The sequence below is a fragment of the Miniopterus schreibersii genome (assembly GCF_964146895.1).
Source record: "Miniopterus schreibersii genome assembly, chromosome: X".
NCBI classification, from domain to species: Eukaryota; Metazoa; Chordata; class Mammalia; order Chiroptera; family Miniopteridae; genus Miniopterus; species Miniopterus schreibersii.
In genome coordinates this window covers 7,532,392-7,676,570 of record NC_138104.1, presented here as the reverse complement: position 1 = coordinate 7,676,570, position 144,179 = coordinate 7,532,392, and the positions used below count along the sequence as shown (strand labels likewise).

Sequence of the window (144,179 nt, the reverse complement as noted above, 5' to 3'; positions counted from 1 at the left end):
TTTCCCCCCCCTTTCTTAATGTTTCATAAAATAATGATGTATTTTAAAATCAGTGGAGTTTTAGATTTGATGAAATGTGGTATGTGCTAGGCTGGGGATGTGAGGATAAAAGGATTTATGAATAAGACAGGTCTCTGACCTCAATGACCTTACTTATGTGACTAACTGAAAGAACATGGTAAATGCTATACTAGCAGTGCTAATACAAAGTGCTGTGGGAGCACATAGGAGGATCAGTTAATTCTGCCTGTGGGGTTGGGAAGGACCTCATAAAGGAGGTGACATTTGAGCTGAACCTTGAAGGATAAGAAGAATTTTTCCAGGCCACGATGGGGGCAGGGGTGGGGGCATTTCTGGAATGTGAATGTGGAAGGTCTATTTGGCTTCAAAGAGGCCTCGAACAGCAATGTATTAGAACACTGGGATGCTACATTTTGCTGACTTTTAAAGTCCCATTTGAGGTTCTACTCTGAAAATTACTGTGATTCCAACTTTTTGCTCATTTGCATGTAGACTAGAGAATGAAGTTCTCATGACATAAAGACCACGTTCCAGATAACGAACTGCAGGAAAAAAATTTTTTGGGTGCCACTGTACCTTTGGCTGCCATCATTTTTGTTTTGGAAACAAAAGGCCTAAGAGATTTTGGTCATAATATCCAGCTAAGTCCACGATGAGCGCTCAAGTTTCAAAGAGATATATAAAAGATAAATACCACAGTTGCTCCTCTCTCCAGGAAAACACAGTATAACAGAGATTAAGTGCACAAACGTCGATTATCCACTTCCTAGCCATGTGATTTTGAGCAAGTTGCATAAATTCCCAGTAGCTTGGTTCCCTCATTTTGTAGGATGGAATTAATAAATACTGTTGTTGAGAGAATAAGATGAGATCGCATATAGTCAGTAAATGTCACCATTGTTGTCAGCATCACCACCATTATTATTATTATTATTACATAGCTGACAAGGGGAAATAGATCAAGTCCATCTGTCTCCTCCCAGCTATTACTCTCAGCAAACTCCACACAGACAGGGTGGGGCAAAAGTAGGTTTACAGTTATTGGTTTGGAAAATAGTACAATAATTAATAAATAACAATACAAGAATAATGTTTCACATACTTACAACTGTAAACCTACATTTGTCCTACCTTGTATTGTCCCTCAAATTGTGTTCTCTGGAGAGGATATGCTAAACTCACACTGAATGGTTTCAGTGATGTGTGCTATGTTCGGAAAGGTAAAACAAGTTGCAGGGAGATTATTTTATTAGTATATGAAGCCTTAGGCCAAAGTAATGAATTTGTCATGATGGGCTTTCTGGCCTCAAGGCAGATCCTGTAAGGGGCATTTTCTTGGGTCAGAGCCTACCCAGCCCCCCTCCAATCGGGTCTGTGTAAGGCTGGCCCCTGGCCCTGGCAGGCCGAATACCAGAAGGGGATAGAAAGCCCTGCTCTAGTGCTCCAGTGGGAAAAAACTCATCTAGGAAAAGGGAATGGAGACAAGAGAGGCCAGTAAGCTACTGAGGCCACTAGAGGGCAGTAGCTAAGGGTGACCGTGACCTAGATGGATTGTGAAGGAAGGAGTTGCTATCAGTTGCAGCCCAAGACCAGCTTCAGAGGTAGGGGCTGTAGTTAATCCCACTAACAACACTCTTCTAAGTTTCTTCTCTGGAAGAGAGGGCCGAAGGAATCCAGAAGGAGAGGTACAGGGGATGGACAGTGGTAGACACAAAGATGCACCACCCAGGTCTCCCTCAAGGAAGGATTTGCTGCCCAACAGAAGAAAGTGAGGTCAGCAGAGAGTCTCCAGCTGTCAGTTCTTGCAGAGTCTGCCTTATCTGCGGACAGCCACTCTGTCCCAGATTGTACCCTTCCAGAGTCACTGATAGACAGTACTCCGGAGCTCCCTGCCCGATTGATGAGGCTTTATCAGGTTTCCATGGCAATTTGACTTCTCTCTCTGCTCAATCCTACTTCCTCTCCTTTTCTTTCAGAGGTGTTGATCTGTAATAAACTTCTGGTACCCCAAACTCCATCTCAGTGTCTTCTACCAGTAAACCCAGCTGGGCAAACTCCACATCTCACTTTTTCTAGTACACCATCCTGCCCTGGTACAAACACAGGAACTGGAGCACTTTGCTCTCAACAATTTCTTTATAGACATAGCTTGATATATACCCAAAAGAAAAGATTTCAAATAATTAATGTTTTATGGGGTAAAAGTCTTTATGCTACATGCAAATGTATTTTTGTACTCATTAAAACCACATAAAAATATATTACGCATTTTAAAAGTTTGATTACCTCAAAACCAGAAATGCCTTCCAGGCTATTTGTTGATATAAGACACATATATGAATGTGAAAAGCAGCTCTCCAGATTTTCTTCAATCTTATTATATGAAGGGGAGTTGTTATTTTGTAAAATCTTGACTAAATTTGTAAATTTAAAAAAACATTTTGTCTTGTTGAAGATATTTTCTTTCATACAGAGATCCTGAAATAGTGTTTTTCAAGAATCATTTCAGTTATGGATAAAGTTACAATATTATTCCTTTATTGTAACTTTGAGAGACTTACCAGGGTGTCAAGGAAAGAACAAGAGTGAAATATACAGGGTGGGCCAAAAGTGGATTTACAGTTGTGAGTATGGGAACAGAAATTATTCTTGTATTATTATTTATTAATTATTGTATTATTTTCCATATGAACAACTGTAAACCTTCTTTTGCCTCATATATATATGTATATGTATATGTATATATGTATATATATGTATATATATATATACATATATATATATATAAAATAAAGCATATTTAGCACTTTCTAAACATCAAGGGGGCTCACAGCATGTTTTTCCCTTAAAAGGAGTGAGCTTTCAATGAAAACACCTTAGGTGACAAAGATTCCAAGGGGAACTATTGTTTTAAATGTGATAAATACTTTTGACTTATTAAAAAAAAAATAAAAAATAAACAGACCCCCAAAGCCACAATGAGTGTTTATCAAAGAATCCTGGGTATTGATTAACTTGATTCCATCAGTGCTGGAACTTGCTTTAGAGAGCTGTCAACTGGGCTTCATATTTCAATTGTTTTTGTTTAGGTTACTATCACAGTCAAGTTTATTGTTACAGGGAGAGGATGCCCTGTCCTTCAAGGAGACCTAATAACCCACCATCAGAAGACATGAACACTTTATGGTCTCTCCAATAATGAGCTGCATCTTCACTGCTCATCTCAGCCATTTAAGAGATGGCTAACTCCAGTAGAGTCCAGATTGCAGTAATAAACCAGTTTGTCTTTGAGAAATTTAAATAACCTTCCTTCATGGTGATTGAACATTTGGCTCATTAATTTTAGCACTAAAGGTGGTCTGATATAATGGAACAAGCATCATATGTGGAGTTGGACAGTCTTGGTTTGAATCCCAGATTCACCATTCACTAGCTGTGTGATACTGAATAAGTCATTTAATATTTATGAGCCTCAGTTTCCTCATCTGATGAGGAAATACTTGTATTTTTGTGCAGATTACATCAGATGTCATATGTGGAAGTGTGTGACACATAGTAAAGTTTTGTAGCTAGGCTTTAACCAATAGTCCGAATTCAGTCTAGGATACTAGTGATATAAGGTATGTCTCCTATCATGGTCTGGAATATAGTACATGACAACACCTATTGTGGACTCAACAGGCATGGGCTGAAAGGCAAAAGAAATGCTTCAAGTATACCCCAGAAAACATTCTCAGAGAACCAGGTATGAATACATTCTCCTGCGAAATGGCAATCTGAGCCCACTGAAATGTAGCAAACATCAGAAAGCTGGGTGTGATCAATGGTGAGAGAGGTGGAGTGGGACAGACTGTGAAAAGTAGTTCTGGGTACTGAGCACGGGAGACAACACCTTGATACTCAGTATGAAAGGAGGGCACACCTACAATACAAGGTGAGCTACAGCTTCAGTGTCTTATAAGTACAAAAACAAGACAATTGACTCATTTTTATCTTATCTGAGCAGCTGTAGTAGTGGGTCCCCCGCTGCATGACAACCTCTGCCAGGGGGAAATAGAAAATGTTATAATAGCCTCTCTTGTCTCCATTCCTTTTTCCTAGATAGACTTTTTCCCACTGGAGCACTAGAGCAGGGATTTCTATCCCCTTCTGGTATTCGGCCTGCCAGGGCCAGGGGCCAGCCTTACACCGACCTCATTGGAGAGGGGCTGGGTAGGCTCTGACCCAAGAAAATGCCCTTTACAGGATCTGCCTTGAGGCCAGAAAGCCCATCATGACAAATTCATTACTTTGGCCTAAGGCTTCATATACTAATAAAATAAAAATGTCCCTGCAACTTGTTTCACCTTTCCAAACATAGCACACATCACTGAAACACATTAAGTGTGAGTTTACCATATCCTCTCCAGAGAACACAATTTGAGGGACAATACAGGGTGGGGCAAAAGTAGAGAACAAAGACAAACTAGAAACCAGAAGCGTGTACTGGAACCCAGGAAGATGAACTGGATTCTGTATCCGTCTCTCATCTCCAGCTTTGATGATGTGGCTCTCCTGCAGGAGAAGCTGGTGTTCTTTGCCCATAGTACACACACCTGGCCCTGGTCTAGGAATTTGAGAAGCCGAAGGAGTGTTGAGGGGAGGGTGTAGCAGCAGCCGCAGACCCAGTTGTTGCCTCACACAGGTGAGGTAAGCCAGTGGATAAGTGACAATATATGTGAGCTGGAGATACACCTAGTGCCCCTGCACTGAATCTCCAACGTAGACACTGTATGTTGAACTCCTATTTCATTAAGGCCTGCCCAATCTGCAAAATAGCTCACAGGTAAAGGAATTCCCGGAAATGTAGTTCAGCCTAAGCACATTTTCCATTACAAACCTACTGCAGTTCCCCAGTAAGTCACTGGAAGTGATGGTAATTGAAATCCCTCTTGCTTTCACCTTTTGATTCCCAGATTATGTATTCTTTCGACTGAGAACACAGTGTTGTATAAAATTCTTTGATTTGGTGCATACACTTCACCCTGGAAGATGGCACTCCTTTCTCAAAGTATTGCCTATTTGCCTAAATTTTTGAATGATATTTTTGCTGGTTAAAGAATTTGTGCTTGATCCCCCCCCCCTTTGAGCATTTTAAAGATGTGGCTTCACTGTTTTCTCATGCGCAATGTTCCTTTACACATAATGTTTTTCCTAGCTGCTGTTATTGGTTTTAAATAAGTTGATTATGACATGCCTTGATGTTGTTTTCTTCATGTTTCTTGTATTTGGGATCCATTGAGCTTCTTGGATCTGTGGGTCTTATAGACCTGTTTCTTGGTTATAGCTATATCTTTAAATATTTTTCTCTCCCTAATATCTCTCACTGAAGCTATGCTTTCAGCTGCCTATCACAATGTTCCATCAGACCAGCAATTTCTGGATGGTGTGGTATGGAGTATGACCAGTGGGTCTCTCTCTTAAAGTCCTCCAGAAGTTTTTTTTATATATTTGGGTGCTCCTATATTGAGTGCATATATTTAGCAGGGTTACATCCTCTTGTTCTATTGATCCTTTTAGTATTATGTAGTGACCTTTCTTGTCTCTTGTTATGGCCTTCATTTTGAAGTCTTTTTTGTCAGATATGAGTATTGCTACCCCAGTTTTTTTTTTTTTGTTTTTTTCATTTCCATTTGCATGGAAAATTTGTTTCCATCCCTTCGCTTTCATCCTCTGTGTGTCCTTTTTTCTGAGGTGGGTCTCTTGTAGACAGCATATATATGGGTCACGTTTTCTTATCCACTCAGCTACCTTATGTCTTTTGATTGGAGTATTTAAGCCATTTACATTTAAGATTATTATTGATAGGTACTTATTTGTTTCCATTTTTATTCTTTATGCCTGTGTTCCTCTCTCTCTCTCTCTCTCTCTCTCTCTCTCTCTACAACAGTCCCTTTAGCATTTCTTACAGGGTTGATTTGCTGGTAATAAACTCCTTTAGACATCTTTGTCTGCAAAGCTCCCAATTTCACCTTCAATTTTGAATGATAGCCTTGCTGTATAGAGTAGTCTTGGATTCAGTCCCTTGCTTTTCATTACTTTGTGTACTTCATGACACTCCCTTCTGGCCTTCTGTTGAGAATTCAGCTGACAATCTAATGGGAGCTCCCTTGTAGGTAACTTTCTGTTTCTCTCTTGCTGCTTTTAAGATTCTTTCTTATCTTTAATGTTTGCCATCTTAATTATGATGTGTCTTGGTGTGGGTCTTTGGGATTCATCTTGATTGCGACCCTCTGTGTTTCCTGGACTTGTGTGACTTTCTCCTTCACCAGGTTAGGGAAGTTTTCTGTAATTATTTCTTCAAACAGGTTCTCTATTCCTTGCTCAGATTCTTTACCTCCTGGTACCTGTATGATATGGATGTTGTTATGTTTTATGTTGTCCCAAAGGTCCCTTAAACTCTCCTCCTGCTTTTTAATTTTTTTTCCAATTGCTGCTCTGAGTGGGAGTTTTTCTACCTTGTCTTCTAATTTGCTGATTTGGTCCTCAGCTTCTTCTAACCTACTGTTGATTCCTTCCAGGGTTTTTTTGTTTTGTTTTGTTTTTTTAATTTATCTTTATTGTTGAAAGTATTACAGGTGTCCCATTTTCCCCCCAATTGACCCCCTCCACCTCACTCCCACCCCCTCCCCAGGCCTTCACCCCACTATTGACTGTGTCCATGGGTTATGCATATATGAATATAACTTCTTTGGTTAATCTCTTCCCACACTCCACCCCCCTTCCTTCTTCCCTCCGAAATATGATCCTCTGTCACATGCTTCAATGTCTCTGGATCTATTTAGTTTGTCAGATTCCTTTGTTCATTAGCTTCTTCTTAAAGAAGACCCTTCAACATTTCCTGTAGTGCTGGTTTGGTGGTGATGAACTCCTTTAGCTTTTCCTTGTCTGAGAAGCTCTTTATCTGACCTTCAGTTCTAAATGACAGCTTTGCTATGTAGAGCCATCTTGGTTGTAGTTCCATGTTTTTCATCACTTTGAATATTTCTTGTCACTCCCTTCTGGCCTGCAAAGTTTCTGTTGAGAAATCAGCTGACAGTTGTATGGGTGCGCCCTTGTAGGTAACTAATTGCTTTTCTCTTGCTGCTTTTAAGATTCTCTCTTTGTGTTTAACCTTTGGCATTTTAATTATGATGTGTCTTGCTGTGGGCCTCTTTGAGTTCCTCTTCTTTGGAACCCTCTGTGCTTCCTGGACTTGTAAGTCTATTTCTTTCCCCAGGTAAGGGAAGTTTTCTGTGATTACTTTTTCAAATAGGTTTTCAATTCCTTGGTCTCTTTCTTCCCCTTCTGGCACCCCAATAATAAGAATGTTGGGCCTCATGAAGTTGTCCCAGAGGCTCCTTATACTATTTTCATATTTCTGGATTCTTTTTTCTTTTTGCTCTTCTGGTTAGGTTTTTTTTTTGTTTTTTCATGTTCCAAATTGCTGATTTGATTCTCAGCGTCCTCTACTCTGCTGTTGATTCCCTGTAAGTTATTCTTCATTTCAGTTCCTGTAGCTTTCATTTCAAATTGGTACTTTATTATGTTATCGATTTTCTCAGTTATTTCCTTAACAGTCTGCTTAAACATCCTTATAAGCAAAATTCTGAACTCTGTATCTGTTAGCTTGCTTGGATCTATTTCATTTAGTTCCTCTTCTAGAGATTTCTTCTGTTCTTTCCTTTGTGACATCTTCCTTTGCCTCCCCATTTTGGCTGCTTTCAGGTGTTTGTTTTTATGTAGTAGGTAGAGCTGCTATGTCTCCTGGAATTGGTAGAGTGGCTTTGTGTAGTAGGTGTCCTCTAGGGACCAGTGGCTCAGCCTCCCCAGTCGACTGAGCTGGGCCTTCTAGGTGCTCCCCTGTGTGGGCTGTGTGCACTGTCCTGTTGTAGTTGAGCCTTGGTTGCTGTTGGCGTTACTGGGAGGAATTGACCCTCAGGCCAATCAGCTGTGAGGACCAGCTGCGAGGACCAGCTGCAACTACAGCCAGAGAGCTGCTGTGCTGGAGAAACCCTTATGGATCAGGATTTACTTCGGTGGAGCTTTGCTGTTCACCAAGTATGCCCCTTGAGTGTGTCACTCGTGGATGTGGTAGGGTTGTAATCCAGTGTGGTAGAGTCTGATCACCAGGTGCACTGTCTCTGGGGCCTCCAGGGAATTGCAAAGTCAGCCTGTGCCAGTGCCTTGCCCAGGGTCATCCAGCATGAGCTACACAGCAAACCGTAGTTGGCTGCTACTTGTGCTGGGCTTGGCATTGTCCAGGAGAGGCCAAGCTGCGAGTCAGTGCAGCTGCCGCTAGTGCCAGGCCTGGGGCCGCTTATCAAGCTGTATGGGGCAGCTGCTGCTTGTTTGAGAGATTTTAGGAAAGTCCTAAGCATGAGGCTGGAGAGGCCACTTGCACAGAAAAGCCCCTGGAAATGGCCTGGATGAGCTGCAGGTGGGGAGGGGCGGGGCCTCCGGGAATCACGGGGCGGGGCCGAAGGCGCGAGTCAGGTGCTGGGGATTCAAACATGGCGCCTGCCTGCCGGCTGGCTGTGTGCAGGAGGACTCGCCAAAGGAGCCATGGCCTCCGCCAGCCCTTCTGCCTGGGAGGAAGCCGCCCTCCGCCTCTTGCCCGGATCTCAGGCAGGTCAGTTCCTCCCCGAGTGTCCCGAGTCCTTTCCTGCTGCCCGGCGCTGGGCTCAGAGGGAGCGTCCGAGTGAGTCCGTGCCGGGCCCTTAAGAGGAGCTGCTGGGGCTCCCGCGGCCTCCGCGACCCTCAGGGACAGTCCCCGCTGGTTTCACAGCCCGGAGTTGTGGGGACGTCTCTTCCTGGCCTGGAGCCCTGGGCTGGGGGCCTGCTGTGGGGCTGGGACCCCTCCCTCCTCCAGGAAACCCCTGCCGCCGAGATTCCCTCCCGGGTTTCAACCACAGCACCGGGTGCGGGCCAGCAGCACGTCTTTGTGATTTAGCCCCGATCCGCCTGCGTGTGCGCCCCTCCTCCCGCTCTCGGTGCTTCTTCAGGTCCCTGGTTGTGGGGCTTCTTTTTAGCCAGATTTCAGGAGGCTCTGAGTGATGGTGGTTCTGTATTTTAGTTGTAATTTTGATGTGGTTGCGGGAGGCGGCGGGTGCAGCTGTTACCTACACCGCCATCTTGTTGTTCCCCCCCCAGGGTAGTCTTTATATCAGCTCTGTCATTCTTCATTTCCAGTTGATTCTTATTTATGTTTTCTATCCCTTTTTTCATGCTACTGTAGTTCTCATTAAATTTTATATATTGTCATTAAGTTGCTTGTAGTTCTTACTGAATTGCTTGAGCACCCTTATAATCATTACTTTGAATTCTTTATCTGATAAATTGCTTGACTCCATTTTATTTAGTTCCTTTTCTGGTGATTCCTCCTTTTGTTTCATTCGGGAGTTGTCCCTCTGTATTTGTTTCTGTGTATTAGATAAAACTGCCATGCCTCCCGGTCTTCATGTGGTGGCTTTATGTAGTAAGTGTTCTGTGGGACCCAGTGGTGCGTCTCTTAGATCTCCTGATCTGGGTGCTTGAGGAATGTCCCTAGTTTGACTTATTTTGGTTCTCCTGTTGTAGCTGGGTCTTGAATGTTGTTGTCTCATTTGTGGATGGAATCTCTTCTCAGGCTGGCTGGCTGTGAGGCTCACCCACAACCAGGCTCTTGTGCGGGTGGTGACAGGACACAACAGAACACAACACAACAAAACGAAAACATACACAAGACCTCTACAACAACAACAAAAGCTAGTGCAAAAGAAGAATTAGGAAAGAGAAAAGAGAACAAGAATGATAGAAGAAAAGAAAGAAAAAATGACAAGGAAAAAATGGGGGAGAAAGGAATACGAAAGGGCATAGATGAAATAAAGAAAATAAGAAAATAAGGATAGAGGCAGGAAAATGGTATAAAGGAAAAGAAGAAAAAAATTGAATATGAAAATAGAGGAGAAAGCAGATAGACAAAAAATAAGGAAAAAATATGAGAAAGAAGAAAAATAGAGTAAGAAAAGAGAAGAGAAAATTTAGGTATATGAAAGAAAAAATATAGACTAAAACAATGAATCAATAAAGAAGAAAGATAAAGAAGGTATAGAAAAAAGGAGGTGAGGGAAAGGGAACTAAAAGTGAAATGGCATTCATCTCAGCAGGGTTTAGTGTCTCCTGGGAGCTCCCTTTGGATCCTACTCTTCTGATAACCAGGCTGTTTTGTCTGCCAATTCTGCTCTTCCTGGGAAGTACTTAGGTGGTGACTAGTGTCAGAAACTGTCTTCCTTTGACTCTTAGCAACCTGTTTGAAGCTTCAAACTATCCACAATTTGTGTCTGTCTCTACAGGAACTGACTGCACAGGGGAGGGGCCAAGCTGCAGTCTAGGGCCTGTTTTTTAGCAGCATGGTGCCCAGGGCTGGGTCAGCAAACTGCCCTAGGTTCACTAGGCTCTGCCTCTGCCTGCCTTCACCTGCCATCAAGCTGTCAATGTGAATCACTCAGAAGTCTGGTTCTGAAATGGCTTTAGTTATAGTCGGGAGTACAGACCTCTGGGTCTCCCGTGAGGGGGAGGTGCTGTTCGGATTTCAGAAAAAGTGGTGGGTGTGTTTCCTCATCCCAGAGCAACTCCTCTGACTGTCCCAGAATATTTCCCTGCCCTTGGCTGGGGGGAGATCCTCACATGCTCTCCAGTGGGATCAGCTGGAAACCTGGAATTTCTATCACCTCTCATATGAGGGGGAAGCACCACTCAGGTTCCCTGGATAGTGGGGCGGGCAGCCCCATCCCCTGTCCAGTCACTGACGCTCCCTGAGACTGTTCAAACCCCTAGGCTTGGCTTCTGCCGTCTCTCCTCTGCAAAGGTCCACATGCAGGGTGTGGCAGGCCAGGGCTTCTGAGAGTGGATTGGACTGTATCATCTAGGGCGGGCCTTTTTCCTTTTCCTGAGCTGAGGCTTCTGGGAGGGGCGAGTGTCTCGCAGAAAAAATGTCCATTTGGGTTTGGGGAGGTACAAATGAAAAAGAAGCCGGGGCCCCTGCTTTTCCATGTCTGCACCCAACGCTTCCCACCCCAGCCCCTCCTTAGGCTCCTGGAGTCCGCACCGCCCGCCCTCCACCGACGCCTCGGGTAAGTAGCTACAAAGGAATATCCTGTGCTCTGTGTTCAACAAAACCCCTGAGACTTCATCTCTGACTGGCTCTGGCCTTCCTGGTGGCCAGCAGCCCTGCCGCCTTTCACGAACGAGTGTTCCCTGGGCCTTTGGTCTCGGCTCTGGTGCTCAGGGCTGTGGGGCGCAGCCTGGGTTCCAGACCTCGAGCTTCTCAGAGAAAAAACCCTCCTGTAGGTGAGAGATCCCCCTTCACTCTCTGCCTGCTGCCCCTCTCGTGACCTCACCCTTCCTACCAGTCCCTAGGTGTTTTCTGTCCTTCCTTGGTATACATCACCTCCTCAGCTGGACCTCCGTTGGTAATTACGGGTGAATGTTCCCCAGTTTAGTTTTATTTCCAGTCTGGCCCTGGGAGGAGGTGCGAGAAAGACGTGCTGGGGTTCCTTGCTCAATATAGTGTTTTAAACAGGAATATAAAGGAACTGGCTGAATTAGCCAACTGACCTCTTCCATTCTCTTCCTACCTTCACCCCAACTTGGGAACTAACCCTCATGCACACCCCAATTCTAAACTCTCATGTTCTCCCACAGTGATAACACTCGTGGCACATGGGGTTAGGTAGATGGGTCACGGTTTGGAACTTACGGAAGAGCAGGATTTACACTAACTATGGGCCAGATGTCCCCGTGGATGTTTTGGACAGAACCAAATTCTTGACTCTTGGATAAAATGAGAATTTTTCTGTTAAGTTTTCTATACTACCTAAATGCAAGTGATTATAATAATACCATGGTCCTTAGGGTTCATAGTAGGAACATTATAATTTGGATCTTTGGGTCGTTTAGTAATTATAACCCAGCTGATAAAAGAAGACTTTTACCAAATCTCACACAATGTTAAAAAAGCAGTTTCATAAACATAGCAAATTATTGCTCCCCTTTTTATTTATTTCATTTTAAAGCTATAGGATTGAAGAATGTTTTAAAATTCTAGTAAAACAAAGTGAAATGCTTTCTGCTAAGCAGCTTCCTCCTAGACACATCTGTGTGTCTGAGGCAGCAGTGACTATAGTTTACAATGAACCAGTCATGACAAGTCACCATGATCTGTATCAGGCCAGGCCCTCTTCCCTTGACTCACATGGAATCTGAAAGTTAAAAACTTGTATTGTACGTATTACAAAATACTAGAAAAACAAGACCTTCACCCTATAGTTAATTTTTTAGGCTTTTCTATTTTTCTGATTATAAAAGTAATACATATTCATTGTGGAAAATCTACAAAATGGAACATGCCCTTTTACCCACCAATTCCATTTCTAGGAATCTATTTTTGCACATGGGCTCAATAATTTGTGATTTCCATGGATGCTTACTATAGCATTGTTTGTAACAGTAAAACACTGGAAACAACAGAAATGTCCATCAAAAGGGACATAGTTTAATTACAGTATCTCCATGCTGTGAAACCTATGCAGCAGCTTTAAAAATGACATTAATCTATATGAACTGACATGGAATGGTTCCTGGTGCATATATTTGTTTAAAACTAATTGGATCTTTATCACAATTGGACATTGTTTATCCTGTTGAAGAGGTTGAGTTTTGATTGCTTTAGCCAAAACACATTATCTTAACCCAGAACCAAAGAGTTTGGAGTAAGAGAAAGCAAAGAGTAAACAAAGTCCCTCTTTGTGAATGGTAGGTATTTTCTCTTTATCAGTATAGCTTCCATTTTCTGCTTTATTTTTTTATGGGATGGAAGGTGTTCTATTTTTTTTTTTTTTTTTAATCAAAGTAACACAAGCATAAGGTTAAATATCTGAAAGAGTACAAGCTTTTTTTTTTTCTTCTTTTTTTAGAGTTTTTTTATCTTTATTGTTGAGAATATTACAGATGTCCCCTTTTTATCCCCCCTGATCCCGTCCACCCCACATCCATCCCACCCCCAGGCTTTCCCTACATCAATGTCTGTGTCCATGGGTTATGCTTATAAACATGTAAGTTCTTTGATTAATCTCTCCCCACCCACTCCCCCCTCCTGACCCACACCCCCCTCCCCACCATCCTCTGAGATCCCTCAGTCTGTTCCATGCTTCTATCTCTCTGGATCCACTTTGTTCATCAGTTTATTTTTATTATATTCCACATATAAGTGAGGTCATGTGGTACTTGTCTTTCTCTGACTGGCTTATTTCATTTAGCATAATACTCTCCAATTCTATCCATGCTGTCCCAAAGGGTAAAAGATCCTTCCTCTTTACAGCTACATAGTATTCCATGGTGTAAATGTGCCACAGCATTTTATCCGGAGTACAAGCTTTCAAAGATTTGCAATAGTCCTCTGCCCCACTCTTCTCAATTTTCAGACATACTTCCTAGAAGTAACCATTTTAAACCATTACTCTTTTTTTTTTAATTTTTTTTTTTAAATATATCTTTATTGATTTCAGAGAGAGGAAGGGAGAGGGAGAGAGAGAGATAGAAACATCAATGATGAGAGAGTCATTGATCGAGCCCGCAACCTGGGCATGTTCCCTGACCGGGAATCGAACCCCAGGCGCCTGGATCCTAGGTCGACGCTCAACTGCTGAGCCACGCCCGGCCGGGCACCATTATTCTTTTTAATTCTTCTGGTGGTTACCCACTTAATTCTAAACAGCACACACATGGTTTAAAAACCGAAAACCTACCAAAAACGCTTTTAATGCAAAACATCAGTCTTCTGATACATCCCCTCTATTTATACTCCTTCAGAGTAATCAATTTCTTGCCCTTTTTCCTATTTTATTTAATAATTTAATAAGGTAATAAATGGTTCAAAAATCAGACGTACACAAAAGATATATATTAACAAGTTTCACTCCCTCTCCCCTTCCACCCCATTTCTATGTTTTTCAGTGTTTATGAAATATATTTTCTCTCCTCCTTTGTTACATGAAAGTATCATATTCTAAACACTGTCCTTCACATTGATTCTTAATATTTAACAACATATCTTTTCATATCACTACATAGAAAACTTCCTTATTTTTTCACCCCTGCATAATATTCCATTGGGTAGATGCACCATAATTTATTTAACCATGCCCTTACTGATGGACGTTTGATTGTTTTCAGATTTAATTGATGTAGAATGTTTTGCCACTTACTGAAAAAAAATTGCTTTTGGGAAGATATAAAGGGAGGAAGGAATTCCTAGGCAGAAGTTAACCAGAAGTCTTTTATACCTGAGCACAATCTAAGATTTCTCCCATAAACCTTTTCAAGAGTATTTTGAGATCCATGGGGAAGGTAGGCCCTTGCATTTGTAAGTAAACACATTTCAAAAGACTGATAATATATATTTGAAAAGTGGCATACCTTTAGAAAATAGGAGAAATAGAAACCAGGCAAAATATACTTTTAGCAAAAGACTCAAAAATATTTTTTACTGGCTTATTTCACTTAGCATAATACTCTCCAGGTCCACCCATGCTGTCCCAAAGGGTAAGTGATCCTTCTTTTTTATAGCTGCGTAGTATTCCATGGTGTGAATGTCCCACAGCTTTTTTATCTGCTCATCTACTGATGGGCACTTGGACTGTTTCTAGATCTTAGCTATTGTAAATTGTGCTGCTATGAACATAAGGGTGCATATATTCTTTTTGATTACTGTTTCAGGATTCTTAGGATATTTTCCTAGAAGTGGGATCACTGGGTCAAATGGCAGTTCCATATTTAATATTTTGAGGAACCTCCATACTGCTTTCCATAGTGGCTGCACCAGTCTGCATTCCCACCAGCAGTGTACTAGGTGTCCTTTTCTTCCACACCCTCCCCAGCACATGCCGGTTGTTGATTTGTTGATGTAGCCATTCTGACAGATGTGAGGTGATACCTCATTGGGGTTTTAATTTGCATCTCTCTGATGATTAGTGACTTCGAACATTTTTTCATATGTCTCTTGGCTATCTGTACGTCCACTTTGGAGAAGTGCCCATTTTTTAATTGGATCGTTTGTCTTCCTTGTGTTAAGTTGTATGAGTTCCTTATATGTTTTGGATAATAACACCTTATCAGATGTTTCATTGGAAAATATGTTCTCCCAGTCAGAGAAAGAGAGCATCACATGATCTCACTCATATGTGGAATCTAATGAACAAAATAAACTGATGAACAAAATAGATCCAGAGACATAGAAGCATTCAACAGACTGACAAATCTTAGAGGGAAGGGGGGTGGGAGAGTGAGTGGGGAGAGATTAATCAAAGAACTTATATGCATATATGCGTAACCCATGGACACAGACAATAGCGTGGGGAAGGCCTGAGGGGGTAGATGTGGGGTGGAGGGCAATAGTGTGGGATCACTAGGGGGGAAAAAGGGGATATCTGGAATACTTTCAATAATAAAGATAAATTAGATATTTATATATTGTATATATTCATATATATTTATGCATGTATTTATATATTTATAGCAAGAGCAGTCAGAAGAACCAAGGGGAGTATATTAGTGACTTTGTACAAAGGTTTAAAATCTTCATTCAAGATCAAGATTATTTTGTTTGTTGGGTTTTTAAAATTAAGTATGTGATTATGGAGGATGCCTTCTTTTTCAAAAGAGAACCACTTTCAAAATATTTAAACTAATCTTAATTGTATTTACTGTGATATTTCCAAATAATATTACATGTGTATTATTATTTTCTGATTTAACCATTTAAGATATTATCCATTCACCTTTCTTATTCTTGGTAAAAGTATATACTAAAAGTTTATGGCATTTGTTGTGCTAGAGCTTAAATGTAACATAAAAAAATGCTTTATCAAGGTTTTGAAGTTTCAAGGTCATTATAGTTTAGGAGCTGAGTCAAGAACACAAAAGTAATTATATTAAAAATATAATTAATTATATTTTAATGTAAGACATATATGTGTTCTTTAGCACTATTCCCTAAATGCCTCTTGCATTATACTGACTTTTCTAAATTGACTTTTTATTTTAGATCAGCTTTATGTTCACAGCAATATTGACCAGTAGGTACAGAAGTTTCCCATACACCTCCTACCCCCCCACATGCATATCCTCTCCCATTATTCACCTTTCCCACAACAGTGGTGTATTTCTTTTCTTTTATCCTCACCCGAGGATATTTTTTCCATTGCTTTTCGGGGAGAGAGAGGAGCATCGATGTGAGAGACACATCGATTGGTTGCCTCGCACTCACACGCCAACCGGGGCCAGGGACTGAGCCTGTAACTGAGGTACAGGCCCTTGGCTGGAACTGCACCTGACACCCTTCCGTCCTCGGGCAGACACTATTAACCACTGAACAAAACCAGCTAGGGCTTTTTTTCTTTTTATAATTGATAAACCTACATTGATGCATCATAATTACCCAAAGATCATAGTTTATATTACAGCTCACTCTTGATATTGTATATTCTATGGGTTTGGATAAATGTATAATGACAAGTAGTTGCACTGCCCTAAAAATCTTCTGTGTTCTGCCTATTCATCACTTTCCCGTTAACCCTTGGCAACCATTGGTCTTTTTACTGTCTCCATAGTTTTGCTTTTTCCAGAATACTATATTGTGGGTAACCTTTTTGGGTTGGCTTCTTTCTTATTACTTAGTAATACGCATTAAAGCTTCCTCCACATCTTTTCATGGCTTGATAGCTCATTTCTTTTTAGCAGTGCGTAATAGTCCATTTCCCCGATGACATATATGGAGCATCTTTTTATATGCTTATTTGCCATTTTTAGATCCTCTTTGTTAAGGTGTCTGTTAAGGTCCTTGGCCCATTTGTTAATTTCGTTGTTTTATTTTTCTTAATGTTGAGATTTAGGAGTTCTTTGTATATTTTGGATAATGATCCTTAATCAGAATGTATCTCTTTTTCAGTAGTTTCTTTTTTTTTAACCCTCACCCGAGGCTATTTTTCCCATTGCTTTTCAGAGAGAGTGGAAGGGAGAGAGAGAGAGAGAGAGAGAGAGAGAGGGAGAGGGAGAGAGGGAGAGAGAAACATCGATGTGAGAGAAATTGATTGGTTGTCTCTCACACGCACCCCGACCAGGCCCGGGGATCAAGCCTGCAACTGAGGTACGTACCCGTGGCTTGAACCTGAGACCCTTTAGTCCTTGGCCGACACTCTAACCACTGAGCCAAGCAATCCAAGTGTCTATTGATAAATGAAGGAACAAAATGTGGTATATCCATTTATAAAAGGAATGAAGTACTGATACATGCCACAACATAGATGAACCTTGAAAACATGATGTTAAGTCAAAGAAGCCAGACACAAAGGCCACACACATATTGGTAATTCCATTCATTTGAATGCCCAGGACAGGCAAATCCATAGAGACAGAAAGTAAATTAGAGCTCATGGTTGCATGACCTTGTGACTATACTAAAATGCACTAAATTTTACACTTTAAAATGGCATGTGAATTGTATGTTGAAAAGAAAAAGGGGAAGAAAGGGAAAAGGAGGATTAAACTACCACTACTAAGCAAATGAAATTGCTGATGTTGTCACAGATTCTCCTAAGATGCCAATTATTTTCTCTATTAAGGGAAGGAATGGGCTCCTGTTAAAGCCAACATCTAATTGGAAATGGCTGTGCTCCAGGACCCTGCGGGACAAATTTTAATAACACTCCTCTAATAATTACTCGACTAATTTCTCCAGAAATGTGTACAGTATGTTTTGCTTTCCCCAACAATTTCTGTTAAAAGCACAGTGGTGTTTTCTGTTTCATGTTTTATCCAAAAGTTAGATGTATGGGTTGTTCTGGAAAGTTTTCCTCTTCAGCTGGGCTATAGTCATGCCACTGAGCTGATCATGTCTTTGATCCAAAGCTAAATCCCACCCAGGTTGCTGGCGTATGAAAGAGGATTAATGCTGTGTCATGAAGTGACATGCTCTGATTTGGAATTTAAATCCCATAGGTTTGTGATTATGGCATTTGTTTTTACACTCAAATGGGAGAATATAAATACTTAAGTTTGTGTGTAATGATTTTGCCAACCAGTTGCCTAGCGAAAAGTTCTTCCTTCACTTGTTTATTTTTAATGCTGCAGGGCTTCTGGCCAATTCAGTAACAATTATCCCACATTGTCATCTTGTCCTCTGAGAGAATTCTGCAATAGTAGATTCTGAACAAATGTGTACTGGATAAGTAAATGAATGATGTGCTTTTCTTGTTATTTTTTTCTTGGAGGGCATAGAATCATAAACAAATGCTTCATATTGTGATACAGCCACTAAAAAATTAGGTTCACCATCAATTAAATGAGAAGTCAGATGCCAGGAAGCAGATAGACAGTTGTAGGATGGGATCTTTTATGAACATGGATTATCTTTGTTCTCAACCAAGAGCATGGTACCTAGGAGTTCAGAAAAAAGACAAGCCATCCTGTCCGGTGTGGCTCAGTTGGTTGAACACTGTCCCATGCACCAGGAGGTCACCGGTTCGATTCCCGGTCAGAGCACATGCCCGGGTTGTGGCCTTGGTCTCTGGTAGGGGGCATGTAGAAGGCAACCGATCGATGTTTCTCTCTCATCAATGTTTCTCTATCTCTTCCTCTCCCTTCCTCTCTCTGAAATCAATAAAAACATGTTTTTAAAAAAAGGACAGGCAAGAGTGAGGGCTAGGCCATAAGAGAAGGGGTCTTCCTATGCTCATTCTCTTTAGTTCCTTCTCCAAACAATTGACCTCCCTTAACTTCAATTGCTGAATGAAGCCTTCATACTGGCTTGGAGTGTGGTTTCTTAACCCTCAAAGATTGGGTTTGTTGAGGCTAAGCTAAAATTTACTGCATTCTGTTGCCCCTTGTGGATGCACAGGGGAAATACAGCACACATCTCCTGATAAACTGATAGAAGGAACATCTTCATTATGGGAGATGAAATAATCAGAGGTCGAAGAGCCTTAGCAACTGTAGTAGTCACTAAGTAAGGCCAGGATCTATGTTAAGATTTTGGAAGTTGCTTTGATTGCTTGCTTGCAGATGATAGTGTTCAACCCACTGGGGTCTTTGCCCTGGCTATTTTGTCTTACTCTGTTTCCTAGGCAATTTGTCAGCCCTATTTTTCTTCCTTTCTTTGGAAGTGTACCGAAAGGCCTGTAAACTCTAACCTGAACACCATCCTCACTTGGACAACAGTGCCTGCCCCTGGTAATTACTCAGGGAATTACTGGGCTAACCAAACAGTCTTTGTACAAGTTCAAATTTCTTTCTTGCTGCAGTCTTCCTGGTGTCTAAATTTCTCACCTGAATTTGGAACCGTGCATGGATTTTTATCTTTTACTGCACAGTATAATTTGGTCCCAGACCCCCACCACTAAAAGCTCAGATGTAAGTGATCCTTATCTTTCAGGTCTAGCCTACATCTAGGCCTACTTCCCATCAAGCTTTTTTGTGTGTGTCTTGTTTCTGCCAAAAGTGGGTTCTAAGCATTGGGGTCACATCGTTTCCATGCTGGCTGGCATACAACTATCAATATAGGAATTATTCAAAAAAGGAATGGATTAGGGGATGGTAGACACAGTCCCAACACCTTTCCTCCCTCTGTCTCTATAGAACAGTTATCCCCATACTTCCAACTGGTGAAGCCACTATACCGAACAGTAATGATAAAAGTAATAATAGTTAGCATTTATTGAATGGGCATTAGGGGCTAGGCATCTGACATACAGCCCCATGAGTCTGACTTTAATGTTGAAAGATGTGAAGCTCAAGAGAATACAGTAATTGTGCAGGATCACACAGCTAGCTTGTGGCAGAGTGGAGATTCAAAACTGGTTCTGTCTGTCTTCAAGGCCTGTGTTCCTTTAACCAAAGCACACTGCCTCATTCGTGTTAGAAAATCATGGGCTTTTGGTGCGATAGTCAGAAAGAGGTGAACTGGATAGGTGAAAAATGATGTAATTTGACCCTTAGAATAAACATTTTATTTACTTTTACTATCCTTCCTGTGACTATGATCAACTGTCAACTCCAACTATAAAGACCGAGGAAACATGTCCCACCTAAAACTATATCTGTGTAGTATTTATAGGGAAGTATATTTTTATACTAATCCAAATCACAGAAAATAATAAAACATGGCTTCCCTTCTCTCCCTATTCTGTCTTTGATTTGATCTTTATTAGAATTTCAAAGGCAATTTTTCCCACAAATTCTCTTTTGAAGTAAAACCTACGTACTATATAAAGTCCACAAATCTTACATGTGCAGCTCAGTGAGTTTTCACAAAGTGAACATACCCATTTAATCAGCCCTCCAATCAAAATAAAGAACATGACCAATATCCCAGAAGCCTGCCTCATGCCCACTCCATTCACTAACTGACTTTCAATAATTATGATTCTGACTTCAATTATTATTAATTTGCCTGTTTATATAAATGGAACCAGCGAGTATACTCCTTTGTGTTGGGCCTTCTTTGTTTCAACATCATATCTGTGAAACAAATTCACGTTGTTGTTTGCAGCATAACTTAAAAAACACACACATATATATAAATATATATGTGTATGTATATGTGTGTATATATATAATTATTGTGTATAAATATACTATAATATATTTATGTATTTAACAGTTGATGGACATTTGGGTGATTTCCAGTTTGGAGCTGTTCTGAATAATGCTGCTATGAACATTCTTTGGTGTCTTTTGGTAGATATATGTCCTTACTTCTCTTAGATATATATTTAGGACTGGTGTTGCTAGGTCATAGGACACACATGTCTTCAGCTTGGTAGATAATGCTAAATACTTTTCAGAAGTGGTTGTACCAATTTTTATGACAATAAGCAGAGTATAAGAGTTATTCCATATACTTGCCAACACTTGCTTTTAAATTTTAGATTTTCTGATAGATATGTTATATTGCCGCATTGTGGTTTTAATTAGAGAAAGAATATGTTAAGCGCCTTGCTGGCACTGGAGGGACTGCCCCTCTCAGGGTTAGCTAATCCCTAGAAATAGTATACAACTCACCTGGGAGTTGGCTGACTGGATATACTGAGTTTCTGGTCAAGTGGAGCTTTTACAGGGACAAAAAAGTTATCTAAATTTTGATTTGCTGACGTGGCACCCCTGACAGGAGTGGCTCCACCTTGAGCCTAGAAAGTTATTTCAACAACAGGCAAAAGGAAAAAAATCACCATAGCAACTGATTCAGAAAAGGCATTTGACAAAATTCTAAACTCATTCATTGTCTTAGCTCAGGCTGCTGTAACAAAATACCATTAAACTTAAACAACAGAAATTTATTTCTCACAGTTTAGGAGGCTAGGAAGTGTAAGACCAAGGTGCCAGCTAAACAGATTCCTGGTGAGGAACTTTTTCCTGGCTTGCAGGTGGCTATCTTTTCTCTGTATCCTTACTTGGTGGAGAGAGAGATCTCATGTCTCTTCCTCTTTTGTAAGGGCATTAATTCCATCATGATGGGCCTACTCCTATCACTTAATCTAACTCTAATTACCTCCCAAAAATCACTTGCAAATACCATGAAATTGGAGATTAGGACCTCAACATATAAATTTTGGAGGGACACAAACATTCAGTCCATAACACTCATGATAAACACTCTCACCCGACTCAGAATAGAGGGGAACCTCCTCAACTTGATAAAGATCATCTACACAAAAAACCTACAGCTAACATCATACTTAATGGTGAAAACTGTATGTTTTTCCCCAAGAACAAGAATAAGGCAGGGATGTACTCTCACTATTCTTATTCATCAAAGTACTGCAAGTCCTAGACAATACAAAAAGGCAAGAAAAAGAAATAAAAGACATACAGATTAGCAAGGAGGAAATAAAACTGTTCCTACTTGCAGATGTCATATTGTCTAATCATAAAACCCCATGGAATCTACCAGAAAGCACTGAGAAGTAATAAGGGAATCCAGCAAGGTCAAAGGTCACCAGCACAAGACAAATACACAAATATTCATTGTATTTTTATATGCTAGCAATGAGCAAATGGAAACAAAAATTAAAAACAATACCATTTACAACCATCAAGGAAAATGAAATAATTAGGTATAATTCTAACAAAACATATGTAAGATCTGTGTATAAAAACTACAAGTAAGGATAGGAAAGGATGTTCAACATTATTAGTGATTAGATAAATTCAAATTGGAACCACAATGAGATGTTATTACACACCTATCAGAATGACTAAAATGAAAAATACTAATGATCAAAAATGCTGGTGAGGATGTGGAGAAACTGGATCTCTCATACGTTGCTGTGTGAATCTAAAATGGTACATTCTGGAAAATAATTTGTCAGTTTCTTATCAAATTAAACATACACTTACCATACAACTCCGCAATTGTACTCCTAGCATTTATCCCAGAGAAATGAGAATTTATGTTCACACAAAAACCTGAATGGGAATGTGCATAGGGGCTTTATTCACAATCTCTAAAAACTGGAAATAACCCAGAAGACCCTCAATGGGTGAGGGGTTAAACAATTTGGTATATTCACACCATGGAATACTACTCAGCAATATAAAGGTAGGAGGTTTGCATATACGCAGCTTGGATGAATCTCAAGGATATTATGTTGAGTGAAAAAAATCCAATCTCAAAAAGGTTATATACTGTATGATTCAATGTATTTAACAATTTCAAAATGACAAAATTGTAAAGATGGAGAACAGATTAGTGCAGTGTTTCTGGACCTTTTTTTCATTATTACCCCTCAAGAAGGCTTTTTAGATTTTTTTTTCTAATCCCCCCCCCCAATTAAATACTAAGGAATAAGGTTTTATCAGGTAGGGTTGAGCTTTGGAAGGCCACAGTCATTGCACTGTCTAAGATTCTTTTTCAGGGACCAGGGAACATGTTGGAAGGGATAGGAGAGGAAGTCACACTTCTCTGAAGATACATTTCTGTAGACTTTTTACTTCTGAAATCCTGCCAATGTTCTACATTTTCAAAGATAAAATTGAATCAACAGGATGGGGGAAGAAACCTAAAACTGAAAGCAAATAGAAACAGATGAACACAACTGCATGTCAAGTGAGTAACACAACCACGCCGAAAATAACTCTTGAACACAGCACTTGCTCTATAGATCCTCAGATTAGGGATAAAAAGAACTGCATACAAATCTTCAATCCTTTTAAATAGGTTTGTTTTATATAGTAGTATGAGTGCAGCAATTCTGAAATACTGTCTTATGTATACTGAAGTAAATGAATTAATGTTGTTGGAAACCAGGCTTCTCGCTGGAAGTAGGGAGATAAAATTATAAAATGGGTGAAAGCAAGAAGGAACTTTTCTGTTTTCATGTTACACATTGATACACATTCTGGGAAGTCATAACTAAAATATCAAATATTTTAAAATTATAATACTTGCTATAACTTTCTGTTGAAGAGAAATTCAACATAAGATTTATTTATTTATTTATTTATTTATTTAGTATTTTGGAGTTTTATTCAGAATGTTTTTTTCACTAATGGAACAATAGATTGTCACTACTAGGCTGAATGTCTCCTTCAGGAGATAAAGGATAACAGCTCTGGGGCAATAAATGGCCCAGAGTCAGCCATGCTGTGTTTGAGTCCTGGAACTAACTGCCTTTTCTTGTTGTAATACCTTGGGCAAATCACTGAAATACTTTAAATATCACTTTCCTCATCTGTAAGATCTGGATAATATTGTCTATTCATAGGATTGTTATGAAGATCAACTGAGAAGGGGTGTTAACACTCTTTTGTAAATAGTGAGGTGTTATACAAGTATATCAGAGGGTATTACATATTTTGTGGCACAGACCTCAAAGAAAACAGGTGAAAATGGTTCTACTATACTTTGACTTGATTTTATAAGCTATGATTTTGTTAATTACTGCATGCCAATAGAATTCTCAGTAGATATTCAAAAATAGATTATGAGGTATCAATTTAGTTCATGAACTATAAAGTGCTTTTGCCACCTACTATGGTATGTGTCCTTTGTTTAACCTTTCCCTGAGCAGCCTGTTGAAAATGAATGATCTTTTGGTAAGAAAATAATTACTGCGAGAAAAAAACATCCCTCAAGCTAAATCTACAAAGATTTTTGTTGGCCAGTCGGAAAGCAAATTACTTACAAATGAAAATGAGTTTAGCCATATCAGCATAAAATTATTTTCTGGCTCCAGAACATCCATTAGCATCTATATATAAGAAATATATATGTCTCATTATAAATCACATACAGTATATTTTGCCACAATAATAATTTAAAAAAAAACACAAGAAGCCCTACTTCCCTACTTGTCAAGGAGCCCTTGTCAAAAGACTCGCTGAAGTCTGGAGGCCCTTTGTCTACATTTTATATTGAACCAGTTTGGTAATCTAATCCAACCTGCCTAAATTATAGTATCAGAAAGAAGTGAAGTTAGTTTGATGTTCATATAGATATATACATATATACATAAACATACATTCCAGTTGGTCCTTCCAAATATTCAAAAAAATGTCCCTTAATAATCCTTGCTAGAATTAATCATTGTAATAATATCAAGTTATTTTTAAGAGATCTACCTTCTTCTCTCTTGAGGGAAAACTCTATAGTATATGAAGCACCACACACATAACACTTATCCAAATCCTTACCTTGAACATTAGCTATATATTTATTTTACACATGGGAAAAACTGAGGCTCTGAGAATTATTTATGTGACCTAACCAAGGCCTCAGTGTAAATGTCAGAGCCAGAATTCATCACAATGTTGTCTAGTTCTAATGTCCACCTTTATTCCTCTGAGCTCTTTTGCCTACTTCCACTCCTGGAGAACATCTTTTTCCCCCAACAGTTCCTTAATCGGAGAAGAAAGCAGCTCCATAACAAATGAAGAGTTGTTCCTTTAGTATGTCATTCCTCCAAGTGCATCATCAGCCCTAAGCACCAGGTGTCTAACTTTCTTATTCTTTCTCCTCCTCTGAATATAAATTCCAAAGAGTATTTTTTGTTTCCATTTAGAGCTTCTTGCCACTCTTCATAATTAGCTATGACACCTCTTATGTGTTTTTCCTTGCACATGTGTCCTGTTTTCATTCATTCATTCAATCAGGAAACATGAACTGAGTACCAGATGGGCTAAGCACTGAGAGGATGGTGGCAAACATGATGGGCACAGTTCTTGTCCTTGTGGAGCTTATAGTCTAGGGAGAAAGACAGTTGAGAGGGCATTTGCACTGTGAAAAGTGCTATAATAAAGGTAAAGCCCTGAGTTCTGTGAAAGCTCGGAGGAGAGAAACTGGACCTTAACCCAAGGAAGGATGCCCAGCGTGGCAAGCAGAAGGAGGGAAGGCAGGGAAAATCCTGCCGTGCAACGTATCTGAGATTTTGCTGCCTGCGTTTTCTTCTAGGATTTTTATGCTTTCACAACTTACATTTAAGTATTTTATCCATTTGAATTTTTTCTTGTGTATTGTGTAAGTTGGTGGTCTAGTTTTATTTATTTATTTTTTTGCATGTACCTGTCCTGTTAGCCCAACACAGTTTATTGAAGAGACTGTCTTTACTACGGGGGGGAGGAGGGGGGAACTGGGTGAAAGGTGAAGGGATTAGCCAGAGAGCATAAATGCACACCCCACAGACAGACAACGGAGTGGTGATGGCCAGAGGGAAGGGGGTGCTGGCTGGGTGGAGGTGGGCAAAGGGTGTGGGGGTGGGGATATCTGTAATAGTATCAACAATAAAAATAAAGTTTAAAAAAAAGTGAAATCTTGTAATTTGCCACAGCATGGATGAACCTAGTGGGTATTATGTTAAGTGAATAAGTCAGTCAGCCCAGCCAGGTGTGGCTCAGCCGTGAAGTGTTGACCTAGGATCCAGGCGATCGGGGTTCAATTCCTGGTCAGGGCACAGGCCCAGGTTGCGGGCTCCATCCCCAGTCAGGGGTGCGCAGGAGGCAGCCAATCAATGACTCATCATTGATGTTTCTATCTCTCTCTCTCCCTCTCCTTTCCTCTCTCTGAAGTCAATAAAGATATATTAAAAAATAAATAAATAAAATATCAGAGTAACTTTCTTTAAAAAAAAAAGTGAGTCAGAGAAAGGGAAATACCATATGATTTCACTTATATGTGGAATCTAAAAAACAATGTAACCAAACAAATAAAACAGAAACACACTCATTGATACAGAGAACAGACTGATGGTTGCCAGAAGGGAGGGGAATTGGGGGACTGTGTGAAAAAGATGAAGAGATTGACAAGTACAGATTGGCAGTTACAAAATAGTCATGGGGATGTAAAGTACAGCATAGGAAATATAGCCCATAATATTGTAATAATTATGTATGGTGCCAGGTGGGTAATGGGAATATCAGGGGAAACACTTTGTAAAGTATATGATTGTCTAACCACTATACTGTGCACCTCAAACTAATACAAAATAATACTGAATGTAAACTATAGTTGAAAAAATTAAAATAATTTTAAAAAAGAAACACACAAAAACATTCATTCATGATTAGAAAACATACTTGTAGCAAATTACAAATAAAAAGGAACTCTCTTAACCTTATAAAGTGTATTTACAAAAAACACACCTCACATCAGCCCTGGCTGATGTGGCTTAGTTGGTTGAGAATCGTCCCATGCACCAAGAGGTCGCTGGTTCAATTCCAGTCAGGGCACATGCCCGCATTGTGGGCTAGATCCCCAGTGGGGGGCATGCAGGAGGCAGCCGATCGATGTTTCTCTCTCTCCCTCTCCCTTTCTCTCTCTCTCTAAAAATTCAGTTTAAAAAAACTGACAGCAAACATCATGCTTAAAGATGAATTATTGAAAAATTTCCACCCCCTGCTATGGCTGGGTAGCTCAGTTGGTTGGAGTGTCATCCCCATATGCCAAGGTTGTGGGTTTGATCCCTGGTCAGGGCACATGCATGAATCAACCAATGATGCATAAATGGGTGGAACAACAAATCAATGTTTCTCTCTCTCCCTCTCCCTCTCTCCTTCCCTCCCCCCATCTCTAAAATCAATCAACATATTTTTTGTTAAAATGTCTCCCCTGTATCATCAAGAATGAGACAAAGAAATCTGTTATCACCACTTCTAGTCAACATCAAACATGGAGTTCAATATAATAGCACAGAAAAAAATAATAAAGAGTATATGGTAGGAAAGGAAGAAATAAAACTGTCATTATTTATAACTTCATGACTTTGCACACAAAAAATTCCAAAAGAATCTACAGAAAATGTATTAGAATTAATCAGCAATTTTGTAAAGCTACCAGAAAGTTTATATTAAAAAAATCAAATACACATCTATAAACCAGTATCAAATAAATATGAAATGAAAAATTTAAAGATACCATTTACAATAGTTTTAAATAACATCAAATAATTTGGAATAAATCTATCAAAAGATGCCCAAGAGTTTTATACTGAAAACTAGAAAATATTGAGAAAAAAATTAAAGAGACATAAAAATGGCATATACTATATTTGTGGGTTACTATACTTAATATGGTAACGATGTCTATTCTCCCCAAATTGATCCATAAACTCAATGCAATAGCAATCAAAATCCCAATAAGTTGTTTTAGTACATTAAGAATTTGACACATTGCCTGGCTGGTATGGCTCAGTTGGTTGAGCACCATCCCATGCACAAAGAGGTCACCGATTTGATTCCCGGTCAGGGTACATGCCCGGGTTGTGGGCTCGACCACCCAGTAGGGGGCATGCAGGAGGCAGGCAATTGCTATTACAATATTTATATGGATATGCAAAGAATAAATAATGACCGAGATGTTTTGTGGATCTAATGAGGCTGGTCAACAAAACTTCCACAAGGAAGCAAATGATTGAGTATCTTTGTGACCTTGGCAAAAGCAGTGATTTCTTTAAAAAGACCAAAAGGCTCTAACCATGAAAAAAACAAGTTGACAACTGACTACATTACATTTAAGAAATTCTGTTTATTAAGAGACACTATTAAGAAAGTAAAAAACAAGGCCCAGTGGGAAATTATATTTGTATATTATATAACTGATGAAGGGCTTGCTTTTATCCAAGATATATACAGAATTCCTACAAATAATTAAGAAAAAGGCACACAACTCTATAGAAAAGTGGGCAAAAGACTTAAGCAGGCATTTTCCTGTTTTACCATTGCTTTAGCTACATCTCACAGATTTTGATATATTTTTACTTTAACATATTAAAAATATTTTCTAATTTACCTTTAGGTTTCTGTTTTGGCCCATGGAAATCTGTTGCTGAATTTGTAAGAGCTTTGACTGTTTTCTTATTGTTGTTATCTTTCTGGAAATGATTTCTATTTCAATTATGTTATGGCCTGAGAAAATTTCATTTCTATCAAATTTCTTAAGTTTTGTTTTATGACCGAGGATATGGTCTAAGCAGGCCAACCTTATAAGAAATACTAAAGAGAGTTCTTCAGGATAAAAGCAAGTTACTCCAGGTGGTAATTCAAATCTACATGAAAAAACAAAGAACACCAGTAATTTTGTAACTACAAGAGACAGTAAAAACCCATATTTCATTTCCCTCTCCTCTTAATTAATTTAAAAAGCAATTGTATTTAAAAAAATGTGTAAAATTTTATTGTTGTGCCTATAACATATAAAAATGTAATATGTTTGACAGTAAGAACACAGAGGAAGTGGGTGAGATCAAGTTTTATTGGAGTAAGAAAATGATACCATATGGTTACTCAAATCCACAGGAACAAATGAAAACTAGACACTGTAACTAAGAAGGTAAATTTAACAAAGTCTATAAATATACACTTGGTCTCTTTTTTCCCAGCATCTTTACTAGAAATACAAATATTTACAGTAATATTTATATCATTGTATGTTTGGATTTAATATTATTAAGATTGCAATACTCCCCAAATTGATCTACAGATTGAACACCATCTTTTATCAAAATCCCAGCTGGCTTTGTTGCCAAATCTGACAAGCTGATCTTAAAATTTATATGTAAATTCAAAGGACCCAGAATAGCAAAAATAACCTTACAAAAGAAGAACAAAGTTTGAGTATTCACATTTGCTAATTTCAAAACTTACTACAAAGCTATAATAATCAAGACAGTGTGGTACTGGCATCATTACAAACATACTGATCAAGAGCATTGAGAGTCCAGAAATAAAATCCCACATTTACTGTCAATTGATTTTCAACAAGGGTACCAAGAATGGGGAAAGAATGGTATTTTCAACAAATGGTGCTGGGACAAATAGATGTCCACATGCAAAATAATGAAGTTTGAACCCCACCTCCCACCACATACAAAAATTAGCCAAAACTTGATCAAAACTTAAATCTAAGATCTAAAATATCCTCTCAACAAAAGTGTTGGACATAGAATACCTAGATTTTACTAAATAAAAACATCAGTTTTTCAGAGTTATAGGAATTAATTTCCAGCTCTCCAAAAATGTACATTCACTTTGTATCGGCAAGCTACTTTTGGTAGAGCAGCTGCTTACTGATCAGGTCCTTTGTGTCTATAAATTCATCATGTAGACTTATCCAAGTCTAAAATGTCTATTTGCCCTGGACATTGTGGCTCAGTTGTGAGGAATGTCAGCCCCTACACCAAAAGACTGTGGATTCCTACAGGGAAGCAACTGATCGGTGTTTCTCTTTCACATTGATGTTTCCCTCTCTCTCCCTTCCCCCTCTCTAAAAAATCAATGACCATGTCCTTGGGTAAGGATTGTAAAAATAATAAATAGATAAGATACAATGTCCATAACTTTTAAACATCATGAAGTATATTGGATGCCATCATGTTAACCCCCTTTTTCTCAGGGAAAATGGTTCAAGCGCAGAGATAACTTGAAATTGTGAAATCAAAATTGGATTCCAAATAAGTTAGAGTCTTCATAAGAATTTGAGAAAGTCTTACTTAATTTGACTGCCTTTTCGTGGTGACATTTTATTTTGGGTTCTAAAGCTGTCTGATTTCCAAAATTTGCATTAGCACTGTGTGCTGAATATGCAGATAGCAAAGCTAGACTAAATATCAGCAATCTTTTATATTTTTTACAGTTTCATTATGATCTTCGTAGAAATCGAGAAGATGGTTTGAAACTCTCCTTTTCTAGTCAAAGTACCTAAAAGTTAGGAGGAACATTTTTCAGTTGCTGTGATTCAACATATCACTTGATGTACTATAGAAAGCATGATCCTTGGTAAGACCTGATAGAATCAGCTCTTCACTGTTAAAGACACATCCCCTTCTGTGCTAGGCCTAGTCCCAAATTCTTTTCAGTTTATTGTCCAGTATGTTCTGTTTTAGTTGTTTACTTCCTTAATCCAGTTATATGTGTCCTTCCATCTGTCATCGAAATAACAAGGTCATTTAGCTTTCTTTTTTTGGTGATTTCTGGGTCAGGCTGTGCTTGGTATTGTAATTATTCTCATTTTCTGTATCTGAACACTTAGAACACATAATCACAATATTCATAATGTTAAAAATTAATGTAGCACTATCTCCATACAAATCACAACAATTAATCCACAGGCAACGTTAGGGGTAGAATGTTACAAATCATGACTGCAATGCACTTAAATTGCAAACTTAAAGTCGTCCCCCACCGACTGGTGCAACAACAGATGATCTATTATAGTGAACTGCAAATCATGGTGGCCCACATCAGTGGTCAGGATTAAAGGCAGCAGCAATGACTATGGATAGATAATGTCATATCCATTGGACGCTAACAACAGCATTGTGTTCAGTCTCTATTTTTGAATCCACATTATGGGTTCGGTACCTTTTTCCCTGAGCATGAACAACTATTGCTGAAAACTGATTTCCCCCCCAATCCTGCGAAGGAGATTCCTGAGATGCAGGACTTCCAGTGCTAAAATTGGGACAGCACCAAGGAAATAAGGATAATTGGTCACCCTATTATGCCTGTGAGAGCTTTCCAGAACGCTGAAAGTGTTGTTGTTTTTAAAAGTATATCTTTATTGATTTCAGGGAGAGGAGAGAGAGGGAGAGAGAGAGATAGAAACATCAATGATGAGAGAGTCATTGATCGGCCGCCTCCTGCGCGCCCCCGACTGGGGGTCGAGCCCGCAACCCGGGCCTGTGCCCTGATCGGGAATCGAGCCCTGATCGGGAATCGAACCCCGATCGCCTGGATCCTAGGTCCATGCTCAACCGCTGAGCCACACCCAGCTGGGCTGAAAGGGTTGTTTTTGACAGTTTTGTTCAGCTTTACAGTTGCTCTTGGGGGAGAATATTTGTTAACCTCCTTAATTCATCATGCTGGAAGTAAATCTCCCATACTATGTACTTTACATATTATTTTTAGTGTGTTTCTCTTACTAAATTGTAAACTCCACCAAATAGGGATTTTCATTTGTTTTGGTCACTGCTGTATCCCCTATGCTTGGCACATCATAGGGACTCAATAACTATTTTTTTAAATTTATTTTTGTTTAAAATATTACAGATGTGCCTTTTTCTCCCCAATGACCCCTTCCACCCCATCCCATCCCCCTCCCCAGTCCCTCTTCCCACCATTGTCCATGTCCTTGGGTTGTGCATATATGCATATAAATTCTTTAGTTAATCTCTCCCCCTCCCCCCACCCGCCCTCCTCCATCCCTCTGACATTCGTCAGTCTGATCCATGCTTCCATGTCATTGAATCTATTCTGTTCATTAGTTTATTAAGTTCTTTATATTCCACATATGAGTGAGATCATGTGATGTTTGCCTTTCTCTGCCTGGCTTATTTCACTTAGCATAATGCTCTCCAGGTCCTTCCATACTGTCCCAAAGGGTACGAGATCCTTCTTTACAGCTGCGTAGTATTCCATGGTGTAAATGTCCCACAGCTTTTTATCCCCTCATCTACTGATGGGCAGTTGGGCTGTTTCCAGATCTTAGCTATTGTAGACTGTGCTGCTCTGAACATAGGGGTGCATATATTCTTTCTGATTGGTGATTCAGGATTCTTAGGATATATTCCTAGAAGTGGCATCACTGGGTCAAAAGGCAGCTCCATTTCTAATTTTTTGAGGAACCTCCATACTGTTTTCCACAGTGGCTGCCCCAGTCTGCATTCCCACCAGCAGTGTACTAGGGTCCCCTTTCCCCACACTCTCGCCAGCACATGTTGTTCGTTGATTTGTTGATGGAGCCATTCTGACAGGTGTGAGTTGACACCTCATTGTGGTTTTAATTTGCATCTCTCAGATGATTAGCAACATTGAGCATTTTCTCATGTGTCTCTTGGCCATCCGTATGTCCTCTTTGGTGAAGTGTCTATTCAGGTCCTTTGCCCATATCTTAATTGGGTTGTTTGTCTTACTCTTGCTGAGTGCTATGAGTTCTTTGTACACTTTGGAAATTAGCCCCCTTATCAGATACATCCTTGGCAAATATGTTTTCCCAGACCGTGGGTTTCCTTTGTATTTTGAGGCTGTTTTCTTTTGCTGTGCAGGAGCTTTTTAGCTTGATGTAGTCCCATGTGTTTATTTTTGCTTTTGTTTCTCTTACCCTAGGAGATGTATCAGTGAAAAGTCCACTCCGTGGGATGTCTGTGACTTTACTGCCTATGTTTTCTTCCTGGATTTTTATAGTTTCACAACTTACATTTTAATAACTATTTTTGATGAATAGATGAATTAATCACACTTGCAGCAGTGTGGAGACTAGATTGGAGGTGGAAAAAAATGAATCACATAGGCAAGCTAGTAGAGGGTCCAGATTAGAGATAGTAGAGATGGTGGAGATATTGAAAAGTGGGCTGATTTTAGAAATAATGAGGAAAATGGCCATGATTAATAATAGACTGAAGATGATCGGGGGGAGTGAAATAGAGGGTGGTGTCAACGATAACTTTTTGAACTTTAGCTTGCAGAACTGGGTGGATAGGGGAACCATTCAATGAGTTAGCAAACAATGGGCCAGTGACAGGTTATAGGGAGAAGACCCTGAGCTCTGTTAAGAGATAGCGACTTTGAGCCTGGCCCGTGTGACTCAGTGATTGAGTGTCGACTCATGAACAAGGCGGTCCTGGCTCGATTCCCTGTCAGGGCACATGCTCCGGTTTCGGGCCTGATCCAGCAGGGGGCTTGCAGGAGGTAGCTGATAGATGTTGATGTCGATGTTTCTCTCTCTCTCCTCCCAACCTCTCTCTCTAAAATAAAAAAATATATATATATTTTAAAAGAAGGGACAGTGAGTTTGAGATTCTTTTGAGATGACTAAGCAATTTCAAATAGGCAGTTGGATATAGGGTCCTAGAATTCAGAGGAGATATGTTGGCTAGAGACAAAAATGAGTTTTATCTCTCCCAGTGGGTGGTAAATGAAGTGATAGTGTGGATTATTACCAAGAAAGAGAGAGAGCAGGGCCTAAGATCAAGCTACAATTGTACCCTGCATACCTTCAAGTTTTTTTTATTTTTATTTTATTTTATTTTTTAAACATATCTTTATTGATTTCAGAGAGAGGAAAGGAGGGGGAGAGAGAGAGCTAGAAACATCAACGATGGGAGAGTCATTGATCGGCTGCCTAGCCCGCAACCCGGGCATGTACCCTGACTGGGAATCGAACCCCGATCTCCTGGATCCTAGGTCAATGCTCAACCGCTGAGCCACGCCCGGCTGGGCTCAAGTTTTTATTTGTGTTAATTAAAGTACTCGATTGTCAACTGGAGCCTAAATTAGGGTTTCAAAACATAACTGTTTTAGAGATTTTGAAATGAATTTAAAAAGATTTTCAGGTTTTCTCCTACTTTTCTTTCATGTCCCATTTTTAGAGATGAGGCATGTTTCATGGTAGAGTTTGGTGTCCACTGGTTGTGCTTTTTAAAAAATTGGTGGTAAAAAACTGGTTTACAGTGACTATGGAGGATCATGGTTCTGGTTTTTTAAGTATATATCAAGTCCTCCTGAGTCCTCAGCACTGTGCTAGGTGCTGTGGAGAACATAAGAGATATTTGCTGTGCTTACTCTTGAGAAAATTTCAAACTATTGGGAGGAAGAATTGCATATTAAAATTGGAAGAGACCTTAAAGATCATCTAGTCTGATTTATCATGTTTTTCAGATAATAAAAGCATGGCCCAGAAAGATAAAATGACTTTTCAAGTTCAAAATGAAGAGATTGAGATCTCATTTTAGAAGCCAGAGTGTCTGGTTTCTAGCCTAACCAAGCACATTACTCTTTCTCACTAAGCCATTCATTCATTCCACAAATTTCAACTGAGTGCCTACTATGTGAAGGTACTGTTCTAGGCACTCATGGTAAAGCATGCTACTTTTTCATCTGCATTTGCCTCTAGAGAGTAATAGTAAGAGTCACAATCCTCTCAGCATTCAATGAGCAGAGTTGACTGACAACTGGGTGTGGCTTCCAGCTGGACCATCCACTTTCAATTTATAATAATTTCTTCTCTTAGTGCCTGAGGGAAGAGGAAATAAGTGGTAGATTAACATATGAAGCAATTAGAGAATACTATATGGTATTCAGTATATAATTAAGTGCTAAGTTGCATTGTGTGACTAAGTGCAACAGAAAGGTACTGGAGCCAAGGCCCAGAGTATAAGACAGCAATCTTAGAGAGGAAAAAGTCTTCCAATGGTAGAAACCACTGGCTCCCTGAGCTGTTCCTTTGAGTAAGTTCAGCAAATATTTATTGGTCAGGCACTATGCTAGGTGTGCCTGGGGTATAAAAAAACACACAAAAACAAGACATGGTCTTTTCTCTGCCCGAGATCACTGTCCGTTAGGAGAGATAGAAGTACATATAATTTCAATAGACTGTAATGGTGGTAAATGATGAGAGAGGTCTGGCCAGGGTATATGAAAGGGTAAGTAAGCCCTGGCCAGGTGGCTCAGTTGGTTGGAGCGTTGTCATGTGCACAGAAAGATTGCGGGTTCAATTCTGGCCGGGGTACATACCTGGGTTGTGAGTTTGATCCCCACAGTGTACGAGAGGCAACTGATCCACGTTTCTCTCAAACATTAATGTTTCTCCCTCTCTGTCTCTGTCTCTCTCACAACATATCTTCGGATGAGGATTGAAAGAAAGAAAGAAAGAAAGAAAGAAAGAGAGAAAGAAAGAAAGAGAGAGAGAGAGAGAGAGAGAGAGAGAGAGAGAGAGAGAGAGAGAGAGAGAGAGAGAGAAAGAAAGAAAGAAAGAAAGAAAGAAAAAGGGAGGGGGGGAGGGAGAGAGGGACGGAAGGAAGGGAGGGAGGGAGGGAGGGAGGGAGGGAGGGAGGGAGGGAGGGAGGGAGGGAGGGAGGGAGGGAGGGAGGGAAGAAGAAAGAAAGAAAGAGAAAGAAAGAGGAAGAAAGGGAGGGGGAGGGAGAGGGAGGGAAGGAAGGAAGGAAGGAAGGAAGGAAGGAAGGAAGGAAGGAAGGAAGGAAGGGAGGGAGGGAGGGAGGGGGGAGGGAAGGAGGGAGGGAGGGAGGAAGGGAGGGGAGGGAGGGAGGGAGGAAGGGGGAGGGAGGGAGGGAAGAAGAAAGAAAGAGAGAGAGAGAGAGAGAAAGAAAGAGAAAGAAAGAGAAAGGAAGGAAGGAAGGAAGGAAGGAAGGAAGGAAGGAAGGAAGGAAGAAAGAAAGAAAGAAAGAAAGAAAGAAAGAAAGAAAGAAAGAAAGAAAGAAAGAAAGAAAGAAAGAAAGAAAGAAAGAAAGAAAGAAAGAAGAAAGAAGGGAGGGAGGGAAGGAGGGAGGAAGGGAGGGGGAGGGGGGAGGGAGGGAGGGAGGGAGGGAAGGAAGGAAGGAAGGAAGGAAGGAAGGAAGGAAGGAGGGAGGGAGGGAGGGAGGGAGGGAGGGAGGGAGGGAGGGAGGGAGGGAGGGAGGGAGAAAGAGAGAGAAAGAGAGAGGAAGGAAGGAAGAGGAAGGAAGGAAGGAAGGAAGGGAGGGAGGGAGGGAGGGAGGGAGGGAGGGAGGGTGGGAGGGAGGGAGGGAGGGAGGGAAAGGGTAAGGAAAGCTTCTGGGAATCTAAGAGCTGACACCTGAACGGAATCTTGAAGGCCGCTAGGACCTAGCTAGTCCAAAAAGAGTTGTAAACGGAGTTTTAGGAAACAAGAGCAGCATGAATAAAGAAACAAAGGCGTTTTGTCTCTATCCCACTTATCAGAAAAACTGGAAACAATTAATAGCTACTGTTAAGTGGAATAAATGTCAAATCATGTGTTGTACACCTGAAACTAGTACCATATTATATGTTAACTATACTAAAATAATAAAGAGAAGAAAAAATATAATTTCTGCCCTTAAGGAACTTAGAATTTGGGACAAGAAGAAAAACAAAACAAAACACAATAACAACAACAAACCCTTAAAAAGGTTACTTCTATCATCCTCAGTTTCAGATGAGGAAACGACGGCACTGAGGTCAATCTGAAACCAGGATTTGTGTCTGGGCCATTTCGTTTTTGCCTTCCAGTATAGATTGTATCTCATTGTAAGTATGAGCTCCCAACAAATCTTATCTCTGTGTAATTCCTCTAGTTTTTAGACATTATGATAACATTTGAGATTAGTGTAGATCTGTCTGATCGTGTTATTTAACCAACAGCCCAAAGGAACAAAGATGCTCAAGATTACCCAGCGGCAATGCCTGTGACAAGCAAGTGTCTTCACTGAAATACGTGTCTAAGAATGATATTGATCAAAATAAAGTCTCTCAAGCACTCAGATGTTACTGATAAAATGCCCAAGTGATAAGAGTTTTTCGTTTTTTCTTGTTTTCAGCTTCACGGCTGCAGGTTAGTAGTTCTCAAACTTTGCTGTATATCACAGTCTTACCTGGGGAGCTTATTAAAAAATATAGTTGGGACATTTGTAATACTTTCAACAATAAAATAAAATTAAAAAAAAAATATATATATATATATATACACACATATATATAGTTGCTGGGCCCCATTCACATGTATGCCAGAATGACTGTGGTAGGGCTCAGATTGCTGTTTTATTAACAACTTCATGAAATGATTTCCTTCTATTCCAGTGCCCCTTCTCCCATTCTTCCTTACATCCCCTTCCCCATTTCCAGGGCCTTTAAATGTATATTGAGTAGCTACTACAGGCCAGGCACAGAGCTCTGTGGGCTGGGTTTACAGCTGTGAACAGGACAAAACAAAGCCCCTGCCCTGAGGAGAGAGACAATAAACACATAAACAAGTGAATAAGAGACATAGAGATAAAGAGCTTGACTTAATGGGGTCAAAACAATGTAGACTTGACACAAGGTTCTTCCCCTTCCTAGCTGTGTGACCTTGGGCAAGTTACTTAATTGCTCAATAGTCTTTCTTCCTCTGTAAAAACCAGACTAATGATACTCCCTACCTCTTGGGGCTGTTGTAAAGATTGAATAAGATACTTAGCAGGGTGCCTGGTGCATTGTCCAAAGTCGGTTACCTCTTATTATTTGGCAAGCATCAGCACGATAAAGTTTAATTACTTTGCCAATATTGCCATCGATATTGAGTTCAGTTTCTGTTTTTATTCAACATTCAACAAACAACATTTTAGAGATGTCCATGCATTTCCCCAGCCTCACTTATATGTTTCCTGGGCAGATCCTGTACCATACCCACCTTCAAATTGCTGAACAAGGGAGAGACATCACCAGCAAAGTCCACCAAGGCAGTTAGGTATCCGAGTAGCTCCGGACGCTGGACAGAATTAAGAATTTTATGAAACCTAACCAATACCATAAGTGGAAATTAAAAAATAAACAACAACCACAGAAACTAAGTAGAAGAGCATAGGGGCCAAATGCTGGGAGCCAACATTAGCAGGTAGATCTGTCAAATGATATGTCAGTTAACGGATACACAAAAAAATCTGTCCTTCATAGTTACTGGGGCAAGAACATTCATTTGTACTCCAAAACAAATTTGGGAAGGATATTAATCTCATTTGACTGATATGTAAACTAAGGCTCAGAGAATTCAAATGAATAGCCCAAGGTCACTCCGCTAGTTAGTGGAAGGTCAGTGAGTCAAATCCAGGTCTTCTGACTCTTGTACAGTATATCACACAAATCAATAGAATTTTAAAGTAAAGAATAAGAAATATAAAATGTATCCAATATACAAAATTTGCAAATGGAGTTCTGTTTAAGTGCCATTTGGAGCACTTGCTTTGCACTAGTCACAGTTGTAATTTTATATTTGTTTATGTGATTACTTGATTAAGGTCTGCCCCCACTGCTACACCAAGACCACCATGACCATTTTCACCTAACACATAATAAGTGATCAAAATGTACTTGATGAGTGAATAAATGACCCGCTGGTGTTGATTACAGCCAGAAGGGAGGTCATAGGCATGTGGGTGGATTTAGCCTTTGCTTTAAGCAGGAGCAGGAATGTCAGCGGCATTTTACTCAGGAACACTGAAGATGGGAAAAGCAATTACTCTTAAGTTGCTGAAGAGGATGAATTTGCTTGTGCAGAACTTAGTCATTTAAGCTCAAGGACAGGCTGATCTAAGCAGAGCAGATGCAGTTGCTAAGCACTTGTCTACAGGTTACAATGAAGTCAAGAGATTGTATCAATTCTACAGAAAAGGATGGAGGGCAGCTTCTTAATGTGTGGTCCTCAACAGTCTGCATCAGAATAGCTGGGCAGTTGAAGAAGGCAGATTTCTGGGCCCAGACCTTCAGAATGGGAGCGGGGTGGCATACAAAAATATGTCTGTTTAACAAGCTCCTCAAGTAATTCTCACTTCCACAGTTTAAGAACTCCTGGGGTGGCATAACAATAGACCATCACAGGGTCTAAGACTCCTCTAGGTCAAAGCCAGCATTATAACATGAGACGGGAAACCTACAAAAGCCACTGAAATAGCAACCAGAGAGCCAGAGTTAGAGTCCTTGTTATGAACTGAGGTAGGTTGAAGTTTAAGAGTAAGTACACAGTCAAAAAGTGTTCAACGTAACAGAGATGTCAAGAATGAGGGTGGAGACAAGTTGTGAAGATGGAATCCAGATTTTGTGGGGCCTGGACCTGTCCTGCAAGACCCAACTCAAAACATGTCCTCTCTAGGGATGTATTTCCTCCTCCTCTGGACAGAGTTCATCAATCTTTGTGGCACATAATTGTATTATAGCATCTTACCTATTGTCCTGAAATTCTGTTTTCTTCCTCATTAGAAATCCCTGATTTTCTTCCTCACACCGAGAATTCCTTGAAGGCAGGAACTGTGTCTTATTGCTTTTCAAAACCCCGATGTCTGGCATACAGAAAATATCTGCCAAAGCCTGCCGAATGAGTGATTGGAGAGCGATTGGAAGCAAAGAACACAGTCTGGCAGTGAAGGTAGAGGAATCCTATGTGTTTAAAGGCCAGGCAATTGATGCTGCTGGAGCAGCAAACAATTAGGAAATCAGTTCTTCCAGAGCACAGAAAAGATGTGATTAAAACCACAGTTTTAGCTTTAAAAAGTAGAAGGACAGTTCTTTCTCTGAGTCTTGAAGGAAGCAAAAAAAAGGATGGGTGTACAAAATATAGCTTAGCTCAGATGGCCCTACTCTAAATAAGTCAGGAAGTTAAGGCCTTTGCTGAGAATGAGGTACAAAAAGTGGGATCTAGAGCTGCAAGAAAAAGACTGGAAGAATGTTGGTAGGAGTGTACTGGTGGATCCATAAGAGATTAAGAGATCATTTGCTGTATCCTCAGGCATTGTTAAGGGCCTGTTATCACAATCTGACTCCTTTCTGTAGCCCTTGAAATAACAGGCTGCATCTATCAGTCGTGCTAATTGGAACTGGGTACCAGACTTGGGGCCTGGAACTAAAAGGAGTCACTCTTCTCTTCCTCTTCTGAACTCCCAGCACAGAGCCCCGGCACTTCCTTTCCAACTTTTAAGGCACTTGCTGCAGTCCATCTCCTATGATTGCTACTGTATTTGTCTTTTCCCTGTTCTACTGTAAAGAGGTGAGGGCAAAGGCTGTGTCTTATTCACTGTTGTGTTCTACCTTAGCATAGTGCTTTGTACATAATAAGCAGAGGATGTCTACACCAGGCACACCTCTAAGATAGCATTTATCACATCACACTATATTTGTTTTTCAGTCTCCTTTTATAGATCATGAGCTCAGGGTCAGGAATTGAGTCAATCTATGTCTCTTTTGTGTTTGGAAATTAGAAGTTTTGCAGATGTTTACTGAATCAAATTTTGTTGAAATGAATGCATGGATGATAGAATGAATAAAAGACAGCAAAATGTGGGGATGTGGGGAGAAATCTAAAAAAATGACAGTGCATAGGCACTACATTTTGTCACTAACACAATCATCAGTCTCATTTTGACATCAGCAAGTGTGTAAAGCTGGTGGAAAATGATACTGAGGGACCTGTTTTCAAATATACTGTAAATGTTTGGAATATACATTCTGGGTCTTCGTAATGTAAATCTCGAGCCACTCTCTTTCATGGTACAGAGCCTGGGTGAAAGGACTAACAGTCCCATGCAGCTAAATGAGTTATTATTTATCTGCTTGTATGGGATACAACGTTACACCAACATGGTTACTGTTTTCTTGAGGATTACAATTTAAGGTTAACATTGCAGAGGAAAACATCAAGAATGGAACAGCACTGGATCAAAACAATGGAAATCCACCCCCTCCCCCACCCCCCTTTCAGGAAAGGTAGCTACTTCAAGGACATCTTTAAATTTTCATCTGTTAGGGCTTTTTTCTCTTAAACCACAGGCTTGCACTCGTGAGCCAAGTAGAAAATAATAAAAGCTGACCCTTATATAGGGCATACTATATGCCCAAGTATTATTCTATATAATTTACATATATTAACTCATTTCTCTTAACAACCCTAGGAGATCTGGACGTGTTGAAACTGAGGGAGAGAGAGGTAATGCACCACGCTCAAGGTCATAGAGCTAGAAATGGGGGAGCTGGGATTCAAACCCAAGCATTCTAGCTTCATACAGCAAAGAGGAAAGTGTTCGTTTAGGTGTCTGGTTTACCTGTATGAGTTATAAAGAAAAGCACTCATCTTTTCTGATTATGATAATCTCAGCATTTATAGAGGGCCTGTTATATGCCAGGGACGCTAATACACACTTGCATTATTTCATTTCTTCCTCACAATAAACCCGGTAGATACCATTTCATCCCCATTTTAAAGACAAAAAATTAAGGTACAGAAATGAACATGATTCGCCTAAGGACTGAAATTGAGGTAGACTGACTCCACTACGAGCGTCTCAGTCTTTCCTGGCAGTAAAATGAGAGAACGGAAGACCTCAAAATGATGCCACGAGAGTACAATGAAATAATGGATGTGAAAAGGCCTCGGTGAACAAGTGCAAGGGATAAGGCCTACCCACATGAATCACTGTTGCAAACTGGTTCCCCAGGGCCCCCATCCAACGGCTTCTAGTCCCAACCCTGCCGCTTCCTCGCCCAACCCACAGCTACAGCTTTGATTCTCTTTCTCTATCTCGTCGAATCCTGCCCGCAAACACTTGGCTGAGCGACCGACCGGAGAATAGAAGGTACGCGCGCGAGCAGGAGGCGGGGCCTGTCGCCCAGCTCCGAGCTGGGGGCGGGTCTGCTCATGCGCCGTGGCCCTGCGGCTTCAGCGGTCCCTTGGCTGCAGCCAATCAGGAGCCGCGGCGCGTTCGGGCGTCTCACGCCCTGTGAGTCGTTGCGTGCGAGGGGGGGCGACGTAAGGGCACTCCGCGAGCCCGTCTCCTCGAATGAAAGGAAACAACCTCCGGCGACAGAGCCCCGCTCTCAGGCGCTGCCGACAACCGAGACAGACTTCTTTCTCTTTCCCCTCACTGGCGCTTCTCCCCTGCCGTTCGCCTCTCGGCCCTGCCGGTGAGTCCCCACAGAACCCCGGGGCCCCCCATTCTCTGCCTGGCGGGAGAGGACAAGGAGGATGGCGGTTGCCAGGCCGCCGCCCCTGCCCGTTGTTTAGGGGGACTCTCGGTGGTCTCGCTTTATTGTCGGGGACCCTAGAAGCGCCGCTCATTGAAGGCGCTTGGCTAAGAGGCTGCTAAGAAAAGTGCGTTAGAGGAGCTGAGGGAGAGGTGAGGCTTAAGCGTAGACTTCGGGGGAGGGGGCGCAACATTTAGGGAGGAAAAAATACTGGGAATATTTAGTCTTTGCCATTGCTTAGTACATATTTGGGAAGGAGGGAGGCTCCCAGTTTGGGAAGAGTAAGAGGAAGAATTGTGAGGATGGCAAGAGGGTTAGCCTTCCAGAAAGAGGAAAAAGTCCGGGTGGGGGGAATTAGGGGTAAAACAGAGATGAAACGAAGACTTAGAGGGCGAACTCCTAGGGGAGGAGGGCTCAAGAAAGTGGTAGGATGATATTTTTCGGGATTCCAGAGGATTGGAAAAGGACAATTTGGGGACCCTGACTTGACCGAAAGGAACCTGCTAAAGTGCTTTAGAGGAAGATAGTTTTGCGAGTTTATCTAGCGCTATATTAGCGGGAGATCTCGGAGTCTAGTGTGTACTGAATAAATAACGGAGAGGATCCTGTACGTTATGTGTACTATCCTTTATTATATGGACGAACAGCACGGCATTCTTTTGAAATGTGTTCGTTTCGATATTGAGTGGAAGTTGAAAAATCCTTCCTTTTCATCGGCTTACGGACTTAATATCAGGTCTTATTCATACAGATCAAATTCTTGCTCTACCCTTCGGTTTGAAACAACTGGAAAATTCCTTCAGTTTCCTTTTGAATAACCGCAAAAAGCAATGCGAAGCATGTAATATCGTGCAACCAAATTCAGGTGCCCTTCCGGTTCATTTCTTATTCGTCTATTTCTCTTCACTGTAACTTTCCTGACATAAATACTGCTTCTTTGGGGATCACATTGATATATTTTGAATCTGTATATTTCAACTTGCTCGCGTGTAGAATCGTTTGATCTTCCGGAACTGCAGTTTTTGTTTTGTTTTTTGTGAAAATGGTCTTTCAGATACCAGGCATTGAATGAGCTCGAGTTAGCTCTTGAATGCTCTCCTTGATGTTTCAGCTTATTTCTACCTTGGTGCTTCACAGCATCTTGGAAAATCAGAAATGCATTGATTGCTTCAGCTTAACTAATCGGGCTTTTATATTTTTCAGACATTTAAATTGTTTTCCACCGTTGTTATCTTTGTCTGTTTATTTCTGCTTTATAACATTGCTTATAATGTTATGGAAACCGTTTCATTGTTCGGTGAATGCATCAAACTTTGATCTTTGCATGCCCTGAAAAACATTTTAGACTAAAATTAAAATGCCATGTAGCTGCGTGGATTATTATGAACCCCTTAATATTGGTCCTTGCAATGCCCTTATTCTCCTTACCTAGATACCACAAATGTGACAGCATTTAGATAAAAATCTGTATTTTTATGATAAAGACATTTTTGCTAGAACTCATTGTTTCCATGATGTTTTCCACTTCATGTTTTAGAAGGAGGCTGTAAAAAATTAGCAAGATGTGCACAGATGCATTATTTGAATTTTAGTGGAAAAATCCATTCACTCATTGCACATTGGGGAAAGTTTTTTTTATTGGTTTTGTGCACATTTGTGTGTTTCTGTTCACTTTACAAATTACATTTTAACCAATTACAGAAAAAATACACTAAAATATTTTTGAATGCAAAATAAAATGTACCTTTTTCTTTTGGATTTTGGGGTCTTTGATAGCTAGAAAAGCAGGTTCTCAAAATTATGATGAGAAATTTACCTGTTTATAAATTGAAAGAGGCAGAATTCAATATGGATACAATTCGGGGGGTAACATTTTCAGAATTAATTTCAAGAATAAAAAGTGATTTTCTAATTTAGGAATTTTCTTTATCTTAAGCTGATTTTATAGCCTATGCTAGCTAGCACTGAATAGAAATTACACATTAAAGATGCCTGTACAAATTAGATTCACAATGTGCCATCCTTTCAACTGGCCAAGGATGAGCGGGACAAATGCTGAATGTATTACAGTGGTTTCATAGTGCCTGCTATTGCGTAGTAGTAAAGAAAACTAATTTAGAACACAAATAGCAAATTTTGGTGCTATTTATGAATTTTGGTGTTTTGCATAGTTAATTCTAAAGATTTTGGCAGCTATATTCTTGATAAAGCAACTGAACACATATTTGCCTGAGCAAATGCAAACACACTTCCCCTTTTGTTTCTTTTGTTTCTTTGTTATGTTCTTTTTTCCCTTTAATCCTAAAAGTATTTGCTGCCTATTTTCAATCAGTTTCACGGTTTATACCCAGTGCTGTGAATACAGTTCCATCCTGTCCCATTTGGAAGACTGAGGTATTTAAAATTGTACATAGCATTCAAAGTTTGTTAAACCCATCAACAGAGACCGTCAGGGCCTTTGAAGTTTTGTTAAAAAGAAAAATCTAGATATAAATTGATAAGAACTGTTTCTTTGTGGCTTCACTTTACATTTTGATTATCTGCATTTTTATATTGCCAAGTGCTAAATGGTTTGTAGCTACTACGTTGCTGGCATCCAGTTTTTACTCTTCTTGGTGAATAGGTGCTTTCTCAGAAAGCTATAATGTAGTGTTAGTGAGTCTATTTTTTTAAACATAGTATTATGAAAATGTTAAAATATATTTAAAATTGGAAAAAATAGTAAATTTTAAGACACAGACTTGAGGTTTTATTAATTGTGATTTATTTGTGACAACCTGGTTCCTGAACTGCTTAGTTCTGTTGACTTGGAAAAACTACACAAATCAAATAACTGATTTTACATTTGTTTAATATTTCTGAAGAATCTGTTGAGCTTGATGACCTAAATCTGAAACCTTATATGCTAGAGCTTTTCTTCCCTTTTTTGTTTGACTATCTTACCTATAATTACACTTTGACTGAATTTAAGACTCATTCAGAAATATTTTCCTACCTTTATACAATATTACTAATTTAAGTGGGAAAGTTACTGTATTTAGAACGCTACTGTTAGTTTGTAACTTTAATAAGCAGACTTTTGGAGTAAATCTGAGTCAGATAATACAGTTGTTCTTATAAATGATTGGTTCCTAAAATTTGTGTTTTTGAATAGACTGTTACAAGTCTAATCTTTTCTTTACTTGAAAATGGAATACAATAGCAAAATTAATTTGTTAAAGACTTGGACATGATTTTTTTAAACTTGAAAATAAGTTTAAAAATAATTATTCCAAAGTCATCATTAAGTAAATTTATTTCTCTTTCTTTGGAATTGTGCAGTTATAGAATTCTGTTGGTTTTGGGTATTGTGTAGTTTTCTTAGTATTTTTTGCTCTTTTCTTAGATATATAATTTTTTGGTTCCTTAAAGGGACACCTAGCTATACATGAAAAATATTTTGCATTATGTAAATGATGAATTTAATAACATTGTCCATTTTTTACTTATCTATGCAGAAACAGTTCTAATTATTTCACATATCCCCTAAGTTGGGAGCAGTTTGATCTTTCTCACTTACTTCATTGTTATACATAAATACATAATTTTTCATTATGGAGGCATCTTAAATTTTAATATTGATTTGTCAACACTTAAAAGCCATTTAAAAAGCATATATTAAAACTTAACTCAGATATTAAACAACTTACATGACTGTGTAAACTGATTTTAAACGAAACTAACCATTTTGTCACCCTTCTTATTCTCTGTAGCATTTCTTGAGGCTTATAAAGTGGCATTCTAAAGGCAATTTAAAAATCATGTCAAGCTCTGTTGAACAGAAAAAAGGGCCTACAAGACAACGTAAGTGTGGCTTTTGTAAGTCAAATCGAGACAAGGAATGTGGACAGTTGCTAATATCTGAAAACCAGAAGGTGGCAGCACACCATAAGTGCATGGTAAGTATACCAGCAGCAACTGAGAGACCTGAAACTAGAAGAATCTTAACAATGACTAGTCCTGAATTCTAAGAAGAAAAATTCAGTTAAATTTTTAAGAAATGGTTTTTCACTAACACTATGCCATTTTTACAAGAATATTTCCTTTTAAATTTAACATCTTGTTCACTGTTTCACTGTAATTTCTTTATATATGAACCTTAATTTTTTTTAAATGTAATTTATAGCTCTTTTCATCTGCTTTGGTATCATCACACTCTGATAATGAAAGTCTTGGTGGATTTTCTATTGAAGATGTCCAAAAGGAAATTAAAAGAGGCACGAAGCTGGTAAGTTGGGATTTCTGCTTCTTGAGACTAAAACTTATTTTAAACTCATCAGGGAAGAAATTGCTTATTTTAGAGTGTATTACCTTATTAACTGAATATAATTTTAAATTGCAGCCTTTTTTTTTCCTCCCTAAACCAGCAAATTCCAAGGCTGGGTTTAATTTACTTATCATTCAACAAAAAAGGAATGAATCACTTGAAACTATATAATGTTATTAACCAGTGTCACCGGAATACATTTCTTTTAAATATATCTTTATTGATTTTAGAGAGAGGAAGGGAGAGGGAGAGATAGAAGCATCACTGATGAGAGAGTCGTGGATCGGCTGCCTCCTGCACGCCTCTGACTGGGGATTGAGCCCGCAACCCGGGCATGTGCCCTGACCGGGAATCGAACCTCAATCTCCTGGATTGTAGGTTGATGTTCAACTGCTGAGCCACTCCGGCCGGGCTCACCCCAATAAATTTAATTAAAAATAGCAAATGCAAAAAAGGAGTGAATCAATATTTATATTACTCAAAATTTTTTCTTTTCAAAAATAATTAAAATCTTCTTGAAGGCGTTGTTGACTTAGAAAATAAGCAGTTTGCTTAATTTGAGTGTATCATGTGTTAAAGTCTTCATTTATTTTTGCCAAAATAAGATTTTATTTTGAAAGTCATTTGAAAGACACTGAGACTCAACAGATGTAGATTCCAAATTCATATTCTGTGCAACCCCCACCAGTGGTCTCTGTCATGCCAAAAAGTTGCTTTCTTTGATAATTTCTATTTTTAGCTTCCTGGAGAAGAGACCTTTTCCCATAAGCCATCTTCATTTTTTCTTTTTTTTGTAGAGTAGAGCTTTATTTCCAGGAAATAGTGTATTTGTTGGAGATGGGTTAAATTTAATTAAATTTTGATGTGTTTTTATCTTCCATCATAAAGTAATTGTCATTACAAATGAAGATGACAGTACCCTTTCAACAAAAAAATGTTAGCAGTTGCTGAGCAAAGTATTGTATTGTGATTCAGGTATATAACAGCATTAATGACTTTGGGTAACATGGTGAGTTTTACAGTTTTTCTGAAGCTATGCTATAGTAATGTTCCTATAGCTGTCTTCACTACCAGTAACCAGATTGTCAAGATACTGTATTGCCCTTTTGGGAAAGTAGTGTCATCTCAGTTAATATTTATGATACATTATTGTTTACATTGAAATTGTTTCTTTTCATTTGGTTATTTTTCTCCTTTGAGCTCTTTATTGAAATTACATCTGTAAATTTACCTCCAGGAGCTTCACTATGAAGCGTTTCATTATTTTAAAGATGGATTTGACAGAACAGATATCTGTGTTTGTAGGAACTAAAAGTAATCTCATTTCACAAAGAATCTGATGGGAGGAAGGCTATCATTTTGATGATCAGAAATAATTTATTTTGAAAAGCAGTCTTCTAGTATTAGAAAAAACCATACGAAGAAGTTCAGGGACAACATTAGAAATTTGCTTTAAGGTAAATAGTCTCAAACCCTAGAATCAGTATTGGCACAAATGGGAATTTAGAAGTCAGACTGCTTTTGTTGTAATGAGATCTTCACTGAAAATGTTTATCTTCCCCACCCCCAAAACAGTAGATACCAATAGAGTGCTCCATGTTTAATGTGATTTTGATTTGTTTAAATGTGGCTTTAGATTTCATGTTACTGAGGCTTGCTGACTTGAGAACCATAACAGCATGTTTTTATTTCCTCACCCTTAAAAACAAATTCAGATGCAAAGAAAGAACACTATTTACTTGACATGGGTTGTACTATAAGCCTTATCACCCCATTATTTATTCCTTGGCACTATGAATATGCCTGGAAAATGCTTCTATATCCTACTTGTGAGAGTTTTTGTTACTTGACATATTGCTCTAGTCAGAACAGGAGCAGTTTTGGTCCCTAATGTTACAGTGTTATTAACAAACGCAGTGCCTAGTTTTAAATGAAGCAGTATCATACATTTGGCTGTATTGCTAAATTCAGTGGAGATTTAATCTATTTGGACTTAATGTGAAGAAAGCATCAGAATTTTGTACAGGTTTCACTATTGTACGTTGGTTTGATTAATTTTTAATGGTATAGTGTAGGGAGTTGATTCCCCCCCCCCCCTCAAGTGTAATGAGTTATACATAGCAACTTGTTCCTTGATCTAGGGAGTGGAACAATATTGGAGGTGAAGACCACAAACTATATTAACAGTCTTGGATTTGTACCCCAGCTTTGTCACTTACTAGCTGGGTGACCCTGGGAAAATTATTTACTTCTCTATGTCACGATTTCTTCCCCTGCCAAAAGGAGATAATGACAGTAATTGCTTCACAGGGATATTGTGAGAATTAAAAGAGAGAGCCTGGTGCCTGTCATGTGGTTAAGACTTGATAAATGGTAGCCACCATTCTAGGTATTATTTGTAAATAATAAGATACTGCTAATATTAGCATAGGCTAATGAAAAGCATGCTGGGCTGGGAAGTCATGGAGCCTGTTTTTTGTTGTTGTTTTGTGTGTGTGTTCTTTGAATCCTCACTGGAGGATATTTTTTCCATTGGTTTTTTTAGAGAGAGAGGAAGGAAGGAAGGGAGGGGGAGAGAGAGAGGGGAAGGGAGAGAAACATTGATGTGAGAGACACATCAATTGGTTGCCTCCCGCATGTGCCCCAACAGGGGATGGGATCAAACCTGCAACTCAGGTATGTGCTCTTGACTGGGAATCAAACCCGAGACCCAACACTCTAACCACTGAGCCACGCCAGCCCACACTCTAACCACTGAGCCATGCCAGCGAGGGCATGGAGCCTGTTTTTTAAATAACTCTGCCACTGACACATTATGTAACTTTAGACAGGTCATTAACTTATTTGTCTTTTCGCCAGCAGTAAACAGATAATGCTGTGTCACTGCTTACTAAACAGTGATGTTGCATGACAAAAAGTGCTATAAAATATACAAAGAGTTACTTTAGGAAAAGCATGTTGAAGCCGTGTTGAGGCTGTGGGCATCTGGCCCACAGCCAGAATAGTGGCAGAAAGAGAACTTTTGAGCCTGGATGTATAATTTTGCTCCTTCCCATTCTCCCAAAATGTCAGAATTTAAATAACTTGCATAGCGGATAGGACTAGCGTAGCATTTATGTTTAACATTGAAATAATTTTGAAGTTTCCTTTTAGCCTTTAGTTTTGCTCCTTCCATTATATCATTTTTAGATGAAGTACATACGATCAAGTAACCAAAATAATCAAATTTTAGTTTTCGTCTTTACTTTTCCCTGTGTAGATTTGTCTAAGTAATAAAAGAGCCATAAATCAAATAGGAAGGGAGAGAAAAGTGAAGAGCTTCATGCAGGTAGATAAGCTACATATAAACTAGATAATCAGCTTTCCTAATTGAGTTTTTAAAGCATTTTGTCTTGTGAGCCTGTTTGTCCTGGCTCCTGTTTATCTAGATTTCTAGGTGAAAAGTAGGTCATTGAAAGTAATCGAAAACAGGAGTGCTGGTCCTTGGTGTTGGCTCCAGAGGTGCTCACTTGCCCCAAAGAAAAGTATAGAGAGAAGAGGCTGGGGCTTGATGTGAAAGTGTATATAGGTGGCCAGATGGGTCAGTCTCGAGAGGATGGGAGGTTGCAGTAGAGCGGGAGGTACGGGTGTGTGGTTTCTATGTTCTTACTGCCATAGGCAAATTTCCAAGGTTTTCATGTCAGCCACAAGGATCAGGGGGAGGAAAAGCCATTCCACAAGAACATATTCATCTCTTTTTACACCACCTTTAAGTATATAGCACCAAGGTGGACCAGGAGAAATTTGGCAGAGTACTAAGGTTTTTATAATATGAGGCTCTGTTTTTGCAGTTAAGAAAGATATATATTTTTCCAGAATGGTTTCCAGTTCCTGTTGAAGCCATATGGAGACACCACATCTGCACCACCTACTCTTATTCTCCAACCATCTAGCCAAGAAATGCAAATTTCCAAGTAAAATTATGAGTTACCACTATTTTCATTTTGTTTAAGGAGACACTTGAAAGGAGTATATTTCAAGAACTTACTCTTTCTGGATGCCATTGGTGGTGAGATCATTAAGAGTATCTACATCGGATAGGTACTGTTCTAATTGGTACCAGTGTCAGATAGGTCACAGACTCTTAAGAACAGAAGGAATCCAAAAGGCCATTTCAGCCTGGCCAGGCGGGGCTCAGCGGTTGAGTGTCGGCCTAAGATCCAGGAGATCGGTGTTCGATTCCCGGTCAGGGCACATGCCTGGGTTGTGGGCTTGATCCCCAGTCAGGGGCATGCAGGAGGCAGCCGATCAATGACTCTCATCATTGATGTTTCAACTCTCTCCCTCTCCCTTCCTCTCTCTGAAATCAATAAAGATTAAAAAAAAAAAAAGGCCATTTCATTCATCTTCCTTACCTCTAGGCATGATTACCTACAAACCATCCAACATAATATTTTTGTCCCATTCTTAAATATATCAAGAAATTGTGATTCTACCCAAGCATTCTGAAACAGGACTAGTGTATTATATAACAGTTCAGAAATTCATCCTTCTGTATAACTCAAGTATCTTGCTTAATTTAAAGTCATTTATTCTAGGTCTGTCTTTTTCCATTCAAGGAATGGTTTCTTCATATATCTCATGACTATCCTCAGGTCACTCCTAAACTTTCCCCTTTTCAAACTAAATTTTACTCACATATATTAAGAAATCCCCTGGCCCTGGCCAGGTTTGCTTAGTGGTTAGAGTGTTGGCTCATAGATGGAAGGGTCACAGTTGCAGGCTTGGTTGGAGCATGTGCCGGAGGCAACCAGCAGATGAATCACATTGATGTTTTTCCCCCCACCCCACTCTTTCTAAAAAAAAAAAAAAATCAGTGGAAAAAAATATCCTCAGGTGAAGATTAATAAAAAAGAAATCCTCTGAATATTTTTCCTGCTTTTTTCAATAGTAGAAATAGCTAACATTTATTGAACACTTAAACCGTGTTAGGGACTGGGATATGTACTTTAAGTACATGATCTTGTTTATCGTACTTTGAGGTAGGAAGGTATTTATTTTCACTTTACAGATAAGGAAGCTGAGGCTTAGAGAAGTTAAGTAACCTGGCTGTGGTTATTATAGCGAGTATGTGGCAGAGATAGAATTTGAGTCCAGGGCCAGTTAACTGCAAAGTCAGAATTCTTTTTTTTTTTTTTTTTTTTTTAATGTTTTTAATGATTTTTTTTTTTTTTTTTTTAAGAGAGAGGAAGGAAGAGGGAGAGAGAAACATCAATGAGAGAGAAACACTGATTGGCCACCTCCCAAACCAGGGATTGAGCCTGAAACCCAGGCATGTGCCCTGACCCGGCAATCAAACCGGTGACCACCTGGTGCATAGGATGATGCTCAGATTAATTCTTAATCATTAGATTATTTTAGACTGCCTTTTAAGCTACCTAACCAAAAATGACATTTAAAAATGTCATGATTACTGCTTAGTAGTTTTCTAACAGAGATGGATATGGTACTTCATTTAGTATATAATCAGACTCCTGTTAATATATTGTTATTAGCATTATTTTGCTGTTTTTAGGGTGAAAATCCTGTATACATACTATATAAGAATATTCTGATTCTGTGTTACCCTCAAGATATTTTTTGTTGCCTCTGAAAATAAAAAGACCAATTACATAGTCTTTACTTTGTTATTTACTGAGTACCAATGGAGTGCTTGGCACCCCAGAGAAAAAGGATTTCTGATTTTGATGGTTTATCGGGCATGCCACAAATCTACATATATGACAATTGTAGTATACACTTTTTAAATTCTTCTGTGGGTGAGGAGTCTTGCCAATCTAGGTAGTTAAGACTGCTCTCTAGAGATGGTAAGGTTTAAAAAAAGGGATGAGTCCAGGAAACAGATGAGCTATACTAGAATGGGTCATTGAGACTGGCAGTAGTGGATTGGAATTGAGTAATGTGGGATGATTGCAGGGTCTTTAAATATTAAACAGGAATTTCAGCTGGATAGGAGGGGATGGGGAAGGGCAGTGCATGATTTTTTCAGGAGATAAGTGATATACAGTAGTCACTGTGGAGAATGAAATAGTGGCAGCATATTTGTCTGGTATACATAGCTGTTGTGTAGGCATCGTAAACTCAACCTGTCTAAACCAATATTCATTAACTCCCCACCCTGAAACGATTCTCTTTCTGAATCCTTTATCTTCAACTCTTTCTACTTCCACATCAGTCAGTTGGTTCTATTTCTGGGATGTCTCTGCCTTCTTTTCTTTTTTAATGGTCTCCTAAATCCAGCCTTACTCTTCCTATCCTTCCAACATACTGCTGGTAATTATTTGATCTCTGCTTTTAAAACCTAATATCACTCTCTAACCCAAAGTCTTGACTGATTACTTCCTGCATGCAAAATAATAACAGGAGGCCTCAGCATGCTCTTCAGAAGTCATATCTTAACTCACCTTTTCCATTCCTTATCCCATTCCCTCTCCTCTCAGTTTCCCAATCATCCTCTACTTGTCTCTACTGCTGCATATGTTCTGATGTTACTCATCTCCTAGCTGCCTGTCAGTTTTATGTTTTTGAGTCCTACTTAGCCTTACCTCTGTCATAGAGTTTAACACATTATGCATTGTATTTGTTACATGTGCTCAAGCCTTTCTTCCTCACTCTACTGTGAACTCTGGGGGAGTAGAGACTGTATTCTGTTTGCCTAGCATAGGCTTAAGTGAGGATAATGCATAGAAAACACTTGGCACGGTGCTTGATGTCTCAGTTGAGCTCAATAGTGTTTAATAAATAAGTGGGCACTCATTCATTGTTGGTTGAGTTTGAAGGAGAGAAGAGCTTCAGTTGGATAATAGTATGAAGCCTCAATAGTGAGCTAGGTATAAGTTGACCGGGGAAGTAATGGTATAGCCTAAAATTCCTGTTTTGGTTAATCTGTGGTTTAGTGTTGTTTGCAGCTCCAGCAGTTTGAAAAGAAAAGGAGAGAAATCTAGAGGGAAAAATCAGGTTAGTTATTTTTTCAGGATGGTAGAGAGCTATATATGCCTCAAACAGGAGTTTTTTTGTTTCTTTAGCTTTCACTCACCCAATATGGTGTTATTTTTGTTTACATAGGCATCATATTGTCAAGGCCTCCATCTACAGTCTAAAATTCATGTACCTGGCCATTTGTTGGATACTTAATTGAGTATCTACTTTGTACCATGCACAAATGGAAACACTTTGGGTGCAACCATGAGTAAATATAGTTTAGCTTTAGAAGTATCTAAAGAATGCCACCAGAGAGCTGGGAAAGAGGGCCATTATTAATTCTACCTGAGAAGGCAGAGGCTTCATAGAAAGTGACATTCGAAATGTGTTACACTGGGAAAGTGATGCTGTAGAAATCAAAAGGGGAAGAGTTCCAAGGAGGAGGAAGTGGTTAAAGTATTAAGTAAGTATTAAATGCCAGTGCTATTTAAAGTAGAGCGTGTGGAGCATGCGCAGTGCATAGAGTGCTAGCACTGCTGACGACATACAGAGGAGAAGATGTCAGGTGAATAGTAGTACTACTAACCAAGCAGTGGTACCTAACCAACTATGAAATCAGGAAGGGGAGATGGGGGATTACAGACAGGTATCTTTTGAAAAAGGTTCCCAAGTGGTATTTACTTAAATTAATTAATTAATTAATTATTGTTTTTTAAAACCCATGTTTATTGATTTTAGAGAGAGGAAGGGGAAGAAAGAGGGAGAGAGACAGAAACATCATTGATGACAGGGTCATTGGTTGGCTCCCTCCTGCACGCCCTGTGCTGGGGATGGAGCCTGAAACCTGGGCGTGTGCCCTGACCAGGAATCGAACCTTGATCTCCTAGATCCTAGGTCGATGCTCAACCGCTGAGGCACGCCCAGCCGGGCTCCCAAGTGATTTTTAATGAACACTCTTGGTTATGGACCATTGCTTTGGGACAGGGGTTGGCAAACTTTGTGTAAAGGACCAGATAAATATTTAGGGCTTTGCCAGCCATATGGTCTCGGTCGCAGCCACAGACAATATGCAAAAAATAAGCATGTCTGTATTCTGATAAAACTTCACAAAAACAGGTGGTGGGCTGGATTGGGTTTGCAGGATTCCACCTTAAGATTTTGGGGGTCCCGACCGGGCGTGGCTCAGCGGTTGAGCATCGACCTAGGATTTAGGCGATCAGGGTTCGATTTCCGGTCAGGGCACATGCTTGGGTTGTGGTCTAGATCCCCAGTCGGAGACGTGCAGGAGGCAGCCGATCAATGACTCTCTCATCATTGATGTTTCTATCTCTCTCTCCCTCTCCTTTCCTCTCTCTGAAATCAACAAAGATATATTTTTAAAAAATTAATAAAAAAAAGATATCTTGGGGGGAAAATAGGTAAATTTTCTTCCTGAAGATGGCTTCATTGTCATCTGTGTAACTAAGTGTACATGAATCATGAATGTATTCATATAAATGATTTTTTTTTTTAAAAAAAGCTCTGAGTATGATACATAGATTAATCTTAATGTGTACAGATATTTTACATCACATATATTAAAATGAACTTTGCTTTACTTTGGAAGTAATTAAGGAGAATGAATGTAGGGTCAAAGAGAAACTTCAAGCCTAATGATGGTGAAAATCAGATCTTTGACTTACTGAATCAGTTAAATTTTTTTAATATGTCTTTATTGATTTCAAAGAGAGGAAGGGAGAGGAGGGAGAGAGAGAGAAGCATCAATGATGAGAGAGTCATTGATCGACTGTGTCCTGCACGCCCCCTACTGGGGATTGAGCCTGAAACCCCAGGCATGTGTCCTGATCGGGAATCAAACCGACCACTTGGCCACACTGGCCGACCTGAATCAGTTAATTTTTTTTTAAAAATTAAAATATTTATTTCTTTGCCTTCATTTAATACTTCTTTGGGAATACTGTCAATTTATTTCATTATATAATTCTTATTATTTGTGTTAATAGAGGAGAATGCAAACCAATAATAAAAAATAGCCCATGTCTGGTTTTGGTGGGTTGTCTCGGTACTTACTCTTGCATGAGTGTGTATTTGGTGTTCTTCACAGATGAAATATAGCAACAGCATGACAGTTTAGAGTACCTTCAGCATGAAAGACCTAAACCTGAGAAGAGCCTAAATCTAATGATCTGAGCTCAGAAAAAATCTGTCTGAATCTTTCAGATGAAAATAGAAATTTCAAAGGCTCCAATAAGGCAATTTATACTCCTTGTCAATGATGATTCATAAATTTGGATGGAGTTAAGTATGTGGTATTCAGAGCAAGGTCAGGAGACTAGGTTAAGGAAGAACTTGGGAGGCTTGGTTTATTTCCCTCAAATTTCCAAAAGACTTTTGGAATGATTTATTCAGTAACTGCTTAGATTTAGTCTGTTACTCTAGTAAAATAAGTAATTTTTAGTGGCTCTCTTTTTTGGAAGTACTTGGAATTTAAGGTCCTAATCTATCAGGTCTGTCACTTTTCAATGATTTTTGACAGCTTTCAGATTTTATTTTTGCTTTCTAGCTTTACATTTAGACTTAATTATGATATAGACTGTTATTAACAATATTATATTAAGTTTGTAGCTATAATGATAAACCTGAAATGGTTGTAAGATCATGTTCAACCCTCCCATGAAATGGTATTATTTTAGTTTTCTATGTTGGATCTGTGAGGTGTTACTGGAAGTCAATGAACCTGGAGTTAAGAGCATTGTTTAGGCAGCTCTGAAAACTTACCCCAACTGCACTGTCTTGCTTTTATTAAAAACAAACACCAGTGTAAGGTTAACTGCTCTCATTTTTTGTCTTTTCTCCTATAAAAATATCCTAAGTACCCTGTTTACAACTCCAAGTACTTTTGGTGTTTTTTTTTCTTTGCCTTCAGACTCAAGAACATTCTCCAAACATTTGTAACCATTTTCTTAGAGCAGGTGTCTTGAGAGTAGTAAGTACTTGGCTCTGAGAATTTATACCTATACACTATGGTCAGTTACTGATATGTGTAGCAGATACACAGCAATTAAGCTGGGAAAAGCTAAGTCTTAGAGAGCCCGCTCTCCCTTGGCTCTATCCAGCCATCAGATTTCAGCTTTTCCCCAAGAACCTTCTCTTTTTCCCTATCCTAGAAGATGTCAATCTTATTTTAGTTTTACCTTAAATCTATCTGTGGTCTTAGTTGAGTTTTCCTTGAGATTCTCCCAGAGCTACTGTGAAGGCCGTATTTTCCCTTTTATTCCTTAAGACTTCTTCCTTTTGCAAACTGAATATCAGCCCTGGCCTGGTTCAGTTGACTGAGGAGCAGGTATGTCCCAGCCTCTGACTCCTGTGGGACTTGAGCTAAGTCATGGTCGTTTCAGTTTCTGTTGTCTCCTCTCATGTGTGACTTAGTTCCTCTTTCATCAGTGGGTCAGCTCCTTGAGACTCTGCTTATGTGGCACAACTTAAACCTTAACATAGTACAGCTTCTCAGACAACAGAAAGGTGGTCAGCGGGGTCAGGGAGGTCGGGGAACAGGGAGATGTTGGTCAAGGGCTACAAAGTTGCAATTGTGTGGGATAAATAAGTCTAAAGGTTCGGTGCAGAGCATGATGACTATACTTAATAATACTATATTGTATACTGGAAATTTGCTGAGAGGAGATTTCTGGTTCTCTCACCACATGCACCGAAAAATGGTAACTGTATAAAGAAATGGACATATTTATTAGCTTGACTGTAGTAATCATTTCACTATGTATATGTGTATTAAAATATGTTGTACACCTTAAATATATGTAATTTTATTTAAAAATATAGATTCTAACCATACTATAAAGGTGACATGCAAACATCTGAAATAGAATGGGGCCTTTTCTTCCACTCTTCCCATTTGGGAAGAAGTAATTGATTACTGAGGTTTCTAGGTCTACTAGAAAACAAACTGAATAGAGATGTTAAAGTAAAAGAAAAATTATCAACCAAGAAATTTTTACCTAAAATCAAGAGCTTGAAATCAGGATACAAGCAGGGTAAGCTAAGGATTGACATACCCATACCAGGGACAGGAAATTAGCCTTTAGCAATATTAGATATGTGGGACAGACCTTTTCTCAGGGGGCAGGGGTCTACCATTGTTCTTGAAAAACATGCATCTGTCAGGTTAACTTTCCCTTTCCCACATTTTTAAAAAAATTTTATTTTTGTTTAAAATATTACAGATGTCCCTTTTTCTCCCCAATGACCCGTTCCACCCTGTTCCTTCCCCCTCCCCAGCCCCTCTCCCCACCATTGTCCATGTCCTTGGGTTGTGTATATATGCATATAAATTCTTTGGTTACTCTCTCCCCCTCCACCCACCCGCCCTCCTCCATCCCTCTGACATTCATCAGTCTCATCTATGCTTCCATGTCATTTGAGAGAGCCGTGGGTAAAGTGCAAGCAGGACATTAAATAGCAGCTGATAGTCATTCTGCTGAGGGCCCGGTAGGGACTGTGACAAATTGGAGGGAAAATGTTTTGTGTAAAGCAGAATACAGGATAACATTACTCAGGTCCAACGAACTGCTGCCTTGCTGTGGTGGTGAGGGTCCCATTTTCCTATTATTCCACCTTTTTCCAGAGAAGTCTTTTTTTGTATTTTCCATAACATTCCACCTATCTGGTTTCCCAACATCTTTAATTTTTCTTTTTATCTCTTCTTTATTCTCTACCTTGTTTGACAGAGCTAATCTTTTGCCCCAAATATGCTCACCTCTACTCATTCTGTGCCCCTTTAACAGGATTGTTCTTCTCAATTTCACCTTTCCAAGTCTTAGATCAGACTGTTTAAATATTTGTAGATATACCTGAAGATAATTATATTAAATCTGCAGGTATTAGAAACATGAATAAGAAAAAAATGTGCCTTAAGTTATTAAAATCTTCAGTAACAGAGTAAGCTTAAAATCAACTATTTTGTAAGATACAGTGTTAGTCTTCCAAAAAACTCAGTCCAGAAGCAATTGATGGATGAAATCTAACATTTATAAAGACAATCAGCCATACATGGAAGTAAAATGGTAAGAGCCAAAATGAATGCTGTATCTTAAGTCCCATAGGAGTTCAGGGGAAAAAATTATTTCAGAGGTTGAAATATAGCATAGTAGACTTAAAGGTTAACAGTTATGTTCCCATTTTGTATTCAGGGGTACACAAATATTTCAATTTTATATTTAGTTTTATTATGGATAATTTTTGCTATTTTGTTAGTACCTTGCTAGAATTTCATATACAAGAAGGTATTTCTGCTTGTATATGAATGTTGTATAAAATAGATCCTGTAGCCCAGCTGGCGTGGCTCATCGGTTGAGCATCGACCTATGATCCAGGAGATCGAGGTTCAATTCCCAGTCAGGGCACATGCCCGCGTTTCAGGGTCAATCCCCAGTAGGCGGAGTGCAGGAGGCAGCGGATCAGGGACTCTCTCATCATTGATGTCCCCCTCCCCCTCCCCTCCCCCTCCCTGAAATCAATAAAGACATTTTTAAAAAATAAAATAGATCTTGTAAATTCTAATTGAGAAAAATTCCTGTTCCTGACCTGGAAAAGAATTTTTACTCTCTGAAAACATTTTTATTGGTATGTCTTCTTATTTTCTTCCTTGAGAGAAATTGACAAAAGTGAGAATCTTTTTCTCAGTTAAAAAAAGTATCTGTCCTAAATTGCAATAGTTAACTGGCTGTACTTTGAGCAGATTTTAATTTATAACCTGCCAAAACATATTTTGATACATTTTAGACATTTGATTTCCTTCTCATTCTCAATAAACTGAGAGATGGGTATTGAAAACATTTGCTAGAGTATTCCCAATGTTCTTAAACAATTTTTGTATATAAAAATATTTTTGACCATTGTAGAAAAATCAGAAAACAAAGGAAATTATGAAGAAAACCAATAACCCCCAATAGCCACTCAGCATTTTGCTATATTTACTTCCACCTACTTTCAAAGAATATGTATTACAGTTGGGATCATAATTCACATAGTTTTGTATCCTACTTCATTTTTCACTTAACATTATACATAAACTTTTTCCCATACCATTAAAATTTCTTTGAAAAGAGTGGCTATAGAATATTCCTACATATGGGTGTGCTATAATTTATTTAAACATTTTTCAATTGTTTTCTATAGGTGGTTTTACATTTCAGGCTATTCTAAGTAATTCTGAAATGAACATTATTTTATATAAATTGTCTCAGTCTGATTTTTTTCTAAGACTAGATTTATAGAATTAAAGTGACTGGATCAGAGAATTTAAACTTTTTAAAAGCTCTTTGATAAATAAGGCAAGTTACTGTGCAGGGAGCGTGTACCAATTCCAAGGAGCATTTGAAAATGCTCATCTCATTGTATCTTTGCCAGTGTTGAGGATTTTTCCCAGTACAGTATTTTTAATAGTACCCCTCCTTTCATTTTTGCTTGCTAATTGAATTTAATAATTTTTTTCAAAATGTACTTATGCAAAACCCATTTTAGATGTAATTTCAAGATGAACTACTTGCAGTAGAGTTTTTAATGAAGTGGGATAATGTTCAATTCATTAAGTTAAAAAAAAACAGGCTGCAAAATGGTACATACAGAATTACATGGCAAATACTTTCACACAAACATTGTAACACTTTCAGGGCGTCTCTGCTTGGTGAGTATGAGTGATTTAAAAATTTTTTTTGTGCTCTTTTGTATTTTCCAAAATTTCTGTAATAAGTCTGTGTTTTGATTAGAAATGTAATTTACTAAAATAATAGAATCTCATAATTAAGTTGCAGTACAAACGTTCCACCTTCTCAAGAATTTATAAGCCACCTAAAAGTACTTAACAGCTTTCCCTGCTTGGTAATTTGGCATAGTATTTCTTTTTACAGTAATACTTTGAAGTTTTTATATTTATTTAAGGAAGTGGAGTATTTCACTAGTAATAATAATCGACACCGGCCCTCATGTTTTCTTGGAAGTACCTGTATTGAGAATATTTTTGTTTCTGACTTATATATGAGTATTTTTTGAATCGTAGCTTGAAAAAGAGGTTAAGTGGCTTGCTTAGAGAAATATAAGAAATTTTATTGGGATTTATATTAGCCTCTTGGTAAAACAAAATTACTTAAGGGCCAAGTAATCCAAAATTAGGATGGTAAGTGTTCTTTATGTTAGAATGAATAAAGAGGAATAAGAAGAGTTTTGAGTGAGGTATCTAGCATTCTAAAAACCATGAGCAGTTTTTAAGATTTACGTTATTATGAGTTTATTTTGGCATGGCATTTATGGCTTAGGAGATAGCCTCATTAAAAGTCCACTCAGCACAGTATATACTGTGATATGTAAATCGGACCACCAACAATCATTGTTATGTATTTGTTTTGTTATTTTTTTAAGAGAATTTTTCCTAAATTTAGATCATGAGCTAGTTAAACTATGAATTATTCAATGAAGTCATAAGGTAAGGTATATTAAAATATGTTGAAAGAATCTGTTCTTTTATCTATTTGTCTGAATTCATAATGCAAGAGGTAAGTAACAGATTAAATTAAAACAGATGAGCATATTTTCACAATCAACTTGACATCACAAAATCTTTTTAGAGCTTGAGGTATTTAGAAATCTACTTAATTCTTTCATTCTCTTTCCTTCCTTCACTTAAAATTGATTTTACCAGGTTCCCAAATAGTATGTGAGGGTTTTATTCCTGAAGATTCTCATTGATTATGTGGAAAATGAAGGAAAATTTTTTCTGGTATGAGGCATTTTCCCCAGTTATACATTTCTAGGAAGATCTGGATTGTGCAGAGGTCTAAGTTCTGTACAGTTTACATCCATGATGTACAACATTCCAAGTTTTCTCTTGACCACAGTGAAACAATAGGCATTAAGAATATTCCATTGATTTTGTTATTGTTTAACATGGGAAAAAATAACCCCAGTAGAATTGTATTGAATTACTTTATGGCAAGAACACAAGAAAAATAGCTTTATTAAGTTACAAAACTTTTCATTAACCAATTTGTTTTCCTTGACAGAGATTAATACGCCTCTAACCTGATATCACTCCCTTAGCCAATAATATTATTTTGTTGTTTTGCTGTAGATGTGTTCTTTGTGCCATTGTCCCGGAGCAACAATTGGTTGTGATGTGAAAACATGTCACAGGACGTACCACTACCACTGTGCATTGCATGATAAAGCTCAAATACGAGAAAAACCTTCACAAGGAATTTACATGTAATTATTCAACTTCTCTTTAATTTTTTTTTAACAGTCATACTTTCTTCAGCCTTCTGTAAAAAATTTCCCATTTCACAACATTTCATCATAATTGTAAAGAGTGTTTTTGGTAAAGAATTTAATGCTTAGAGAAATGGCATAGAAAGTTTAATAATAAGGTTTTTGGAATCCAGCTTGTGATTTGGGTGAAGTGTACCACTCATTTTCTTAATTTGAAAAGTGGGTTTAGTTTGTTTACTTGATAATTTTTAATTTCTTCATTTTCTATAGGGTTTATTGCCGGAAACACAAGAAAACTGCACATAACTCTGAAGGTACGTACGTCATTCAACCAATTTTCAATTTCAAGAAGAAATTTGAGTAAAGTATGAGTGAGTTATACAATATTAATTTTTACCATAAGATGTATCTCAATATTTGAATACATTTGGAAGAACTAAGAAAAGCATTAGGATGAACAAATGTACAATAGTAAAAAAGTCTGAACTTTTAGGAAAACTTTTATCTCAGAGTTCTTGTAAAGAGTTAATCAGCAATATATTTATCTTTAGGAAGAAATGATGCTAATGGTTAGGCATTTCTGTGTTTATGTAAGTGTGTTAGTAGATTATAAAGTTAATAATTAGCCTACTGTCTGATACAGAAATGTGAACTGGGGACACTAGTACATTTTGTCATTACCAGGCTTTCTGTTAAATTTTTATTCACATTGTAGTACTTTTTTAAATAAAAAATGTTCATGAGGCAATCAATTAAAAAACATAAACCTAAAATTATTTTATAATTTATTTTCGCTTAAATTTATGCAAAACTGGGTTAGTCATGTTTATATATAGTTAGCCAAGTTGTACTTGGTCTTTAAAAGGTATAGGAAAGTTCTCAAATTGAATTCTGACTTGTTTTAAACCTTTTCAGACAGGTGGTTTTGATACTTTTACTAGCAATATAAAAAGGCTTAGATTTAATCTGAGATTTCTCTATCCTTCCATTTAGATTAAGGATCTTTAAAGTTTTTTTAGCTTCCTAGAACGTGCTGCTTAGAATTAGAATGGTTTGAGCCTGTTGTTTTAGGAAGTTGTTTCTTTTATAAAGAATTACCTAAATATCAGTGTTAGCATATTAAAATTTGTGGCCCATTTTGACCTCTTAGAACTGGATTTTCTAATACAAAATAGCATTATTTCTACTTTGGACTCCAGATTAGTCCAAATACTTTAAAAATGATGGTTAAAATACCGTCTTTAGCAAAAACTTGTTAAGATAAACAGATTGGATAAATAATAATAACAGATGGTTTTGGTTTTTCAAAAATATATCTATTGCCCGGCCGGGCGTGGCTCAGCGGTTGAGGGTCGACCTAGGATCCAGGCAATCGGGGTTCGATTCCCGGTCAGGGCACATGCCCAGGTTGCGGGCTGTAGCCGATCAATGACTCTCCCATTGATGTTTCTCTCTCTATCTCTCTCCCCCTCTCCTTTCCTCTCTCTGAAATCAATAAAGATATTTTTAAAAAAATAAAAAATAAAAAAAATAAAAATATATCTATTGATTTCAGAGAGAGGAAGGGAGAGGAAGAGAGAGAGAGAGAAACATCAATGATGAGAGAGTCATTGATCGGCTGCCTCCTGCATGCCCCCCACTAGGGATCAAGCCCACAACCTGGGCATGTGTCCTGACCAGGAATCGAACCACTATCTCCTGGATCCTAGGTGGATTCAATCGCTGAGCCACGCCGATTGGACAAGAACAGACTGTTTTTGAAGTGCTAAAGTGCAACTGATAAACCTTTATAGTGTTTTTTTTTTCAGTTTTCTTTCTTCCTTAATTCTAGAATTGAATTGAAAAACCTTTTGTGAAAAGTTAAGAGTAAGCTTTCCCACCTTCCATTACTCCAGATTTTAACAGTGTATTATTTGATTCTCTTTAAGATTGTGGTGACCATGTAGGGCAAGCCAAGGATTGAGATGTATGACCCGACGAATACAAGTATATGAACATACTGAGGCAGGATATTTGAGGATGGCAGCAATGATTTAAACATCTCCACTTTTATTCTCTAGATTTCTGAAGCCGGTAGTACCATCTAGTGGTAGAGAGAAGTCACTGCAGACTATGTAAAGTAGAATAATTTTGACTACCTTTTTGCTTTGAGAAACTTATTAATGAGAACTATCTAAATACATACTTTTCTTTTTTAAAAAAAATAGATCTTTATTGATTTCAGAGAGAGGAAGGGATAAGGAGAGAGAGACTTGAAACATCAATGATGAGAGTCATCATTGATCGGTTGCTTCCTGCACACCCCTTACTGGGTATTGAGCCCGCAACCTATGCCCTGACTGGGAGTCAAACCACGATCTCCTGGATCCTGGGTCGATGCTCAACCGCTGAGCCACGCCTGGCCGGGCTAAATGCATACTTTGCAAGATGACTTTTCTTTTACTGCAACTGGCAGGATTCCTATAATTCAAATTTGTGATACAATTGATTTAAATGTTGAGTTTCGTGTATACTTGTGTAGCACATTGTGTTTATATACCTATTCTAGAACTTGAAGTATAATTTAAAAGTATTACAGAGTTCATATTTATTGAATTTTGACTTTTATAACATTCATCTAGCTTGAATTTGTTATTGAATTTATTGTATTTATTTGATTTTGTCAGAAGCAGAACTTCCAATTATTTCATTGTTCTAATGGGAAACATGTTCTACTTTATGATTATATATTTATGATGGGGGTTTATAGGATTGTATTTTAGGGACTGTCTTTGTTTGAAAATTGTACTGCACTAGTCTGTACAGCAAAGAGGAATTGATACTTGTGGCATTTGCTTCAGCATTTGCCATTTGTGGCTCAATACCTACTTCGCTAATACTTAAAATGATAAATACTATATAATTCAGTCTGTCATGTTAGTTTGACATAACATGGACTGTGTTCTGAAATATTGAATTTGAGAATCACTTTACTATCTCCATAGTTTTGACTTTTCCAGAATATCATATAGTTAGAATTGTATAGTATATGGCCTTTTCAGATTGTAGTCTTTCACTTAGTTGGCCTTTTTTGGGGTGGTTAGTTGATAGATAACTACTTATGAGAAAAGGTCCTATAGGCTAGAAGAGATTGAAGGTACAGGAAGGAGGATTCATTGCACAAGCAGAACAATTGTCGTGTAATAGGAGGATATTTCCACTGTAATAGGAGTTAAGGAAGAGGATAGGTGGTTCCTGTCTGTTCTTTTTTCTCTATGAGGGAGAATGTGGGGAGAAGCATGAGGGTTGCAAGTTGAAGGAGAGAGGAGAAGGTTTCAAAGAATAGTTGTGAAGACCAGGAGAGGAAGTTTGCCTAGAGAGATGTAAGGTTTCTAGACTGTTGAGGGTCCAGTTGAGGTTGATAACCATGAATTTACGGAGTGATATTATCAGTCAGGTTGTGTGACTTTCTTCCGGCAATTCAGGATCCTGGGTGTAGCATAGAGAAAGTGGCTAGTTGGTTAATTGAGAATTGTGATTTTGCCAAGTGGGCTCAACAAAGAAGTAAGGGGGTAAGGGAACTTAGGATATTTGCAAAAGAGAAATCTAAGATAGGGGTGTGAAGGCAAGAAAAGAAGAAAAACAGGAAAGAATTATAGCCTGGAGGTCTTGATAAAGTTGAACAATGAGAATGAATGAAAGTACTTGGGAAAGATCATTTGTGATACAGTTATTTCAGAGTAGAACCATTTTGGGTGATTATAAGGCTTGTGATTATAAGGATTGAGCAGTTGATGGATATTATTGAGGATCAAGAAATTGACTGACTAGGTGTTGCTTGGATTGTCCATTTGTACGCTTGGAATCACCCAGGATGATGATGGCAGGGATTGGGATGGAGAAAAGGGCTGTGAGTTGTGTGCTAAGGAAAGTCTAATTGGTGAGATAGAAGAATTGGGAGTTGGTAATTGTTAGCAACGAGAAGGGGAAGATAGCATAGCCTGTGGACCAGCAGAATTGTCATCATCGTCGTTACTATTACTCCTTAAAAACTCTGCCTACCTTTATTGCCACTCATCATTTCATGTGCTCCTCCTTGGAAGATAATAGAATTTAAATTGTATTTGTGATTTAACTTGGAAAATTTTAGTAATGTATTCATATTGTGCTCTTTACTAGATCTGACTGCCATATTCTTTCACTGATTCACCAGATTTATTGACTACCTATGTGCAAAGTGCTGTGCTAGGCATTATTTGCGCTCATCTTTGATTTAGCACACTTCACAAACTTTCATTATAAGACGTTTCAAACATATGCAAGAGTGTGTTTGAAACAAAGCCCATCACCCAGGTTTAGCAGTCATCAGCTCATGGCCAATGTCGTTTATACTATACTCCCCCCCACTTCCTCCACCTGTGTTATTTTGAATTAAATACCAGCCATCATATTTCATTTTAGCATACTTAATCAAGAATAATATATTTTTGATCTGTTATGTGTTTATATATGTATATATTTTCATATGTATAAAAGAAATAATTTATCTGATACCTTTACTGAAAGAGCAGAATGCAGCATTTACTAGTGATGTGGAGCATGCAGAGCGAATGCACATCACATTTCCTCTAGAGAAGGCAGGGCAGGTAATCTCCAGTCTTCCTTTTGTAGCAGCTCTGAAGATTCAAAGCAGAATCTTAATGTTTGGCCTTTCCCCCCCCTTTTTCTTAAAAAAAAAAAAAAAATCCACCAAACATTTATTGAATGCCTGCTCAGTGTGGGCACATTAGGGAATTTAGAAAAGTGGTCCCAGTGAACAAAGAGCTTACAGTCTACTCAAGGTATGACAAGAGTAATAATTAACAATTGAATAGAATTTCATAGTTTACAAAGCACTTTTCACAAACATCTTAAAGCAGCCTCTTCAGGAAGTTGTTAATCATTATTGCTGTTTGATATACTAAAAGGCTTTGCCTTGAGAATGTTAAGTAACTTTACTAAGTTAAGACCTAGTAAGTGGCAGTTTTCAGACTTTCTGTCCAGACTTTCATACTCTTAATTGATGTGAGAATTTAGGATGGGGAAGGAAATGTAGCTTAAACCAGGAAGGTAGAAGGTGAGCAAAACTGATTAGGAAGGAGAAATGAATTGGTAAAGGGACAGATAGGACTTTATAATACTAGGAGGAGAGTTGGTTTCCTGGTAAATTGGTCACTCCTGTGCCTCATAGAGGCAATCAGAAAGGTAACCTGGCCATTCTAAAGTGACAGACATTCTGGGACCTGTGCTCATAAAGGTTGGGAGCGATTGGTGTGGCACAGAAGGGCAAGCTTCTTTTGTCACCTACCTTATCGGCCTGGATTTTTAGAATTTGCAGCTGTGAATGCAAGGGTCAGGTTTTGTTTTCATTGCATTCATCTGTCTGAATAGATATAGGAACAGTGTACAAAAATCAGTAATACCAGAGTATACACTGTAAGTAAGTTTTCCTCCTATCCTTGCCCTTGCATCTCAGTTTCCAAATTCCTTTGCTAAAAGCAGCCACTATATCAGATTCTTATGCGTCCTTCTGGAGCAATTCTGTGCATACAGAAGCGTGTTTAATTATTCTTTTTCTAACTTGAAATGTGTATTTCCATGATAATAGGTATTACCATTTTAAAAGCATCTAGTAACTCACATATATATTTGTCCCAGCTCTGTCACCCCCTAGCTTTGTGACCTTGGGCAAAATTATTTAACCTTTCTGAATTTATTTCCTTACCTATAAAATGGGAGATGAGGATGGGGATTGATACAACCTCATGGGGCTGTTGTGAGGCCCAAATGAGATAAAGCATATAAACTGCATAGCATATCTGGTGTAGTCACAACTTCGAAAACTCAAATGTTAGCTTCTTTTTGAGTATTTCCAGTTCATACCTTAAGTGGAAAAGGGCAAGGCACAGAACAGGATGCTTAGAATGCCATTTGTTTGTATATCCTTTTAAAAACACATTTGCATACCCAGAGAAAATAGTAGCTGACATTTATTGATAGCATCCTATGTGCCAGGCACTGTTCTGAATGAAGTACTTTACATGCATTACTAACTCAATTCAGGAACCCTCTGAGGTAGGTCTCACGTCCAGTGACACAGTCTGTGACAGACACAGGATTCAAAACCAGGCTCTCAACCCTTGAGATTGAGAAAAGAAGCAGTTAACAGTGGTTATCTTAAGAGGGAGGGAAGAGAGCATGTAAGAAGAAAGGGAAGCAAGAAAGCCAGGGTGTCAGCTGGGAGTGCAGAGCAGGTGGGACTGGGAAGGTGGAAAGGAAGACTTTTCACTTCTTTTATTCAGATCTTTTATAATTAAAGAAAATATTTTTTTAAATGTTGAAACATTTTTGCAGTTTTGATTTGGGAAAAGAAAACCAATAAGTAACCACAAAATATTTAAACAAAGGTTCTATGACTAGCTTTGTACTCACATTTTCATGTGCATTTTCAGTTATTATTTTGTGTAGACTTTTTGTTTTGTTTTGCTCTGTTCTCACCGGAGGATATTTTTTCCTTTTTTTTTTTTTTTTTTTTTTTTTTTTTTTTTTAGAGAGAGTGGAAGGGTGGAGAGAGGAGGGGAGAGAGAGGGAGGGAAGAAAGGAAGGAGGGAGAAACATCGGTGTGAGGGAGACACATCAATTCGTTGCCTCCTGATGCTCACCTGGGCCCAGAATCAAACCTGCAACCCAGGTACATGTTCTTGACCAGGAATCAAACCTGCGACCCTTCAGTGCATGGGCCTGTGCTCTAACCACTGAGCCACACAGGCCAGGGCTCAATTATTTTTTAGGATAAGTTCCCAAAAGTAAGATCATTAGGTCAAAGGGTTCAATCTTTTTAAGGTTCCCATACTTCTTTCTAGAAAGATTGTGCTAGATTATATTCCCATTAGCAGTGAATGACTTTATCCCGTCCTTTCATCACATTGGATGTTATAAATTCTTTTAATTACAAAGGTGGTACATTGCCCATTGTTTTAAAAAATTAGATTAACCAAAGAACATGCATATTTGCATAACCCAAGGACACAGACAATAGTGTACTGAAGGCCTGGGGTGGGGCTGTAGCCAGTGGAGGGGGGCAAAGAGGGAAAAATGGGGGACATCTGTAATACTCTGAACAATAAAAGTAAATTTAAAAAATAAACGAAATTAAAATAGTACAATAATACTATTAAAATTAAAGTAGTTTAGGAGGCACTTACTTCACCCTCAGATCACATTCTCTAGGAGTAACTAGTAATAACAATTTGGTGTATATCTTCCCAGAGCCTTTTTTACGTACAATCTTACACACACACACATATGTATGTATACACACACACACACATATACATATATATGTATATGCATACTTAAAAAAACAAAACAGTGGCATCATAGTATGTATAATAATGTTATACAACTTGCTTTTGCCATTCTCTGATGTATCGCAGACATCCTTTCCCGTCAGTGCACACAGGTAGAACACATTTTTAAAAAAATATGTTTTTATTGATTTTAGACAGAGGAAGAGAGAGGGAGAGATAGAAACATAAATGCCTCAACATTGATTGGCTACCTCCTGCACACCCCCTGCTGGGGATTGAGCCTGCAAGCCAAGCATGTGTCCTGACCAGGAATCAAACTGGGACCTCCTGGTGCTCTGGTCGACGCTCAACTGCTGAGCCACACTGGCCAGGCAGAACTCATTCTTTTGAAAACAGTTATGCCCCCTAAAATAAATAGAAGTGCAGTTTATTTAAGGATTTCTCTATTAACAAAAATCATATCTATTTTTCACAAATACCTATAAAACTGCATTGATCTTCCTTACACATGTCCTTATGTATGTATACAAGTGATTCTGTAGAATAGAGTCCTAGAAATGGGGGTGCCAGGTGAAAGGGTTTGTGCGTTTAACATTAAGCACTGTCACATGTACCCAGTTTATGCTCCCACCAACAGTGTATGAGAGTATCCAGTTCCCCACACCTATGTTGGATATTATCAGTCTTTAATTTTTGCCTATCTGGTTATCTCATTTAATTTCCATTTCTCTTATCACTAGTAAGGTTGGGCTTCTGCTAGTTTTTCTTAGTCATTTATAGTTCTTCTGTGAATCGCCAGTTCCTATCCTTTTCTCATGTTTCTCCTGAAGCTTGTCTTTTTAAAGTTGATTTGTAGTGTTCTCTGTAATGGAGATATTAATCTTCTGTCGCTAAATGCAAATGACTTCCCAGTTTATCTTTTATCTTTTCATTTGGCTTATGGTGTTTGTGCCGCACAAAAGTATAGTCAGATCTCTCATTCTTTTTCTTTATGACTTCTTAGGTATCCCAACCACAAGATTATAAAAAATATTCTCCTTAATTTTCTTCTGTTATGATTAGATTTTTTAATCCATCTCTAATTTTTCATATGGTATGACGAATGAATCTCAATTTTTTCTAAATGAATAGCCAACTGTGCCATCATGTCTTTCCTCTGCTCATTTGAATATATATATTTTTTATTGATTTTCAGAGAGAGGAAAGGAGAGGGAGAGATAGAAACATCAATGATGAGAATCATCAGTTGGCTGCCTCCTCTACTCCCTCTACTGGAGATCGAGCCCGAAACCTGGGCATGTGCCCTGATCCCGGGAATCAAACCAGCAACCCCTTGGTGCACAGGATGACGCTCAATCTACTGATTGACACCGGCTGGGCTCTACTCATCTGAAATGCCACCATTATCATACTCTGGAACCTCATATATATATATATATAGGGCCTATTTTCTTTCTCTTTTTATAAAATTTGTTTTACTTCTTACTTCAGTATATTTGGTAAGGCTTAATGGGGGTCTAAAAAGACCATAAGAATGGAAGGAGAGAGTGCTTGAAAAGATTAGATTTAAGTGTAGATTTTTCAAATGCAACTTCATTGAGTCAATTTTCAGTCTTTCTCTTCTGCTGATATATCTATTCTTGTGCCAGTGTTGTAACTGCTGCTGCTTTAAAGTATATTTTGGCCCTGGCTGGTGTGGTTCAGTTGGTTGCAGCATCGTCTCACACCCCAAAAGGTGGCAGGTTTGATTCCCAGTCAGGGCACATATCCAGGTTGTGGATTTGATCCCATGTCAGGTACCCCTCTCTAAAATTAAAAAAATAGTATATTTTGATCTTTTTATAAAAAGATATTCTCATATATTGTACTTTTATTCTTCCAGAAAACCATGGAATCAACTTTTAGGTTTCACATTTTTGGAGTTTTGTTCAATTAGATCAGTGAGAACTGATATCATTCTCATGTTGGTCCTGTTCATGCAGAAGCATGGTCTACCTGAACATTTTTGTGGGGTTACTTTTATATTTTTATTTTTAACACATTTTTGTTGGGTTTATTGTAGCTTTTTATAACTATTTTAAGTCTGCTCTTTTGATAGGTGAAAATGATATGTCACTTAATTTACACTTCTTTGGTTCTAGAATAGTCAGACTTTCTAAAAGCATGTTTACTTACATTCTGTGAATTATTTATATTTTTGATCCATTTTTCTGTTGGAGTCTTAATCTTTATGAGCTTATATCATAAGGATTCTAATCCTTTGTAATAGGTACAGCAAGATATTTTTCAGCTGCCTTGTAATTTTAACATTTTTTTTTACTTTCACAAGTTTGAAAGTTTGATATAGTTAAATCGATCAGCTTTTTGTGATTTTTTTTTCTTTTTCTTTTTACTATTGCTGTTATAATGTCCTCTAAAATTTTATACTGAATGATTCCATATTTAGGACAAATAAATATGCCATGTGGAAAACTAATAATGTTGGCCTGATAATGGAATCAGTTAAGTAATTTCTTTATAGATGTTTAATAATATAGTGTTATTATAGTGTTAGTGATTATCTTCTTTGTAAATAACAATGTTATGTATATTGATTGAAACATTTGTTTATGATTTTTTTGTATTAAGAGTTTAATTTTTGGCAAGTTTAAGTAATTCTAACGGCTTTAATGAAATTCTGTGTATTAACATTGTCAGTTTAAATGTTTAAAGTAGATAGTGTGTTCTGATATAAAACTTGCTATATGGTTAAGGTCAGAAGATATCTTTAATTGACTTGTGTGTTGTCACAAGGAGATTTATTCACATGAATTTGTCTTATTGCCTGTAAAACACTATCCACTACCTTTGACCTTTCCCCCTTGTTCCTTCCCTCAAATCCTACAATAGTTACATGAAGTTGCATTGATATAAATTTTTATTAACTGTTTTACAAACAGTGTAAGGTTCTCAGTTCCTAAAGTTTACATATTTAGTTACACTAATTGAATTACCTTTTTCTTTTTTTAATTCTCATCCAAGGATATGGTTTTTTCGATTGATTTTTAGAGAGAGAGGAAGGAAGAGAGATGGAAAGAAACATCGATGTGAGAGGGAAACATCGATCGGTTGCCTCCGAAATGCACCCCAACCGAGGATCAAACCCTCAGCCTGTGTATGTGTACTGATCAGGAATTGAAACCCCCACCTTTTGGTGTACAGGGCAGCACTCCAGCCAACTGAGCCACCAAGCAGAGTGAATTACAGCCCCCCCTTTTAAATCATAATGAATGTGCTTCTATTTGTAAAATAAAACTTTAAATATATTTATTAGGAAAGATCACAGGAGCCAATTTGCTTTCTCATTGAGAAATTAGTCCCTGGAATTATAATCAATAACTTATGGTACAAGAAGAAACAAAGAAGATATTAGAGCTATGCCTAAAACTTTCTGTAGTTTCACCCTAAGTCAAATGAACATTTGTGGGTTTTTTTTTTCTTTTTGAGCACTAGCTACATTGTCTTATATACAGTAGGCCCTCAGTAAGTAAAATATTTGTAGTGAATAACTAAGATTTTTAAAAAATATATATCTTTATTAATTTCAGAGATAGGAAGGAAGAGGGGGAGAGAGAGATAGAAACATCAATGATGAGAGAGTCATTGATTGGCTGCCTCCTGCACGCCCCCTGCTGGGGATGGAGCCCACAACCTGGGCATGTGCCCTGACCGGGAATCTAACCCCGATCGCCTGGATCCTAGGTCCACGCTCAACCTCTGAGCCACACCCTGGCGGGCTGTAGTGAATAACTAAATGAAACAGCTTCCACTAATGGTAGAACTTCTTTTCAAATTGCTGGGAAATGCAGTTCTAAAATGGCTACATAAATTTTGTTTAATCCATTAAAGTATGTACTGCTAACCTGCAATATAGCTTTTCTACCACTTATGTTAGAAATTCCTTTTATACTTAATATTTGTTTAATTACTTGATCAGTTAGTTCATTTGTAGAGGTCTTCCTTGTTGAATTTGATCGTTTCATTTTCATGGTAGTTTACAGAGCTGTCTAGAGTAGTACTGTCCAGTAGGCTTTTCTGCAATAGAAACATTCTATGTCTGTGATGTCCATTATCTTGCCACATGTGACTAATAAGCATTTGAAATGTGGTCAGGGCAATTGAGAAACTGAAGGTTTAATTTTACTTAATTATAAATGACTTAGCTTTTAAAAAGTCTCATGTTCCTTGGGGCTCCTGTGTTAGACAGCGCAGGTAAACCTACAGTATGTTCATTTAGTTTTCTGAGTTGTCCTAAGTTCATTTTCTAGGTAAGTGTTCTGATTTCACCAACAGTATGAGGTAAAACTCTGAAACCTACAGTAAAAAAAAAAAAATACAAGTGCTAATTCTAAAAAATTAACTTATTACAGTTTAGAAATGTTTACTGAATTATGTGTACAGTCAAGATCACAAAACTCATTTTTATATAGAATTCTAAATTCAATGGACATAATTTTTCAATGATTATAATAAAAGTATTTTTATTTAATTTTTTTGCACTTATACAAAATGTTAGGTTGCTTTATTGAACATACCACAGAAAATTCCTTCTTGTTTCTGAAGGCAATTTTATTCTAAGGAGAAACCGCTGATCTAAAGACCCATGAACTAATGCTCAGTTTAAGATTGGTTCATGTAAAGCTTTTGTTTATTTTTAAGCAGCTGATTTAGAAGAAAGTCTTAATGAACATGAACTGGAGCCCTCGTCACCGAAAAATAAAAAGAAAAGTCGCAAAGGAAGGCCACGAAAAACTAATGTTAAAGGACTGACAGAAGATACCAGGTCCACATCCTCCCATGGAACAGATGAAATGGAAAGTAGTTCCTATGTAAGTAGGAAAGTGTTGTATTCTTACTTTTTGTTGCACTGTGAATATTTCATTTAAACTGTGTTTCTAGGTAAAATTAATCATTTGAAATGTTGACTAAGCTTGACCAATGTTGACTAATAACATATTTTCATGGATTTTTTGAACATTTTTTTTCCTCTTTTACATTTGCAGAGAGATAGGTCTCCACACAGAAGCAGCCCTAATGACACCAGGCCTAAATGTGGATTTTGTCATGTAGGAGAGGAAGAAAATGAAGCAAGAGGAAAACTTCATATATTTAATGCCAAGAAGGCAGCTGCACATTATAAGTGTATGGTAAGCATGGTTCATTTTATGTGCTTTTAAACCCAAGTTTGTTTTTTTAATATTTTTTTTTTATTGATTTCAGAGAGAGGAAGGTAGAGGGAGAGAGAGAAACATCAATGATGAGAATCATTGATCAGCTGCCTCCTGCACGCCCCCTACTGGGGATCGAGCTTGCAACCTGGGCATGTGCCTTGACCGGGCATCGAACCCGGACCTCCTGGATCCTAGGTCGATGATCAACCACTGAGCCACGCTGGCCAAGCTAAACCCAAATTTTTTGAAAAGAGTTTAGATAGTAACCAAATATGGTACTCCCCCCAACCACATTAGTATTTTATAATTATGAATAGTATATCCTACAATTCCAAATCTTAATAAACTTTAGATTTTTAAAAATATAGCCTTTATAATTTAGTAGGATTTAATTAATTCTAATTATACTTACCATATTCCAGATAATCCATAATTAAAACTGCAAAACTTTCAGCCCTGGCTGGTGTGGCTCAGTTGTTTGGGTGGCATCCCGTGCTCCAAAAGGTTGCTGGTTTGATTCCCCATCAGGGCATATGCCTCGGGTGTGGGCTCAATCCCCGGTAAGGGACATGCAGGAGGCTGCCAATTGACGTTTCTCTCTCTCCCTCCCCTTTCCTTTCCTGTCTCTCTAAAAATCAATTAAAAATCTTTAAAAAACAAACTGTAAAACTTTCAACTTTATAAACTTGTCATGGAAGATATATTTGCGTCCTTAGATATAGGTCTGACATAACATAAACGTTTTTGAATTAGATTGTGTTGAATTTCTCATCCCATTTATGATTAAGTTTTAAATATATATTATTTATACCAGAGGTTCTTAACCAGAGACGCATATTAGATTTACCTGGGGAGCTTTTTCCAAGATATGTACCCCTAGAGTAGATCCTAAACATGTCTCATTTGGGGGAAAGAAATCCCTAGGTAATACTGATCTGCATCTATGGATGAAATTTGCCAATTGAAATAATTTTTAAAAATCTTGTGGAAATGTAAAACAGTTGAGATGACAGCATGACACTGTTGAAATCTACATTGTTTAATGAAGTATTTAATCTTGGCTCCGCACTGGCAACATTAGTTTTATTTCATTCTCTTTATTTTGGGTTATATTTCAATCAGACATGGGAATATATTAAAAATATCTGAATCAGTACTTGATTGTTAAGGAAAAGTCCTCTTTCTCAGGATACTGAGGTAATGTAACACATTTGTTATTATGTTTAGTCTTTTTCTCAAAAGGATTCTGAATATTAAATGTTCTTGCATCTTTTCTTCTCTAGTTATTTTCTTCTGGCACAGTCCAGCTCACAACAACATCAAGAGCAGAATTTGGAGATTTTGATATTAAAACTGTTCTTCAGGAGATTAAGCGAGGAAAGAGAATGGTCTGTGGTTTTATATTTATGCTATGCGACGTTTCTCTTCTGACTTTCTGCTTTAAATATAGAACGCATCTCAAATTTATTCAGCCATCAAAAAAATTAATGTAAAGTAGTTCCTATGTTAAAGCACAGCATCTGTTTGACTGACTTGTAGTATTAATAAAGGGTGCTGATGTTACTGAAACTTATCCCTCTTTCTATGTATCTTCATTACTTAAGAGAATTATACTGAGATTTACATTTCAGGGTATTTGAGAGTCTTTTAATAAAAAAAGAAGATGTGAATGGAATGTAACTTATTTTTTTTTAAAATACGTCTTTATTGATTTCAGAGAAAGGAAAGGAGAGAGAGAGAAACATCAATGATGAGAGTTATTGAATGGCTGTCTCCTGCACGCCCCTACTGGGGTCAAGCCCACAACCCAGGCATGTGCCCTGACCGGGAATTGAACTGCGATCTCCCAGGTCATAGGTTGATACTCAACCACTGAGCCATGCTGGCCAGGCTGGAATGCTTATTAAGCTTAAAATATTAATATTGTTTAAGTTTCCCTAAAGAAAAATTCCAAAACCTCAAGAGAGCATTGAGAACCTCCCCATGTTGTTATTCATTCTTTTTTTCAAATAAAAGGAACAGTTTTTTCAGAGCCTTCTGTTTAGTTAAAGTTCACATACACAGTTATGTTTCTTAAAATGTTTATCAAAGCTTTAAAGTTTTTTTTAAATGTGCCTAAGTCTCATGTTTTTGAGCATACTGAATTACTAATAAATAGCTTTAAGTAATATCGGCATCTTTTCATCATTCCTTTACAGTTTATGAATATTATAAAATGTCAATGGAATGCAAACTCTTTTCTTTAAGACAGCAATTACTTCTAGAAATGACTTTAATTTTTGAAAATTTTTAATTGTGAAAATTTTCAAATATGTCAAAATTAGAAAGACTAGTAACACACGTCTATCCATCACCTTGACTCATCAGTTATCAAGAATTTGCGGCACTCGTTTCATCCATGCCTTTTAATCTTGTTGCTTGAAGTATTTCAAAGCAGAGCTGAGACTTGATATCATTTCACCTCTACATATTTCAGTATGTATCTCTTAAAAGTTGGACATTTTCTTACCTAACCACAGTGTCACTATACTTTATAAATTAACAATGAGTCCTCAGTGTCATTTAATACCCAGTTTGTATTTGTATTTCCCGAGTTGTCTCAAAATTATCTTCTTAAAGTTCATTTGTGTGAATCAGAACCCAGAGGAGGCCCATACATTACATGTGGTTGTTATATGTTACTTAGTGAGCCAGGGCACGCCCTCTTCCCTGTCTTTGTTGTTTCTGGTTTTGTTTTGTGTATGCCATTGACTTGTTGAAGAAAATTAATTGATTGTCCTGTAGACTTTCCCACGTTTTTATTTGTCTGTTTGCTTTTTCATGATGCCATTTAACTTGTGCCTCTATTCGCCAGATTCTCTTTTAAAGTGAAGTTAGATGTAAAGTCTTGATTAGATTCAGTTTCAACATTTTGGGGGGTAAGAATGCTTTACAGGTGGGACTATATCATCCATATTTTATTACATCAGACAACTCATAATGTCTGATCCTTGAATTCAGGTGGTGAGTCTGATCCTCCACTTTGAAATTGCTCTTCAGCCTTTCATCTAGTGGTTTCAGACATTGATGATCTTTGTTCGAATCCATTAGAAATGACCGGTTCTTTGTGGAACTGCACTTTTGAAGGTGTGAAGATTGTAGATGTTCTTTGTTCCATTTAAATCCATTTCAGTTTATTGATACTTTGATTACACTTTTAAAAATGAAACTCCTTTAAAACACAATGTATAGACTAAAAAAGGGGGTAAAAATCACTTCATCATATCACACAGAGAAATGTTGTATCATATAGCTTAAGTCCAAATAGGAGACTGGGATAACAATTCAGTTCTTTTGATCACCTTATTTATCTCTGCACTGTTGAATATTAGGGTAAGCACTAACCTAGCATTTCCCCAAGTGTGCTTCAAGGGAAATTAGTCCAAGATGCTTCCCCAGCCCTCCAAAAAATAAAAGGGCATCTGGAATTCAATAAACTTGGGAACTGTTTACTATACCCTCCTTCTTGGAGAAAACGTGAGAAGTTCTTCCATCGAGCAATCTGTTTAAAACGAGCATTTCTCAAACTTCTTTGGCTATGAGACCCTTTTGTCAGTAGCCACCTTTTAATCTCGAACATTCTTGAGGCAAAGCTGATCTAGGCCAGATTGAGGTCTTGAAAAAATTTCAGCCCCTTCAGTCTCCCTTTGACCTTTTTTACCTACTTGGCAGCAATCCCTCTGGGGGGGGGGGGGGTTGCTTCCCTGTCGTTTCATTCTATAATAGGAGAGCAAATAGGGAAGAAGCTGACTACTAAAATATAGAATATCATTCTTTTTGTGTTTGACAGTATTAAGAAGTGTCTAATTTTTGTTTATATGTCAAATCTCTAACAGGGGATGACTTAATATTAGAAAATCTATCAGTATGGTTTAAATTGCTGCATTATTTAATATATTGCTATATAATAAGTTCAGTGCATTATTTTTCAATAGAATTGGCTGTATTCTTTGTAAGCTGGAATGTTTGGCTGAAATATGACTAAAATAGAAAAAATGTGATCGCATAAACTTTGAAATAGTGCTTATGATTATCCTCTCTCTTCCCTTAAACAGAAATGTACACTTTGCAGTCAGCCTGGTGCTACTATTGGATGTGAAATAAAAGCCTGTGTTAAAACTTACCATTACCACTGTGGAGTACAAGACAAAGCTAAATACATTGAAAATATGTCACGAGGAATTTACAAGTAAGAGAACAATTGTCCATTTTCCTAAACTTGTCAGTAAGTAACTGCCCTTAAATCAATGACATTACTTTACTTGATCACTATTTTATGTGATATTTAGCAAAGTATAGAATACTGAGGACTGTATGTAAGAAATGAGTACTACAAATAGCATTTTCTTCTGACTACACACCCCTGGATTATCATTCATTCAACCAGGATTTATTGTGCTTACTATGTGCCAGGCATTGTAGTCTAGTGGGAGAGACATATTAATTAAATGGCCACATAACTTAAGTATACAATTACAAACTACATAAGTGCTATAAAGGATACATTACCAAGCACTGTGAGAACATATTAACAAGGAGGTCCTAACCTAGTCCACAGTGGGAGAGTGTTTAGGAATTTCCTTAAGGAAATAGTGCTTGGGAATGTGTTGTAGGCAGAGAGTGGGACAGAAGCAAGGGTACAAATCGGGAGGTGAGTTAGGCTACTGCTGAGGGTCCAGGTGCCAATTGCTGGGAGCTTAGAATAGGATAAGGTTACGGAGATAGAAGTCAAAAGATACTCATGGAAGAATGATGAAAGAGTAAACTTCCAAGGTTTGAGATTACATGTTGCCCTCTTTTTTATGGGTCTTCCACTGTGCTGCATTGGGCTAGTGTTATCAATGTATATCTATAATGGCTCCATTTATTTAATTGAATGGCGAATAATTGGTAGGGATCCCTGAATTTTTTATTTGCCTGTGCAAATTATAAAGCACTTCATTACTCACATTCTCAGTAAGCAATGAACTAGTGACTAAGGATCTACTCTTGTGTATAAAGCAGTTTACATAAACAGTCACCCTGATATTTCAGTTTCTGCATGAGGTACTAATGCTGTATTCAAAAGGTGCAAAACCTTGTTTAATAATAAAAGCACACATATTATTTTCAAGTGAGTTCTATAAAGCCTTTAAGGAACAGATAGTTCAGTGTCCGTCCAGCGTACAGCAAAAGATGGAGAAAGCCTCTTGGTTCATTCTGTGGCACCAAAACTGACAAAGATAGTATTTAAAACAAAAACCATAAACCAATCTCATTTTATAAATACATATTCCAAAATCTTAAATTATTATAAAATCAAATCAAGTGCTGTATTCTAACAATTTAAAGACTGTTCAAAATTAGGCAATATATTAATGTCATCCATTATAATTAATAAAGAAAAATCCTATCCCCTCCTAGTGGATGGTGAAAAGACATTTGATACCATTTAACATCCTTGAATTTTAGTTCTTGGTAAGGTAGGATTCTTAATAGAGTGTTTATGAGAAAAAACAGCAAATAGCCTATTTAGTGTTAAAGGCACAATGGTCCCTAACCAGGGCTGAGCCTCAGAATCACCTGGAGGTGGATAGGCCCTCTTTAGAAATGTTCTTTGCTAGGCCGATGTCACTCAGTGGTTGAGCATCGAGCTATGATCCAGGGCTCAATCCCTGTAGGGGGCGTGCAGGAGGCAGCCAATCAGTGACTCTCATCATGGATATTTCTATCTCCTCTCTCTCCCCCTTCCTCTCTCTCCCCCTTCCTCTCTCTGAAATCAAAGATATATTTAAAAAAGGAAAAAAAGCCATTCTTTGTCTGGGCGCCACCCTCAGAGATTTAAATTCAGTAGGTAGAGGCCCAAACCATGTATTTTGATGACTCCCCAGTTGATTCTCATGCTCATCTCTAATTGAGAAACACTCTGCTAACATACTTCCATTCAGATCAGGAACAAGACAAGGTGCCAACTACCAATGTTGCTTTCAGTGTTCTTCTGGAGGGTTAAGCCAGTGTAACAAGAATAGGAAGAAAAATGTATAATAAATATTATGAAGGAAAAATGTCAGTGTTATTGATACCATTATCTACCAAGAAAAGCCAAAGGAATCAGCTCTGAATTTACTAAACTTAATAATTACTCAGTAAGTTGATGCATATGAGATTAATTTTTTAAAACAATTGCAGTAATAACTAGTTAGAAATATAAAAGAAAAATGTTCACCTCTCACCCCACACACATACATACACTAAGGGTGAACCTTTACTTTAAAAAAAAAAAAAAATAGCATTTTACACAGGACCCAAATGAATGACAAAGTATATTACGTTTCCTGATGGAAAGATTCAACATTGAAAGATGCCTTTTCTCCCCAAATGAATGTATACATTTAACACAATTAAATGAAGTCCAAATTTTGGACAATTTTGTTTAGAAGAGTAAATGTGGTATTATTTTTTTATTAGTAATGATTAAGTTACCTTATATAGCAGGGAGAAAATAGAAGCTTAAACAAGATAGAACTTGGTTTTTCTCCTAAAAGATATTCCGAGAAAAGAAGTCCAGATGTGGTAGGCAGCTCTTCAGTGTCATTGGGGATGCAGATTACCTTCTTTCTGCTCTCCCATCTTTGTGGCCTCCTTCCATGGGAAGTAGGAAGAAGCAGGAACAAAGAAAAATGGAAGAACAAAGTGGCTTTTCCTTCAGCTGAATCCATCTTTAATCAGCCTTGGAGGTTTTACACACACACTTGTGCTCAGCATCTCATTTGTCAGAATTTAGTCACATGTCCAAGGGAGGCTGGGAAATGTACTCTTTTTTTAGTTTTTATTTGTTTATTATTTTTTTATTGTTCAAAATATTACAGATATCCCTTGTTCTCCCCATTGACCCCTTCCCCCCCCCGGAAATGTACTCTTAGTGGGCACATGGCTACCCAAATAAAATCTGGTTTAGTACTATGGGGGGAGGGGTAGAAAAGAGATACTGAGGTAGTATCACATGCAGCCAAGAAAATTTTTAATGCAGTTGAGAGGAGAAATCTATTAGATATCAAACCAGTCATGTGGTAATTAAAATAGTATGGTACTGGCATAGTGACTTAAGATCACAAGAAACAGATCCATGTCTTTGTTGTTATCTTATAAATAATTATGGTAGCATTCTGTATCTGTGGAGCTGGGATGAATTATTCAGTACCTGATACCTATACAATTGGCTCTCCATTTAGAAAACATAATTTGGATCCTTATCTTAGACTGTACCCCCCAAACAGATTCTAGATGGATTAAAAACCTCAATCATAAAAAAACTGAATAGGAAATACAGGAGAATTTTTCTCTAATCAAGTATAGAAGGTCTTTGTAAACATGCTAGGAAACTCAAAATTTTTATTTGACTACATTAAAATTAGACTGCATAAAGAGAATTCCAAATCATTAAGAAAAACACAACCCCATTAAAAATGGGCAAAGGAAATGAACAGGCAATTTATAGAAGAAATAGCCATGGGTTGGTTGTAAGCATGTGAAAAACTGTTCAACCTTATTAGTAATGAAGGAAATGCAAATTAAAACAAAATCTTAGCTATTTTTGCCTATCACATGGGCAAAGATTAGTAGGATTCATATTATCTAATGTTAGGTTCTAGAGACACAGGCATTCTCATTGGATGTTCAGGTAGGATGTAAATTGGTACAGCTTTTTACGAGAGCAATTTATCCCTGGAGACCAAACCTTGAAATAATGCATTTGCTACTAGTCTATTTGTAGGGATTTATCTCAGGGAAGTGAGCAGACGATAGTACAAGGATGTATGTGCAAGAAGTGTCATTGTATTACTGTTAATGATTGCTGCTATATCCACTAGGGCATCTTAGAATTAACTATTGTAAGGACTGACCAGATTACCATAGATGGCATCAGTCTACTCAAGACAGGAACTGCAGGTTGGCAGCAGGGCAGCATCATGTATTCCTCTTCTGTGGGCGTCCTTGCAGGAGTCAGTGTAGCAGCACAGCTCAGGTCCAGCAAGACACGATCCACATGGAGCGGGCTTGGGACCCACCCTGCCTTAAAAGCCTCATAGCCCATCAGAGCCAGTGCCTCTTACAAGTTATATAGGCATAGGTAATTTTCAGGTTATACCACAAAGAGGACCAAGGATAGCTTCTTATCAGAATATTTATAATTCTCCCAATCAAGATAGAGTCTACCAATTTGAGGGTAACATAGCTCAGTAAAATAGTTAACACACCCATTTTTCAAAGTTGCCTGTGGAACAGAGCCAGAGAGTTAACCAAAGGTGAAATTCTCACGTAGAATGGGAAAAGATTTTTGTTAAACTTTTACCAACAATAGCAAAATAAACCAGAATGTTCATCAGGAGACTTAATAAATTGTAGTTCATGCATGCAGCAGTTAAGTAATGACTTAGATCCATGTGTGGAGTTGTGAAGAGGTATTTCTGTGATAGAATGAGGTGGGAAATAAGTTGTACACGTGTACAAGATATATGTATATTTTCATATACATAAAAAAATTTCTAGGAACATATTCAGTAAACAATTGTTACCTCTCGTTCGTTGCATGTCAACGGAGGCGAAGAGGCAATTTTATATTCTCAATACTGTGGTGTTTGGATAGTTTTATGAGTAGTATACTATTATTTAAAGTAGCCATTACTATTTTAAAATAACCGGCCCATTTTAAACATCTAAAATCAGATATATGCAGTAGTAGTGTATTTAAATTTAAATTTTACGTGTTTTTATTATAATAGTTACCATTTTTATCTTGGGGAAAAATGGAAAATATAGATAAGGAAAAAACACTGAATGTCAACTTTGATTCTGTCACCAGAGATAACAATTTTAAATCTCGGAATACTTTCTTCAGACATTTGTGTGATTGTATATATGTATATTTATAAAAACAAGATTTTATTCTATATACTGTTTTATAATCTGTTTTCCACTTGCTATCCCCAAGACATTTTTTCTGTGACATTAGTTTTACATCACCATTTTTTTAAAAAATATATCTTTATTGATTTCAGAGAGAGGAAAGGAGAGAGAGAGAGAGAGAGAAACATCAATGATGAGAGAGTCATTGATCGAGCCCGCAACCCGGGCATGTGCCCTGACCAGGAATCGAACCCTGATCGCTTGGATCTTAGGTCAACGCTCAACCGCTGAGCCACGCCCGGCTGGGCAACATCACCATTTTACAGATTGCATGATATTCCATTGCATGGGTGTATCAGATTGTTTAATCAGTTCCTTTCTGAGACATCTAGGTGGTTTTTACTTTTAACTATTAGAAAACCATGTTGCAGAGACCATCTCTAAACAAAAATATTTTCGCTGGGATCCATGATGATTTGAACGGCTCTTTATTTTTTCACACTTGAATTTGTTTCTAAAATCTGCTTATAATGTGGATCCCGGATTATTTTATCAGAGACCATTGAGTTCAAATGATAGTCCATATGCATAGTAGTTTAGTAGGGAAAGAAGGATAAAGAAATACAAAATACAAGGAGGAATATTTTTGAATGAAGTGGCTTCATTCTATATGTGGCTTTTTTTACTGGCCTTTTCTGGATCCTGAATATATTCATATTTAAAGAGCAAGGGAAGATTATATATTGATTGTTTTATCCTGTTTTATTATCTTTATTATATTTTTAAGCTATTTAAATATGTATTTTTTAAATGCCAATCTCCCACCTTAAAAAAAGTAAGTTCTGTGACAGCAGTGATCTTCTTTGTCTAGTCGACACCTGTGGCCTTGATGTCTAGATTGGTGAAGGACATGTAATGGGCCTGTGGAAAAATAATTCCATAAAAAGATTAAAATTTGTTTGAATAACAAAGGGCTTATCCTTTTAGATAAAATTCTCATAAAAAATTCAAAAATATACAAAAAATAGGATAATATAACAACTCCCCATCTCAACAGGTACTAAGTTATTGCCATAGTTGTTTCATCTATTTTTTTCTTCCTAGGGTACATTAAAGCAGAATCCTAGATTTCATCATTTTATCGCTACCTACTTCAGTAGAAGTTGCATGATATCCCTACATCTCTTAAAAAAATGGGTGTTCCTTACCTAATCACTATGCTATTATCATACTTTTTAAAATAAGTTTTTTGCATCATCTCATATTCAGGCCATATTTCTCCAGTTGTCTTGAAAATGTAGTTTTAGACTTGGTTTGCTCAATCTCGATACATGCAAAGTCTCTACGTTGCATTTGATGGATGTGTGTCTTGAGTCTCTCTTAATTACAAAAATCACTCCATCTTACCTTTTACCCCTATTTGTTGAAGAACCTCAATAAGTTGTCCTCTAAAAAAAAGTCTTACATTCTAGATTTTTCTTTCTACTTTTTCATGAGGCCATTACCTCATTTCTCTACCCCTCCATATTTCCCATAAATTGTAAGTTGGTTCAAAGGTTTAATTATATTCAGATTATATTTTTGGGAAGATACTTCATAGCTGCACAGTGTAGGAATCTCACTCTTGATAGTTGAACTCATGATTAAAAAAAGACGTGATTCCCAATGTGCAGTGTTTGAAGAGTACAAATTCTCTATAGTTCTTTGAAAATTATTGAAAATATTTTGAGAATAAAAAAGTAATAAGCAAAACTGGGTCAGAAGTCAGTTGTTACTATCATCCTTCCCCCATCCCCATGCCTGCCTTTTATTCTATGCACAAGTTAGAAACTTCTCATGTTAAAGTCATTTGTGGCTGGTTAATTCCTATATGATCCTCTTTTATCCATTGCTGACCACAAGAGGGCATCCACTGAACATTTTTTAAGAATTGCTCTATCTTGTCATCTTGTATCTTTTGCTCTATCTTGTCATCTTGTGTATACAGTCATGTACCATCTAACGATAGGAATATCTTCTGAGAAATGGGTGGCTGGGCCATTTCATCATCATGCGAACATTGTAGAATGCACTTCTCCAAACCTAGATGGTATAGTCTGCTACACACCTGGGCTATGTGGTATAGCCTTGTGCTCCTAGGCTACAAGCCTGTACAACATGTTACTCTACAAAACAACACAAGATTAAATCAAGCACAAGAGAAAATGATGCAATCAAGAGACACTGGAAACAGATGTATGAGGCTGCTGCCTGCATAACAACGTACTATTTTACATCGAACTTCCTTTTAATAAGTGGAAAGAGTACACTCTAAATTAACAATAAAAAGTATAGTATAGTTAAAAAAAAAAAAAGTATTGTATAGCAAATACAAACACCAGTAACATAGTCCTTTATTATTACCATTATCAAGTGTTAGGTACTGTACATAATTGTAAGTGCTATATTTTTATACAGCTGGCAGCACAGTAGGTTTGTTTACATCAGTATCACCGCAAACACTTAAGGAATGGGTTGTGTTATGATGTTATGGTGGCTATGATGTCACTAGGCGATAGGAATTTTTCAGCTACATTATAATCTTACGGGAACACTTTCCTATATGTGGTCTGTCATAGACCTAAACATTGTTATGCAGCACATGGTTGTAATTTACCTAAAACTGAGCTCAGATCAGCCCACCCTTTGATTATGGTGGGGGTGGTTAGCAATTAAAAAAAATACATTGGTACGTATACATTAAAGTGGCCTAAACCCTGGTCCAAAATCGCCTGTGTGGCTATTTTCATAAAAAACAATGAACTTCATTTATACTGTGTATATGTCCAAATAAAAGATTGTTGGAGCTATATGATGTCAAAGTATCACTCCAGAGATTATTTGCTAATTTTAAAGGGGAAAACCTGTCTTTACAATGGACAAATCTGGCTGTCACCACCACCTTAACCAAATGATCAAACAGCACTACTAAAATGGAGAGTTCTGAAATTACATGCCTCCTGAAGTATGCAGGATCACCTACAAAGTATCCTGGACTAACAAAAAAAAATAAGTTGAACCTAAAGCTAACCAAGCCCTTGGGCTTTATTTCAAGTTTATAGGAAATATGGTGTGAGAGAGAGCCAAATAAAACAGTACTACAGTTAGACAAATCCAGAATGTGGTATAGCTGACAAGGTATCTAATCTAACTCTTTCGAAAAGAGTACGGGGGGAAAAATTTGGAAGAACCAGTCTAGATTAAGAGAGACATAGTCAAATGTAGTTCTTGGAAAACTGTCAGGTGATTCATAAAGTTGTTCTAATGAAGGCCAGGACACTAATGATGAAAAGGCATTTGAAGAGTTTGAATAAAAGTGTTGCATGAAATCTTGAGCAGAAAGCAATTTTATATATATATATATATATATATATATATATATATATATATATATATATATAATATAATTTCCTGAAATGTGCCTTTAAATAATGTTTTATATCAAAAACTTTGTTTTTAATTTCATTGGGCAAAATGAGGAATTGCTTTATATTTGGGTGTATGTGATAACTTTCATCCCAAACCAAAGGTTTTATTTCAGATAGACTTTAAATATCTCATTCATAGAGTACTTTCCTATCTTTTAGACAGAAATGGAGCTGCATGTAACTAACTGTGGAATGTTTTTAAGTGTGAATGAGGAAACCCATATTTTAAATGGGCACCAACCTCATCCACTAATGACATAAATGTAGTCTCATGAACAGTAACAAAACATTTTGGGATTTTTGTCTTTCATTATTGTAGACTATATTGTAAAAATCATAGTGGAAATGATGAGAGAGATGAAGAAGATGAGGAACGAGAGAGTAAAAGCCGGGGAAAATTAGAAATTGATCAGCAACGACTAACTCAGCAGCAACTTAATGGAAACTAGGTATGAAAGTTAATTATATCGGATCTGTTGTCAGAATATAATACACATTGGTAAAAACATGTTGAAGTAATGGTGTGCAGTATGATTTTTTTAATGCTATTATGTTTAGTTGAGCATGTTACTAGAATGCTGAGGATTGTGTGAGCTTGCATAGTTTTTTAAACTAGTGGATTTTGTAACAGTAAAAACAAGCTATCTACTTTATCAATAAATGTAGTTGTAATGTCAAATCAGTAAGATATCCTCGCTTCTCAATAACATTATATTTATTGTGTTCCCCTCAAGCATCATATTTTACATTTTCTTATCATCTTTTAAACAGGTTCATGGGACAGAGTTAGAAAACTGGGAATGAATAAGACATCCATAACTACTATTCTTTTTTCACTGTTTTCTAAAATCAAAAAGGGTTGTAACTTTTTACTGCCCAACTCTTAGATCCTTCATTGAACTGCCTAAAAACATCTTGTTTGTTCTGTGAGCCTTCTTCACTAGATGGCAGAGTTTGACATGTTGATATTACATAGCCGTAGTTTTCAGTTTCTGGGAAGCAATTGAAACACTATTAACCCTGTGTATAGTGTCAACAGTTAAAGCAGGTATTGAAATGAAGTAAGCTATATTTCTGGACTGAACAAAGTTCTGTTTCGAGTGTCTAAGTTTGTTTAGTGGATTCATACTCAAGGGAAAGCATAAGCAAATTTCACTTTACAGTGCAAACACGCCTCTGGTTGCAACACATGGGAATTTGTGAATTATTTTTTCACACTCAAGTAATGGAGGCTAGAAATGAAGAGAACTTTATTTTTCTCTTGGCTTTGACAGCAACTGCTAAAAATTTCTTCCAAGAAGTGTGCTAAAGCATTTCATTTGGTTCCTGTTAAAGTCGTTCTCACTGACCTACATGGACTCAGGCGGCTGGTGATTGTCAGCTATGAGGTCCAGTGCTTATGCCAAAATTCTCTTGACAGTAAACCTCTTCTTTTTTTCGTGTTATACAAAGAGCTTCTAGCAAAATGATTGGATCCTTTCAAGTTTGAACTAACATTTGGCAACAGCAAAGCAAACCTCTTTAAGATTGAAAGGGTTACCACTCACTAAGGACTTTAGCCACCATGTCTGAAACCCGTTCCTCTCAAGTGCCGTGTTGTGTGGAATGCTTCCGATATTGGCCCAAAGTATGTAAGGAGGTCTCATGTGCTCTAGGAGTAAAGAACAGTCTGCATAAAACAGTATTTATTTTTAATTTTGTGACCACTATTTTAGAAACTTTATTTAATATTTTTTAAATGTTTTCATGCAGTGCTTTGCTGATCTATTAAATTGGCTTTTGTGCCCTGCTTTCCCTCTGGTGGGGCTCGCTGTTTTATGGATCATCAGGATTGTTTCTCAAAGCCTAAGAATCCAGCCTTTTAGAAAGGATTCTCACACTGGCATTTCTAGCTAGTGATATTTTCTTCCATTTATCTTCTGAAGCACATTTGTATATTTCTTCATGGCAAAACCAAAAAACTTCAGTTGTGGTCTGCCTGATACTACCATAGCACCTCATTATCAAGGGTAGGGATTCTGATTTCTGAGTGATTAGTTAACCTACCACATTAAAGCAAATTTGTAAACAAGAAAAAATCATGTTAACATGACTGTACATCAAGATGTTTTGTATCTTATGGAAAAGCGTTTTTAAGATGTAACAGGTGGAAAATTACACTGTGCTTAATGAGTGATTTTTTTAACTGTTAGTCCCTTAAAGACACATTTGTCAAGTGTGTATTCACACATTTACTTAAATCAAGGGACTCGATGATTGCTTTATGTTAACTATTTTTTATTATTTTTAGATGTAAACTAGCTTTAGTAGTGGGTTGCTCTCCCTATATGTTTTTCTCTTCTTGCTCTAAATATGCCGTTGGGTTTTTGTGTGTGTGTGTGTGATGAATTTTCAAAATTCACCATGACTTGAAGTGCAACGACAGATCTAGATGTTTGTTTACCAAGCTATGTGACTTTTCCCAAAGGATCTGTACTTTATTTCCTTAACAGCAGCTTGAAACCCGTCATTTTAAATCTTTGAATCACTGTGTCTAGATCATTTTTACATCGTATACCATCAGTTTACCGGTGAAATGACAGAGCACCCTCATTTTTGGACAACTACTGTAATGATGTTTTTAGGAAAAATGGAAGGTGCCAGGGGTAATAATGGCCAGTCAATAATCACGTAATGGGCTTCGAATACTATAGCTGTCGGTTGATGGATTTGTTATGTAATCCAGTGTATGATTTTGTATGGGTTTGTTCAACCCTTCCTCTGCCACTAGCAACCAGAATAGCACTTTACCTTTTGGTTGGCTAGGTAAGTGGCTGGCTACCTATTTTTCTCACTGTGGTGTGATTGGCTATATAGTCTTTCATTAAAAATTGAAATGTAAATTGAAGTCACATGAAAAATCACCTTTGGTTGTAAACCTCCGATATTTTGATTTTTGTATCCATGTTTGTCACATGCTGAGTAAAAGTGCCTTACAATGTAAAAATTGTACAGTACTTATGTTCCCAAGTAGCATCATCATCTTCTGGGTAGTAATTACATTGTGGTATGAATATTTAGAAAAATGGACCTCAGCAGTGTATTTACTGTTCATCTCTTAAGTCCTTAACTGTAGTTTTAATAAGCATGACATTATTTGATAAGTATATAACATGTACATCATTTCAAAAATACTGCCATGACTGTGTTTTACGCATATTTTAGCTTGAAAAATTGAAGCATCTTTTATTTTTCCCTTTTCTCTTTTTTCCCAATTTTTGTTTTCTTTTTGTTATTGATATTCAACAGTGTAATCTTTGCAAGCGTATATTGAAGATTATTCTGGAGCATTTATTGCCTTACCAGAAATGTTAGTAAGAAATGTTCTTTAGAGTAGAAAGATAGACTTGAGTTTCTATACTTTAATAAGAGCTTTGTTCCTGGGGGGAGGGGGGGGAGGTGAATTTTACTTTCATCTCAATTTATTAAAAACCCACAGCTGATACATTTTATTTCAAAAGTTAGCAATTTTAGATTTTCAGATAGTACTTGCTCAGGAGTACATGCTACTCTAGATATTAAGAGAATAACAAGCTATATAGATCTACTGTTGAATCAGAATCTATGTACTTGAACAAATGTGTGAATCTTAAATATCTCAAAGCAAAAGAAGTGTTCTTCCAGAATGTTGCTTTTTTAAAAAGCACTCAAGTTAGACCAAGGTATACAGTTTTGTTCTAACAGACATTTAGGTTAATTGTAAAGATAAGGAATGCATTATGGGTCAAAGTCAAACATTCCTCTCTTGTTATGTATATTTTGTTCCTGTTATATTGGCTTTATTTTCAAAATTGTAGTTTGTAGCATTAGTTTCCTTTTATTGGTATTGCATATACTATTCATTCAATAAATGAGTTATGACTTTCATGTTTGTATGCATGTGTTTTTTGTGAACGGATATAATGAAGCTTATTTGTAACAGCAATAGTATTGTGTTCCTTTTAGTCTTGCTTTATTTCATGGTAAAATGCCTAGTTTGTTTAATAACTTGTTGCTAAACAAGCATGAGAGAGAGAAAAATGTGAATTTGAGTTTAGTTCCAAGTTTCACAACATAAACGGTTTTTATCATGGAGAGACAGCAATCTTTCAAGTACAACAGAACCCCATTACATCTTGGTTCTCTTATTATTATATTATTCAGATACCTATGGCCTAAATCATGTCATCTAAAACTTAGTTAAAAGGTGATTTTGAAAATAAACCAAAACTCCTAGTATAGTTAATCTGATTGGTAATAAGGGTGCAGGATTAATATTTGTCATAAAGGGATTTCATCTTATAGATTTAAATTTACTCCCTTTACCATGGACAGCTTGCTTCTAGTACAGTGCTTATATATTGAGGTGGCCATATCCAGGGCAGAAATCAAAGTTTTAATTAGTGGAATATGCTCATTCCATACACACAATTCCTAACCTGCCTTCAAGCTATAGGTTGATTAATGGTGGAACTATTTGATGGTGTGCTTTCCTGCAAATGTTACCTAATAGTGCTTGATGTGTGTGTGTAAAATCCATTATTTAGTTTCATTTTAATTACCACTATAAAATTATAGAGAAAGAATTTATGTGTGTTTTTTTTTTTTTTTTTTTTTTTTTTTTAGTTAATTGAAACTATTGACAGCTCTTTTTTTTGTGTGTGGTTTTTTTGTTGTTGTTTTTGGGGGGGGGGGGTGTTTTTTGCTTTGTCTTGGTTTTCAGCTGCAGTCATCAGCAATTGCTGAGGACATTCCAAAGCATAAACCTGGTAGAATTTCCCTAGGAAATTCTATGGCCAGCAAATGGCCAGTCCATCTTTGTAAGAGAAAACCTCAATCCATCTTTTTTTTAAAGAAAATGTTTTATTTACTTTTAGAGAGAGAAAGGAATGGAGAGGGAGAGAAGAGAAAAACATCAATGAGAGACATCTATTGGCTGCCTCCTGCATGCCCCCTATTGGGGATCCAGCCCCCAACCCAGGCATGTGCCCTGACCAGGAATCAAAACCAATGACCTCTCGGTGCATGGGTCAAAGCTCAACCAGCTGAGCCACCCCTGCCAGGGCTCAAGCCATCTTATATTTATATATTAGAGTCCTCACTTATGGAGACACAGTGCTGCTTTATCTATCAACTCGTGTGACATAATTTTGCCTTGTTAAGATAATGACATAACGACATTAAGGACGTAAGGAAAAATTTTATTCTTGACTTTTATTCAGAAGATGAAAACTACAAAATACCAGTTACTAAGAAAGTTAATGATGGCATTTTACAGTGTTACACTGTAACAGACAAGTTCTGCATATGGTCAGAATACTGAAGCCAAATCAGTCAGTGAGACCTGGGTCCTTGTCAAAAGATAGGAGATCCATAAACTTTCAAATTACACCTTTGTCTGTGCCTCTCTGGGACCGTAAATGTGTTTTTATGTTGGAGGTGGGGGCAGTGGCAGGGAGACAGGGAAGATGCAGCTGGGCAAAATGGGACCTGAGAGAGCAGATATTCCAGGGAGTGTTAGGTACTTGGAGATAGAAATAAGCTGTAGTTTAATATAGACACTGAATTTTGAGATGTTGAGTTTTTACAACAAAAGGATAAGGTTTTTCTGTTTACGAGTATTTTTAAAATCAGCTATTTACAGAATTTTTTATTTATAAAATTCATATATAGTCATAAAAATAAATGAAGTACTGATGCCTGCTACAACATGGGTGAGCCTTGGGAATATGCTAAGGAGCCCAGGCACAAAGGGTCACATATTGCATGGTTCCATTTATATGAAATGTCCAGAATAGGCAAGTCCATGACAGAATGCAGATTAGTAGTTTCCAGGGGCTATGGCAGGGGGGCGGGGGGGGGGGACGACGACGACCACAACACTGGGATGAGAAGTGACTGTCAACAGGTATGGAGTTTTTTTTTAGGGTGATGAAAACATCTTGAATTAGATAGTGGTGATAGTTATACAACTTCGTGAATATGCTAAAAGCCACAAATTATACGCTTTAAAAGGGTGAATTTTACCTCAATTTAAAAATAATATGTGTTCATTGTATAAAGTTAAAATATATGAAGATATATAAAGCAAAATATGAAAATTTCCCTTCTCCACAAGCCTACTCCCCAGTATTTGATGTGGAGCCTTCTAAGTGCTTGTGTAAATATGTAACTTAAACATTTTTTTATTATAAATAGGAGCATGCTGAACCTACAATCCTGCACCTTGTCTTCTTCACTTGAACAGCACAACTAGATTTCTCACATTCTGTTTAGCAGCTCATGATATCACAGTATATGGATGAACTGGAATCGTTCTATGTCTCACCTATATCTTCATGTTCTTATGCAAGTAATTTCTTAGGCTAAAGTTCCAGAAGTAAAGAGTATGTATGTACACTTAAAGTTTTGATCCAAAAAAATTGTGGGTTGAGTGGAGGTGGGCAAAGGCAAGGGTTGGGGGGCATTGGCGACATCTGTAATAGTGTAAACAATAAAAAATAAAGTTTAAAAAAAGTTCATCTATAGAGATTAAGCTTCCCCACTCCAAAGGACTGCTTTTGAATGAAAAGAGGTACGGTACCTTTAAAAAAAATCATACACATTTTTAGTAAATTCACTGAGGTTTTGATTTTGATATAAAGACCATATAGAATATATCTCAAAGTGGGCTATTATTTTTGAGAAACTGGACATTATATTTCATGTGTGAAAACGTTAAGTCAAAAGGTTTTGTTTCATATGTATTATTTTTTTAAAGATTTTTTATTGATTTTTAGAAGGAGAGGAAGGGAGAGGGAGAGAAACATCGATGTGAGCTAATCTGCCTCCTGCACGCCTCCTACTGGGGATCGAGCTGCAACCTGGGCATGTGCTCTCATCTCGAAAGGAACTGGTAACCTTTTGGTGTAGGTTCCAGCCCTGGTGGGGGCACAAGAAACAACCAACAAATGCATAAATTAATGGAACAACAAATCAGTGTTTCTTCCTCCCCTCCTTTCCTTTCTCTAAAATCAATAAATAACATTTTAAAAGAAAGAGTTACAAGCAACAGTTAACTGCATGTCTGAAAGTAAATTGTTGGCAAAATTACACAAATACTCAATTACATTGGTCAGTCAACATGATAGTTTCTAAATAAAGAATAAATTGAATGTAGTCAAAGGTGAATTGATACAACATGGAAATTAGTTTTTTTCCTAATTCTCAAAATCACCTTTGGTGCTAATTAGGTATTAATAACATTAGCCAAAAAGATTTGTCAGATGTATAAAATTACAAAAATAATTTTTTATGTTGCACCAGTAACAGCCTTTAATCATGTTTTGTATCACTCTTTTTTCATATGTTTATGGAATAATTATGTCTTTAGGAGGGGCAGCAAAGCAGGATGACTACATGAGAGTTCTTCACCTTCAAACTGCAGGGCTCTTGGAGACTGCTGGTATTTTCATTTCAGTGGTTAGTGAGACCATTTAACACACAGGCTTATTTTCCAACGGTCCTGATCCTTAAGCCCAATATGCTTATGTTCTATATTTAGTATTGATTTAGTATTACCAGAAGCAATAATTCTTTGGACCCTGGTCTCATGTTCTCTGTTAGAGAGCAAGCACAAAAGATAAGCAATTTCTTGAAAGTTTGCAGATCAGAGAGCTGGAATTTTGGCATTATCTTCAAATACAACTGTCTTTCCGGACCTCCCTTAGAAGAGATGTTCTTAAGCATTTCAACTTATCCCATGCAGCCAAAGAGCTTAGGGAGGCTTTCCAGGATGCTGGGGGTGGGGTGGGGGCACAGGGAGAGGGTTTAAAGAAAACATGCTGCTTAGGCAGATTTCTTTCCCTTGGGAAGAGGCGAGGTAGGAGAGAGAAGATTTAGGCAGCCTTTATAGCATTTAGTAACTGGAGTCACTCCATTCCATGCAACTTGGAAATGCAGCCAACTTTGTAGGCCACTTCCTGGAAATATTGACACCAAACTTGGAACATTCACACCTTTATTCTTTCTTTCCTTTCATGCCCCTCCCACCCTCGGAAACTCTCTTACCTTAATTTCCCTTATTTGTACCACTCTTTTCAAGACCACTCCTTTCTTGACTCTTCTCCTTACCCTGATGTAAATAAATATTCCACAGTGTTCTCGTGTTTGCCATCTGGTATTCTCACTTGTCACCACTACTGCTACAGCTGTCACGTGTATGTCCTACTTACAGCCCCAATCCCTATCCACAGTCTGCTCTACCCACTGAAGCTCTACCCTTAATCTCAACTATTCCCCTGGACATTTTTCCCAAACTGCTGGCTACTCAAGCATGTGTCTCAAACTAAATTGTCCTGACCTGAATTTTATCTATTTGTTAATGACACCATCATTGGTAGGGCTGTAGTTGGATAGTCCCAAACAGAGATCTGCTTGGATCTCTACATTTACTTGCTGAGTTCCTCAGAATCTATTATTCTGTCTTTTGGATCCATTCCTCTCTATTCTTAATACTGATACATTAGTTTGGGCTCTACTGTTTGATGTGCTTTTTAACTTTTTGCCCAGATTCCTAACTTCCTGCACTTTGTACCCATGTTTATCAGACTCTTAATTCCTTTATTGGACAATTCTTTTTTGTAATGTTTTTATTGATTTCAGAGAGAGGAAGAGAGAGAGGGAGAGAAACATCAGTGATGAAAGAGAGGCACCAATTGGCCGCCCCCTGCGTGCCCTCTGCTGGGGACCGAGCCCGAAACCCGGGCCTGTGCCCTGACCGGGAATCGAACCCTGACCTCCTGGTTCATAGGTCGACGCTCAACCACTGAGCCACGCCAGCCGGGCTATTGGGCAATTCTTGGCCTTGCTTTCTTAACCACTGAGTTTGGGTAACATGGTTAATCACCTCCATTACCTCTTTTTTAAATTTTTTTTTTAATCCTCACCCAAGGATATTTTTTCCATTGCTTTCAGAGAGAGTAAAGGGGGGGCCAGAGAGAGAAACATTGGTGTGAGATACATGGATTGGGTGCTTCCCATAAGCACCCCCACTGGGGCCTGGGATCGAGTCTGCAACCAAGGTGCGTGCCCCTGACCCACATTGAACCCGAGACCCTTCCACAGGCTGACACTCTAACCACTGAGCCAAGCTAGCTAGGGCAAAATTTATTGTTGGAAGTATTACTGATGTCCCTTTTCCCCCCTGTTGACCCCTCCTCCAGGCTCCCGTGCCCTTCCCAGGCCTTCACCTCACTGTTGTCTGCGCACCTCCGTTACCTCTTGACACAACTGGCCTCCACTTCCCACTTCTCCTAATTCTCTCCCACCCTCTTACCTGCCCTGTGCCCAGGGTTCACCCCACACTTACATCTGGGGAGGGTGACCTGCTAGAGGAAACCACAACAGTGCAGACCGATGCCACCACACACACTGGTGTTTAGTGTCAAGTTCTCTACATCAACCTTCAATCCTTTTTACTTGTCCTTCCCAGTATACTTAGAAACTATTAGAACAGAAGGGTATGGACTCTAGACTTCGGTGCCGTGGTTTGGAATTCCATGTAAGCATGATTCAGTTACCGAACCTCTCCACTTTCGTCTCATTTTTAAAGTGCAGGTTGAGCATTGACCTAGGATCCAGGAGATCAGGGTTTGATTCCCGGTCAGGGCACATGCCCGGGTTGCAGGCTCGATGCCTAGCAGGGGGCGTGCAGGAGGCAGCCGATCAATGACTCTCATCATTGATGTTTCTATCTCTCTCTCCCTCTCCTTTCCTCTCTCTGAAATCAATAAAGATATATTTAAATATATATATATATGTATATGTGTGTGTGTGTGTATGTGTGTGTATATATATATATATATATATATACATACACACATTCTTGCTATGAAGGACATATAGGGGACTATTATCGAAATATAAATTTGGAATGCATATTAGATGATATTCTTGTGTCAATGTTGATTATATATATATATATATAAAATAAAATGCAGGTTAAATAGTACTCCACACACAGAATTTAAGGATTAAGAGAGGAGACACAGATTTAAGATTTCCCATCCACTGATACACTACCTTGTTTCTGTGTTCTTTTTGAGTTTATTGTATTTCATCATTTTCTTAAAAGTCCAATCACTCTGTCTATACCTCTCTACTTCTCTCAACTACACTAAAACCCCTATAGCAAAGATCATCAGTGACTGTTGCTATAAGCCAATGGGTACTTTTTAGTTCTGATCCTACTTGACTTTTAGACTAATGTCCCCAACAATCCAGGCACCATCACGTGGTCCTCCGCTAAGCTGCTTTTGCAAATGACCCAAGAATATGAGTAACATATCAGATGACAGGCCTGACACTGAAAAGTCCTCCCATCAGCTGGGACTCTACATGAACATTCTACCTACCCCAACCCCACTAGCAGAGATTTAATAGGGATCCATGCAAAATCTGGTCTTTGCTTAGCAGAGGAAAGACCCTCAGAGATAAGGGTGACACCAGGGAGGTAAAAGGGTGGAAGGGAAAGGGGAGAAGTCGGAAGCTGAGCCCAGTGGTGTCAGGAGGTAATAGAGTTGATTAACCAACTGACTTGTGAAAACAACTCAAAGCTTTAAGTACATTAGAAAGCAAAATGCATATACGTACATATATACACACACATATAATTCTTCTTTAGTAGGAAAAAAGAAAAGGCATTTGTCTACCTATAAAACCTATAAAAATCGCCCGAGGCATGATGGTGAGACCAAAAGCTGGGGAGCTGTAGTCGAAACTCCAAGCCTCATATCCAGATGGAGTCCAGCAGCAGACAGCTGAAAAGGGACCACGCGGGAGCAGTGTGGGCTGGAGCAAGTAAGGCTTCGTGGTCTGAAGGAGCTGGGTTTGAATCCTAGCTTTGCCACTAGTAAGCAGTAACCCTGAGCAAGGGACCCTCCACCTCTCAGCCTCAGCCCCAGCCCCGTCTGTCAAAATGAGGGCAATATCTCTTAAACTACTGGGTTTTCTTCAAGGGAAGTGAGATAAAGTGATTTTAAGTGAAATTAGCTGGTTTGGTAGGTAACTGTATCTTTTATTTTTTAAAACAGAAAAGAAATATTCCCTTCCCCACACAGTGATATTTCAGATATAAAACCAAAACTGACCTGTCACTTTTAAAAGTTTTTCATATTTCGTTATTCACAGGATACTCATAATACCAAAATTAGAAAGTCTAGATAAGTAAATAAAAATTTCACATCTCCCTTAATCTTACTAACCAGTCACCATTAGATCCTTTTGTAAACTCTTCAGAGGTTTCTATGCATATCTGTAAATTATATAAAATGGCTCATATACAACCAAATTGTATTCTGCTTTCCTCACGTAATAATTGGAACTATCTTCAAGTCAGTAAATACACTCTATCATTCTTATTGGTTGCATAAGGGTCCATTTTGTGGCTCTACCATTTTCCTGTCATTAGACCATTAAGCTGTTTCCAGGATTTTTTCACTATTATTTGGTATTGTGAACAGTTCTTGCCTAATCACGAAGAAACAGCAGGGAACCCCAGATTGGAGACAGTGCCACAAAACAGCTGGCCTCTACAATTCAAAACAGTCAGTGTCAAAAAGGCTGAAGAACTGCTCCAGATTAAAGGTACCTAAAGAGACGTGACAACTACAAATAATGGACAATCCTGGATTGGATACTGGTTCAGAAAAAAGAATTCTTGCTATGAAGTACATATAGGGGACTATTACCGAAATATAAATTTGGAATGCATATTAGATATTGTTGTGTCAGTGTTGATTATCTGTTTTTGATAATTATAGTTATATAAGAGAATATCCTTGTTCTTGGAAAATACGTACCAAAGTGTTTAGGAGTAAAGGGTGTTATGTCTGCATTTTAACTGATTCAGAGAAAAAAAAAGTGTGCATATAAAAAGAGATAAAGAAAATGAGACAAAATGCCACAAGTTGGCAAATCTTGGTGAAGGAATACAGGAGTTCTTTGTATGATTCTTGCAACTTTAATGTTGAAATTATTATTATTTTTTTAAAGATAAACACACCAACAGAAACAGCAGCTCTTACTAAGGGAGACTAAAGAAGGTCCAAACTCAGGGAACAGGAGTAAACCTTGGGGAGTCGTCAGGGTATTTCACAAAGGCACCACACCTGGAGGAAAGAGTATAAACTATAGCCCTGGCCGGTGTGGCCTAGTGATTAGAGCATGGGCCTGAGGACTGAAGGGTCCCGGGTTTGATTCCGGTCAAGGGCATGTATCTCGGTTGCAGGCTCGATCCCCGGGCCCTGTGGGAAGCAACCAATCGATGTGTCTCTCACACAGATGTTTCCCTCCCTCCCTCCCTCCCTCCCTCCCTCCCTCCCTCCCTCCCTCCCCTCCCTCCCTCTCTCTCTCCCTTCCTCTCTCTCTAGAAAGCAATGGAAAAAAATATCCTCGGGTGAGGATTTAAAGAAAAAGAAAAAGAGCATAAACTATATTTGGATCGGGTGGCCTAGACAGAACTCTCATTCCCCATTCAGGAATTGGGGGCTTGGGAATCAGGGTGATTCCCAACCTTTCCACTGAAGTGCACCCCAAGCAAGACAGTGGCCTTTTGTGCTGTTTTCACCCCTCAGCTGCCACTATCTTGTTTTGTTTGTATCTCATGTCCTCATCTATGGTAGGTTCCCTTTTCACTTTGTTATAGTAACGGTTTTCTTACAGGATGCATAGGTGACAAATGTCTAAAAAGAAATAATACTAAGATGATCATTCTTATACATAAAGTTTTCTGCCCTTGTCTGATTATACCAAGATAAATATCTAAACAGAAATTCCCGTCAAAGTTTTGTGCACATTTTTTAAAGTCCATTAATTCATGTTGTTAGGTGCCCTGCAGAAACTTCTTAACATGAATACATTGCCCAGCCTTGAGAATTATCAGGCAATTTTCCCTACCTATGCCTCTCCCACACACCATGGCTTATTTTGAAGCAAGTCCAAAACATCATCATTTCATATATATGAGAAAGACATCTGCCCAGCCGCATGGCTCAGTGGTTGAGCATCGGCCCATGAACCAGGAGATTCCCGGTCAGGGCACAGGCCCGGGTTGCAGGCCTGACCCCCAGTAGGGGGCGTGCAGGAGGCAGCCGATCAATGACTCATTATTGATGTTTCTGTCTCCCTCTCCCTCTCCCCTCCTTTCTGAAATCAACAAAAGCATATTTTTTTCTTAAAAAAAGAAAAGTTTATAAAATACAATCACAATAAAGGCGTACCTCAGAGATATTAAGGGTTTGGCTACCGACCACCACAATAAAGCAAATACCACAATAAAGCAAGTCACATGAAGTTCTTGGTTTCCCATTGCATATAAAAGTTATGTTTACACTATACTGTAGTCTATTAAGTGTGCAAAAGCATGATGTCCAAAAAGAATTTGCATACCTTAATTTTAAATACATTATTTCTAAAAATGCTAACCATCATCTGAGCCTGTAGTGAGTCATAATCCTTTTACTGGTGTTGGGTCTTGCCTGGATGTTGATGGCTGCTGACTCATCACCATAACAAATATAATATTAATGGAAAAGTTTGAAATATTGTGAGAATTACCAAAATACAACACAGAGACATGAAGTAAGCAAATACTGTTGGAAAAATGGGGCCAATAGACTTGCAGGGTTGCCACAAATCTTCAGTTGGTCAAAAATGCAGTTTAAGTGTTTGCTATTCCTATCGAAATTTGCACAGATTTCGGAGCAGGAGGGAGAAGCAAAGACAAGTTCTTGAGGTTTGAAATCATCTTAAGGTCAAAACTTATAAATAATTGCTCTCCCTATATTATATGTGCTACAGACCTGTATTCTAGGCAATTCTAGTAGACTGTATAAAATCAGATGCTCATTAATCTACTTTTATACTAATGTAAACTCCCCAGAGACATTTAACAATATTAGGAGTTACAATGGAAAATAATAGAGATAAAATACAATTGCTAAATAATTATCACAAGCATTTGTCAGACAGTATGCCTTTAAAAAGTCCACACACAAAGTTGAGTAGAAACATTTCTATATATTTGTGCAAATTTCAGAGTTTTACCTGGATTCATCTAAACAAATTATGATGAAATATCTTCCAGTGCAGACGAGTTATTGAAAAAGCAATTGCTCAGGCAACAAATTCATTAATTGATTTAAATTTCCAACGATGGTGGAAATTAGGCAGTGTTAATTATGTAGTAACAAAGTAATTATTAGCATTATATATTCATGCTGATAATATTCCTCTAAAGTAGTTTCCTGTATCAGGAAAGTGTTCCCAAAGAAAATCCTGTGATACCTCATTTTCACTGGTAGCTATTTCATGTAGCCTGTGGGCCTAGGTATGGTAGATGCTTTTGGTACCCTGCGTAGGTCCCTTTACCAGCTGTGCACGCATCCCACATTTGCTTCCAGTGCAGCTTATACCTGCCACCTCTGGTTTCTTGCCCTTGACTGCTGGGATCCTGGGAGGCTACACTCCCCCTCTCACCATGTTGCCAATGATACCAGGAACAAGGAACACAACTGTTCCGTCTCAAGGCAGGACTACTGCAGTTCTTTCCCCTTGTGGGTCAGGCCAGGGCTAGATTTAACTTGAGACCACATCCTTGCGCAAGCTCTCTCCCTTTCCCTATCCTGCTTCATTTTCTTCCTTGCAGGTGTTTCTTTAAGAGCACCCCCTCCACAAATCAGATCGTTGAAATGACCTACCAGTAAGGGAAAGAGTTATACTTTTGGTTTAGAAATTTAGGTTTAGGTTGGCAGTCCACTGGTAATGAACTTGGAGCAAATGTGTATATCCCAGTGGCCTTGATACAGCCTACTAAACTGAGGGTTGAAGTGGAGCAAAAAAGAAAGGAAGAGGGTTTTGTCTATTCCTGTTAGAAAATAGAACATTAAGCCCTGGCTGGTGTGGCTCAGTTGGTTGGGCGTCATCCTGTGCACCGAAAGGTTGCCGGTTCAATTCTCGGTCAGGGCACACACCCAGGTTATGGGCTAGATCCCTGGTGGGGGGCATGCGGGAGGCAGTGAATCCATGTTTCATTCTCACATCAATGTTTCTCTCTCTCCCTTTCTTTCTAAAAGTCAATAAAATATATTTTAAAAAAGAAAATAGAACATTAAAAACAATTCCTATAAGATTCTAAGACAACTGCAACTAGGTTTACTCAATCCTGTTGCATTTTCCACTTAGAGTAGCAGTTCATTTTCATGGAGTCATCTGCCTTTGGGCTAAAATAGTCCTGGAAATCCTGAGTCTTAGGTGCATTGGAACAGCCTATTGGTTTTATGCACCTGGTAATATCAGCTCACACCAGGAAGCCTGCCTCTACTAGAGTCCTTCCTACTGAGGCTCTGAGGCTGCTCTTTGTCATTCCTTCCAGAAGACCCATTCTAGCCCAAAGCTGTCCTACAAAGCTTTCTACAGTGACGGAAGTGTTCTGTGTGTGCAATGTCTAATACAGTAGCCATTAGCTACAAGTGGCTATTGAGTATTTGCAATGTGGCTAGTAGGACCGAAGAACAAAATTTTTTATTTAATTTTAATTATTGTAAACTTAGATTTAAATGGCCACACGTGGTTAGTGGCTATTATATTGGACAGCACAACTCTATCTAATTCATAGCATGGACCTTTAGGCAAGTGTGAAGGGAGAGCAGAGACCACCTGTTGAAAGACCAAATGGTTCTGTTTCATTTATTATAGTAACCAAAATGATCAGAGTGGAGGTAAGTTGAACACCTTATTAGGAAATAGTACACAAGTGTATGGACCTACCTGTAACTATTTACTTGGTGTATGATAACCCTGAGGCAAGAACATACTATGAGCAAAGAAGGCCTTGTTCAATCATCAGGATGTTAAAATCTGTACAGTGTGTGCTATAATCTCTATCAAGCAGTAGAGCTATTTTCAACTCAACAATAAAATCTTTAGAAGTCATGTTGTTAACAGTCACCTTGTTAGCCCTTACACAGGAACATGAACATGTCACTACCCTGCTTGAAAAGATATATAATATCCTAGAGTCATACTTGACCTATGCAAAATTAACCTAAAGGAACTTGAGCTCCTTGTCTTTGACTTACAACTTTCCCAATATTGTGAGCCTGAACTGTAAGACAGTTTCCTGTTGAGCTCATTAAAAATATATGAAACATACCTATCATGCGTCATTATTTCTAACACACACCCTTCCCTCACCCCTCTTGTGTGTGATGTCAGGAGATGTGGGAGCAAGGCTTTGATGCCAGTGGCCATCTGGAAGAGGACTACATATGATTTAGGTTTAAGATACCTTGTTTTATTTGGGACCTGATCCTAGAAAAGAGCAACGTTATTAGAAAGAAATGTCATGTCAGCACACAGGTAACTGAGAATCCCAAGTAGCCACTGCCTTAGCTACATCACTAACCAGAGTACAAATGCTTTCTGAAAACCACAACAGAAGGTGACATAACCTTAGGGGTTTTAACTTCTCTAGAAGCGAGGAATTCTTAACCTTTCTGTTTTATTTGCTGATTTTTCTACAGTTATATATGGTAGAAACTGTCAAATGCAACATAAGCAGGAAAGTTAGCAGACCTTTTTGATAGTACACATTTATTTACATTGGGCGAGGCAACACTTCTGCTTTCTGTGTAGAAAATAAGTATTACCTCACATTGAGAACAAACTGTGCTCAATAGTTTTCTATGAGCTACTAATTCTGTTATACATAAAGTTCTCTTTTCAAAACAATTAATTTACTATACCTCAACATATATATACACATTTCAATATTTAAATATACAAATTTAAACATACAAAGACATACTAAATAATGATGGGATTATTTAAATTTAAATTTTTATTTTTAAATCTTAAGTACTCTTTAAAAGCTTATAAGACACTGTTGCTTTTTACCATTATGAATTAAATGTTATAGCCTAGTGCCCAGAGCTTGGTTTCTAATACCATTTACCAATGAAAGGAACCAAGGCTGTTTGGGAAAATGGCAGATTCCAAGGCCATGGCAGGGAAAGTACAAGATGAGCCTAAAGTATCGTGTTGTGCCAAAAATTAACAAAGTGCGCAAAGAATGATGGTGTGTGTAGGTGTGTGTGTGATAAAAAAGACACAAGAGCCAGTCCCAATAGCCAAATCTGGGGCAATTTGAGCAACCAAGTAATAACTGCTACTAATGTTTCATTATCTAGGATAACATTGGAATCCCTGAGTCCATGATGATGTAAATAATTTCATAAAGATGAATGGGGAGAAGGGAAAGGTCTTCATTACAGTGGCTTTTCAATTAATAAATTAAGAAGGAATGTTGTTAACAGAAAATTGACATTAGACAAACACCCCAGTAAGTTATTTCAGGCAAGAATCATCAATGGATGCTAAAATTAGTGGGTGAATGTTTGATGAACAGAATATTTACATAGTCTCAAAGTATCATTCCTCATAATCTTTATTAATTACAAAGGGAAAAAGCTTATCTTTATAGTGAAGAAACATGGCAGATGCTGCTTTAACTAATTCAAATTAATATCAATAATGAGACAAATTGATAGCATGTGTCTCCTAATATTAAGCACTGTGAAGGACACACCATCACTACTGTTGGTCTTTCTGGCCCAAAATGGAATGCCCGAAATTTAATGACCTCAGACAAACAAAAATTCAGGGAAATTCTACAGAATAACTGGTCAGTGCCCTTCAAAAATGTCAAAGTCATGACAAAGACTGAGGAATTGTTCCAGAATGAAGGAGCTTTAAGGGACTGCGACATGTACTCCTGGATGGGACTCTGGTCCAGGAAAAGAACATTATTGAGACTATTTGTGAAATATAAGTAAGGGTCCTGTATTATTTAATACTGTTACATCAGTGTTAATTTCCTGATTTTGATCATTAAACCAGGTGTAGTTATATTGAATTTTCACACTGGGGAAAGGTGTACTGAAAACTTTGAGAGTGAAAGTAAGAAGAAATAGGGAAGTAGAAGAATCAGGAGACTGGTGTCCTAGAAGCCAAAGAAATAGATTAGAGAACAAAGTAATAAATAGTATCAAATGTAATACAAAGGACAGTCATATAAGGCCCCAAATAGTGTCCACTGGATTTGGCAACATAGCGGTCAATGGTGTTCTTTGTGAGAGCTGTTTGGTGCAATGGTGGGTACAGAAGAAAGGCTGCAATGAATTTGCTGAGGATTACATTTCAGTGATAAAACGGATACAGCAAGTACGGACGGACTCCTGCTCACCCCTGGGCCTGGAGGGGAGGAGACGGTGTAGATGCAGATAGAAAGAGAATTGACGTGTTTCATGCCCGATTCCTTCCACCTCTTCATAAGTTAATTACTTGAGTCTTTCTAGAGTGAGAATGATGGGGTTGAATGGGGCAAATGTTCAGAACATTACTGAAGGGAATAAGGAGACATTTACCAAGACCTGTAAAGGATTATAGAAGGGCATTTAGTGCGCAGTTAAGGTTGGAAACTGTGAGTCTACAGAGGAACCGAACTCTATGGCTGTGGCACTTTTCTCCAGCAGCACTCTGGAGCCTAGTAGGGATAGACAGGGCAGGCTGTGGGTGTGAGCAGGATTAGATGGGTACAAACGACCTCCCGAAGTTTGTGAGAGAGTGGTTAGGGTGGGATCCAAACTGAACTAGGAGTTAAGGGAAGCTGGGAGAGGGTGATAGACTGAAGAACTGGAGGTCTCCCATGAGTCTGAAGCAGGATTATCCTAAGCAGGGTGGCCAAAGAGAACTGGAGAGGAAGAAAATTGTGGTCAGAGGTTGGGATACTACAGTTTAAGAGCTGCCATCGGCAGCGTTGGAAAACATCCCCACCCCAGCCCTATACCATTGTAGGGGGACTATACACTCCATTCCACTTGGCCCAGCTCAGTCCCAATTTATGTCTGCCTGTTTTCCTGGCATCTTAGCCAATTTAGCATTTGTCCCAGATTTCTCACTTTCCCACAAAGTGTAAGTATTAATAGTTGAATCGAAATAAGCCAGGACGGGTCTGTTGAACCATCACTTTTTAATTCCTGCTTCTACCTTGCTCTCCTCTACTAGCTTGTGAGATGCACATACGGAGAACCAAGTTCTCTCTTTAACACAGAGTTAAACCTAACCGACAACCAGAAATAACCCTTCTCCTTTTTCCAAATCTTTTCCGTTACAATATAACTAATATGTTCCTCTCAAGGACAGCATGCTGGGCGTTCACTGATGAAGCAAGTGCACTCAGACTGGGAATTAGAGACAATGGGCTTATTCTTGTCCTGGGTGGGGGAGGGGAGGAGTATTCACCATTGTGTCCCTTGCTGGACACTGGGTCTGCCAGTTGGGATTGCCCATGTCAAAGCCTACAAGATACATGAAGGTGCCAGGCCATCAGTTGCTAGGCCATTGGATGTAGGAAATTATGTAAATTTACATGTATGTAAAATATATTCAGGAAATAGAGGCTGAGGAGTCCTGCCATAGAACATACAGCAAGTAGTCTGAATATTCTTTCTTTTTAAGTGTTCACTGCCCTAGATTGTTTATTATTCCATCTAAGACCTTCAAAAATTGATAGTATTCTCAGTAACCACATGGACTCTAAATACATAGAGCCAGCCAACTTTGTTCAAGGAATGGGAAATACATTAATTCAGTGGGGAATAATATACTTATACACTTGTCCTTAGATTTCTTTTTAAATAGCTATTTCACCTTTAACAAGCTGTTTATTCTTTTTTTTTTTTTTTTTTCTGCTTTAATAGTCTGAATATTCTTGGTACAGTGGTTACACCATTCATTATATGGTGCAAATCTACAACCCTTTGTATTATTTTATATATATATTTTAATTTTATTGATTTTGAGAGAGAGGAACAGAGAAAGAGAAAGACAAAGAAACATTGATCAGCCGCCTCCCACATGCGCCCAGACTGGAGATGAACCGGTAACCTGAGTATGTGCCTTGACCAGAAATCGAATCTGCACCTTTTGGTGCACAGGATGACACTACAACCAGCTGAGGCCAGGGCAACAACCCTTTATTTAAAAAAAAAAAAAAATTGCACCCATCCTTTCAACATGCATGTAAGTTCAAAAAGTGAAGTGCATAATTAATGAAAAATTAAACACCGAATTTGTAACTCAAGAAAATTGATCATGGGAGATTAACCAAAGAAGTTATATGCATATGTGCATAACCCATGGATACGGACAATGACAGTGTGAAGGCCTGGGGAGGGGGTGGGAGCGAGGTGCAGGGGGTCAATTGGGGGGGAAAATGGGACACCTGTAGTGCTTTCAATAATAAAGATAAATTAAAAAACAACAAAGAAAATTGATCATGAATGTGTAACATGAACTAAACATTTGTTGACATATATCATGCACATGCATGGGGACATTGATATCACTGACCTCACGAAAACCAGAAGACATAAATCTGTGGAGACAGCATCAGCATCTACCTCAAAGGTTTGTATTTAAAGAAGACTGTGCCAAAAGATGATGATTTAAATATATATATATCTTTATTGATTTCAGAGAGAGGAAGGGAGAGAGAGAGAGAGAGAGAGAGAGAAACATCAATGATGAGAGTCACTGATCGGCTGCCTCCTGAACGCCCCTACTGGGGATAGAACCCACAACCTGGGCATGTGCTCTGACTAGGAATCGAACCCCAATCTCCTGGATCATAGATCAATGCTCAACCTCTGAGCCACGCCAGCGGGGCCCAAGGATGATGATTTAACAAGGTGCAAGTGTGGAGAGGGAGAGTGATTGATTTTAAGGAATTGGCTCACTCGATTGTGGTTTGGCAAGTCCACAATCTGATGGGGTAGGCTGACAGGCTGGAGAATCAGGGAGAGTTGCAGTTAGTCCAAAGGCAGTCTTCTGGCAGAATTCCTTCTTGCTCAGGGGAGGTCAGTCTTTGTTCTACTCAGGCCTTCAAATGATTGGATGAGGCCCACCCTCATTATGACAAGTAATTTGCTTTACTCAGAAGTCCACTGATTTAAATATTGATCTCATCCAAAAAACACCTTCGCAGAAACATCCAGAATAATGCTTGATCAAATATATGGGCACCATGGCCCGCCCAAGTTGACATAAAGTTAAGCATCACATTAGTTAATTCCAATAATGGTTCAATGTTTTTATCCAATTCAAGAAATTGGATAAAAGTAAAGCTTATGGAAATTTATTCTGATGGAGGTGAAACATCTGACATTATTGAGAAAGCTACTGTAAATTCAGTTTTAAAATTCAACATTTAGAATAAGTATTTTTGTGGTGATAATTTTTTTCATGGAAGTACAGATTTTGGTGAAGCACAGCCCCAGTGTAAAAACAAGGTTCTTGTTCCTACCAAATGCAGAAACACGTGAATAGAAATACACTCGGAATTGGTTGTGGTGCACATATAATTAATTCCCCTTGTGTCCGAACAAGTAAACTATGAAATTGTTTCTAGATAGGCAGGAGTGAAGAAAGGGAATTTTGGGTTGTACTCATGCTTTCCTTATTTCTTCCTGCAAGCACATGTTCCAGTAAAGAACAATGGCATACTTACCATATTTGACAACCAGAGTAGATAATTTTTAAACAAAAAGTGACAAAATTAAATGACAAAATTATTTTGTCTTTATGACAAATTTTTCTGTAATAATTAGCAACAACCATTATTGTCTTGATTTTTGTCTTTAGTTTTAAAACAATCAGAAATTTTAAAGAATACATTTCAATTTTATTTTATTTTTTAAACTAGTGTATTGATTTTTAGAGAGGAAGGGAAAAGGAGAGAGAAACATCCATGTGAGGGTGCAACATCCATCAGCTGCCTCCTGCATGTACCCTACCAGGGATCAAGCCCCAAACCTGGGAATGTGCCATGACCGGGAATGAAACCAGCAAACTTTCAGTGCTCGGGACAATGCCCAACCAACTGAGCCACACTGGCCACGGCTACATTTGAATTTTAAATATATTTAGTAAAATATTTCATATATGAACCAGATTTTTACTTACCAAACAAAGGTATTATGTCTTGCCCTGCCCCGTGTGGGTCAGTGGTTAGAGCGTCAGTGAAGGGTCTCAGGTCTGATTCCCGGTCAAGGGCATGCACCTGGGTTGCAGGTTCAATCCCCAGCCCCAGTCGGGGTGAGCGAGGGCGGCAACCAATCCATGTGTGTCTCTCACACTCTCCCTTTCTCTCCCCTTCCCTCTCTCCCTTCCACTGTGTCTAAGGAAAAAAAATCAATGGAAAAAATATCCTCAGGTGAGGAGTAACAAACAAAAACAATTATTATGTCTTGCAGGTTGCACTCTCTTTGCTGTTTTAAATTTTAAACAAATAAAAGCCCCAAGTTGTCACACAGTATGACAGGATTGAAATAATAGTACTCTTTCTTTGTCTTTACAATCATAGGGCTATCCGTCTTTATTTCAAATCTCTTTTAAAATACAGAAGTAGCCCGGCCGGGTGTGGCTCAGTGGTTGAGGATTGGCCTAGGATCCAGGCGATCGGGGTTCGATTCCCGGTCAGGGGACGCGCCCGGGTTGCTGGCTCGATCCCCAGTCGGGGGTGTGCAGGAGGCAGCCGATCAATGACAACTCTCTAATCATTGATGTTTCTATCTCTCTCTCCCTCTCCCTCTCCCTTCCTCTCTCTGAAATCAAAAAAGATATATTTAAAAAATAAAAATAAAATAAAATACAGAAGTATGCGGTACCACAGGGGTAAGAGAAAGAAACTGCAAGCCAGAAGCAAGGTTCTGAAGTGCTGGGTACCTAATTTAGTAACAAATGTGGGTAGCTGAGTCCGCATGTGACAGGCCGAATGTATAACTGAAAGTTCTCTGAATTAATTTCAGTGGAACACACGTTTCTTAGAAGGACAATAAAAATGTGCTGATAAGAACTTCAAAGTCTATTGCCAATAGAAACGCATTCATCTGTTGAATGAAAGATATGTAAAACAAGTTTATAGCAGCACTATTTGTAATAACCCAAACCTGGAAACTACCCACATATCCATCAACGGGGGATTGGATAAGAAGTCTTAGAGGCCAGAAGGATAAATAGAGTGGAAGAACTAAGGCAAAAATATGGGACACATAACATTGGTATTATCGTTTATTGAAGCAAGCACCATGCTAGGCACTTTTGCATTCTTTTGTTTAAGCCTCACCTGCGATGGAGATATTATCCTCATTTGACATATGAGGAAACTGAGGCATGTAGAGGTTAAGGATCCTGTCCAAAGTAATAAGTCTACTTAGTGATGAACTCAGAATTTGAACTCAGATCTGAGTTCAAAACCCAAATGTAACTTTTCCATTATAGGCTGTTGCTTCTCCATGATACATAGGGAAGGCAGAGAAACTAAGAAAGTATGGAGTTCACACATTCATACATGCTAAAATGAATAACAGCTACTATTTCTGGAGCACGTATTGTGTGGCAAGTACTATGCTAGGTGCTTTACATAAATGGCTTTACATAAATGGTGCTTTACATAAATGGCTTGACAGCAAAAATTATTATTCTCATTTTTTAGATGAAGAGACTGAGGCTTAGAGAAGTTCAACGACTTTCTCAGTTTCATGTCTCCTATCATCCCATATCCCTTAGTGGCCTTAATCTCCATTAAATCGCCACCAACTATGTGCTCAGCACTGTGGTGGGTGCTGGAGCTGTACAGATGAGTACATTAGGAATGGAACAATTGTTATTTGCTTACCTGACATTTGAGCATAGGGGAAGATTTTTTTCCCAATTCCATATAGGAAATTGTGGAGGCAAAAATAAAGATCAGTAATAGTGATAGTTCCCATTTATTGATTGCGCATTGTCCTAAGTGCTGTACCATATAAATTGTTTTAAAAAGGTGCTGTACAACATATATTGTAATCAACAGCCAAAATGGATTCATTTTTGCTAAGCCACACCACCAAAAGAAAACTTAATAACACGATTTCAGTTTCAGCCTCTCTCAGAAATGACATTTTAAACCAATCAGTCTGGAAATTCCTGGTGACTAGGTAGGTAAACTGCCTGATTAGACCTCCCGCCTTCCCCTAAGTGGTGGAGACCTTGCCTGAAATAATCTATTCCTAACTTCTTAGCCCTGTGCTCTTTCTGCCTATAAAAACTTCCATTCTGTACAACTCATTGGAGTGCCCTCCTAGTTGCTGATGCTGCCTGACTCACGAGTTACTTTTTTGGGGGGAAAGTCTGTCAGTTTAATTCCTTGCTAATTTTCTTTTTTAATTGAATTTATTGGGGTGACATTAGTTAATAAAATTATGTAGGTTTCAGGGGTACATCATCTGTTTAATGAACAAAATAAACAAAATATAAAGAGACTCATAGAAACAGAGTACAGACTCACAACTGTCAGAGGGGAGGGGGGTTGCAGGGCTGGGTGAAAAAGGAGAAGAGATTAAGCAAAAAACCAAAGAAACACCCCGCAAACCCACAAAAAACCCACCTCATAGACGGACAACAGTGGGGTGATTACCAGAGGAAAAGGGGTGGGGGTGGGGCGAGGTAGGAGAGGGTAAAGGGGGGATAAGTGGTGATGGAAGAAAAGTCACTTCATAAAGGCAATTAGATCTTCACATTTACTTAGTTGAGTATTTTTCAACGATATATACATATATACACACATATATACACATATACACGCATATCATGTCCTTCACCCCTCACAAGGATCCTATTAATACCCTCATTTTACTGAGAGAAAATACAGCCTTAGAGAGTCTGATCTGCACAAGGACACAGGGCAGTTAAGTGTACCCCGATCTGGTTGACTCCAGGGCTCTAGGGCTCAACTCTGACAAGCAGTTAAAGATTTTTGTGAGAACTGGGCCACAACTCAGGAAAATGGAGTCCGCAATGCAGTCCGAAGTGTTGGCAAGGGGACGCCGGGCAAGTGGAACCACGTGGTGACTGAAACCTGAAGAGCTGGCACCGGTTAGGCTAGGGCCACTAGGAAGAAAGGCGGCCGGCGGGGGTTTGGAAATCGAGGAGCCGCCTGCATGCGAGACCGAGGGAGAGGGGGTTACAAGCTGAACGGAACCGCCCCCGCTTCCTCCGCGAGAAAAGTCCGGGGCTGCCGCGTGAACTCGAAAAGCCGCAGACACAGGCGCGCAGGGGACGCGGGCCGGCCGTGTGGGCGGAACCTCGGGGGCGGGGCCAGGCCGGGCGCGGGGGCGGGGCCGGGGGGCGGAACTCGTACCTCAGCTCGAGCCGCGGCGACTAAGGCTGAGGAGAGCGCTCGGCGAAGCGCTCCGCTCTCCCGCAGGCACCGCCTCCTCCTGCGCCTCCGTCCCCTAGTCGGTGCTGCGCCCGCTTCTTCCTTCTCAGGCTGCCCTTCGCCGGCGCGCTTGCCGGCTCCGTTATGGCGACTCGCAGCCCCAGCGTCGTGGTGAGCAGCTTGGCCCCGGCCCGGAGCGGCGGCGGCCGGCCCTTGAGGCGCGGGGCCTGCAGTGCCGGCTTGGGCAGGGGTGGCCCGGGCTGGGGTGGCCCGGAACGGGGCGGGGGGTGGCCGCAGCTCCCGGGGTTCAGCTTTACGTCACACGGGCGGTGGGGACGGAATGGGGAGGCTGGGGTGCGGGCATCCTCTGCAGAGTCCCGGGGAAGCGTGTGGGACTAGAGGTGCGGCGGGTGGGGGGTAGCGGGGGGTGGGGAGTAGCGCGGGGTGGGGGGGTTGGACGGTTGGCGGACTTGTGCCGACTGCCAGTGTGCTGGGGGGAGGGGCGTGGGCCAATTCGGGAGTGATCACGAGAGGTGAGGGACAGGCCCTCCTCTGTACATTTGGGGGATGGAAGTGATGGCCTCCCGGTACCTGGCACGGAAACGACCACATGGGAGGACACGTGGGGACTGGTGTTTTCATTTAGTTCAGCAAATATCATGAATATCTGTGCCTCACTGGCTCCCCACCGGACCTTTGGTAGCGGTAACCATGCTTACATTTTTACACAGGAAGGAAATAATGAAATGATATTAGGGGATTTTGCCGGCATAGGGGTGGCAGACCTGGAATTCAGATATGCTTGAAACCGTTTCCCACGCTCTTTGATCCTGCGAGGGACAAAAAAATGTGAATCTGGTCCTTATCTTCAAAGACATTTATTCCTCAACCAGCCTCTCATATTGTCTCCGGTCTCATTGGCTCCTTTTCTTATTTCTAGAACAAGACATACTGTTCTCCTTTTCCTCCACCTTTCTGATCATACTTGCTAACATAGCCAACCCCTCCCAACATTTAAATGCCTTAGCCTGCATCCTCATCATCATCATATTTATTTTTTAAGCAGTTTCCTGATTACCTGTTGATTGTCTCCTACTAAAAGAAACTTTATAAGGGCAGGAATCACCACTGTAACCCCAGTTCATAGTACAGTGTTTGGCATATAAGAAATTCTCAGTAATGGCTTGTTGAATGAATAAATTAAATAATTATTTTAAAAAGTTTTTATTGATTTTTAGAGAGAGAGGAAGGGAGGAGAGAGAGAGACAAACATCGAGGTGAGAGCAAAACATCAATCAACTGCTTCCTGCACTAGCCCCAACAGGACTGAACTGCAACCTAGGCTTGTGCCCTGACCAGGAGTCCAACCAGTGACCTTTTGGCAACATTTTGGTGGCCAGGACGTGGCCCAACGGAGCCACATCCACTAGGGCAATAAATAAAATAGCCACTTGATCCCTAAAAAGAAAGGATTCTATTTCTTACTAGTCATTGTGAGTTAAGGTAAAGAACAGTGTCCTCAGTGGAATCTGGCCTGGAATTCTGTTGTGTGGCCTTGGGCAACTTCCTTCACTTTTTTGGGCATAAGTGTTATAGGGGAGGAAAAATATTTTTCCTTCTACCTCCTAAATTTTTCTGGCTGGACTAATAATCAAATTAACATGAGACAGATTAGCTGAAGAAAGTAGCCAGATTTATTATGTATGTACATACAGGGGTTCCATAATAGTTGAGGCTTATATGTGATCTTGAGCTAAGGAGAAGGGGAGAGTTGTGGTTTGGGACTTCAGAGTAGGGTCACAATTTGCAGGGAGATGGAAAAGTAAATGTTTGGTAAGTAAATGTTTGCTGGGCCATCTTTAACAATGGGACACAGAAGCACTGATCAAAGGGGCTTTGCTAGGCTCCCTGTCTATTACACTTAATTCATATTAAACTATAGTTATCTATGATGATTGCTCCCCTCTGTCTAAATCTTTTAGGTAGTTCTGGGGAAGGTCAAAGGTTTTTCCTGAGTCTTTTGTTTCTTGAAAATAACCAGTTTAAAATAATATCCCCTGCCCGGCCGGGCGTGGCTCAGTGGTTGAGCGTCAACCTGGGATCCAGGCTATTGGGGTTCGATTCCTGGTCAGGGCACATGCCGGGGTTGTGGGCTCGATCAATGACTCTCTCATCATTGATGTTTCTATCTCTCTTTCTCCCTCTCCTTTCCTCTCCCTGAAATCAATAAAGATATATTAAAAAATAAAAAAATAAAGAAAAATCCCAAAAGGTATATTTTGGGATGGCAAACTCTACTTCCCCTCTGTGTCCTTAGATATAACTGAATTGTTAGCTACCTCATAGTATTATTGAAAAGATTATAAGATGGGTTATGGGAATCAACAACTTTTGTGTAGTCTCTGACTGGGAATAGTAATAATAGCTACTATTGTGTTTACCTACATAGGCCTACCCTCAAAACAACCCTGTAACAGTAATATGATTACCATTTTACAGAGGAGGAATCTTTGAAGCCTCAGAGAACTTTAGTAATTTAACTTCAACAAAACATACCCACATTACACAGTTATTAAGAGGAGCTCAAGCCTGGCCGGTGTAGCTCAGTGGTTGAGCGTAGACCCAGGAAACAAGTGGTCATTGACCAGATTGTGGGCTGGATCCCCAGTAGGGAGGGTGTAGGAGGCAGCCGATGGATGATTCTCTCTCATTGATGTTTTGTTTCTATCTCTATCCCTCTCCTTTCCTCTCTCTCTAAAAATAAAAAAAAAACAATTTTTTTTTAAAACTCAAATTCAAACTAAGTCTAAGAGCCCATGTACTTAAATGTTATGTTTGTAGTAGGTACTCAGAAAATGGTGGGGGCTGTTTTTATTCAGTTACTGAGGAAGTTAGATGCTTTTAGCTTTGGGGTGTGATGCCTACCCCAGCATAAGGTGAATTATTATTGTTAGAACTGGCTTGTGTTAGCTTTGTTTTGCTTTTGGTTTGCAAATTCCTGTTCTTTTTTTTTATTTCCTTCCCAGAAATTGTGTGTTAGCAATAACGAAAACTTAAGTAGTGCTTACTATGTATTGGTTACAGTTCCAAGCCCTTTATGTATATTAACTAGTTTGATATTTAGAAAATAATTTATGGGGCTCAGAGAGGTTGAGTTAACTTGCCCAAGATCCCCCAGCAATGCTAGGATATGAATCTAAGTTATCTGGCCCCAGAGTCTGCTCTTAACATCTCCACTTTTAAGTTAGTGACAATTGTGGATAATTATTTAGCATTGCTATGTCTTAGGCATTGAGGTAAATATTTGTTTTGTTAATCCTCACCTCAGGATATTTTTTCCATTGATTTTAGAGAGAGTGGAAGGGAGGGGTGAGGGGGAGAGAGAGAAACATCGATATGAGAGAGCCACATTAACTGGTTGCCTCCCACATGCGCCCCAGCCCAGGTGGGGGAACCTGCAACCCAAGTACATGCTCTTGACTGGGAATTGAACCCATGACCCTTTGGTGCGCAGGCCGATGCTCAAACCATTGGGCCACACCAATCAGGGCAGAGGTAAATATTTTGCAGACATTATTGAGTGTAACTGTCCCAAAGTTACATAATAGGTACCTTATGAGGTAGATAAACACTAGTATGACCTTGGAGGCACAAATTGGTGAAGTGACTTGCCCAACTTCACTTAGATGAAATTGCTCCCCCCTCCCCCGATATGCCTGATATAACCTATGCTGCTTGTAACTATCATTAAACTGCCAGGGTAGATTTGGACATACTTGAACGAAGAACAAGCTTCTGGAGTTTTGAAAATTAATGTGAAACATCAAATATGCATTATGTGGATATTATATCTTCTAAATTTCAGGTTGGTAGTGCTAGAAATGCAGTCCTGTACTAACCAGATTTAAATCTTACCCCACCAATAATTTTCACACAATTGATAAAATAGTGCATTGTTTTGGTCCACAACCCTAACATTTTTTTTTTTTTTAAATAGAAGAAGGTGGGGCAGAGAGAGAGAGAGAAACATCGGTCGTCTGCCTTCCATATGCGCCCCAACTGGGGATCGAACCTGCAACCCAGGTATGTGCCCTGACTGGGAATTGAACCCACAGCCTTTTTTTGGTGTATGGGACGATGCTCCAACCAACTGAGCCACCTGCCAGGGCTGCCCTATCATTTTTATAGTAGGGTTTAGACAATAGTGTAGACCAAAATTATTCTTTGTGGAGCAGATCACTTGGAGGGTTTCATTCTGCACGTACACTATAGATCCATCTTAATTGTTTTCCATTGTTTGTATCTGAGTATTGCAGAAAGTCCATTGCGAGGAGGTGGGGAAAAAGACAAAAGGACCAACCACATTAACAGAGAAGAGGGGCCTTGGACTTTTCTGTAGTTTATTAGGCAGTTACTGGGCCATGTCATTTTCTCCCGTGTGAAGAGATGCTAAAGATGAACTAGCGTACTCTTCCTTTCTGTAATTTTATATTGTGTGGATTCAGTAAATTTACATGTTCTGAAATTATTGACCACCATAGTTAATATCAATATTTTCTTATCAGTGGTGACAAAATTGCTAGCATTTAGAATAATTTGCTACTAATAAGAATTCAAACAGATACTTCAAATTACTATGGAACTAGTATCTTCAACACTGTGCTTCTGATAACTGATAGGTATATATATTTTTGTCCAAAATGAATATGCTTATTATTCTACTGTGCACACTAATAAAAGGAAAGATCATAGTGTTGGATAAATTCATGTCCTTGCACTTATAGTAGTTATGAGCCCACTTACCTAGGAGCAGCTAATAATTTATCCCTGGATTGAATAGACAAGAATGCTGATTTTAATTCTGTAATCCTTACATTATTATAAACCTTTTAATTCTTTAACTGTTAGAAGGGTAGAAGGGAGGGCAAGCAAGTTATATATGTAATTTATTTGTAAGACTCTTATAAAATTGGAAGATGAATATACTACTAGCTTATGTTATTTTCACATTTAGGAATATGTGTATCAGTAATTCATAATTTTGGTTTTATGATATCCTAAATTATCACAGATTATCTTAAGGGGATGACATATTATCTGCTTTGGTGTTTTTCAAGAATTTTAAAGTATCTGAATATAGAAGGTAAAAATATAAAAATATGCCACCTAGCAATTTCTGCCCATTCTAGCAGCTTGGAAATGTTGGTTACTAGGAAAAAAATAAAATAAAATCTGTTTTATTTATTATTGTACATATTTTAATTCATATAGCTCATTTTAAGACTCACTTCCTCACTTCTATTTAGTCTTGTTTGGACCCATGAGTATTGTCATTTTTTTAACATAAAGAGACTTAAGCAATCCTAGTCACATGATAAATTGACGTTGTGTTGTCTTAGCGTGAGTTTAATTCCTTGCTTACTGTAATTTTATATAATATATCTTTGTAATTAGAAATTTTATATATAAACCACAAACATTTTCACATACAAAAACCGTTATAGCTATGACACACATAATTATTAAGAATGTGTGATGTCAGTTTTCCTGGAAAGTAAAATCATTTCCGTGATTTATGATAGTAAAAGTATTGACTTTGATTTTAGACAAAAGGTAGATATTAATGTTATATTTTTCAGTCTTTCATATTAATAAAAGTACCTGTCTAGATTTTATCATTAGCGTGTATTACTGGTAGGTTAGGATTTGAGAGCTATGTTCTAAAGCTCTGAAGAGATGCATTCAGATTTCTGAAATGTCTGGGTAAACGGTAACTAAAGGCTATTAACCTATCCTTTGATTTCCAGTTCAGCCAGAAATGGCAATAATGGGAAAGGTAGATCTGGAAAGAAACCACATTTTCATTTGTCACCACTTGTGGCACCTCTAGAGCTCTCTCCCCAAATATTTTGGGGTTGGGTCCTCCCCAAAGCCATCAGGACCTTCTTAGTGATCTCTAATCATTTTATGGACTGGAATGCTTGTTTCTCGCCCAAAATGTCTTGAAGCCCTAACATCCCCAATGTGATGGTATTTGGAGATGGGGCCTTTGGTAGGTAATTAGGATTAGATAAGGTCATGAGGTTGGGGCCCTTGTCTTTTTTAAAAAAAAGAGAGCTCCCTCCCCCATTCCCACCCTCTACTAGGAGAAGGTAGCCCCCAAGGTGAAAGGTAGCCACTTACAATCAAGAAAAGAGGCTTCAGAATGAAACCTACTTTGTTGGCACCTTGATCTTGGACTTCCCAGCCTCCAAAACTGAGAAATAAATTACTGTTGTGTAAGCCACCCAGTCTATAGTATTTTGTTATGGCAGCCCAAGCAGACTAATACAATTCTTTTGGAAGGTGTCAGTAATAGCTACATGCTTAGACATGTAACGCCAAGTCACAAATAATAAAACAGATGTGACTTACATTCATGTAGAAAGTCGATACTGCTATTGCCTAGGTGACTTAGAAGGCTGTGTTAATTCAGTGTCAGAGATATGCTAGTCTACTTGACTCAATTTACAACCTAGGCAAGAGAATATAATGACTACTTGGAGCTTGGTATTTCTTTAGGAAGGAGTCACTAGTGTTGCATGACCTTGGGTTCCAGTTTTATCTTTAGTGTACATATAACTGCTTTTGATAATCAAAAGTTTGTGGGCTTGTCAAATTAGATTTGGGTACAATTTATAAACTTTACTGTGCCATATAGTTAGTCCCATGTATATATGTAGGCCTTTTCTACTACATTGCAAGCTCTTTTTTTTTTTTTTAAATATCTTTATTGATTTCAGAAAGAGGAAAGGAGGGAGAGAGAGAGAGATAGAAACATCAATGATGGAGAGAGTCATTGATCGAGCCCGCAACCCGGGCATGTGCCCTGACCGGGAATCGAACCCTGATCGCCTGGATCCCAGGTCGACGCTCAACCGCTGAGCCACGCCCGGCCGGGCTGCAAGCTCTTTGAGTACTATAAATTCATAATCTTTGTATCCCCCTACAAAATATTGCACAGTGCCTTAATCAGAGTGGATGCTGAATGCATTTTGATGTAATTGAATATATTGAAATCCTTTCCTGTCAAAGCAGCCACTAGATTGTTAACTGATCTAATATGGATTAGTAATTAGAAATTTTATGTATTTGATGGGGTTAATTAATATCAGATATGGGACAAATAAAGGCTAGTAAGATTAAAGAGCACCAAGTATATTTCTACCTAGCTCTTGTAGAGATTGAGGTTATTGGGCCTGTTTAATATGAAGCTTTGGTGTCTGGGATGATTAGAACAAGTTCCTGTGTGTTGTTGGGTTGTATCTTATTTATGTTATTCTCTTTGGTTCAGGTGCAAGTGAGGCATCTGAGTGAGTTTGAGTGCCCCCTTAAACTCCCACAATACTTAGCAGTTTAACACTCTATCTTATGATTATTCATGTACATGTCATGTCTTTTACTACAGTGTACGCTCTTTGAGGGTAGCTGTGTGAATGTTTACCTAATTCTCTCTAGTAATATCTAGTAGATATTAACATGTTTTTTTTATGCTTGATCTAACAAATCAATCCTTTGACATTAAATGTGATATACAGGGTGTCCCAAAAATGTATACACACACTTCGAATGATTATAAAGGCAGTGTTTATTAAAATATATTTCATTTTCATTTAACAGCTATCAGCTGTTAAAACATGTATACATTTTTTGGGACACCCTGTATAAATTTAATAGTTGATTGAAAATAAAAAAATTTTGAATTGGAAATTAATTTGATGTGTTGACAAAGATAAAACTCCTATTTTGGGGTATATCTATGCTGATCTGTCTGTATTAGATTCATGTCTGGGATGAACTCTGGGCAGAATTCACATTGGCTTTGATTGAGACAAACGAGACTCTGGAAGTTCTTAGGCTGTTTGCAAAACCTGAAGTCAGGCACTGAGTCATTTTCACAGGAGCAGTAGTCTTTACAAGTGTTGCATATTTCAGGCTCTGGGTGGGTCCTGGTTTATGCTTGTGGCAGAAGCAGTGAGTAACTGAGACTAAGGGGTAAGCTTCAGGGAAGCCATTTTGGCACTCTGGATCTTCTGGATTTTAAAGCACCATGAAATGGTGCATTTTCATTCATGTCAGGTGTACCGGATACATTCTGATGAGTCTGAAATGAATGTTTATCCTTTCATCTATAGGGTCTAGCAGGTTCTTTCTTCTTATCCCAAGACTTGAACTAAATTTCAGTTTATAAAATTTATAAAAATAGTACTTGCTGTTATAAAGTATCCTTGAAACACTCCTGTAGGTGACAGAAATGTCCCATTTCCATTATTTTTGTAGTGAATGTTTTCAAATAAGCATGATATATTTCCACTATGAGGATCTGGCATAATCTTTTCTCCCCCAAAATAGAATTTTTTTCTGCTTATGAAAATAATACATGTTTGTTTAAAAACAAGTCAATATTGACTTCCAAACTCCCTCAGACCAGGTGCTGAGCCAGCGCCTGTGCTGCTGCCGGACCATGCCCATGGACATGACCTGGGTTACCCACCTGAATCGCAGCCAGCTTCCTGGCCATGTGCGCAGACTGAAGCGGTGTGTAGGTACCACCAGCCTGATATCGCTGTATCTACAATTCTGCCAAAGTCTGGAGAACTCAAAACAGAGCTTTGGAGACTGAAAATGAGAAAACATGAACTTCGAATTTCTCAGAATAGAATTATGAATTCTGTGAATAATATTATAAATCTTAAATATATTTTTCAATTTACTGAAAGCCAAGCTACTTGTCCTTAAGCACCTACCTAATATGATGCTGATTGAAAAAGAAGAGTGCTCAATAGGTGTTAACACATACATTGAGATTTAATTATGGCCTGATCAATATTTCTTGAAAACTGCCAGAGTTCATATCATTAACTTTTGAATATGATTTGGAAGTTATTCAGTCATGAATATCATGTGAGATAGAGTATTATAATTCTGGTTTATTTCTTTGACTAAGCATTAAATATAACGGTGAGTGAGAATTATAAATCAACTATAATAAAAATGAAATTGAAAGTGAAAAAAACACGTTAGTGTAGAAAGTGATAAGTTTCCATTTCTTGTATTTGACCATTGTTCTGTGCATTCTTCCAGACCGGCCACCCATCCTCCCTCCCTCCCTCCCTCCCTCCCTCCCTCCCTCCCTCCCTCCCTCCCTCCCTCCCTCCCTCCCTCCCTCCCTCCCTTTCTCCCTTTTATATTTTGTATTACAGTTTTTTGTTTGTAGATTTTATTTTAATATATCTTTTAAAATTTTCTCATACTTTTTATATATACATGTATAAAAACACACTGCCAAAAATGACTTATAAGAAAGACTCTTGTAGCCCGGCTGGCATGGCTCAGTGGTTGAGCATTGACCTAGGATCTAGGAGATCGTGATTCAATTCCCGGTCAGGGCACATGCCCAGGTTTCGGGCTTGATCCCCAGCAGGGGGCATGCAGGTGGCAGCTGATCAATGTCTCTCTCATCATTGATGTTTCTCTCTCTCCCTTCTTCTCTCTGAAATAAATAACGATATATTAAAAAAAGACTTGTATTTTTAAAAATATATATATTGATTTCAGAGAGAGGAAAGGAGAAGGAGAGAGAGAGATAGAAACATCAGTGACGAGAGAGTCACTGATCAGCTGCCTCCTGCACGTCCCCACCTGGGGATCGAGCCTGCAACGCGGGCATGTGCCCTGACTGGGAATCGAACACCGATCACCTGGATCCTAGGTCGACGCTCAACCTCGGAGCCACGTCCGGCTGGGAAGACTTGTCATTTTTAAAAAAGCTATATATATACTAACTGAAAAAATTTGGACTATATGGTGCAAGGAACTATGTAAAATCTCTGTTACTCCCTTCCCCAAGATAATAGTTTTCATGATTTCGTTATATATTTTCTGTGTGTATAGGTGCATATATAATATTTATAAAACTGTAATCATTGTGCATTTTACCACTGCAGGTACCACATCATTAATGTTATTAAATATTTTGTATGCCAGGGACTGGCATACCAAAACAGCCAATATATGGTCCTACTCAAACCATTTTGGAGTTTCTACTATAAAGGCACCTCATGGGTGGATGATAGCAGTTTCATACTTCTAGGACTTTGGGTTTTTAAGAAATCACTTAACTTTTTAAATTTTCTTTCCTATTGTGAGATGAGGGGGTATTTGGATTTGGGATGGGGGATCAGCATTTTTTCTTTGTTCTGAGTGATACTGTATCTTAATTTGATAGATTGCAGTGTATTAAGGTTATTTTGAACTAAACTTCCAAACATACTTAAAAGTGGGGAGAATAATGAGTCCCTGTATACTCATCACCCATGTTTAAAATATTATCAAGATTTGCCACATTTGTCTTAGCTCTTGAAGGTTTTTTTCTTTTTAACGGACTAAAGGAAATTTCATATTATGTCATTTTTACTTCTACATTTTTTTAAAAGACATCTGGTCTTCATTTTTGGACTTCTTTACACTGAGGAGGATCATGGTTTACGATGTAGAGGCCATTTAGTTTCGTCAATCTACAGAATTTCTTATAATAGGAATCCCTCACACTTAGAATAGAACCTTGCTTTCCAAAGTCTCCTTGAGGTGTTCAGATATTTACTCTCTATCCCCCTGAGAGAGACTTTCTGAGGGAAATTACTTGAAAGAGGTGTTTTCTGTTTTTTCTTTTTTTTTCTTTTTCCCCCTCAGTCCAATTTGCCTATTGTTGTTTTTTTTTACATATATCTTTATCGATTTCAGAGAGAGGAATCGAGAGAGAGAGCGAGAGATAGAAACATCAGTGATGGGCGAGTCATTGATAGGCTGCCTCCTGCATGCCCCTCACTGGGAACTGAGCTTACAACCCTGGCATCTCCTGGATCATAGGTCGATGCTCAGCCACTGAGCCAAGCCTACTGGGTGAAAGAGAGATTTTCAGTAGAAAATCATAGAGTAGGTATATATTTTACCCAAGGAGGGTAACAGCATCCCATTACTGCCCAAAGCAATGCTTCTGTTCCTCTTATTAAGCCCCTTGGCCTTCATTTCTTCTCTTTGCTTTGCCTTCTCTTCTGGCTTCTGTTTATCTTTATTATTATTATTATTATTATTATTATTATTTTATTTTATTTTTAAAAAATATATCTTTATTGATTTCAGAGAGAGGAAAGGAGAGGGAGAGAGAGAGATAGAAACAGCAATGATGAGAGAGTCATTGATCGGCTGCAGCCCGCAACACGGGCATGTGCCCTAACTGGGAATCGAACCCCGATCGCCTGGATCCTAGGTCGACACTCAACCACTGAGCCACACCCGGCCGGGTCTATTATTATTATTTTAAATATATCTTTATTGACTTCAGAGAGAGGAAAGGAGAGGGAGAGAGATAGATAGAAACATCAGTGATGGGAGAGTCATTGATCGGCTGCTTCCTGCATGCCCCTAACTGGGGATCGAGCCTGCAACCCGGGCATGTGCCCTGACTGGGAATCAAACCCTGATCACCGGGATCCTAGGTCGACGCTCAACCGCTGAGCCACGCCCAGCCGGTCTTCTGTTTATCTTTAGTCATTCCCTAGCTGGGCATGTTTTTTGAAAATGTTATTAGTCTGGTAAAGTCATTGATGAGCCAGCATTTACTTTCCACCTACCGTCCTGATACCCATTGGCCAAGGGCCTGGTACCTTCCCAAGACCAGTTATGTCTCTCATCTTCCTTCAGGTCTTCTACCTTCCTGCCCCTATCATTCCTGACCTTCCTTATTTCTCCCATTAACACCTGCACTGAGTTCCATTGTCCAGGACTCTGATAGGTAGTTGGCTATTCTAGACAGTTTTGTTTTTGTTTTTGTTTTTTAGCAAAGTTGTTAATCTACAATCTTAACTATTCACCTTTAAAACATAGTATTGATTTCTGGTATAACTTTAATACCAGAAAGTTACTGAAAGTTCTTGATATCTGGTATCTAAATTTCTCTGATCGGCTAAAGTTTTTAACATATAAATCCAATCAAGTGTTTATACCCTGTAATGCTCTCATTAAAACAGCCATATTTCTTTTTCAGATTAGTGATGATGAACCAGGTTATGACCTAGATTTATTTTGTATACCTAATCATTACGCTGAGGATTTGGAAAAGGTGTTTATTCCTCATGGACTCATTATGGACAGGTTAGTAAGATCTTAAATTGAAGTTTTTGTCTTATATTAATTTCAGGTGTCAGCAACTGTTTTAAGTAGTTGATATTTGACCATAAACTAGACCAGCTCATCAAAGAACAGATGTTTTTTTTTGTTTTTTATTTTTTATTTTAAAAGCCTTCTTTATAAAAAAGGCAGGCAGGGCTTACTAATTACCCAGCATAAGTCATGGTATACTGGGAATCTGTAGGGAGTAGAATAAAGTAAACATTGAAAGGAGATTGGAAGAATGAACTTTAGTCACAGTCTTTGATTTCTCAACCCTGAACCAGGGTAATGGGCTGGGACTGAATCACATGAACGCAACATGAAGCTTGAGATTTTCCCCTTAAGTAAATCACAGTGAAAAACTTTATTTGGTATTTAAATACTTGCCTTGTGTACCAGGTTATTTTGGTTTTGATTTTTAAATTATAATATCAGTACATGTGTATTGTGAAATTCTAACTGTAGAGGCTGTAAATAAGAGTAGAGTTCTCTCCTCTCAGCCTGCAGTGCATATTTCCAACCTCCCTGTGGGCTATGCACATATAGTATATGCAAATGTATACATATGTTTTAACACATGGGTGTGTACTATCATAAAGGTCTAAAATTTATTGGACATTTAAAAAAATATATCTTTATTGATTTCAGAGAGAGGAAAGGAGAGGGAGAGAGAGAGAGGAACATTAATGATGAGAGAGTCATTGATTGGCTGCCTCCTGCATGCCCCCAACCGGGGATCGAGCCCGGAACCTGGACATGTGCCCTGACTGGGAATCAAATCCCAATCACCTGGATCCTAGGTCGACACTCAACCACTGAGCCACGCCTGGCCGGGCTATTGGACATTTTTTCATATTAGTATATCCGGAGCTGACCTGTATATTTTAAAGGTTGTATATAGCATTCCATTTTCTGGCTGTGCCATAATTTAACCAGTCCCCTATTGATGGACATGCAAGATTTCTCCATTGTTTTGCTTTTATAGATCATACTAGAAGGAAACATCCTTTTATACATATTTGGGCACTTGCTCAACTATATCCACGTGGAAATCCTGGGTCAAGTGGAAGGTGTTTATTGGATGTTTTGAAACTGCCAAATTATCCTTCAGAAAGTTATGTTAATTTATATTCCCAGTGATATATGAGAGTACTGTTTTCCTCACATTTTCTTCTAATATTGTATATTGTCAGAGAAATTTCATTTAATCAGAATTTGCCAGTCAGGTGAAAATGGTATCTTATTTTATTTTTTATTTTTTTAAATATACCTTTATTGATTTCAGAGAGAGGAAAGGAGAGGGAGAGAGAGAGAGAGAGATATCAATGATGAGAGAGTCATTGATCGAGCCTGCAACCTGGGCATGTGCCCTGACCAGGAATCGAACCCTGATCGCCTGGATCCTAGGTCGACGCTCAACCGCTGAGCCACGCCCAGCCAGGCGGTATCTTATTTTAAATTGCATTAAAAAAATTATTATAAATGTTATAGTGAACCTGGCCTTTGAAGGTTTTTGAAATTTTTGTCTTTGCCTTATGAAGCAAGGATATACTTCATGGGGGCAAAGGATGTATTTTGTGGAGGTTAATGCTTAAGGGGTGTTCGTTATAAAGTTTAAGTGTATTTCTATTATAATATAAATTACTTTCTATTAAATTCCTAATTTTATTTCTGTAGGACTGAACGTCTTGCTCGAGACGTGATGAAGGAGATGGGAGGCCATCACATTGTAGCCCTCTGTGTTCTCAAGGGGGGCTATAAATTCTTTGCTGACCTGCTGGATTACATCAAAGCACTGAACAGAAATAGTGATAGATCCATTCCTATGACTGTAGATTTTATCAGACTGAAGAGCTACTGTGTAAGTATATTTACAATATATGCTTATTCAATAAAAAATAAAAATAAGACATGGCAACTCTAGGTTTTCATGTATGCTTTTAAAGTTTTGCAAACTATACTTACATGTTCATTTCACTTGGTTACAGTGAGATTTTCTAATATATTCACCAGTACATTATATTTAAGTGGATATCGTCTTTTTCAGACTATTCACCTTAGAGGTTATATACTTAAATGGTTTTAAATTTTTTTTTTTTTTGAGTTTTAAAAACCTTTTTAAGAATTGCTGTTGGGACTTGGGTGATACTTTTTTGACTGTATTTACTGGTGGCAGATATCTTCTCTGGAGCTAGATTGGTTTGCAGGGAAGTCGAAAGGCATTTGGAACTAGGTCTGATAAGTAAGGTAGGTCAACAATTATTTCCTAAAAAGCACATACGGAGCGAGCGAGAGCATTGGCACATTGAAGAAACCACTTTTGATTCACAGTTACTATGCCAGTGGTACACGATCTCAAATGCTTCAGAATATTGACACTGGATGAACCAAAATTAGTCAGATCTTTACACATGAATTTCATCATTCACAATTTTTTTGATCATGTGAAAGTTTGATTTTTATTACTTCATACTATTGCTTTGTTTCTGGTTGCATGTTGGCAGTGTAGATCCTGTGAGTTACTGTTTTCCATAAAAATGGGATTTCTCCAAGCTTCTTCAAAGGTTAGAATAAATGCCCAGTCTTCGCTTTCATGAATCAGTATCGTAGTACATCTTTGTAGAAAATCAGCTTATGTTTACATTTTCATTGAGAATAACACCACTTACCTACATTTAACTTTCAACCTTCATTCTCTCCGTTAATCATCTATTTGACTCAAGTTGTTGACCTTTTTCACATTTTCATCAGTCCAGTGGGTGATTAGATAACCACTTAAGTACTATAGACATTTTCCCTATCCCACTAAAACCCTTAATGCTCACATATCATGACATTACTTTGTATTTATAAGCTCCTTTTAACTTGTCAGCGTCTTCTCTGAATTAAAGACTTGTTTAAATATAAAATTTGGAATTTTGCTCAACAGAAGTTATTTATTTCTTTTGTTAGTTTACACTCAGATTTAATTTTAGGCAGTATAGCTGCCAACAGTATAGCTGCCCAGTTTTTATTTTATTTTATTTTTTGAAAGCTGCCCAGTTTTTAATATATTGTTGCTTAGAGTCAAAACATGTGCTTAAGGTCCATGGTATGATTTCTCTTTGATCTTCTTAAGCACCCCACCCACACACACATAAAAATTAATCTTGCTGCTTTATGACTGATACTTCATTCCTCTGGGAATTTGGGCAGAACGTTCTTTCTTTGAAAAGAAAACTCGTAAAACCAAGTGAGGGGACTTTAATATTTTCTTTTAAAAAGTATTTTATAGCTGTAAGAGCAATTTGAAGCAAAGGAACACTTTGACATTTTAATTTCATTTTCTACTTTTAGTTTTTTCTCTCATTTGTTTTAGATCTTAGGATTATTAAGCTGAACTTCTCAACTGATTAAAAGAAGGAAATTTTAAACATAAGCAAATCAAATTTTAAGGTTAATTTCACTTAGAGGAAAGTAATATCTGTTCTGTTTTATGTGAAATTCTGTGTAGATTTACTGCTAAGCAATAGAAAGTAAGAATACCATCCATATATTTTAATTTTTCAGTTTGTCGTGGAAGAGATTCACATGTCCATCTAAAAAACCCAGGCAACTTAATTTGATAAAGTTGTAAAATGGAAATTTAAAATTGTTTGAAGTATCAGTAACATTGATGCTAGTATAGTTTTACATGCTGATCTTGACCAGCTTGAAATAGTGAATTAAACATTGACTGATCTGTACTAATCCTAAAGAAATGCTCAATGAACTATTTATTAAATATTCCTAGAATATATAAAGAGCCATAACAATGTCAATACACCCCATCTATTTTTCTTCAAAATAAAAGTTGCATTTTTCTGATTAAAAAACATATTTATTATAAAAACATACAACCACAAAAGTTGTAAAGGAATTAAGTCACCCTAAATTCCACTACCATTTTTATTTCTAATATTTTAAGTAATTTTTTCTTTGAATACACACACATGTATATTATAATTTACCTACTTTTATCAAAGAAGCTAGGCAGGATTTTCTTTGCTTAGCACCTAGATGGGAAATTGACTGGGGATTCCAAATACCATATTTCATTAATTATAAGATACCACTCATTTTAAGATTTACCACTATTTTTTGTACTAAGGAAAAAGACACTCAATTATGGTAGTAAGTTCTAATCAATTGTAATATGTTGATTTCTGAGGTATGAAAATGTGAATGTGCATCTTAGAACAATGAAATGTTAGTACAATATATTCAATGCCCTTTACTATCCCTAAAGCTTTGTGATTTTCAGAAAAATTAAACAGTTGATAAGTATGCAAATGTATTTTCTCTATTTTGAGTTCAAATTTTGTAGTATTTTTTTTACTAAAATAATTTAATAAAAATAATGAAGCCTTAGGAGGAAAATTCGTCAGACTTTTTTGTGGGAATATTTTTGTGTGAGCCTTAAGCAAAGGGAAAATTTGCCTGATTTTTGAGTTATGTGTTATTATCTCCGTGTACATTTGAGACAATGATGTGTGGAGGGATTAAGTGCTATGCCCAAGATTGTGCAGGTCTTTGATTTGAACTGAAGCCTTTAACCCTGTGCAGAACTCAGTCTTATTTGGGAAAACTTTTAACTGACTTGGATCCTCTAATATGGGCTTTCTATTATTTCTTCCTTCCCTGTTAGTCATAGTTTTGCATGCAAACAAAATTCATTTTGCCAATTACGGAATATCCCCCTCAGTTGCATTCAAGGTTTATAAAGCTATAACTTTGGTCTTGATCTTAGAAGTTGCTTGATTAGTAGCTTGATTAGGCTATCTGTTTACTTTATTGTGTCAAATATGCAAATTACTTTATAGTAGTTTGTAATAAGGTGGCTATTTGAGTGAGGTTGTTAAAGAAAATGCTTTGCCTGGCCGGATGTGGCTCAGTGGTTGAGCATCGCGACCTAGGATCCAGGAGATCATGGTTCTATTCCTGGTCAGGGCACATGTCTGGGTTGTGGGCTCGATCCCCAGTCCGGGGCCTGTAGGAGGCAGCCGATGAATGACTCTCTCTCATCATTGATGTTTCTATCTCTCTCTCTCCCTCTCCCTTCCTCTTTCTAAATCAATAAAGATATATTAAAAAGAAAATGCAGAAAATATTGCTATAGTTTCTTTTATTTTCAAGTATTTGATAGCATTGGTTTCTTTATTAATTTATTTTTAAAATGTATCTTTATTGTTGAAAGTATTACAGATGTCCCCTTTTTTACGATAGTTTCTTAGAGTGCCTCTTAGAAGAGGTCAGTAGCTTTCAGTCTGACAGTTTTCTCTATATTTAGTCAGTTGCTTTGAGGTATGCTCTTTTGTCCAGAACAGTTGACGTTAAATACAAGTATACCTCTTTGAATTTGACATTAGATAATATAAAGCTTACCTTCTATAAATCTATGCCTATTTATATGTATATAAAGCTAGTGAAGTGATTTATATCTTTCTTCTACTTTTTGAATTTAGACCATAGACACGGGTGGAGGAAAGAATTTGCTTAGTTTAAATTGGCAGGAGTGGGTGTATATACAATCCGTGGTATAAGGAAACTAATAGAACCAGGGTCAAAAGTCCACTTTCTAGCCCTTCCCTGTGGATTTTCACTTTGTTGTAGTTCTTGTTGGGCAACTGAGGTTTTGCATAAGCATCTCATTCTTAGAACATAAAGGCAGTGTTCATTTGGTCCTGTGAAACCACAGATTTTGTCAAAAAAAAGTTAAGGAATTAGATTAATTCACTTAGCAAACTCGTATTGATCATCTGTTGTATTTAAGGTACTATCTTAGGCCATGTTAAGTAGTTCTATTGAACACGTTTATTTTATCAGATCCTAGTCCCAAATCAGATATTGAATGAAAAGCATAAAGATAGGATGCAATAATTTCTGAAGGTTTGAAAATGGTGTACTTGAAAATACCCGGTAGTACTAACTCTTCAAACTTTTCTAGTGTTATGTATGCTAAATGGTATCTTTGATATGATTAGAGCAGTACTAACCAATAGAACTTTCTGTGATGATAGAAATAGTCTATATCCGTGCTGTCTAATACAGAGCTACTAGCCACATGTGGCTGTTGAGCACTTGAAATATATCTTGTACGACAGAGGAACTGAATTTTTAATTTTATTTAACTTTAAATAATTGCCACATGTGCTTAGTGGCTACTGTATTGAATAGTGTAGGATTAGATGATCTATAAGCGCCCTGCTACATCAGCATATTTTTAAACTTCTAATAGCTTTTTATTTTATTTTTTTATTATTTAAAAAAAATATATCTTTATTGATTTCAGAAAGAGGAAACGAGAGGGGGAGAGAGAGATAGAAACATCAATGATGAGAGAGTCATTGATAGAGCCCGCAACCCGGGCATGTACCCTGACCGGGAATCGAACCCCAGGTGCCTGGATCCTAGGTCGACGCTCAACCGCTGAGCCACGCCCGGCCGGGCTCTAATAGCTTTTTAAAGAAATGTGTTATTTTGAAAGAACTCATAAAATGCAGGTAAATAAATTAACTTATTATCTGGGCATATATCCTTCCAGACTCACTGTTTTTTGCATATCATTTTAGAAAATTGGGTATCTGCCATTTTTCATTTGAGGTTCGGTATATCTCTAAAAGCATATGGTTCTAATATTCTCACTTTTGTTGATGTTCGATCAGGGTATAGGAAAACAGTTAAAGGATGGGGGATGGTTGAGATTATATGAAGAGAAAACATAATTGAGTGTGGTGGGCTTGAGGCCCAGCTGGATGTAGAGGGAATGACTTTCCCCCAATAACTTTATTCTAGGGTCCTGAAAAAATGATGTGAAGTTCACTGGAAAAAGCAAGCTCTGCATAGTGCTAAGCCACTAAATGCTAAGCCCAGACTTTCTACCTTACTAATACTCCTAGTCTTGCCCTCTTGGGACTCCCGCCTTGGTGATTGGTCTCTCTGCATCTTCTCCTTATGGTCTCAACCTATTTGTTCCATCAATTCTTTTGCCAGCCTATTCATTATGTGTTTTTACACAGCTTTCTTTCTTTTCCTATACCAAGCTGCAGGTCTTGTTACTACTTAGAGGTTTACAGAATTTCTAGTGATAGACAAATAGAAATAAACACAGTTCCTTTGTATTTCCTTTCTCATTTTTTCACCTGGACTCAAGAAAGGTAGACAAAGTGGAAACACAGGTGCTAAGGGTATGTATTTGTAGACCCAAATTGCTTCTCTGAGAATTTTATGTAGTTGACAGTGACACTCTGAGTTTAAGACAGATTGGGCTCTCTGGCTGCAAGGAATGAGGAGGTGGAATGATAGAGAAGAAGGAAAAGCAACATGTGGCAGGGGAGGGGGTCTCTCCCATCCACTGTTCCAGTCCCATTATCTCAAGATGAGGCACATAAGGATTACTCAGTAATGTAATGAAGCAGGGATACAGTGGGAAACTTGTTCCAGACAGGAAGGGAGGGAGAGAGGTAAATTCTCCTGGTGAGACAATTCATCCATGGATGTTATTTATATGTAATTTGGACACCTATTACTTGTATTCTAGCACATTAGACTGAAACATTTTTCTTAAATGAATCTTTATTAGCCTCTGTTTAAAAGATGGCTGTGTTTCCATGAAAAAAGCCTCAGAAGAGACTTGATTTAAGCTAAAAACCTTAGGGCAAACAGGAATATGGAGATTTGGGTGCTAGTGGAGCAGCAGTGTCTTGAATACTTAGAATTCCCTTGTCCCTTACCCTGTCACTAGAGCCTTTAAATCATAGGGATTTTTTTTATGCCTCCATGATTTTTAGTTCTCAGATCTTTACTCCTTTTCTCCAAAAGGATCAATTGAAGTTGGACTGTAATACCAAATTTCTACAGAAGATGTCACTGTTTAACTTGATTTACAGTGTAAATCATTTAGCATGAGTCACTCATTGAACCATTCAAGTTTTGTACAATATTTTGCTATTAATCAGTTCTCTGTATTTGAAACGCTGGGTTTTAAATTATTTAGCATAAAGGATGTGTATAACTTTCTTAAGATGAGAAGTAATATGCAAGATTTTTTTATATCAGGAGTCATACATCTTCTGTTTAGTTTGCAACACTGAACAGTATTGGCCCGTTGGTGTTTTTCTAGAATAACACGCCATTAAAAAATGGACATGTAGATAGAAGCATATGACAAAAATAGAAGTAAATAAACGTAAAAAGTCTTCTTATCCCCATTTTCACTATTTATATATAATTGCTGTTATAAACTTTTAAAAAATGCTGTACAAAAAATGGTTTCATAGGCAACACATTGCTCTACTACTTGGTGTTTTAAATGATCATCGTTCCATGTCAGATTGGATAGATTATCAGATTCTTTTCAGTAGGTGCATGGTATTACTTTGTGTGGATGGACTTAATTTTAATAGACATGTTGGGTTTCTCCAGTATTTTTTTTTGGTAAACAGTTGATACAGTGAATATCCTTGTATGTACCTTGCATACTGTGAGTGTTTTTGTAGCTAGCATCGATTCCTGGAAGTGGGATTGCTGGAGCAAAATGGCATGCATGTTTACAATTTTAATAGGTATTGCCATATTGTTTTCAAAAGAATTTGTACCCATATAAATTGGTACTCTCACCAACAAGAGTACTTTTTTTTCTTTCACTTTTGCCAACATATATCATCAGGGTTAAGTTTGCCAGTGTGAATGGGTGAACAGAAGAACACATTGTTTTAGTATTTGTGTCTCAGATATCATTTTATATGTTATGGCCTTCTTTTCTGTGAATAGCCTATTTGTGTTGTCTATTTTCCTTTTGAGTTCTTATTCTTGGAATATTTGTTACAGATCTTTTGTTTCAGTTTGGGTTCATGTCATGCCTAGAGTTTTACCCTTTCGAAGAATGTGAAAATTTTCTTCCATTCTGCTTATGGCTTTATTTTTTACATTTAGATTTTAATCCATCTGGAATTAATTTTTGTGTATGCTGTGAGGTAGGGATCATACTTTACTTTTTTCCCAAGTGGATAACTAGTTGATCAGACACCATTTATTGAATAATTAATCTTCTGTTTACTGACTTGAAATACCATCTTTATCATATACTAAATCCTCATATATTTCTGGATCTGTTTCTGGGCTCTGTTTTGTTCCTTGGTTGCTTTGTCTATTACTGTGCCGGTACAGCACCATTGTAATTGCTGTAGCTTTGATACGGTTTGCTCTCTGGTAGAGCAAGTCCAAGCTCTTTTGTTCACCTGCTCTTTCACCTTAGGTTTCTGTCTTGAATCCAGCGCAGCCAAATTATGATCATTATCACCACCCACTATAGTGGGTATGCAGAATTCTCCTTTGAAACTCTGTAAGAGTTTCTACCGGATTCTGTGATATCAGAAAACTGGGAGCCTAAGAGGTATGCCTTAAAAGACTGCTGATCGGACTTCATTTCCCAGACTTGGCTGAAGATGAACTGGACCTGGGCTAGACTTTTCAGAGAAATATCTTTGGGGTTGAGTATGATATAGACCAGACCCTTTAGCTTGCTTGACTCATGGGAATGTTCCAGGGCCAGAACCAGACACCTGCCATGCTAATAACTTTCCTCATGGTTCAGAAATTACTGTGATTGAAGATGGGTCATTGCTCTAATACTGCCCACTTGAAAGTGGGTGCACCATATTTTTAGGATCCTTGAAGCATCAAGTCAGTAATGGTCAATTAGAACTTTTTAATTTTTACTAATCTCTAATTGAAAGTTATCTAGTCACTCATTTCTAGAAACATAATTCTTATAATGTGTTCATTTAGAATATCATAATGCTATGACATTAGATAGCTAACTTCTTAAATCTTCTAGTTTCCACTTGATAATATGAAATATATATATGTGTGTATGCATATTATTTACATCTTTTTTTTACTAGAATGACCAATCAACTGGGGACATCAAAGTAATTGGTGGAGATGATCTCTCAACTTTAACTGGAAAGGTATGTATCTTTAAGGAGAAGAAAAGAGCCCTTTATACAAAGAGTCAGTTAGTAACACTGCACTGTCAGTCAGTCACTAGGAGGCAGTTTACCTAGTTATTTATGCACATAGGTGTCTTTCTTTAGGTCATATATTATATACCAAAGAGGCAGCACTTATGGACTTTTAAATTTAAAAGTCCATATTGCCAAGTACTGCAATCTGCCTCTGTGGGGATCTAATTTGGGATCCTTAAAATATATATAAGGGAGAAAGACAGTTTTTTAAAAAAATAGATTCACAAATAATTTCTTTTTATCTATTTATTTAAAATTGATTTGAGAGAGAGGGAAAAGGGGTAGAGAGAGAGAAAAAAAAAGAGAAAGAGAAAGAAACATTGATTTGTTGTTCCACTTATCTATGCATTCATTGGGTGATTCTTATATGTGTCCTGACTGGGGATCAAACCCTCGACCTTGGCATATCGGGATGACGCTCTAACCAACTGAGCTATCAAGCCAGGGCACACATAGTTTCTTAAAAGATAGAGGAGCAGTATCATATAGTGGCTGAAAGTGAATTCTGGAGCTGGACAGCTTTGGTTTAAAGCCTGGCTCAGTACTTCCTAACATGTGATGTTGGACAGTTTATTTAACCTCTCTATCTTCCATATGTAAGGTGGGGATGGCAATCACCTCATAGAAATAAGAAGATTAAGGGAAATAATGTAGAGTTCTTACAAGTTTTTGGAGTTAGAATACTCAGTAAATGCAAAAATACTATTATTTTGAGAAATCTCAAAAAGAGTTTTGTTTTTTTAAAACATCAAAATTCTTGCAGTATAGAAAATTGGCTGAACTATTAGAGATAATAAGATGTTTGAATATTTTTCTTTTGATACATGAAATGATTATTGAGTAACCAATAATAGATAATCGAATACTACTTTTTTTTAAGCTGCCATTTATTTTTTACTTATAAACTCTGTGCCAAATATAAAAGTTTCACAGCAATTCCATGAGGTGGGTATTATTATCCCCATTTCACAGATCAGGAAAGTAAGACTCAGCAAGGTTGAAGGACTTATTCAAAGTCACGCTGCCAGTAAAGTGGTAGAGCTTGTTTTTGAGTCTAGGCCTGTCAGACTCCAAAGCACTTTTCTTCCTCTGGCGTTTTACGCTTTAATGTTCACAGAGTATTTGACTGAGTATCTATAAGGAAACTTTAACCTACAGCACTTGTGTCAAATTCTGTGGTCCCATATCAGAGTTGTGCTAAACTAATATCCTCTTCAACATCTTTGGAAAACTTTTAAAGGAGAAATTATAATCTGTTGATCCTTTCCCCTCCCTGTCTGTCCTCTGCACCACTGCCAGACTGTCCTCCCTCCCTGTCAGCATTCTTTTCCATATTTTGAAGTCATTTGAAGCCCTTACTTCTGCAGTCAGTTCTTAGTGCTGGAAGGGACCTAGCCTTCACCTTCTGTGATTTTATTTGATTTTGCTGTTCCCACTTAATGGCTCTGTCCCACTATGTAGCTCTGTGATCTTAAAAGATTTGTTTCTAAAATAACTTTCTTTTCATGATAGTCACAGTAAAACACATTTATTGAGGAAAAAAATCAAGACATAAATTGAAATTATTTCTTGGTTGGTTAGATTATGGGTTATTTAGACAGTCTATTTTAGTTTATCTTTTTGGGACACTATGTGTGTGCAGATATGTATGTTTATTAATATTCCTCCCCCTTTTGCAGTTAGTGAATTAGAATATGTGAAAACACCTCTTCAAATATCTATCTACTACTTGACTATTTTTGTGACTTTAGGCAAGTCATTGATCTCTGAGCTTCATTTTTTTTTCATTTAATAAGTAAGGATGTAGCTATTTGACATAAAATAAGCTCTGAATAATGGTAGCAATTCTCATTCTTTTATTTTTTAAGACAGCATTGATGTCTCTGGCCTTTATTTGTATAAAATGTCTCATCCCCGTAAAAGTCTATGATTATGACTTAATCAAGGTTATGTAGCTACTTAGTATTAGAGCCAAAACTAGAATCCAGTTTCTCTGTCTCCTAATTCAGTGATGTTTTCAAACTGTAACTTCATCCTATGGTGCTCATCGCTGCAGCAATGAGCCACAGGTACTGATAGGAAAATGACATCCTTCAGATGTCTAGCTAGGGTAGGGTAAATCTTGAGAAAGAACCACATAGTAGGTGGTGAAACAATTATTGGTCTGTTAATTATTAGATTCAATTTTACTAAAGATTTAAATTGAAGTATCTTTTGAAAGATAAATTTGTCGTGATATGAAGAGAGGAGTAAATTATATATGAACTGTGGTAGTAATATTATATATATTGTAAAGTATATGCAAAATAATAGGTTATACAAAGTGAGGTTTTAAAAACGTTCTAATATTTCTTTCTGGCAACCCAGTGGATCTTGTGTGCCCTACTTTGGTAACCACTGACTTAGAAGAATATATAGAACATGAAAATTCTTATGCTACACATATGTGCCAGAGAAATGAGAACTAAAATAAACAATACAGTATGGATCTTATGACAATGATTATAACCAGTATTGTGAAATGCTACTTTATTCCTATAACCAACATAAGAACAAATAGGACTCTTCTCTACCTTGGAGGTAGTTTCATGGTATTTTCTCTAAAGGATTCTTCCAGCTATAAAATTCTGAGAGTTAGAAATTGGGGTGAAGTTTTATGGTGGGAGGAAGCAAAGATTGGTATCTTTTTATAGTTTAGTCTAAGAATGTGAACACATCCAGAAAATGCAGAACAATTTCAGTCTAATGAGTAAATGGGTTTTGAATTGGAGTCCATATGGTAAGTTAAATGCATGATTTTGCAGTTATTTTCTAAATTATAGTTCTTGAATTTTAGAGTCAAAGACACATACTCATTCAAGTCCCTTATTTTACACATAGGAAACTGAGGCTCAGAGAAATTTTATGACTTGCCCAAGATTAGATCTCTGTTTAAGTAATAAAAACTTTTTAAAAATGAACATATGGGTCGAATTTTATTTTTAAAAATTCCATTGCAGTGAAAATTTCATATTAAAGAGTTCCAAATCCCAACAGATGGAATTTGTTATGATGTGATTTGAGTTATAATTAGAAACACTGTCTGATTCATTGTACTGATTTTCATTTCTCTTTTTCTTCTAGAATGTCTTGATTGTTGAAGTAAGTTCTACATACTTTTAATATAGTGTTTATGATTTTCTAACTTAGTATGCACTGTCCTAAAGGTAAGCTAGGGAAAGAAATTCCTTTTCATCAATTTTAATGGTGGACTTGTGTTATGAGAGAATGAGATTGTTTTTTTGTCAAAAATACTTTGTAATTTATTTGTACTGGGTAATGGAAAGTTTTGGTATATTTCTTACCCCTCCTTTTGGCTTGAATTTTTTTTCTTTCTTTTAAAGTTAATGTATATTAGCCCTGGCCCTTGTGACTCAGTTGCTTGAGCATGGTCCCATGCACCTAAAGGTAGCCAGTTTGATTCCTGATCGGGGCACATCTCAGGTTTCAGGCTCAATCCCCAGTAGGGGACTGCAGGAAGCAGATAATCGATGTTTCTTTGTCCCTCTCCCTTCATCTCTCTCTCTAAAAAAAATAAAGTTAAATGTATATTACTCACATGCATGTTTTTAATGCTATTGCATATATGTATCCATATACAAATACACACACACACACACACACACATATTGATTTTTAGAGAGAGAGCAAGGGAGAGGGAGAGGAGAAACATTGATGTGAGAAGGAAACACCGATCTGCTGCCTCCTGGCATGCGCCCTACCGTGGATTTAGTCGGAAACCCAGGCATGTGCCCTGACTGGGAATTGAACTGGCAACCTTTCGGTGCATGGGACAGCGCCCAACCAACTGAGCCACACTGGCCAGGGCTACAAAAAATATTTTGATTTAAAAATTTATATAGTGCCACACTATACATATTATCTCTTACAACTTGTTATTTTCACTCAAAATTGTTTTTGAGGTTATTCATGTTGACACATACAGAGTCACTTGGCCATAAAATGCCACATAGCATTGCAGTGTATGAATCAACCAATTTATGCCCTGCAAATAGCTTGTAGGGCTAAAAAGATTGCTTACAGTTTTTCCTACTGCAACAGGGCTGCTGAGAGCGTCCTTTTCACGTCCCAACTCACATTTGTGTGAGTTCCTTCTAGATACAGGCACTTAAAGTAGAATGGGTTGTAGAATTTGTACATTTTCAATGATCCTGTTATTGCCAAATAACTTATAAAAGTGGTGTATGCTTTATATTCCCACCAATGGAATGAATTTTCATTCTTTTATGTAAAATGGTTTAAGGCTTAAGAGCAACAGTAAACCTGAATTAATTTTTGTTGTTGTTTTTAAGGCTTTTAGAAACTTTAGCTTATAGATTAAAAATAAACAAATGATACTCTTTTCAGAGGTTTTGTGTACATGAATATCCCTGGGAATGAGTTGCTTTCTTAGAATGTAGATTAATTAATTCCACTTGAGATTGATTCATTTTCTCTGAAGTAGCACTGCCTAATAAATTACCACAAATTTAGCAGCTTTAAGCAACACACATTTATTATCTCAGTTTCCTTGAGTTAGGAGTCTGAGTAGAGGCTGGCTAGGTCCTCTGTTTCGGGGTCTCATTATGCTGAATCAAGGCTGGGGCTCCTATCTCACCTGTGGCTTATGGGCCTTTTCCAAGTTCATTCAGGTTGTTGGCAGAATTTAGTTCCTGTGGTTGCAAGACTGAGGGCCACATTTTCTTGCTGGCTGCCGAGTAGGAGTTGCTCTCAGCTCCTAAAGGCCATCATGTTGTATCACATGGTCCTCTCACATGACAATTGACTTCTTCAAAACCAGCAGGAGAATCTCTCTCCAGTCTGGTACAATTATCTTGCACAGTATAACCTAATCACAGGAGTGACCGACCGTCCCATTATTTCACAGTTCCCTCTTCACACTCAGTAGGAGGGAATTATTCCTGGTGTCTATACCTGTGGACAGGAGTGTCTTGGAGGTCATCAGAATTCTTTCTGCTACAGCCCAGAAATCTGCATTTTTCACTAGTCTCCAGCCCTGATGTTTCTGATGATTCACAGACCTCACTTTGTGAAGCCCTGCTTTCTACCATTTGTAGAGAGTATTTTCATTGAAGAGCATTAAGGTTATGGTTTAAGAAATATTTTCCCAATTAGAGATGGGTTTGTTTTCTGTAATGTCCTACTTTTGACTAACTAAGATTAACTTTCACATAAAGACAGTTTATATAGTAAAACCTTATTAATTTGGATACTTTTACGATGGTATAAAGCAGAGTTTTGGAAAGTGTGGTCTCTTAACCACCTGCATCTGAGAGTTAGGGGAGAGAGCATCCCAAACTTGAATTTATGAAAAAAATCTAAAATACCTTTTATAATGGAAGACAGCATCATAATTCTCTAATAAAACATGCATTTACATATTTGCATATATATTTATTTAAATTAGTTGTCATTAACCTCTTGGTGCCTACAAAATCCAATCCTGAGGACTGGCATTCCTACTGCTTGCTCAGAGCCAGATGATTTACAGATTCTAGAATATCTAGTGTATGAATTGTAGCAAGAATTACTGCACTGAAAAAAATTGGCATTATTCCAGTTAAACATGAGATTTAGATATTTTGTGTTTATATAATGAATTTAAAGTTAAGATGGTTTTATTTACCATTTAAATGTCTTTTTTTAAGGATATAATTGACACTGGCAAAACAATGCAAACCTTGCTTTCCTTGGTCAAGCAGCATAATCCGAAGATGGTCAAGGTTGCAAGGTAAATATATATAACATTTTATCATAGGGTGTTTTCATGTAAAAGAGGATTAAGGAATTGCTCTTGTGTAAGGGTGAATATTCTCATTGGTCATTTTATCTTCAAAAAGCAATGTAATCTCAAACTCAGTATCCTTTGTAAATAATCGTGTATTTGTCTGATGACTAATGATCTTGAGCTCCCTTTCATCTGCTTGTTGACTATTTGTATATCTTCTCTGGAGTAGTTATCCACTTAAAGTATGGAGATTGCTTGAAAAATGAGTTACAATCATGCCTTACAGATGGAGCTTTATTGAACATTCAGATCTATAGGGATGTAAAGTGCCAAGTTCTGCTGAACTCTTAGTACACTGGCACTGAGTTTGCTGATATCTTTTCTGGTGTTCCTGAGTTGAGTGCAGTTAAAGGGATGGGTTTTGCTGTGAGTGGTTTGTTTTTTTCTTTCAAAATGGAAATTGAGTCCAGGCATATCCTCTGTTTAATTACTGGAAGAGAATCATGAAGAACTTGATTAGATGATCCTTTGGAGGCTAAGGCTTAGGTTAGTGATTCTCATTCAGCCGCACATTGGAATTACCTGAGAGTTAAAAAAAATACACAACCTCTGTCTGTGTCCCATCCCCAGGGATTCTGATGTCATTGGTCAGGGGTGCGGCCTGGGTAGTTGAGGATTTTTTTTCTTTTTCTTTTTTAAGTTTTCAGGTGATTCTCATGTGCAGCTAAGGTTGAGAATCACTTTAGGTCCTTTCTAGCTCTTTAAATATATTTATCTAGGAAGGTATGAAATCATAAGTTTTATTGGGACTGCCTTTAACACACAAGCAAGGCTTTCAAAGCACCATCTACAGCTTTTTTTAATGGCTAAAAAATTTCAGCAGGCAGCACTTGAGTTACGAAATTCGCTTTTGTTCGAGTTGACTCATCCTACCTGCAGTTTTTGCTCTCAAAAGTAAATACTAGCTCCTTTAGCATGCTAGTTACTTTTTAACCTAAAGTTCCTCTTTGTAAGCAAACTATTCAAAGTCTGGAAAGGTGATGCTTATGTCTCCTACACCCTTTGTGGTTTAGGGATTGTATTTCCAGGGATTTTGAACTGAGCTCTTATCTTTGCTCATTGCCACTCCCCACCCATTTATCTTCCTGATTAGCTGTCCTTCGATGGGTGCGTGGGTAGGTGGGGTGCAGTTCTCAGAACAGTCCATCATGTTCCAGGTGGAGATCAGTCAAGGGCCTCATCTGTAGTGTGAACTCATTGCTATCCCTGCCCAGTGATCCCTGTGATTTATTTAGCTCTCTGTTTCATGGTCTTTCTTTGACCATGGTACACTGAATTCTGATGAAACCATGTTTCAGAACATCGATGTTCTCTTTTGTAATGCCCTGTAGTGTCTATACATGTCACATGTCACATTTTTTAAATTAACAGCTTACTGGTAAAAAGGACCCCTCGAAGCGTTGGATATAGACCAGACTGTAAGTGAATTACTTTTTGTTAATCATTTAACAATCTTTAACCCAAACAAGTTTTATAAATGAAATGGTTTATTTAGAGTTAGAGAATATTTGTAGAGAAGGCTCATTTGATTTGAAAGTGATGTTTTCTGGCCCTGGCCAGGTAGCTCAGTTGGTTGGAGCATTGTCCGGATGCTCCAAGGTTGCAGGTTTAGTCTCCAGTCAGGGCACATACAGAGGTCAGCCAATGAATGCATAATAACTGGAATAATGGCTAGATGTTTCTCTCTTTCTTTTTCTTCCTCTTCATCTCTTTTTCTTTCAAATCAATAAATAAAATTTTAAAATATTTTTAAAAAGAAAGTGATATTTTCTGTATCTAAATGATGAATTATGATTCCTTTTAGTTGTTGGATTTGAAATTCCAGACAAGTTTGTTGTAGGATATGCCCTTGACTATAATGAATACTTCAGGGATTTGAACGTAAGTAAAACTTCTTTTTCTCACTCTCAGTTTTCAGAACCCATATAAATTTACGAAAGAGAATTGTTTTCTCTTCCCAGCACCTCATAATTTGAACAGACTGATGGTTCCCATTAGTCACATAAAGCTGTAGTCAAGTAAAGACGTCCTTAGAGCTGGAACTTGGCCAGACGAGGGTGACATTTCTTGCTGACTGAAATAGTTGAACAGCTTTAATATACAGTAACTGTCCCATTATTATTTCAGATGATAGATGTGGTCCTAAGAAATAAATGAACTATTTGAGGTCTTTTAATTCACTCTTCTTCGAATATCTGCCTCCTACTCTGGAGGCAGGAGTCCTGAGATTGCATTTATGAGCATAGGTGAGGAAGATTAGGAAGACTACACAAACCTCTGTTTGTTTAGTAAAGAGCCCGGCAGCATAATACTATTAGTATAAGATATGCAAATTGCTGTTCATGCCTCTCAATTTTGAATACACTTTTCTAATGTGAATTTCTGGATTTTTATTTTTTAGCATGTTTGTGTTATTAGTGAAACTGGAAAAGCAAAATACAAAGCCTAAGATGAGAGTTCAAGTTGAGTTTGGAAACATCTGGAGTCCTATTGAAATCACCAGTGAGATTATCAAATGTTCTAGTTCTGTGGCCAGCTGCTTAGTAGAGCTTATTGCATGTATCTTCTAAGAATCTTATCTGTTTTGTATTTTAAAAATGTCAGTTGCTGCATTCCTGAACTCTTTATTTGCACTATAAGCCTAAAGACTATCAGTTCCCGTTGGGTGGATTGTTATTTGACTTGTGAATGAGAAAATCTCTTAAACCACACCACTATCGAATGAAAATATTGAAATTGTATCTGTAAGAAACATTTAAAGAGAAGATATATTAGTTTTTAATTGGTATTTTAAGTTTTATATATTCAGGAAAGTACAGAAGGGATGGAATATTGTTAATTATAACGATGTATGTTTAGAAAAGTAAAAAGCAGTCAGGTTTTGTATCAATGACAGCATATAAGAGATATTGTTATATCAGATAAACCATATGTCCTAGAATTGTACAAGTAGTGTTTCAGTATTACTAACTGTATTTTCCCTCTTGTTCAGATTATTTTTGGTGAATCTTTGTCAACAGTTTCTTTTAGATACAAATCAATAAATTCCAGACTAACATTACCACTTTTTGAATTCATCAATGTAAAAATCCTTAAAATAAAGGCTGTCTCTTTAAAAGAAACTATGCATACCTATCATTTCTCTACAAATTAACCTAGTGTAGTTTTCTTTTGGTTATCTTTTCCTTGTCTGTTAAGTTTTAGTAGCTAGTTTAATTGTAATCTTTACCAAGCATGGTGAATAATGATTATCTGGTAGAATGGATAGGTGGAACTAGCAGAATTCTTACCTGCTTCATTAAATTTCAGACAAATGGTATACCTTATTACATTTTACTATGCTAAAATAACACGACTTTCTCTTGGAATTCTGTTGGAAGTTGTTTAGATTGGAGTTTTATCTGCGTCACAACAATTTGTTTCCAGACATGTACTATTACCTTCTTTGTGTAGATAATACTTGATTCACTGAAGAACAACAACAACACCTTTTGTTTTCTGGGAGCAGGAAGAAAAGTTTTATTTATTTATTTTTAATTTTTTTAAATATGGTTTTTTAAATTGATTTCAGAGAGAGAAAGGGAGAGGGAAGGAGAGATAGAAACATCAATGATGAGAGAGAGTCATTGATCTACTGCCTCCTGCACGCCCCCCGCTAGGTATCGAGCCTGAAACCTGGGCATGTGCCCTGACCAGGAATCGAACTGTGACCTCCAGGTTCATAGGTTGACTCTCAACCACTGAGCCACAGCAGCTGGGCAGGAAAGAAAGTTTAAAAAACAACAACAGCAACATGCCTCTTAATTGCTTCTCTACTCCAGGTAAGGTAGGAACTAGCAACCTTGTGAGCCATCTAGCTATATTTATGCCTTAAAAAGTTTGCTATAGTTCCCAGCAGCAAAGTAGGGAACTTTAAAAATTAGTTATAGTCGTAGAACTTTCTAGTTAACAAAACTTTTTCATTTTTGTTATCTCATTTGATCTTCATAATCCTGTGAGGTTGAGTTTGGTGTTACCAAGTATGAGTGTATCCAAGATAACTCCTAATTCCTCCTCACCACCACCCCCCGTCCCAATATGTCACCTCACTGAGGTAATTTACAACTGCAACCTTCTTCCCACTGCTGATTCTCCTTCCTCATCTCTTTTCAGTTGTACTTACCATCTTTATTAGGTTGAACCATATGAAATTACCATTTTTGTAGGTAAAAGTAGTTGGCTATTGGCAATTTTGAGTGGTGTAACCTAATA

General features: G+C 38.0%; 2 protein-coding genes across 5 annotated transcripts; both read left to right on the top strand.

Moving 5' to 3' along the window:
• The first annotated feature begins 41,799 nt into the window (after positions 1–41,799).
• PHF6 (PHD finger protein 6) lies at positions 41,800–93,015 on the top strand. 4 transcript variants are annotated; one of them, XM_081126521.1, is made up of 11 exons: positions 41,800–41,976; positions 45,789–45,974; positions 46,202–46,303; positions 61,443–61,576; positions 61,850–61,893; positions 73,609–73,775; positions 73,950–74,093; positions 75,401–75,505; positions 78,212–78,345; positions 86,829–86,958; positions 92,726–93,015. In XM_081126521.1, the coding sequence occupies exons 2-10, from the start codon at positions 45,837–45,839 to the stop codon at positions 86,956–86,958; spliced, it is 1,098 nt and encodes a 365-aa protein (XP_080982647.1). In that variant the 5' UTR covers positions 41,800–41,976; positions 45,789–45,836; the 3' UTR covers positions 92,726–93,015. The 4 variants fall into 4 exon arrangements, with proteins under 4 accessions (XP_080982647.1, XP_080982645.1, XP_080982646.1 ...); XM_081126519.1 differs by having other exon boundaries at positions 73,606–73,775; positions 92,726–92,814; XM_081126520.1 differs by lacking the exon at positions 92,726–93,015 and adding an exon at positions 87,281–90,415.
• An 18,774-nt stretch (positions 93,016–111,789) lies between these two features.
• HPRT1 (hypoxanthine phosphoribosyltransferase 1) lies at positions 111,790–143,042 on the top strand. The gene is made up of 9 exons (XM_081125937.1): positions 111,790–111,995; positions 123,910–124,016; positions 125,712–125,895; positions 133,958–134,023; positions 137,204–137,221; positions 139,789–139,871; positions 141,300–141,346; positions 141,733–141,809; positions 142,330–143,042. Exons 1-9 carry the CDS (start codon positions 111,969–111,971, stop codon positions 142,375–142,377), a joined length of 657 nt encoding a protein of 218 aa, XP_080982063.1. The 5' UTR covers positions 111,790–111,968; the 3' UTR covers positions 142,378–143,042.
• Positions 143,043–144,179: the final 1,137 nt, after the last annotated feature.

Coding starts and splice junctions, on each gene's coding strand:
- PHF6 (XM_081126519.1), top strand. CDS start 45,837: ATGTCAAGCTCTGTTGAACAGAAAAAAGGGCCTACAAGACAACGTAAG. Junction 74,094..75,400: donor CTGCACATTATAAGTGTATG/GTAAGCATGGTT, acceptor TTTCTTCTCTAG/TTATTTTCTTCTGGCACAGT. Junction 78,346..86,828: donor ATGTCACGAGGAATTTACAA/GTAAGAGAACAA, acceptor TCATTATTGTAG/ACTATATTGTAAAAATCATA.
- HPRT1 (XM_081125937.1), top strand. CDS start 111,969: ATGGCGACTCGCAGCCCCAGCGTCGTG. Junction 124,017..125,711: donor CATGGACTCATTATGGACAG/GTTAGTAAGATC, acceptor TTATTTCTGTAG/GACTGAACGTCTTGCTCGAG. Junction 141,347..141,732: donor CGTTGGATATAGACCAGACT/GTAAGTGAATTA, acceptor GATTCCTTTTAG/TTGTTGGATTTGAAATTCCA.